Genomic DNA, 144179 nt, shown 5'->3' with positions numbered 1-144179 from the left:
GTCGAAGAATGACATGATACGTTGATAATGATCAACTGTTAATTCATTGCTTCCAAGATAGTCTGATCGGGTCGTCTACCAAATGGTACAACTAGTTGAGCCGTGCTAATATCTACTCATGGAAGGACTTGGCACAGGCTTTCATGAAGCAATATGGCAACGTGACAGACATGGCACCTGATAGAATTATACTGTAGAACATGGAAAAGAAACAAAGTGAGAGCTTCAGGTAATATGCCCAAAGGTGGAAAAAGGTAACGACACAGGTCCAGCCACCTCTTCTGGAGAAAGAAACCACAGTACTTTTTTATCAACACTTTGGAAGCCCCATTTATTAACCACATATTAGGAAGTGCTACCATGAGCTTCTCGGATATAGTAATGTCTAGAGAGATGATTGAAAACGCCATAAGAAGTAGGAAGATAGATGCGGGGGAAGTTGTCAAAAGATCAACCCCAAAGAACAAAGAAAATGAAGTGACCAACCTGAGCTTGTATAATAAAGGGTATTCAGAATCTGTCACTGTAGGCTAGCCAAGGACGGCAGCTGCTAGCTATTAAGACCCCTCAAAACAAGAATCTAACTCGAGGCCAAGCACTGAAAGACTCCAGTTTATGCCTATCCCAATGATGTATAAAGAGTTGTATCAGAATCTATTTGATGCGCATGTAGTAGCTCCGTTCTACTCATAACCCATACAACCTCCGTTCCCGAAATGGTATGATGTAAACGCCCAATGCGAATACCATGCGGGAACAACGGGACATTCGATTAAAAACTGCACTACATTTAAAAAGCTAGTTGAAAGGTTCATCAAGATGGGCATCGTAAAATTTGGCGATCCATCTGGACCTAATATGACAGGAAATCCATTACCCAGTCATTCAAACCCAAGGGTAAACGCGATAATTAAGAATGGAGGGAAGAATACCAAAACCAATGTTGCAGAAGTAAAAACCCCACTGAAATGGGTTTTGAAACAAATGATAGACATGAGATTCATCATTCAGAATTTGAAGAAGAGACCAAAAGGGATGAGGAGCTATTGTAAGTTCCACGCTGAGAAAGGCCATGAAATCCAGGAGTGCGCTGAATTCAAAGCCTTGGTGCAAAGCCTCATGGATAATTAAGAGTTGGAATTCTTTGAAAAAATCAAAGCCTCGGGAGGAATGTTGGGGAATTTGAATGTTAACGCAACTTCCGAATAGGGAGCTTGGGAAGAGGATTTATGAGACGTTTGCCCTTACACACTTGGGAGTGTTTTGAACAATGGGACTCTGGTAGAGATCCCTATACCTTTTAGAGCTAATTCGGAGTAATGTCCAAAACACGCTTATTGCTCTAAGCCTAGGAGCAATAAGAATCATTTTGTAAGATGGACTTATGTTCAATATCTGTATTTCAATAAAATGCATCTTTATTTCTCAATTTGAGCAAATATTCTTTTATTGTTTCCATTTCATTCATAATCATACTATACAGATAAATATTCTTAGATTCTTTTATTCTTTGAATTTACTTTCGTCCCTATAATAGGTCCGTAGATATCAATGATATGAGTGACACTGCCACTGACTCAGAACCTCCTTTTGAGCAAGATATGTGTCCAGAGGAACCTCAGGACTTTGGAGATAACTGAGACTGTAGCTTATCTCCTGATTTGTTAAGGATGGTAGAACAAGATCCTACCTTACAAAGAATCAATGGAAGTCATGGCCTTTCTCTATGTGGGGCATAGATGTCATTGAGCTAGTCTCGCCTAAGGTTTTTGGCGATTATGAATTCATCTTTATTGTCATCGATTATCTCGCTAAGTTGGCAGAAGCTGCTTCATATGCCGATGTCACAAAGTCGACGGTCAGCAAATTTCTGAAAAAGAAATCATATGTCAATATGGAATACCAAAAGACTCGTATCAAACAATGCATTGAATTTGAACAACAGCATGACATCAAAAGTTTGCAGTCTGTTCAAGATTAACACCATGTCGATCCAAAATAAATGGTACAGTGGAGGTAAAAAAACAAAAAAAAACAAAAACATAAAAAAATAAAACCCTCTACCGGGGCAACTCATTTTTCATTAGTATATGGAAGTTGATATTCCTTCCCTTCGAGTATTGTCAGAGCTGAAGTTGGATGAAGCAAAATGGATCCAGGCCTAATATATCAGTTAAATTTGATTGAAGAGAAAAAGTTGAAAGCATTACGTCATGGTCAAAGGTACCAAAAGCGAATGATGCGAGTTCACCAAAAAAGGTTTGCCCCAGAGAATTCCATGAGGAGGACCTGATATCGAAGAAGATCCTTCCCATACAAAATGACTTCAAAAGAAAGTGGATGCCAAACTGGAAAGGACCTTATGAGGAATGCCTTATTTGGAAAAGCGTCGATATTGACTAAGATGGATGGCAAGAACCTGCCTAATCTTAAGAATTCTGATTCAAGCAATAAATACTTTATTTTGAAAAAAGAAACAAAAAAAAGAAAAGAAGAACGAAAAAGGAAAAAGGAGAGCCAAGGTGAAAACCTATAAAGGGCGCCTTGAGACCAAAGGGGTTTTGAATTGAAAACCCAAGAATGGGCAGTTCAAATTTTGATCGAAGGTGGGGCATGCGGTAGTCTTGTCCTCTCCGAATTAGTAGAAAGGAGAGATACTGCATCTTGGGGCATCAACAAAGTCTTCTAGGACTTCTAAACACATATCAAGTTCAAAAGGGTCCTTAAGATGTTTGGGTCAGAGAAGGGGGCACCTATTTCCATTTTATTCATTTTTTGTATTTTTGAGAAAATACGCCATCTTAATTAATTTATCCTCATTTTGTATTCTAGCAAATTTGCTATCTTGATTAATTCATTCATTTCGGGCTTTGCTCTCAACAAAATTTCATCTTGTCCATTTTGATAATCTTTTTCAAGCATTTTTCATTAAAATAACGATTAATGGACTGGAAATATTCAAACAAAAAGAGTTCTGTATATTACTCTGAAAGCTTCTAAATAGTACGATGACCTGAAACAGGGCTATTGTTTAAAACTAACCAACTTAAGGGTTGGAAGCATTTGAGAAAGATTAGTCTAAATTGCGACTGTTTCTTCAGTTTTTTTGTTGAAGATACCAGCTGAACAAGAAGGCATCAGTGATAAACCTTAATGAATAACGAGCAATAACAACTCAAACATTAATAGATCATTTTTATGACATTTTGCATTCATGCATGCACATTTAGTTAGGAGATTTTGATTCATTCCGATCATAACATTCTAATCACTAGGCATAAATGAGCCCGTGAAAGGGATCCTACAGGTCATGTTCCCCAGAGAATAGATCGGTGAAACCAGTCCTATCTCCCTGAGGAGTAGTGGAGTAGGTTGAAGATTGTAGATCTTATCTCCCTAAGTAGTAGTAGAGCAGATTGAATACGGTGAATCTTATCTTCTTGAGGTAGTAGGAAGCAGATTTAAGCCACCAGTCCTATCTCTCTGAGCAGCAGTGGAGTAGGTTGAAGATTGTAGATCTTATCTCCCTAAGAAGTAATGGAGCAGATCGAAGACGGCGAATCTTATCTTTCCGAGGTAGTAGGAAGCAGATTTAAGCCACCAGTCCTATCTCCTTGAGCAGCAGTGGAGTGGGTTGAAGATTGTAGATCTTATCTCCCTAAGCAGTAGTGGAGCAGATCGAAGACGGCGAATCTTATCTTCCTGAGGTAGTAAGAAGCAGATTTAAGCCACCAGTCCTATCTCCTTGAGTAGCAGTGGAGTAGGTTGAAGATTGTAGATCTTATCTCCCTAAGCAGTAGCGGAACAGATCGAAGACGGCAAATCTTATTTTCCCGAGGTAGTAGGAAGCTGATTTAAGCCACCAGTCCTATCTCCCTAAGCAGTAGTGGAGTAGGTTGAAGATTGTAGATCTTATCTCCCTAAACAGTAGTGGAGCAGATCGAAGATGGCGAATCTTATTTTCTCAAGGTAGTAGGAAGCAGATTTAAGCCATCAGTCCTATCTCCCTGAGCAGCAGTGGAGTAGGTTGAAGATTGTAGATCTTATCTCCCTAAGCAGTAGTGGAACAGATCGAAGACGGCAAATCTTATCTTCCCGAGGTAGTAAGAAGCAGATTTAAGCCACTAGTTCTATCTCCTTGAGCAGCAGTGGAGTAGGTTGAAGATTGTAGATCTTATCTCCCTAAGCAGTAGTGGAGCAGATCGAAGACGGTGAATCTTATCTTCCCGAGATAGTAGGAAGCAGACGAAAGAAACCAATCCTATCTCCCTGAAGTTGCAGTGGAGCGGATTAAAATCACATATCTTATCTCTCCGAAGTTGCAGTAGAGCAGATCGCATCCAGTCTTATCTCCATGAAGTTGCAGTGGAGCAGACGAAAGAAACCAATTCTATCTCCTTGAAGTTGCAGTGGAGTGGATTAAAACCACAGATCTTATCTCTCTGAAGTTGTAGTAGAGTAGATCGCATTCAGTCTTATCTCCCTGAAGTTGCAGTTGAGCAGACAAAAGAAACCAATTTCGTCCCTTTGAATTTGTAGCAGAGTGGATTGAAGCTACATGCCGTATCTCTCTGAAGTGCAGCGGAGTGGATCGAAGCAACAAGACACAGTGGACTGGAATGAAGCTACTAGAAAAAGAGGAGCATCAAAGAAGTTAAGATTTGGCGAGACCGGGCAAAATTGACCTTTCTTAGTCTTTGCTCTGTTCTCGTTACACGATAACGAGCAAAGAGGGGCAACTGTACAGGCCCAAATTTTCCCGCCTGCTAGAAAATCAAAAAAACAGAAAATAAACCAAAAAAACAACAAATAGTCCAGTCCATTTACAACTATTTAAACCCCATTTAAAATATGACCCAACGGCCCAAATAAACAGAAAACCCTAATGGCCCAAGTGGCCCAAAAGCTTAAAACATTTTCAGAAAAACCTAACCCTAGCCCCAGCCTCTGTGCCACTCCTCCTCAGGCGCAACGCCCACTCCTCGTCCCAAGGCCTGCCTGACCCCCTCTGCAGCCTTGTACCAAAATGGAAAAAATCTAAAATCTCCGCCTCCGTCAACGCTTGCAAACAAACCAAAGAAACATGAGAGAAACAGTAACGCAGAAACGCAAGAAAAAATAAAAGAAAAATGTTGTTATTTTAAACGGCTATAAAGGCCATTTTCTTGTAATTTTTGAAAGGGGGGCATCGAATGCTCAGAGAAAAAAATCAATAGAAAAAGTCCCGAAAGGTTTACATCTGCTGTCATCTCTTAATTTTTGTTTCATTTTCTAGTCTACTTTTATTTCATTTTTTCCCATATTTACATATACAAGATAAAGAAAAGAGAAAGAGGTCTTACCTTGCTGGTGGCTGGAGGGGAGGAAACCGAATAGTTTTTCAGTGTTCCTTTGATCTTTGAAGGCTTTTAGCCAGTCTTTAGGGTAGATCGGAGTCACCCGGGGTTAAAATGATTAAAAAGGGGTCGCTTTAGGATTTTCGGCCACCGCGCGACGGCGCTGGAACCCCCACCGATATCCTAGCCAGAGTTTGGTCGGACGGGAGGAAGTTGAGAGTGTTTTGAGAGAGACTGTTTGCTTTTTTTTGAGAAAGAAGTAAAATGAATTTTTTTTTAAAAAAATGGGGCTTAAATAAGATGCAGGAAACGACGTCGTTTTGGAAGGGTCAGGAAAGCCCCAAAACGATGTCGTTTTGGGCTCTTGACCCGACACTGACTTATTTACCTGGAGGATCCGCGTGTTTTATGACTAGGGTATAATTGCTACCCTAGTCCTTCTGCTTTTCTCTGTATTTTCAATTGAATATTCTTTACTTTTGCAATTTTACCCCGTTTTTCTTTGCGTTTTCAACTCGGTCCCTTTTTGAACAATGTTGTTTTAGGGTTGAAGGGAAATTACCATTTTGGTCACTTTATGCTGCACGCGCGTTCAGAAAGATCCCTTTTTATCTTGCAGATTCGTCCTAAAGTTCTATTTTCAGTTCAAATTAATCTTTTATATTTTTTCTATTTAATTAACTAATTTTAATAATGCCGTCATTATTTTTCCTATTGTTATTTTTAATATTATTATGTTTAGCTATTCATACATACCCTTTCAATTTTAGATTTAATTATATATATATGCATATCTTTGATTTATACACACATATTCTTATACTTTTTATATTTTATAATTTTTGTATACATTATACATGCCTTTTATAACATATATATATATACACCTATACGTACATATTTATATAACTTATTTATATCCATGCATATATACATGCTTATATATTTTTATATTTTTATAATTTATATACACAACTATATATATCTACATACACATTTTCTTTTTCATGAATATATATATACCTATTTATATATTCTTTATATTTTGAAATGTACCCTTTTTACATATATTTTATTTTATAATTTATATATATATACGTTTTTTATATATTTTATAATCCATGTACATATATATATTTATTTACGTATTTATATTTTTTTGTTTTATTTTTACATATTTTATAATTTCCACATACATATATATACATATTTATATATCTTTTTATATTTTCATATTTTTATTCATTTTATTTATTCATTTATTTATTTACATTGTCATCATTATTTTGAAAGAATGTTTAAGTTTTATTAGCTTATTTACTAGTTATTTTATATGTAATCAATTTGTCTTTTTTTTCTCTTTATTTGTTGTGGTTGCTCGTGTTATCTATGTTCACATCGTCGTATTCATTATTGTCATTTTTAACATTACATCAATTTTTTCTTCAAATTCATAAAAAAGAGAAAATTTTGAAAATAAAGGCAAAACTCAGTATTTGGGATCTTCGAGAGGATTGAGCCCTAACGTATTGGGTTCCAATTTTCTTCGTTGAATCTAAATAATCGAGAATGCTCTTTAATCAAAAAAATAAATAAAAAGATTATTATCGGGAATTCAATATGTTGTGTCCTAACGCATTGGATATGACACATTGTTTTCTCGAGACGAGAATTTTTTCTAAAAAATAATAAAGGCAATATTTCGTATTTGGAAATTCGAGAAGCCGTGCCCTAACTTACTGGGTTTCAATTTTTCTCCCGTTGAACCTAAATAACTGAATATCCTTTTAAAATTGAAATAAATGAGGTTTAAATAAAAAATAAAAGGCAAACTTACTCTCAAAAATACGAGGTATCGTGCCCTAAATTACTGGATGTGACATCTTGTTACTTTGAGATATGGAGGCATTTCCCATTTTGATTTATTCGAGTAATTTTGAAATAATGCAATATAAAGAGGGATCGTATTTTTTAAATTCTTTTCGAGTTTTTAATTTTCGACACCAAAACACTAATTAATCAACTAGGTACCAATTTTGGGCGCATTGAGGGTGTTAATCCTTCCTCGTGCGTAACCGACTCCCGAACTCGTTTTGTCTGGATTTTTGTAGACCGAAAAATAATGTTTTAATAAATCAAACTATTTATTAAAACGATTAAATTGCGAGGTGATCCGATCACACCTCATTAAAAAAGATTGGTGGCGACTCCCACATTCGTATTCTTTCAAAATCCAAGTCGACCCTGTTTTGTCAAAAAAATGGTATCAACACTCTTATTAAATTTAAATTGTTTATAACGTCATTTTTTGTTATATGACTATTAAAGGATTTTTTTATTTATATTTTAAGATGACACACTTTTAAATTTAATAAAAAAATTTAATAAATAATTAGACCTAAATTTTAAATTTTAATTATGAAAAGTACAAAAACTTGAACCATATTTTAATTCACTTGTTAATTAAAGCGTGAATAAATTTTTTTTGAAAGAAAGTCAAAATCATAAAGCAAACTATCATTATAAAAGATCAATGTGGGGCCGCTGGTGCCATCCTCTATAGAACTTAGTGAGTGCCACTTGACCAGAAAGATGGAGGAGCTTTCGATGTAGCGTATGTCGAGATGTCAATTTGGTGAAGCAATGCCTTTGTTGGAGTGCTTGTATGCCTTGCCGTATGGGTTCTAATTTCTAGAGGACAAGAATTAATCCACGAAGCAACTTCTCCTATTTCCGATTTGGACATAATAATTAGAAATTCAGGATCAAGTACTTTCAACATGATTTTTTGGGTTAGGAGAAGCTCGCTATGAGTTTTGGAGTGTCCAGTGAAAGGAATTTATGGTATTCAGTAATGCCTCGTTGAATGGCTTAGGTTGTGTTCTAATGAAGGATAATAAAGTAGTTGCATATACTTTTCGTTAGCTAAAAATGCATGAACGCAATTATCTGACGCACGATTTAGAACTGGCTGCGATGGTGTTTGCTTTAGAGATCTAGAGGCATTATTTGTATGGTGAGAAATGTCATATCTATACATATCACAAAATTCTCAAATACATCTTATCCTAAAAGGAGTAGAATCTGAGACATCATCGTGTTAGAAAAAACCTGGTTTGAAAACGGTTTTCTTACACAATGGGAAATTAAAATTTTGAAAACCAACTCAGTTGGTGATATTTATAGCAATAAACCTTAACTGAATTCGTACCTGTATTTTTGGATAAACAGATCCTTGATGTTTTCCGGGTTACCACGAGCTGTTTCTGGAATCTATTTTGCTTGGATCTTGTCCGATGTACTGCCAGTCCAATTAGTCACATCTACGTCTCTATCTTCTGGGAGCCATTTGCTCCGATGCCCAAGGTAAGACATCTACCCAATTGGAGTTGATAGACGACATATTAGTTTTTTAATCAATTTGCTCATTTTTTATTAGACTAAGGACATGTTTAAGTTCGTCTACTAATACAAGCTGTCTATCCGTACTACGATCCGACAATGTAATACCACTTAGTATTAATTAAACATTTAGACAACTAACGAGCAACATTTGCTTCCAGTTTTCTTTGCGTGCAAAAACCATGTGGACAATTATACAAAGTATATTAATGTAATCGATGAAGTTTGTTTTATTAACCAATTTGTTTGAAAAAATTACAAGTTTACAAACAAATATACTACAGTAAGAACACAAAAGTCTCCCACTTGCCTTAGTGAAGTAGATGAGCTATATTTGCATTCCCATGCGCTCCACGTGTCGCATTCCCATGCTCTCCGCGTGTTTCTCAAAACTCTTAGCTAGTAAAGTTTTGGTAAACGGGTCCACAAGGTTATCCTCATATGCGACCTTGACTACATCCACAATTCCATCTGCAACTACCTCCCTTATTATATGATGCTTTCAATCGATATGTTTCGTCCTCTTGTGGTTTCTCATTTCGATCCTTAGTATTAACTATTGCCGCACTGTTGTCACATTACAGTGTGATAACTTTTTTCATACCAAGAACAACTTCAAGATTCATGAGGAACTTTCGAAGCCATATTACTTTTTTGTAGCCTCAGAAGCAGCCACATATTTGGCCTCCATAGTGGAGTCAGCACAGGTCTACTTTACACTTCTCCACACAATGGACTCATCACTTAGGACAAAATCATAGTCCAATGTCGATTTCCTCGAATCCCAATATTTTTGGAAGTTAGAATCCGTATATCTGATAGGAGTAAGGTCTTATCCGAAATACACAATCATATAATCCATTGTTCTCCGTAAATACTTGAGTATATGCTTAACTTCTTGCCAATGCCTTGTTCTTGGATTTGCCTGATATCATATTACCAACCCCATTTCAAAACAGATATCTGGACGTATGCATAGCATGGCATACATGAGACTCTCTACTGCCGAATAAACCTTTCCCATGTTCTCTCTTTCTTCCGGTGTCTTAGGACAGTCCTTTAAAGAAGTTAAATGTTCCTTTATGATTAGGTGAACAAAGCACCAATTTACTAGCGTCGTCATCTTAATCGAATGACTTACTACACCCAGTATCATCCTCCTTCGATCCCTAGACCCAATTAAGTTAAAATATCCACTCATACTTCTCGGAATACTAAAATTGAAATGAGTAATTTTTTTTACAAGATACCTACAATTGTTTAATGATATACGAAGATATTTTTAATATCAATAACAGAAGCTATACCCAACAATATAACACACAAAAAAATAATACCATTTATGAAGTAGCAATAGTTAAAATTAATAATCCTAATCCTATAACAATATTTTAATCAATTAGCTAACAAATGAGTTGTGGTTTCTTTTTTTTTTTTTTGCATTAGAAGAGTGAAATAATCCTAACCAGTAGTTAAAATTAATAATCCTAATCCTATAACAATATTTTAATCAATTAGCTAACAAATGAGTTGTGGTTTCTTTCTTTCTTTTTTTTTTTGCATTAGAAGAGTGAAATAATCCTAACCAGACCTAAAAATTAAAATTTTCAGCAGTTTTACATAAGGCAATGGTTCAATTTGATTTGAACTCTCGACTAGGACTTGGAAACAAAGGCATATTTTTCTTTTAAAGACAAATTACGAGGGTAAACCTCCAAATTCTCAGATAATACCGCAAGTTTATGTTTATGTGGTTAATATTGCATCGTAGGTTCAAGCCAAGTTGGTTTGAAACAAATTGAGTTTTGGGTTAAAATCATGACATAAATTTTTTTTTTTCAATTTATATCCCAAAATCTGATATGGGTCGATTTTTATTTAGAAAACTGGACAACTAGAGGACGAAATGAATATTTAACCATTAAGCTTTCAATCTTGGTTCTTATAGAAAACTAGTCTGCACTGATTGACCACTACTTACTCTATAAAAGACCCAGAGATGTAAAACCCAAAACCACACTAAACACTTCATCTTTCAATGAATTAAGCGAGTTTGGATCTATAAAATTGTCATTCTAAGAGCATGGAGCATCTTCCACGGCAACAGTTTCAAAGCCCAAAATTTTATATTGAGAATGAGATAAGATTATAAGATTTAAAAAAAAAAAACCTAGAAAGAACAAAGAAAGATAAACTCTTTGACAAAATAAACAAAACCCCCCAAAAAAAACATCAAAATCATAAAACTATTAATGCAAGCAAAGTAATGTCAACATATAGTTTATCTCAAAAAACTAACTTGAACCATGAAGTTAAAATAGAAAAATACGAATGAGTTTTTTCAAAAATAATTTATCTCATGAAAATAAATAAAAGTAAAGTAAAGAAATGAGTTTTCAGATTACCCTGTCTTGGATTAGGTAGAGAAGAGGAGTATATGAAAAGTTGTATGCATTTCTATTATTTATTCAAAGCTCACACCAAAATTTTTCTTATTTACCAAAATTTTTTGTGCTTTGGGGATAAATTTGAGTATTGGTATAGGTTAAAAATCTTGTATAATTTGAGAAATTATGGTAAACATGAGAAATTTTGAAGTAAGGTTGAGAATTGTAATTTATTTAATTATATGAGGGTATAATTGAAAAAAAACTAGAACTAGCTCACAAAACACCCTTGTTAAATAAATACCATCTTTACATTAGTGATAAATATCACCCAATTTGTGTATAACTTGTGTATATAAAAATATGATGTATTAATTTACACCTCTACCAAACACATGATTATTTATAAGTTACGTAATACCAGCGTATTAAATAAATATAATACGTGAGTATCAATCCAACCAAATGAGGCCTTACGGTTTTGTGAATAGAGAGGAGTCTCCCTACTAAGTGGTATCTTAGGGTATTTATAAGAGAGGTGATGGCCCAATCGGACCCTAAGTTAAGGTAGGGATTCAATAGAGGGTAAAGTGATTCTCGGATGGTCTCCTCTTTAAGGAGAACATATCCATTAATAGCAGATAGCTTAACAGAGAACCTACTCGGGTGATAAGGAAGGATGATCTTTCTCGTGAGGGGTACAAGGCACGTAGGTAGTCGGTCACTAAGTGACCATTTGGACAGTACAAGGTGGAGGGTTGTTTGTGGATTTCCCTTAATTTATTTCTTATGTTGCCATGTGTCCCAATTGAGTAATTTATTGAGACTTAATTTATTAGTACAGTATTGCAATAATTTAAAGAAGGTAAGTTTGAAGTCTTTAAAAACAAAATATTTTGAAATTTAAAGATCAAAAAAATATAAGTAATTTAAACGCGAAATAAATAAAAAAAATTATGTAAATCCAATTCCTTTTGAGAGGAGTTTGTGGAATAAAATGCGTAGTTGTACGTGTGGAAATGAAATTATCCATTAAATGGCATACATAGCCACATTATTTCTCACATGAAAAAAGAATCATTATAAAATGCATGCCCATTCTTTATCTAGTGGTAGAAATATCATTTATATTTTGTTATTTCTTAATAATAATAATAATAATAACATTAATAAGTAACAGCAATCCTGACATAATCATTCTATACGAAATCAAATAATTTATTCTCTAAAGAAATACAATTTTTACCATGAATAATTCATGATAACAAACGAATAATTTTCACTGTGTCTAAAAGAATGAATAATTTTTACAATGATTATTCCATAAAATACTTTTAATGATATAATAATGTCAATCAAAGCTCAAAAATAAAAATGAATTATGAAGGAAAGTAAGTAGCACCCAAGTAATGTTAACAGTTAATACCTTATTTACAAATAGTGGAAATTAATCAATCAATTATTTCTCTATAAGCAAAGAAATGAATAATCATTTATCTTATGAGTATGATCAGATTTGATTAATTTTCTTTCATCAACAAAACATTTGTTTAAGTTTTTTTTAAATTTGCTTTTAGTAATTTTATATATATTTTTAATTAAAAAAATCATTTCTTTAAATTATTATTTTTAAAAATATATAATTTATAAATTTATAAAAGGGATAAATATCAAAATTATACATCAACTTTGACCCAGTGTGCAATCATATACACAAATTTTAATTTTATACAATTATATATATAAAATTTTAATTTTGATTCAATTTTCCCGTATCATTAACACTGTTATCTATGTGGCATTATTTTCCGTTAAACCTTGTAGAAATTAATGACATGACATTTTAATATACAAATAAATAAAACCTGTAATACCAATTATTTGCCCGGCCCTACCAATAATAAAATACAATAGCAAGCCCAATAAAATTAAAACCCAATACCCAATTCACCCCAGCCCAGGCCCGAAACTAATGGAAAAGGGAAGGGTTGGGAAACCCTAGAAGCACGTAGCGCCGCAAGCCCCTGCCTCCAGCAAGCGTCCAGTCGCCGCAGGACTCGGAGATTGGCCTCCCCACGCGCGTCATTCGCGCGCACGACACCTGTAAAAAACGGACTCAAAAGAGTCTGAATGAGAAGAAACAGTAAAATAGTACTTGTATTTGATCTTTTTCGGGCTATAAAAGCCTTTAAAAATCTGTAAAAGGGGGGATATATGCAAAAACACACAGAGATACTGAAAAATACAAAGAAGTTTGAAGGTGAAACTGTGTTTCTAATTTACTCCTATTGCATTTATCTTATGTTCGTTGTAAATGATAATAAAAGAGAGCAGAAAAATAAGATATTGAATGGTCTTTCATTTTTATTATTTTTCTTTCTTTCAATTTCTTTTCTCAATTTTTTCCTACTGTTTTTCTTTTAAAAAAAAGGAGATCTTACCTGGCTTTGTCGCGGTCCATTCCATCTCCGTCAAGATCGGAGACTGGGACGACGGAGGCCGTGGATCGGCCTAGACAGGCGGCGGCGGCGGTATGGAGAGCTTGGTCGAAAAACCCTAGCAGAGATTTGTTTTTTTTTCTTTTCTCCTGCAAATGGGTTTTTTTAAAAGGGAAAACTGTTTTAAATTACTTTAACAAAACAACGCCGTTTGGTTGGGGAGATCCGCGCGTCGACCCGACCCGGTTCCAGGATCCGCGCGTATTCCTTTAAATGGTCCATTTGCGCATTTGGTCCTTCAAGTTTTAAAATCGTTTTTAAATCAGTTTTTGTTTCTTTTAAATGTGGTTGCACACTTTGCTTTTGTTTCATTTTGATCCTTATGTAAACGCACTGTTTGGGGAGAGGGATTATTTCCATTTTGGCCCCCCATGTAATGCGCGTGTGGCAGATTAGTCCTTCGTTTTATTTTAATTTCTTTTTTTTATTATTTTGTTTTTGCAATTTGTTTTTATAAATTTAAATTTTTAAAATTATTACTATATAATTTATTATCATTTATTATTATTTCTATATGTATACACGCATTTTTAATATAGAGTATATATATATATTTCTTTATATAATATATATTCTTAAAACTTATATAAATACATGCATTTTACATACGTTTTATTTAGTTTTTTTTATTTTATCTCTTTTAACTTTTATATTTTTATATTATATATATATTTTCCTTATTTTTGTTTTCATAGTTTTTATAAATAAGTATATATGTATGTACACTTATATTTTACAATACAATTGTATTTTCCTTATTTTTGTACATATACGTATTTTCTTTGAAATCTACATACATATTTTTGGAGATTATTATAAGTTCTGCTATACATGTTTTTTACATACGTATACTTGTATATGTGTGTTAAATATATGCATACACATATTTTCAAATTTACTTGTATATTGTGCTTGTGTTTACATATTTTGTAAATACATGTACATATATATTTTAAATTAAAATATTTGTTTCATATTGTACATTAATTTTTAACATACCCTTTGGAAAATAAATCTTGGTTTTTTTCGATATATCAAAATCATTTTTTCTTGATTCAAGGTTTATTTTGAATAAAAGCAATATTCGAAGTTTGAGATTTTTGAGGAAATTGAGCCCTAACGTATTGGGTTCCGATTTTCTTTGTTAATCTTAAATAACCGAGAATATTCTTTATTCAAAATGCATGAGTACTAAAATCATTTTTGGGAACTTAACTTGTTGTGTCCTAATGTATTGGGCATGTCATATTACCTTCTCAAAATGAAGATTTTCGCATAAAATAAAAGTGATATTCAAAGTTCGGGAATTTTGAGAAATTGTACCCTAACGTATTGGGACTCGATTTCTTTACATGACTTGAACAATTGAGTATCCTTTTCAGATTTCATCATTTGAGTTGTTTTAAAAATCTTTTTAGCCATCGACACTAAGACATTAAATAATCAATTTGATACCGATTTTGGGCGTTACGAGGGTGCTAACCCTTCCTCGTGCGTAATCGACTCCCGAACTCGTTTTCTCAAAAAACTCGTAGACCAAAATAATTTTTAAGGTGAGCCGATCACACCTTAATAAAGGATCGGTGGCGACTCCAATTTTTTTTTAAAGTCGACAACTAAAATTTTTGTTTTCAAAAAGGTGGTTTCGACAGCTTGGCGACTCCACTGGGCCACTAGAGAGTCGAGCCATAAATTGGTTATTTTATGTCTTATGATCGAAAAATCAAATTTGGGTTTTAAAATCATGATTTCCTTTCACACTCATTGATATTTTATCATGGAATGTTGGCTACTTTGCATTTGCATTTGCATTTTTGCATTACATGGTCAGTTTTACTCTTTAAGTGGGAGTGAGAAACTAGTGCTTCGTGAGGTTTTCACCTCTGTGCAGGGTAGTGGACCGCTTCCGGGATACATCCGTACCTATGTCTTCGTGAGATTTTCATCTCCGTGTAGCCATAGAGAAATGTATCCCCCTGAACTGAACTCGATCCACATGAGCCTATAATAGGTGAGGATCGAGGAATCTGCTGGTTCGGGTACCCTTACTCTAGAAACTAAGCCTCATATAGTGAGCTTTAGGAACTTGCCCTAGGTAGAACAACACTGAACCCTGGTAGACACCTGAATAAGTGTTTTGATTGTTTGTACATAATACTGACTTTTTGTGTTTCACTTTGACTGCATGGCATTTAGACTGCATGACATTTCATTATAGAAAAGAGATGTTGATTCATGTTTGGTTGTTAAATAGAGAACTTACCACGGAAAACAGGTTTCTTGATAAGGTGGAAGATAATACGGTTGTCCGAGTATAGTCTAAGAAAACGTGACACGAAAAACCTAACAAGAGGAGTATACGACTTTGCTGCGTAACCTGAGGATTCAAATTGCCAAAGATTATTCAAAAGTCATCAAAGGTTTCAACCTATTAAAGAAGATAATGAACGTGAGTGAGCAAGGAGTTACGACCTAGATCAAACAAGAAGGAGCTCAAATTCGCGAGATACATCTTAATACCTGAAACGTCGATGTCTTTGCTTGGAGTACGAGGGTGAAGCCGTATATATATTTGCTTTGTGTAAAGAGATTTGTTTTCTAGCGAAGTTTTTCTAGTAAAGAATTGAACCAGAATCAACGTCTCTTTTTGCATTCATTTCATGCATTTGCATTTCATTACATCACATGCATTAGACACCGTTAAATGATCCTAATTAATTAAAATCATTGATCAGTTAACTTGCAAACCGACCAACCAACTAAACATCGTTACGGCACTCGAGCAAAGATTAATGACATGGATCAGAGATTGGAAAAGCTCAAACAGCACCAGAAAGAAATGCAAGACCAACTCCAGTTACAAGTGCAGGAGCGGTTAGACAAGATGCAACGGGATATGTCAGAGAAGATGCAGGAATCCCAAAACAATATGATGACAAAGTTGACCCAACTGTTGACTGGAGAGGGTGATAAAGGAAAGGGTCTCATGGCTGATATCGAAGAGGGTAATGAGGATGAATCACTCTATCCTTTAGGCTTTACTCCTCCACATGTGCGAACTCAAGCTGAATATCCGCACAAATCTACTGGTACAATCAGGCCTCAGCAGTTCCAGGCTGGTGCTTCAAACTTCCAGGCTGGATCGGGCTCTAACCCCAAAAACCACCATGCTAATTTTGCCATTCCTGACTTTGATGAAGTGGTTGAAAAAGAAAGAATAAAGGAAGAGTTACCAATGCAGTTAGAAGAAAGGTGCAAATGGCTCGAGGAGAAATTCAAGGCGATGGAAGTCACTGAAAGCTATCGTGGGATTGATGCTAAAGAGCTGAGTTTAGTTTCGGATTTGGTACTCCCTCATAAGTTTAAGATGTCAGAATCGAAAAGTACAATGGGACAAGTTGCCCAGAAGCACATATCACCATGTTCTGCAGGGGAATGGCTGGATATGTTAACAATGACCAGTTATTGATTCATTGTTTCTAGGATAGCCTCACAGGGGCAGCATCTAAATGGTATAATCAACTGAGTCGTAGCGTGATTGGTTCATGGAGGTATTTAGCACAAGCGTTCATGAAACAGTACAGTTATGTAACAGACATGGTTCCTGACAGAATCACCCTTCAAAATATGGAAAAGAAGCTGAATGAGAGCTTTAGGCAATATGCACAAAGGTGGAGGGAAGTAGCTGTTCAAGTTCAACCACCACTACTAGAAAGAGAAACAACAATGCTCTTTGTCAATACGCTGAAAGGCCCATTCATTACGCATATGTTAGGAAGTGCTACAAAAAGCTTTTCTGATATAGTTATGAATGGTGAAATGATCGAAAATGCTATAAGAAGCAGGAAAATTGATACAGAGAAGAGTAACAAGAGGTCAGTCTCAAAAAGAAGAGAAAGTGAGGTGAATAACACGGGTTACTCTAAATCAGTTACTGTGAGTCAGCCAAGAAAGGTGGTTGGTAATCAACAGAATTCATTGAGGCAAGATTCCGGCATAAAGATTGAAAAGTTCCAGTTTACACCAATCCGAGTACCGTATAAGGAACTGTATCAAAATTTGTTTGATGTACATGTTGTTTCCCCTTTTCATGTGAAGCTTCTACAACCTCCGTATCCCGAATGGTATGATGCGAACGCACAATGTGAATACCATGCAGGAATTAAGGGACACTCGATTAAAAATTGCACTGCTTTCAAGAAGCAAGTTGAAAGACTTATCAACATGGGTATTGTCAAGTTTGGTGACTCGTCTAGCGCAGAAAATCTGCTACCTAATCATGATTGAGGATGGATGGACTGCAATGTATGAAGAAGTGATGAGAAATTTACACATCGATGCCATATGTGCAGAGACAACTAAAAGGGTCCTTGTTAGATATTCGCCTAGGAGGTTTTATAAATAATGGGACTGCAGAGGAAACCCTATAGTATTTAGAATCTGTTAGAGTAATGTTCAGACACACTTGTTGCTTTTAGCCTATAAGTAATAAGAACTTCTTTATGAAATAGGCTCATGTCTGAACATTATAAAATGCATCATTGCAATCATCTTTGAGCAAATATCCTTTTATTCTTTACGATTCTTTCATTCTGTTGGATTTTTTTCCTGCCAAACCATTCATTCATTCATATTATTCGTTGTATATTCTTTGGCACCTACAATAAGTCCCTGGATATCAATGACATGATTGACACTGTTACAGACTCTGAATCTCCTTTTGAGTGAGACATGTGTTTAGAGGGATTCTATGACTTTGAAAATGACATGGATTGTAGCCTATCTATGGACTTATTAAGGATGGTAGAGCAGGAAGGAAATTTTACCTTATGAGGAGACAATAGAGAATGTGACCTTGAGGGAACATGCATGACCGAAAAAACAAAGCAAGACGTTGTTGAGTTACTTCAAGCATTTAAAGAAGCCTTCGCATGGTCATACCAGAATGTACCCAGTTTAAGCACTGTTATTGCAATATGAACAACAGCACGATATCAAAAATTTGCAGTATGTTCAAGATGAATATCATGAATGGTGCAGTGAAAACTCTACCAGGGTAATGCCACTCTTTTCAGTTTATCACGATTTTTTTTCATTGAAGTTGAAGTTCTTTCTCTTCGGGTTTTGACTGAGCTAAAGTAGGATGAAGATCTAATCTCAATATGATTAGTTGAACCTAATTGAAGAAAAGGGCTAGAAATTATTCATCATGGTCAGATGTACCAAGAAATGAATTATGCGAGCCAATAGGAAAAGGTTTGTCCCAGAGAATTCCACAATGGTGACCTAATGCTGAAGAATATCCTCACTCTACAAAAAATATAACAGATGACAAATTGAGAAGAACCTTATGCTATAGAGAAGGTCTTTTCCAAAGGAGCTTTGATTTCGAGATGGATGATAAACCTGCAAAGTCCTGTAAACTCAGATTCAGTCAGGAAATACTCCGCTTAAAGAAGAAGATGACCAGGCTAAAAACCTGCAAAGGGCACTTTGAGTCGTAAAAAAATGATGAAATGAAAATGAAAAGTGAAAATGAAAAATGAAGAACGGAAAAGTAAAGTGGAGAGGCTAAGGTGAAAACTCGCAAAGGGCGCCTTAGACCAAAGGGGATTTGAGTTGAAAACCCAAAAAGGGCGGCTCAAATGTTGATCAAAATGGCGCTTACAATTATCAGAGTAGCTCAAATACTGATCAGAATGGGGCATCTAGTGGTCTTGCTATACTTGAATCAACAGGAAAGGGTAGGCGACATTTTGGGGCATCGACAAAGTACTATAGATCTCCTAAACACATGTTAAATTCAGAATGGTCTTCAGCATGTTTGTACAGAGAAGTTCAAGCTATGATATCTAGGGCACCTAATCCTTATACCATTTTTGTTATTCTTGGAACACTTTATTCATTTCCAAGATACGCATTCCTAAATCAGTTTCTTTGTTATCCATCTTTATTATATATTCATTTCGAGCTATGCTCAAAACCAACTCTATTTTATCCATTATTATGATCTTTTTGCAAGCATGTTGCATTAGAATAATGATTAATGAACTAATAAAACTTTCGCAAGGGAAGTTATGCATATTACTCTAGAAGTTTCTAAATAATATAGGAGCCTCAAGCAGGACTATTGTTTAGAACGCACCAGGTTCAAAGGTTGGAAATCTAATAAGGAAGAGTCTAAACTAAGACTATCCCTTTGAATTTTCTTGTCTAAAGTATTGAATGAACAAAATGGCAAGATGTCGTGTTGGTGACAAAGCTTCAATGAACAAGCAAGCAATGATCACCAAATAATAAGAAAAAGTTGTTCTTGGAGAAGAATTCTTCATTTGTGCATGAGCATTTGGTGTAACACCCTGGGAATGGTGTAAGAGACCAAAGAGTTTCACATTCTGTATCCTTGAATTGTGATAGCAGAGGATTGAGAAAAGGCTAAATCTTTTTACTTTTGGGTTACAACGGGAGAAATATGGTACAAATTTTGCATCCAAGTGGATCAAACTTGGAAGTTTACAGTGGGGGGCAATCTGGTTAAGTGTTTCTTTGGAGACGCCAGCCGAGCAAGAAGGCGCTATAGCACATTAGCGATGAAACTTTAAATAAACTTTGAGTAATGATAACCTAAGTGACAAGGAGGAATCATTCTCGAAAATGACATTCTGCATTCATTCAAATGTCATTCATACATGTCTTGTTAGGAGCATTTGATTCATTCTATTCATGACATCCTAATCATTAGGCATAATTAGGTTCATAAAGTGAATTATAGAGGTCATGTTCCACAGAGAACGGATCGGTGAAATTATAAAGCCTTATCATCCTGAGCAACAGTGGAGTAGGTTGAAAAGCAGCAAATCTTGTCTTTATGTATTGACATGAAGTAGATCAAAGAAAGCAGATCTTGTCTTCCTATACTGGTGGCGAAGTAGATCGAAAAAAGTAGATCTTGTCTTTATGTATTGGCATGAAGTAGATCGAAGAAAACAGATCTTGTCTTCATGTATTGGCATAAAGTAGATCGAGTACAACAGATCTTGTCTTCCCATACTGGTGGCGAAGTAGATCGAAGAAAGTAGATCTTGTCTTCATGTATTGGCGTGAAGTAGAACGAAGAAAGCAGATCTTGTCTTCATGTATTGGCGTGAAGTAGATCGAAGATAGCAGATCTTGTCTTCATATATTGGTGTGAAGTAGATCAAAGATAGCAAATCTTGTCTTCATGTATTGGCGTGAAGTAGATCAAAGATAACAGATCTTGTTTTCCCATATTGGTGGCGAAATAGATCAGAAAAAGTAGATCATGTATTCATGTATTGACGTGAAGTAGATCGAAGAAAACAGATCTTGTCTTCATGTATTGGCATGAAGTAGATCCAAGAAAGTAGATCTTGTCTTCATGTATTGGCATGAAGTAGATCCAAGAAAGCAGATCTTGTCTTCATGTATTGGCGTGAAGTAGATCCAAGAAAGCAGATCTTGTCTTCATGTATTGGCGTGAAGTAGATCGAAGATAACAGATCTTGTCTTCATGTATTGGCGTGAAGTAGATCGAAGATAGCAGATCTTGTCTTCATGTATTGGCGTGAAGTAGATCAAAGATAGCAGATCTTGTCTTCCCATACTGGTGGCGAAGTAGATCGGAAAAAACAGATCTTGTCTTCATGTATTGGCGTGAAGTAGATCGAAGAAAGCAGATCTTGTCTTCATGTATTGGCGTGAAGTAGATCGAGTACAACAGATCTTGTCTTCCCATACTGGTGGCGAAGTAGATCGAAGAAAGCAGATCTTGTCTTCATGTATTGGCGTGAAGTAGATCGAAGAAAGCAGATCTTGTCTTCATGTATTGGCATGAAGTAGATCAAAGAGAGCAGATCTTGTCTTCCCATACTGGTGGCGAAGTAGATCGAAGATACAAGTCTTATCTCCCTCAAGTTTCAGTGGAGCAGACATAAATAACCGGTCCTATTTCTTGGAGTTGCAGTGGAGTGGATTAAAACCGCAGATCTCATCTCTCTGATGTTGTAGTAGAGTGGATCGCATCAGATGTATTTTTAAGTTGTAGCAGAACAAGTTGAAGCTATAAGTCTTATCTCCCTAAAGTTGCGGTGGAACATATTAAAGATAGCAAATTTTGTTCTTTTGAGAAGCTACAACGTATGAATCCTATCTCCCTAACATTCCAGTGGAGTAGATTGAAGCACCAGTTCCTATACCTCTGAAGATGCAGTAGGAAGGAACGAGGCTACTAACGCTAAGGTCCATATGGCCAGGAAAAAATGGTCTTTTTAAGTCTTTACTCCATTCCCGTCACACGATAACGAGCAAAGAGGGGCAGCTGTAATACGAATTATTTGCCCGGCCCTACCAATAATAAAATACAATGGTAGGCCTAATAAAATTAAAACCCAATACCCAATTCACCTCAGCCTAGGCCCGAAACTAATGGAAAAGGGAAGGGTTGGGAAACCCTAGCAGCACGTAGCGCCGCAAGCCCCTGCCTCCAGCAAGCGTCAAGTCGCCGCAGGACTCGGAGATCGGCCTCCACACGCGCGTCATTCGCGTGCATGGCACCTGCAAAAAATGGACTCAAAAGAGTCCGAATGAGAAGAAACAGTAAAATAGTACCTGTATTTGATCTTTTTCGGGCTATAAAAGCCTTTGAAAATCTGTAAAATGGGGGATATATGCAAAAACACAAAGAGATACTGAAAAATACAAAGAAGTTTGAAGGTGCAACTGTGTTTCTAATTTACTCCTATTGCATTTATCTTATGTTCGTTGTAAATGATAATAAAAGAGAGCAGAAAAATAAGATCTTGAATGGTCTTTCATTATTATTATTTTTCTTTCTTTCAATTTCTTTTCTCGACTTTTTTTCCTATTGTTTTTCTTTAAAAAAAGGGATCTTACCTGGCTTTGTCGCGGTTCATGCCATCTCCGTCACGATCTGAGATTGGGACGACAGAGGCCGTGGATCGGCCTAGACCGGCGGCGGTGGCGGTATGGAGAGCTGGGTCGAAAAACCCTAGCAGAGATTTGTTTTTTTCTTTTCTCCTGCAAATGGTTTTTTAAAAGGAAAAACTGTTTTAAATTACTTTAGCAAAACAACGTCGTTTGGTTGAGGAGATCCGCGCGTCGACCCGACCCGGTTCCAGGATCCGCGCGTATTCCTTTAAATGGTCCATTTGCGCATTTGGTCCTTCAAGTTTTAAAATCGTTTTTAAATCAGTTTTTGTTTCTTTTAAATGTGGTTGCACACTTTGCTTTTGTTTCATTTTGATCCTTATGTAAACGCACCGTTTGGGGAGAGGGATTATTTCCATTTTGGCCCCCATGTAATGCGCGTGTGGCAGATTAGTCCTTCGTTTTATTTTAATTTCTTTTTTTTATTATTTTTTTTTGCAATTTGTTTTTATAAATTTAAATTTTTAAAATTATTACTATATAATTTATTATCATTTATTATTATTTCTATATGTATACACGCATTTTTAATATAGAGTATATATACATATTTCTTTATATAATATATATTCTTAAAACTTATATAAATACATGCATTTTACATACGTTTTATTTATTTATTTTTATTTTATCTCTTTTAACTTATATATATTTTATATTATATATATTTTTTCCTTATTTTTGTTTTCATAGTTTTTATAAATAAGGATATATGTATGTACACTTATATTTTACAATACAATTGTATTTTCCTTATTTTTGTACATATACGTATTTTCTTTGAAATCTACATACATATTTTTGGAGATTATTATAAGTTCTGCTATACATGTTTTTTACATACATATATTTGTATATGTGTGTTAAATATATGCATACACATATTTTCAAATTTACTTGTATATTGTGCTTGTGTTTACATATTTTGTAAATACATGTACATATATATTTTAAATTAAAATATTTGTTTCATATTGTACATTAATTTTTAACATACCCTTTGGAAAATAAATCTTGGTTTTTTTCGATATATCAAAATCATTTTTTCTTGATTCAAGGTTTATTTTGAATAAAAGCAATATTCGAAGTTTGGGATTTTTGAGAAAATTGAGCCATAACGTATTGGGTTCCGATTTTCTTTGTTAATCTTAAATAACCGAGAATATTCTTTATTCAAAATGCATGAGTACAAAAATCATTTTTGGGAACTTAACTTGTTGTGTCCTAATGTATTGGGCATGTCATATTACCTTCTCAAAATGAAGATTTTCGCATAAAATAAAAGTGATATTTAAAGTTCGGGAATTTTGAGAAATTGTACCCTAACATATTGGGACTCGATCTCTTTACATGACTTGAACAATTGAGTATCCTTTTTAGATTTCATCATTTGAGTTGTTTTAAAAATCTTTTTAGCCATCGACACTAAGACATTAAATAATCAATTTGGTACTGATTTTGGGCGTTACGAGGGAGCTAACCCTTCCTCGTGCGTAACCGACTCCCGAACTCGTTTTCTCAAAAAAATCGTAGACCAAAATAAATTTTAAGGTGAGCCGATCACCTTAATAAAGGATCGGTGGCGACTCTAGTTTTTGTTTTTTAAAGTCGACAACTAAAATTTTTGTTTTCAAAAAGGTGGTTTCGACAAAACCTAAGTGAAAAAATAAATATGAAAAGTTTTTTTATTTTAACAAAAGTAGGCTAACTATTCGTTTAACTTTTCATCAATAGAAAAAATTGCTTTAACTATAATCGATTTGATAAAGAAAAAAAGCTATAAAAATATCTTTAAGAAAAAGTTGGGTTCTTCTAAAAATAAGTTGGGTTATCTTTTTCAAATTCCAACTATCAAAAGATAAAAAAAGATGGGTTTTTTTTTTCTTAAGCAAATAAATCATGTGTCTCTGGTAAGTGCAATTAGTCTGTCCCTTACCTGTCCATTCAAACCTTTCATTATCTCGTCTGGCATTGTCTTCTGTTGTACTCTCCTCTATCGAGAATGAATCTCTCGCCATTGTCTTGTGGCAAATGGATGCTGCTTTTCTAATAGTCGTTGTTTGCCTCATCAGTTTTAGTATCCTTTGCTTGGTCAATTTATTCCCACTTTACACACACACTCTTTTTTTTTAAAGCATGTTTATTAAAAGATGAAAATTCTGGTTATTTTCTAATAGAAAAGCGATCTTTTAGAACAAAAATTGTTGCCAACTACATGGGGTAAATGGCTAGAAATTAGCGAATATGAATTCGTACTCATCCGTAAATTATTATCAAATTCCAAGCAATAATGATTTTAGTCAAATAAGGATCTGGGTTGATGCAAATCATAAAGAAAGATGACAGGAAACAACAAGTTCTCGTATTTTATCTGGTGAGGAGAGTCTTTTTATGTGTTTTACCAAACTTGGCTCACTATATACTTCTAGTGTCACATTCTAAAAATCGGGGGTTAGTAGAATCGAGTTTATGAACTAAGAGAGTGTGGTCATGCCCTAAGTTTTGAGATTGTTTGTGTGTTTTTAAGAAATAAATAAGGTATTAGATTGTTGGTTAAGTGTTAGTGAAACATTCCTTAAAACCCATGTTTAAATCCCTACTTTTGCACCATTTTTATTATTTTACAAATTTTGCATCAAGCCCTAGTATGTGACACGCATTAGATTAATGCCCCAAGTTTGATTCCCTTCCCTTACAAAATAGCTTAATTTTTACTAAAACTTCTCATTCTCCTTATTTTGTGCCGCCCAAGCCTTGAATCATAGGTATAAATACAACTTTTTTTTATGTATTTTTCAGCTTTGAAGCCAAAATTTCCCTACCCTAGCTGTTTACCCTCCTCTTCTCTTCTTTTCTCCTCAATTCTTTCTTTCTTCCCTTGCGTGCTACCACCCAAGCAACTAAAATTAACCATCAATTTCTCTTCTTTTTGCAATGGGTTCTTACACCATTATTTTTCTCTTCTTGTTGTCATTTTATCATAAAATTTCCAATATTAAATTTGAAATTTCAGCACCCAAGATCGGCCTCCATTCATGCCCCAAAAGAACTCCATTGCTGCCCATATCTTCTTGCTTGAGTAAGTGCCATTTTCTTTTGTTTTTCTTGATGAACATTTCAATAAAATACCCAATTTTCTAGATATGGAATTGGGGTGATTTTTAAAGATTTAATGGGTATTTTTCCAGCCTTTAAAGTGATTTCAATTGTGGTTTTAAATCAGTCCCAATTTCGCCACCGTTGGTGGTGGTACACTACGCATAGAGGCGCAAAAGGGGGTTGTTGTTTCTTTAATTTTTCCCATCTATTTCCAGAAATATCTTGGGTTCTTGAACCCTGCCTAATCAGACTTTAATCATGTGTAATTTAGGAAAATCAATCTTGATCAATTGGCGACTCAAATCTGATAGTTCGGGAAGTGTAAGTGTGGTTGATTATGGGCTAGTGTGTAGTTTCGATTTTGATGTTGGGGAAATTGTTAATTGATTGAATTAAAGATTTTAAAGATGGAATAGCTACTGATTTTTTAGTATTTAAATGTGTTATATTTCGACTTAAACACCCCAAATCAATAGTGAAGCTGTTAGACGTTTATGCATACGATTTACATCAAACTAGTGTAAGAAGCCTAACTAGTTTAGATATGAAAAATTGATATAATTGTAACAATTGGATTGAACCCATATGAGGGTGTTTGGGTGCTGTTTAAGTGGTATCTTAATTTAGTTAAATGATGATTTTTAATATAGGTTTGTTTTGAAGTCTTAAGGTGAAACTGCGAAATTCGCAAGTGTGCTACAGTAAGGCGTAAATTAAGGTGTGGGTCCTAACTCGTTAACTTGAGTATTTTAATATGATTTTTAAATGATTTAATTGATGACTAAGCTTGCTGGTCAGGCTTGGTTAAATCGCTAAGTAATTAAATTTAAGTGGCCGAATCAAGTACGATTCGAGCCTTAACTATTTGACATGTTAGCAAAAAGGTGAGAATGACTGAATAATTGTGTGATTGATATTGTTGTGGATGATTACTTGATATGGTGTATGTTGATTGTATGTATAACATGATTCTGAATGAGAATGAGGTACGCATGATATATTTGTATGAATGGTTTGCTATGGAATATTTGAAAGACTACTATACATGTACTCGATAAAGAATTGTAAGTTATTTGAGATTGTATGTTGAACGACACCATCTTAATGGTAAATTGAAATTTTGACAAATTATCCTATTTACTGAAATTATTTGATAATATGAGGGCATGTTGATCATACCAAAGAAATGTGAAAGTATTGAATTAATGACTATGTATGAGATTGTATGACATATTGCATGTGCATTGGGGTGGGATTGTTATTATGGTTGACAGAAGAGTTTTGTGGAGATTTGGTGATTTTATCACATTTACTCGTTAGATGGTAGATTTTCTACAATTTTGTTCATTTGGTGGTTTTACCACATCGAGCTTTGCTCGCATTCGTTGGAATTTGGCAAACGGGTTCTGGGGAATTCGTGGTGTGTAGCGGATGGTTTGGGTAAGAAATTTTGCATTACATCATTTTCATCACCCCACGCTCATACACCGTTTGACATCAGTTTGATAATGGTTATGTAATGATATGAAATTCCAATGATGGTTATGTGTTCTTCTGTTAATACGGATATGCTTCACTATATTTGGTATTTATGTCTGTTTAAATAACTGTTCGACTCACACTGAGCTTTCATAAGCTCACTCCTCCATAGTGTTTAACTTTTCAGGTAAACCTTGAAATTAGGACCAAACCTGGCATACAGAGAATCACCTTGGACCTCAGACTATTTTTAATAAGTATTATTAAGTCTCTATTGGTTTTGGTTTGTAATTTTTAATTATTTATGGTTTGTGGCTTGATAACTTTTCATTTGGGGATTTTTGCATGCATGGATTACTCAAGCATAATAATTGGAAAATGCATAATAGTTGGCTTAAGTAAAACTTAACATTGTTCACTAATATCCGTTGCATTGCAAAGGAACCGTTTTTGAAAAAAACAAACCGATAAGACAACTAGGTTTCCAAAATGACATGGATAATGGTTTTTTTTTTCCGCTGCATTAGTTAACATCAAGTTTTTACAAAGTAATGTGATGAACAAACAATTTTTCTAAAATAACACTGTTAATAATAATGAATCTTTAAGTATAGATGACCTAATAAATGAATGTTTTTAAACTAACTCAAACTACAACTACGATTTTTCTCTAAAATGGGTTTATTTAAGGTCTTCAAAAGTAACGTAAGTTAGCTTAGCCATTTCGGTGGCTAATGTAGTCTTCTTAATCTAGCCATAACATTTAGGCCAGGTTAGGGAGGTTACATTTAGTGTTTTGATGTGTAGGCTCTGTATGAGAAAGTGCAATGATCATTGAATTGAAGAATGAAGGCAAATTTCTATTCTTGAGCAAAAAAAAAAGTTTTAATTTGTAATTTCTTTGGAAATTTTTAGTTTCTTGTGAAATTTTGCACCAATATCACTGGGTTATATATTCAATTTTAAAAATATAGTTTAAACAAGTTCATGTGTTTTTTACGATTCAATAAATTGTTGCATGTTTTAATATGATTAATGAAAAGAGCTTATAGTCACTTCGATATTAGATTAAAAAGGTCAAATAAATTTTTTCTTTAATTTTAGAAATGATGATTGCTTTTCTTTCTATACTGCTATTAAGAGTCTGAAAATGAAATCAATATATATAGAAGAAACTAGAATTTCAATGACAAATCATTTTCAAGTAATATTTTTCTTGGTTGACTTGAAAGGAAGTTTTTTGGCTTTCATTAATGAAACTAATCATATTATAATTCCAGCTCTAGTGCTTTTCTTTTATCATCCTATATGTGTGTGTGTGTGTGTGGATTAAAATTCATGACTCTACAAGATAGGTGGATAATTGATAGCCTATGAAAATGTAGTCTTAAAGGAAGGCTTTTGGTGTATTTTTAGGTGAAAATAGCAGTGAAAAACTAAGTTTAATGAAGACAACAATGCTTATAGAAAATACCGTTAGAATAGGAGGGTTAGTTTTGGATTTTAAGGGCAAGTTGATGGACCAAATTGAGACCATAGTTCGTCACTAATACCTTTCCTAATAATTCTTTCTTTAAAGGTGTTTGATCAGTTAAAATTTAAAATTTTGTATTGTTTGAAATTTTCTCTTTAAAAAGGATAATTGACCAAATTTTATAGTAAAATTGCCTAATTTGAACCTTTCACATAAGTAGATAAGTAAATTTGTACCTTATCCCTAGTTTTATTAAATTAAATTGTGTTTTGCATTTGTTTAGTTTACTAGTAGCTCTAACACCCCTAACCTATCTCCGTCGATGGATTAGGGTTATGGAATATTAGGATACATATCGTATCAAATAACATCATTAAACCATTCAAACATTAGTTTAAATATCAATATTCAGTCCACATATTAAGCATAACATAAATACATTTACAGGCCTTAAATTGAGCTTACGAGACCTTAAAAATAGTTTGAAAACAATCAGGGACTAGCTTGAAATAAAATAGAAGAATGTGGAAAATTTTGAAAACTTTGGAAACAGGGGTCACACGGCTGTGTGTCAAAGCCAAGCCGTGTACAATTCGTAATTTGGGTCACGCGGCCATGTCTCAGCTCGTGTGCTCGCCTGTGTACAAATCGAAATAAGGTCACATGATCGTGTTGTAGACCATGTTTCAGACTGTGTAAGTACTCGAAATAAGGTCATAAGATCGTGTCTCTAGGCCGTTTAATAGCCTAATACCGTATGAAAAATCTTGTCCTTAAAATCGTAATGATACACAACCGTGTGTGGCACATGACTGTGTGATAGCCTGTGCCCTAGGTCGTGTTCACCTTAAGTGACTTCCTAAACAAAGAAAAAATTCACTCAAATCTTGAGTACCAAGCCAAATAAAAAGCAACCACTTCCATACCTTTAAAACACATTCAAATATGCTCAAACCATACCAAAACATTCAACCTATATGTCTAACTAATATGCCCTCATTGGTACCACAATTCAATTATCAATCCAAATCCACATTACAAACCAAACTACTTGCATTCAAATATCACAAGTTCAAACATGAAACATATTATAAACCTACCAATTCATTCAATTCATTCACATTCTAATTTACCATATTGCAAACACTTTCATGGGAGATATACCAAATAACCAAAGACATAATTATAAAAGCATGTACAAACCAAAACCAAAGGCATATACATGAGTAAACTAAAATTCAACTTAAACAACATCACACAAGTATAATATATACCATTTGTAATAATTATCTAAAACATAGACAAGACACCCATTACATGCCATATAACCCAAAGACAACTTTTTAGAATCTACCAATAAATGTCTAGATAGTGTGATCTTCAGGTTGATCCGATCGCCCGATTCCACAAAATGTTATCTACAAAGAAACAAAAAAAAATGACACAAGTAAGCTTCAATAGAGCTTAGTAAGTTCAATAATTGAAACGATAAAACTTACCGTATAAACATATCAATTACACAATAACAGTTAATAAATAATAATTCTGTCAACCACAACCATTCAACAATTGAGCCTTTATGTTTATACACATATTGTATAATGTGACCAATTAAACTAAATCATTCAATACCAAATCATTTTATACATTCAGAAGATCATGTAGACATTTATGAGATTAAATAATGAATCATTTAACCATTGAAAACCTTCTCGATGAATGATATAAATGGATTCGGATACGTGACCGCCTCTAGACTTACTAACATCTAGAGTGTGAATACTGCTACAAAGTATATGGAATTGAGGCGGTGTTTGCAAGTATCCAGTTCAGATTGTAATATAATATGTTTACAATGAAACACTTGGTAAGTATTTTGAGGAGTGTATCCAAGGAATTATAGTTTGGGAAAACTACTATTAAACCAATAACCAAAAATGATTACTAATATACTCGAGTCACGAATTAGTAGTGCTGAACAAGAGGCAAGATGATGATGATAATAATAACAATAAACTAAATAAAGTTGACTAAACCTAAATCTACTTCTAAGTTTTTGTATCGGGTTTTCCTATTCCTTGTTTTGACTACACGAGTTCCTTTTAGCCTAGATTTAATTGTCTTACCTAATTAATTATTGATGTAGGGTTCTAATCAATCTACTAGTCGACAACCTAGCAGGATCTTTCGATCTTCCATTAAAATAGCGAATCGCCAAGAATTACTCATGTTCTAATGTCACAGTCCAAATTGGTTCGGGGTTAAGGTATTCACGAATAGGCCATACAAATTTTAGGTTAATTGCCACCTAAATGACTTCCTAGGGTCATCAAACCTAGGGTTTAAGTTCTACCTCTCCCAAACAGCTAATCCACTAATAAACTCTATCATTCAATCAATTAATTAAGTTAAAACGATTGAGACATGCAAAATATGTATAAAGCATAAATTAATTCTAATCTTTACACAAACATTCATCTAACAATGTTAAAGAAAGAGATATAAAGAATAGAACAAGGAAAAGAGATGCTTATGGATTTATTGATAAAAGCGTGGCTCCGGAAAAATCTCCATTCACGTAAGTCTCACTTCAGAAATAAGATCTTTCGATTACAATAACATAAAATAACCTAAGTAAAAATTAAGAATGAAAGAAAACCTAAGAATCAAAACCCTAAAATTGTGTGTTTATACTTATTACAATGACCTTTATATAGGCTAAACTTGGAATATTAAAGTGCCTAAATTATCCTTGAAGTCCTTAGAGTTTGACTAGAACAAATACTTCTATTTTTCCTCAAAAACGCAATTATCTCGTATAGGGACTTTTTAGGTTGCGCAGGGGTGGTGTTGCAACACAAGCCTGTAGTGTTGCAACATTGGGGTTCGGTTTCACGACACCAAAGGCAGTTTCGCTCTAGGACTTGTTTTTAGCTTCTGTCTTCGATGTTGAGACATCATTATATTGGTGTCATGACATAAGCATAAGTTTTAGCCCGAATAAGTATCTTTAGCTCCCGACTTGACCTAAAAGACCATGTACTTAGATTATAAAATGTAATAAAAACTAATAAAAAGCATAAGTTACTACTTTAAGTATGAGAACCTAAATATATACTAAGATGCTTTGATTTAACTATCAAACAAGCTAAAGTTATATGTGAAAAGAATGTAAATAATAGTGCATTTCATGATAGATCACACCCCTACACTTAACTTGTTGCTTGTCCTCAAGCAGCCAAAACACAAATATTGAAAAAAATAAGAAATTAAAAAAATAAAAATAAAAAAATGAAAATGACTTAATTTCTTTCTTAAAACAAGCTAGAGTTAGTGAAGATGGATGTAAATAAGAACCTCACACCTAAAATCTCCCCCACACTTAACTTTTTGCTTGTCCTCAAGCAAACCAAGTCTAGACACATAGCATGCAATAATTCTTATCACATATGTAGCTTAATCTTGATAGTTCGATGCCTTGAAAGTTTTTAAAGTAAATACATATTAGTTTATAGAGTTACATTACTAACAAATTAGAAATAATTCCCATGACCAAATGTTTAACAATATCACTATTAAAATAAATCAAACAAATATGTAGCAGACACAATCATGTGAATCAAAACATTCATTAAGTAAAATTGTTAGCAACTCCAGAAGATTATTCACAGAGAACACTTAAGTAACATTGGTCTTCTGGGCTTGTAACGTTCTGAGGTTTAGGATTGTATAAGTTCAAAGAAAAATATCACTAAAAGGGGTTCAAACACTAGAAATAGTTAGCCACACGACATTGTTCCCTCTCTTCCCCCTTAATGTCCCATCTAAGCTCACTACCTTTTATCTCCTTCTCTCACCTACATTATCTCTCTATGTAGGAAGATACAATATAACACTAGCAACTATGGTTAGCTTAACGAGTTTTGGTGCATCGATGACTGAGTTTTCTTACTTTTGTGACTCTTTGTTTTGCCACTTTGACTTTTCTCTTTTCTCAATCACTGTGCTTTTGTTTCTGTTTTGTACTTTTTATTCTCATTTTTACTTTTGACTTTTTCTCGATTCTTCTTTGTCACACATTTTTTTTGCCCGACCTATAATCACTGTATCACATTATTTCTTCCTTTTTCACTCTTTTTTTTACGTAAACCACCTTGTCGTATCTATCTAAACCCTCAATATCTATGGATTTGCGTCTATTTTGTAATGTATTAAAGGACCAAGGATAAGGAAAAGTTTAAGTTTTCAACTTATGTGTCTTTAGGTTTCAATTTTTGTAGGTTCATCAAAAAGGAGTTATCAGGCTCAAATAAGAAGACTAGGGATTTATAGCATTTAGGTATAGTCATTTGAGAACTAGCTATTCAAACAATGCCTTAGGTCATCCCTAAGCATCCCACCAATGCCTTAGGTCATCCCTAAGCATCCCACCACACAAAATTTCTTTCATGTTTCGAATTAAACTGAATGAATAATAATCAACTCAAACATTCATGTCTCTACGACTATCTAAAAGACTTATATCTCATATTACATCATCAAACATTCTTACTTAGGTATTTCTAATCTATTATGCAATTTAACTAAGTAACCTAATCAATTTCTCTAAAAAATAATCAAATTATCTTTTATCAAAAAAAAATTTCATACTTGACAAGAACATTTAGATGCTTTATTATCTTCAATCGCTATTCACAGTATTAATATAATCTAAGCACCATGCAAAAAAAAATTGTTTTGTAAATAAATAATCAATTAAATCAAAGTAAACACACAAACCAAAAGACACAAAAAATTAATCCTATGTACTTTCCCCCAGTTTAGAACATACATTACCGTTATAGTAAAATTATTAATGTGCGAACAAGAAATTTTCCCCGAATAGGTCGAATCCTTGTTGTTATGATAATCTCAAGGTTTGTGTGCTTACAACGGACATAAAGTACCTAAAAAAAATTCCACGAAAAAAAATATGAAATATAATATAAAGAAAATAAAAATAAGAGGAAAAAGACGAAGTGTCAATAATGGATAACAGAACGTCTAGAAATATTCGAATAAACTTGCGCTTTCAATGTTTCAAGGTGCGTTTTGTCTAGGATGTTGCGACATTAGGGTGCGATGTTGGGACATCAAGCCTAGTTTCTGATTTTTTCAAATTTTTTCGTTTCTGTCACTCTATGATATCTACACCTGTTATGGAAAAAAACTAAACACAACAACTAATAATAAAATAAATGAATAAGAAAATAAAAAACTAACAAAATTTAAAGCAAGAAATAGAAGTTATTTAAAAACCAGGGTGATCCATACCACCACCATAGAAGAACTTCCAACTGCTTCTCGACACTTTGATTTGACATTTGTTCTTCTATCAATGTATATGAGCTAGCCATTTCGATTGATTCCAACAATGTTGTCTTATCTTCAACCAATATGACATCCACATTATAAGCCATTTGGTACCAAATCCGAGCCAACCCAAAATCATTTTTTAAGTTATTATTTCCTCGAGCTTTCTCCCCTCCATGTCGCATGAAGTTTTGGTCACTTTAATTTTTTTCCTTTTTCAAATGAGAATGAGTCAAACTTATCGATCTTTTCAGCTGATAGCTTCTCTGCTTTGGCCAGAAAGTGTATTGGCTCCTCTAAACTTTCATTAAGAATTGGTTTACGCTCCATGTTAGTGGTTACTTCTACCTTTACGTTATCGGCTACATCTATTGTTATGTTTGATTCTATGTCAATTGGATCGAAGACTGCTTCATCCATATACAATTTTTCCCCATGATTTCTGGTTCCAAACTATTTTTGACTGCTATTGTTTAATTCAAGGTGGTCAACTTTAAAACAAGGATTCTTTGGATCAAGGTTGGGAACATCATGCACGACCTCTTCCCTTGGGGGTAACGCCTTAGATATCTCTTGGAGCATTTTCCTTATCTATTCCATCATGTTTGACATTTTTGATAATCTTTCAGCATTGGACGACTCAACAGTTTCACATGAAGGAATCTTATGCACATCACAAAGAGATTTATCTGAGTATTTGGATATATCATTGCCTTTGTCGTATGAATCATAAAGAGGTTCATATGAATTTTCATTGTCCTCACACCAACTTGTTATGTAGTTCCATCCATTATCTGAAGAAGTCCTTTCATCATTAATCCACTTGTGACAAATTTTCCATAATTAAATATTCTAGTAAAAAAGGTAATGTAACATCCCGAAATACGGCCTAAATGGAACAGTGGTTGCGAAACAAGGAATCCAAGATAGAAAATTTTATTGGGATTAATTTTTATGATTTATCGATTGATTGGATGTATGTGTTAGAATACCGATAAAAAATTTCAGCGATTGCATGTCTGAATTGCATATTAAGGTCAAATTGTAAAAGTGGGTAAATGTGAGCTTTAGATGATAAAGGATTTAATTGAAGTGCATTATTGAAGTAGAGGTCCTTAAATGGTAATTAGACCATTAGATTTTCATGGACAAAAATGGGCATGCATAGATAAAAATAACTAAAGTTTTAATGAAGGGCATTTTAGTTATTTGGTAATAAAAAGAATTAAAAAGGAAAAAGATGGAAAAATGTGCTCATCTTCTCCATAAAGGACAAATTTCAAGAGACTTCATAGCTAAGGTTTCTTCACTTTCTCAAGCTCATAATCAAGAGGAATGAAATCTGAAGTTAGACTGGGGAAAGAAAAAGGTTGAGGACTAAGTTGCTAGATTTGATCGTATTTTGTATAGAGGTAAGTTTATGGTCAATAAATGAAATATTTCAAAAATTATTATTAACGTTGTAATTTCCAGCAATTATGTACTTATGTCGTGAAATTATTGAATGTTGACTCAAGTATGAGATGATAGAGAATCAGTGATAAAAAGTCCCGTTGAAATATTAGGAATGTATCGGATACAAATGTCATGACATTAAGGGAATGAGATCCTATGTAAGACCATGTCTGGGACATGTCATTGGCATTATTGAGGTTATGAGATGTCCCACATAAGACCATGTCTGGGACATGGCGTTGGCACTGAGATGAGAGGGCCCCCGTAAGACCCTGTTTGGGACATGGCATAGGCATCGATATGAGAACTCCCATGTAAGACCATATCTGGGAAATAGCATTGGCAATACAGGAAACATCCCATGTAAGGCCATGTTTGGGACATGGCTTTGGCATGTTATTATCAGATAGGAGACCCGAGTATCCTTAGTATTCCAAGTGGTTCAACGGGCTAGTAAACAAACTATGTTACATGAAAGTTCAGGTAAAAGCATAATAAATAGATTCATGTGAGTTATGAGGGTTAAGAATATTTCAGTTATCAGTTGAGAAAGAAATTTCAACAAGGGAGGAGTAAGTTATAATCATGAGTTATTTAAGTATGCAAGTAAGTAAACAAGTAATAGAGTAAGTAAAGAAGAAGCAAAGACCATGATACTTGATGATCATTTATGAGTATAATTATTTAAAATAAATGTTGTCATTTATTTGCTTGTAAACTTACTAAGCTTTACGCTTACTCCCTTTATTTTCCTTCTTTTTTATAGTATCGCCAAGCTAATTCAGGGATCGTAAGGACGTCAGAGATCATTTCACACTATCAACAAACATCTCGGTATTTTATGATCCGAACGATTAAGTTATGGCATGTATAGAAACTTAGTCATTTTGTGTGTGTGTCCTTATGATATTGGCTAATGAATAGTATGTAAATATTCGATAATGATTAGCTATTGAAATGACTATTTAAGAACATGTTTTTGTTTTATGTATGCTTAAATGATAGTTAAAACAAAGAAATTATAAAAGACTAAAAATTTACAATAGAACAGTTTTTACACAATATTATTGACGTGATTTTGAAAAATCACCAAGGATAGTAGAAATAGAATCATAAAGTGGATGGGATATATAATTAAAGATTATCGAGTCTATTTTCACATGAAAGAAACGATGTAGGCAAAGGAATTTTATATTATGAGATATTTTAATTTTAGTGAGATAGGGTCAGAATGGTTTTTGAGGTCCCCTGTTCTGACTTTAGAAAATCATTAAAAATTGTAAAGAAAGAATTATGAGTCATAATTTATATATCTAGATTCCTTAGTGAGTCTATTTCCACCATAAATAAATGAGAACATTATCCAAATTCTTTACAATAAGATAATTGATTTTTAGTGAAGAGGGGTCAGAACTATCGAGCAGTGAAACAGGAGAGAATTTAATGAATTTTATGGTAAGAAGATATATAAGACACACACTCTAGAATTGATGATCTGTTTGACCAATTGAAGGGAGCCACTGTGTTCTCCAAAATAGATTTGAGATCCGGTTACTATCAGTTACAGGTTAAAGAGTCAGATGTTCTGAAGACTGCTTTCTGAACTAGGTATGGTCACTATGAGTTTCTTGTGATGCCATTTGGTTTGACTAATGCTCCTGCCATATTTCTTGTGATTCCATTTGGTTTGACTAATGCTCCTGCCATATTCATGGATTTAATGAACCGAATCTTTCGACCGTACTTGGACAAGTTTGTAGTTATGTTTATTGATGATATTTTGATTTATTCTCCTAATGAGATTGAACATGTCGAACATTTGAGAAAAATTTTACAGATTTTGAGAGGTAATCAGTTGTATGCCAAGTTTAGCAAAAGTGAGTTCTTGCTTCGAGAAGTCAGATTCTTTAGACACATTGTCTTAGGTGATGGTATTAAAGTTGATCCGAGTAAAATTTCAACAATTGTTGAGTGGAAATAACCTAGAAATGTTTCAGAGGTTAGAGGTTTTCTTGGATTAGCTGGTTATTACAGACGATTTGTAAAGGGATTTTCCATGATAGCTACCCCGTTAACAAGGTTGTTGGAGAAAGATGTCATGTTTGAATGGACTAAGAAGTGCTAGCAGAGTTTTGACAAGTTAAATGCATTGTTGACTGAAGCTCCTGTTTTAGTACAGTTAGAACCGGGTAAAGAATTTGTGATTTACAGTAATGCATCCTTGAATGGATTGGGTTGTGTACTTATGCAGGAAGGTAAAGTAGTAGCATATGCTTCCAAACAGTTAAAGCCACATAAGAAAAACTACTCGACGCACGATTTAGTGCTAGCTTCCATTGTATTTGCGTTGAAGATTTGGAGACATCACTTGTACGGTGAGAAGTGCCGAATATTCACTGACCATAAAAGTTTGAAATACTTGATGACTTAGAAAGATTTTAACTTGAGGCAAAGAAGATGGCTAGAGTTGATTAAAGATTATGAGCTAGTGATCAACTATCACCCGGGTAAGGCAAATGTTGTTGCTGATGCCTTGAGTAGAAAGTCTTTATTTACATTGAGAGCTTTGAATACTAGTTTGGCTTTATCAGATGACGGTTCTATTTTAGCTAAGTTGAGAGCTAAACCAATGTTTTTTAAAGAAATTTGTAAAGCTCAAAAAGATGACAGTGAGGTTCAAGCTAAAAGAGCTCAGTGCGAGTCAGGTGTTGAGTCTGATTTTCATATCGGTTCTGATGGTTGTTTGATGTTCAGAAATCAGATATGGGTACCGAAGAATTATGCATTTATCCGATAGATCTTACAGGAAGCACATAGCAGTTCTTTGTCTATTCGCCCAGGTTGTACAAATATGTATAATGATTTGAAGAAAACGTACTGGTGGGCAGGAATGAAAAGATATATTTCAGAATTTGTTTCTAGATGCTTGATTTGTCAGTAGGTAAAGGCCGAACATCAGGTACCTTCAGGTTTATTGCAATCTGTGTTAGTTCCTGAGTGGAAATGGGACCGAGTTACCATGGATTTGTTGACAGGGTTGTCGTTCACACCGAGAAAGAATGATGTAGTATAGGTTGTGATTGATAAGCTAACGAAGTCGGCTCATTTTATCCCAATTCGTATGGATTATTCACTTGACAAGTTGGCTGAGTTGTATATTTTAGAGATAGTTAGACTACATAAAGTACCATTATCGATTATCTTAGATAGAGATCCGAGATTGACTTCATGATTTTGGAAGAAATTGCAGGAAGCTTTGGGCACAAAGTTGAGTTTTAGTACAACTTTTCATTCTAAGACCGATGGTCAGTCAGAGAGAGTTATTCAGATACTTGAGGATATGCTTAGATGATGTGTTTTAGAATTTCCAGGTAGTTGGGAGAAATATTTATTATTGGTAGAGTTTACCTATAATAATAGTTATCAGTCAAGTTTGAAGATGGCACCTTATGAAGAATTGGATGGACGTAAGTGTCGTATGCCTTTGTATTGGACAGAGCTTAAGGAAAATCAGATTTACGGGGTTGATCTAGTGAAAGAAACAGAAGAGAAAGTAAAAGTCATTAGAGATTGCTTGAAAGCAGTTTCAGATAGACATAAATCTTATGCAGATTTGAAAAGAAAAGAGATTGAGTTTCAGGTTGGTGACAGGGTATTTTTGAAAGTATCCCCGTGGAAGAAAGTTCTCAGATTTGGCAAGAAAGGGAAACTAAGTCCACGTTTTATTGGACCGTTCGAGGTGACTGAAAGAGTTGGGCCCTTAGCATTTCGGTTAGCTTTGCCAACTGAGTTAGAAAGATTCATGATGTATTCCATGTGTCTATGTTACGCCATTATCGTTCAGATCCGTCACATGTGATTTCTCAAGCAGAGGTTGAGATTCAGCCAGATATGACATAGGTGAAGAATCGGTAAAGATTCTAGCTCGAGAGGTCAAGCAACTAAGGAACAAAAGTACGGTGAAAGTATTATGAAATAGGCATGGGGTAGACGAGGCTACATGGGATCCCGAAGAGGCTATGCGAAAATAGTACCCCAATCTCTTTATAGGTAAGATTTTCTGGGACGAAAATCCATAAAGGGGGGAGAAATGTAACATCCCGAAATAGGGCCTAAATGGACCAGTGGTGCGAAACCAGGAATCCAAGAGTGAAAAGTTTATTGTGAATAATTTTTATGATTTACCGATTGATTGGATGCATGTTTTAGAATGCCGATAAGAAATTTCAGCTATTGCATGTCTGAATCGCATATTAGGGTCTAATTGCAAAAGTGGGTAAATATGAGCTTTAGATGAAAAAGGATTTAATTGAAAGAAACATGGTCAGAATGGTTTTTGAATAAACAATGTAGACAAAGGAATTTTATATTATGAGATATTTTAATTTTAGTGAGATAGGGTCAGAATGGTTTTTGAAGTCCCCTATTTTGACTTTAGAAAATCATTAAAAATTGGAAAGTTAGAATTATGAGTCATAATTTATATGTCTAGATTCTTTAGTGAGTCTATTTTCAATAGAAACAAATGAGAACATTATCCAAATTCTGTACAATAAGATAATTTATTTTTAGTGAAGAGGGTCCGAATTGTCAAGCAGTGAAATAGGGGAAATTTTAACGAATAAACTATACTATTTGGCTAAACCAAAAATTCTGGAAATTTTATGGTAAGAAGATATATGAGTCTAGTTCTAGGGAAAATTTATGAATCTAAATTTCAAGTTTTTTTAACTCGAGTTATAATTAAATTAGTGACTGTTATGCGAGTGGACAGTTTTATTGTGAATAGTAAAATAAATTATTTTGATTTGTTTAAGTATTCGAAAAATTTTTAATGTTCCCAGTTTGGACCTGAACCGTTTCCAGTTCTATTTTCGGGCCTCGAGGGTTCTTTTTAGGGATGTATTCAATGAATGTGAGCGAAATAATTTTAAAAGCAAATTTTTATGCTCCGAACTAGTAAGTTAAGTCAGATAACGCCTCGTGCTCGACTCTGGCAACCGTCTCGGGTAAGTGGTGTTACAGTAAATACTAATAAAAAATTTAGAAAGCACTATTAATGAATATAAATTTAGTACACTATCTAGCTCGTTCATCTTTCGACTAATATTCTTTGCAAGTAATCAATTCAATAACAATTATCACCGTCACAATCCTCGGATATAGTGCCAACAACTTGACCGCCTTTGGACGTAATAACGTCCAGAGTGTGAATACTTCTACAAAATATATAGAATTGAGGCGATGTCTGCAAGTATACAGGTCAGGTTGTAATATGGTTTATTTACAACGAAACACTTGGTAAGTATTCTACGGAGCGTACCCAAAGGATTGCAGTTTGGGGAAAACTGCTATTAAGCGAATTACCAAAAATAATTACTAATATGCTCGAGTCACAAATTAGTAGTGTTGATCAAAAGCCAAGATGATAATAATAACAATAAACTAAATAAAGTTGACTAAACCTAAATCTACTCCTAGATTCTTGTATAAGGTTTTTCTATTCCTTGTTTTGACAACACGAGTTTCTTTTAGCTTAGATCCAATTGAATTACCTAATTAATTATTGATGTAGGGTTCTAACCAATCTACTTGTCAACACCCTAGCAGGATCTTCCGATCTTATACTAGAATAGCGAGTCAGCAAGAACTACTAATCTTCCGACCTCACAGTCTAGATTGGTTTGAGGTTAAGGTGTTTACGGATAGGCCATACCAATTTTGGTTAATTGCCACCTAAATGACTTTCTAGAGTCGTCAAGCCTATGGTTTAAGTTCTTTCTCTCCTAAATAGTTAATCCACTAAGAAACTCTATCATTCAATCAATTAATTAAGTTAAAGTGATTGAAACATGAAAAATATGTATAATGCATAAATTGATTCTAATCTTTACACAAACATTCATCTAACAATGTTAAAGAAAGAGATATAAAAAATAGAATAAGGAAAAGAGATGCTCATGGATTTATTGATGAAAGCGTGGCTCCAGAACAATCTCCACTCGCGTAAATCTCACTTTGAAAATAGGATCTTCCAATTACAATAACATAAAATAACCTAAGTAAAAACTAAGAATGAAAGAAAACCTAAGAATCAAAAACCTAAAATTGTGTATTTAAACTGATTACAATAGCCTTTATATAGGCTAAACTCGGAATATTAAAGTGCCTAAATTATCCTTGAATTCCTTAGAGTTTGACTCGGATAAATACTCTTATTTTCCCTAAAAACTGCAATTATCTTGTGTAGGGACTTTTTGGGTTGCACAGGGGCGGTGTTGCAACATAGGCTTGTAGTGTTGCAACATTGGGGTCCAGTTCCACGACATCGAAGGTCGGTGTTGTTGGGAAATGCGCTCATATTGTAGTAAGCATGTAACTGTTTTCTATTTATTTGAACGATGAATAAATAAATAAAGTTACTTTCACATTTCACTATTATGTCTTTTGTATTTATGTCTTTTATATTTTGCATGTATAGCGAAGTTGTGACAAGCAAATATTAGCTCATTGATTGTCTAAAGTTCAAACTAAAGATAAGTGGCATTGTAAAGAACATTTACTTTGCGAGAAAGACGACTTACTTCAGTAGATAATCTAAGTGAGTCCGTAGACCTGCAAAAGAATTAAAGTGAACATTTGATTCAAATACTGAGAAGGATTATTATGTCGTCTACAATTCCAATTGGGGAGATGACTAGTCTTGGTTATTGGAGCAGTTGACTCTACGATTAGAGACATAGATTGTAAAGGCCCGTTTTTAGTGAAATCAGAATAGTGGTTTTGGGGCCACAAATCTGAGGTTGTAAAATTTATTTTAATATTATTTTAATATCTACAGCATGTTAGAATTATGGTATAAAAATTTCGTTAAGAAGTTTTACTGTTTGTATGCTCAATTTGTGAAAAAGGACTAAATCGCATAAAGTACGAAAGTTGTGTTCTATTAGCTAAATGTGTTAAATAGCTATAGAACCTTAATGTGGAGGTTCTTATATGGTAATTATACCATTAAATGTGTTAGTGGATATGCATGGGTTGGTAATTGAGTAATTTTTTAGTTAGGTAAGGGTAAATACGTAATTATGTATTAAAAGATAAATTAAATAAAACAAAAATCCCTTTTTGGTGTTCATCTTCACCTAGCAGATTCTAGAGGGGAGAAAAACACCATTTTGGAGCTTTGATATTCGACCACTTCTTCTTCTTGCAAATCAAGAAATGACACGTTCGAATTTAGATTGGGGGAAAGATAAAGTAGTGATTGATCGGTTGATTTCTCCATATAAATTTGAGGTAAGTTCATATGTTAATAAGCATTAAATTATATATGTTTTAAATGCTTTACGGTTATGGTTGTGATGGTATGACTCCACGAAAATGTTCGATGAAGTATCGACGATGTAAATGTCCCGATTGAACTTTAGGAATAGATAGGATACAAATGACTTGTCATTAGAGGTTATCGTGTTTTGGGTGCTGCTCTCATACATCCTACTAGTCTCGCATGTGTTATGGTTACTTTACAGCTTGTGTGAGCAGCACCGTGTAGCTACTCTTGACCGGCAGCTTGTGTGAGCAGACCTAGTGATGGCTCGAGAGTGAGCATCTATATCAGATATGAGATAGAGGTGGTTTCGACCACGTATTTGGCACTTAGTGTGCGAGATACCCGAGTATCTGATAGTATTTGAAATGGTTCAATAGACACAGTGATGATTTGAGGTTACATGAGTTCAATTTGAACTAGTACAAGTATTTGTGTGAAATACGAGAAGTGATTTATATTTGATATATAAATACATGGCTAACATGATTGTGATTGTATGATAGGCTTTGGGCCAAATTAAGTTGCATCTATGCTTTTATTTTTGTTTACCTAAATTGTGGATGATTTGGTAAGTTTTATTTATTAGTCATACGAACTTACTAAGATTAATTGCTTACTCCGTTTTAATTTTTGTGTTTTATAATGAATCAAAAGCTCGCTCGATTTGGAAGTTGTTGGAGATCGCATCACACTATTAGACTCTTATTTTGGTGCTTTGGACTTTATATTTTGGGTTAAATGACATGTATAGGTATTTTGGCTAATGTGACCTATATGTTTTGTTGTGTATTTAGCCAATTGATTTGACTTGAAAATGATATATACGTTGATATGTAAAAAGGTGTAAATTGCCTTATGATATATGATGTATAGGTTATATATGAATGCCTTGCTTGTGAGATGGTGTGTTGGCACTAAATGGTTGTGGTTTAGATATGTATGTATGCTAAGTTTTAGGCACAATGTCTCATATATGTGATTGACCATTTAGGTAGACTTTGGAAGTATATTTGGTATGTTTAAAAGTGGTCATATGAATGTGCTTATGGGTATCATGTGGTATGTATAGATAGTACATGATATAAACTTGATATTAGTTGGTTTTGAATGTTTATTTAAGCCATGGTTATGTGCAAATTGATGTGTTTAGGTTGGTACCAATGTGGGTGAGGAATATGGCTTGGAAAATGACCTACTTTTGTCCACGGGCAAAGACATGAGCGTGTGTCTTAGTCGTGTATGACACACCGCCAGGTGACAGGGCCGTGTGTACCCTGATACTTCTATAGAAATCAAGTCAGTAGCTTCATACGGCCTAGCACACGGATGTGTGGCTTTACCGTATGGCACAAGTCAGCATACATTTCAGTTTTTACACGACCTAGCAGAAGGCCTGGCACACAAGCATGTGAGGCCATTTTGATGGGTACCTGGCCTAGCACACGGGCATGTGGTCCGACTGTGTGACCCAAGTCAGTGAGTTACATGGGCTGAGACACGACCTTGTGTCCCCATTTCGAATGCCCACATGGCCTGAGACATGGGTGTACCTCTTGGTCGTGTAAGACACATGGCCTAGCCACACGGGCGTGTGTCCCTTGCACTTTGGAAATTTTCCATGATTTCTTAAAAATTTCTTGAGTACTTGGTTTAGTCCCGAACTACTTTTAATGTTTATTTTGGGCGTCGAGGGCTTGTATTAGGGACCATATGATTTTCTGTGAATGTTTTTAAATTGAATGAGAAATAAATTCGAATTATTTGATTGTTTGATCTATAAGTTTGGTAATACTCCGTAACCCTATTTTGACATTTGATATGGGCTAGGGTGTTACATTTATTGGTATCAGAGCTGTGGTTTAGTCGATTCTCGGACTAACATAGCGTGTGTGAGTCTAGCTATACATGCCATTTTATAACCTGTGATAGTGTGACATCTCTTGACAGTTTAAGAGATGTTGAGGGTAACGCGTCGGCCTTAGTTCGAAGGGCAGCGTCGTCTTGGTCTACACCCGTGCTTGAGGGTCGTGGAGGAGAGGCTAAGGAAGCCTTCTTCCAGATGATTAATGAGTGGTTCACTAAGTTTTTTCGAACTAATCCGGCTGCTTAGCAACCTCCACCCCCACATTTTCCCCAACCAACCCCTATAGCTCCTCAAGCTTTAGAACCGGTACTATGAGAAAACCACCTATTGATAAATTTCAAATAATGAGGCCGAAGAGTTTAGGGTTGCAGTTGATGATGACCCTGAGAGAGCCGAGTTCTGGCTTGAGAATACGATCTGAGTTTTTGATGAGTTATCGTGTACACCATCAGAATGTATTAAATGTGCTGTGTCTCTTCTAAAAGATGCCGCATATCAGTAGTGGTACACTTTAATATCTGTAGTACCAAGAGATCGAGTCATATGGGAATTCTTTGAGACCTAGTTCAGGAAAAAGTACATAAGTCAACAATTTCTAGATCAAAAGCGCAAAGAATTTCTAGAGTTGAAACATTGTCATATGACCATATCTGAATATGAAAGAGAATTTTGAGACTCAGTAAGTATGCCCGTGAGTGCATTCCAATCGAAGTGGCTATGTGTAAAAGATTTGAAGACGAGTTGAATGAAGATATTAAGCTTTTAGTCGAGATACTTAAACTAAAAGAATTTTTTGTTTTGGTTGGTAGAGCTCACAAAACTGAGGAGCTTAGAAAAGAAAAGAGAAAAGGCAATTCTGAGGCTAGAGACTCGAGAAAAAGGTCAACGGGAAAATCTTATCACTCGTCGTCAAAGAAGTCAATGGATTTTCATAACTATTCGATTGCCTCAGTGGGATATTTCCAACAGAGATCGTGTTAAACAACACGTAGGTCCAAAAGCTCAAGCCGCTTCAGTGGCGAGCGTTGGTAGTGTTAAGGCCAACAAACCTGAGTGTCAACGATGTGGTAGAAAACATTTTGGAGAATGTTGGATGAATGACAGAGCCTATTTCAGATGTGGCTCATAGGGGCATTTTATTCGTGATTGTCATGAGTTACCCGAGAAAGACAAATTTCTGACACTCGACCGAGCAATACAGCTACAAGAGGTAGACCAGCCCAAAATGTTGGAAATATGAGTGGTAGTTGAGGCGCAATGAAGGATTCTACTGTGAGATCCGAGGCACGAGTGCCAGCTAGAGCTTACGCTATTTGCGCTAGTGAAGATGCATCGGCGCCAAATATTATCACCGATAATTATTCTCTTTATAACACTGATGTAACTACTTTGATTGATCCTGGATCAACCCATTCTTATGTGTGTACAAATTTAGTGTCTAGTAAGAGTTTACCTGTTGAGACCATTGAATTCATGGATAAAGTGTCGAACCCCTGAGGTCAGGATGTACTAATTGATAAAGGTTGCAAGAACTGACATTTGATGGCTCAGGGTTATAGTTTTTCGGCCGATTTGATGCTTTTACTGTTTGATGAATTCGATGTGATTTTGGGCATGGATTGGCTGAATTTGCATGATGTGGTTGTAAACTATAGACGAAAGCTTATTGTTTTGAAATGCCAGAACGGTGAGACTCTTCGTATTGAATCCATTGATTTTAGTGGTTTTCCTATTGTGGTATCAACTTTGCTAGCACAGAAATATACTTACGAGCGTGTGAGGCCATTTCGAAGGGTACACGGCCTGGCACACGAACGCGTGGTCCGGCCGTGTGACCCAAGTCAGTGAGTTACATGGGTTTAGACACAGGCTGGGAGACGACCGTGTGAGACACACGACCTAGCCACATGGGTGTGTATCCCCTGCTTTTTTAAAATTTTCCATGTTTTCCTAAAAATTTCTTGAGTACTTGGTTTAGTCCCAAACCACTTTTAATGTTTATTTTTGGTGTCAAGGGCTTGTATTAAGGACTATATGATTGTCTATGAATGATTTTTAAATTGAATGAGAAATGAATTCGAATTGTTTGATCTATAAGTTTAGTAATGCTTCATAACCCTGTTCCGACGTCAGATACGGGTCAGGGGTGTTCATAGATGTATTCATTGGTATAATGATACATTGGATTAAACCTAAGTGAATTAGTTCTGAGTTCGTTTGTGAATTAATTCACTTGTAACGTTCATAGTGTGATTTATCTAAATCCTGAGCTAGTCATTGATCATGCGTTTGCAACTTATATACTTTGATATAAATGGAGGCTTATGCTCTAAAGATGATCGAGCCCATAGATAATATGTTAGGTACATTACTTGTATATGGCATGACTTTACTAGCAATAGTGGGTCATTATAAAGAGAGCATTGGGTCATTATTTACACAATTTTGAATTCAAGTGAAAGTTGTAGAGAGAAAATTCTCTGAAGAGATTATTCTAGAAAATTTCTAGAGATATTTTTTTGATTTACAAAATGACCAAAAATTTTAGAGAAATTATGAAATTACCCCACTGGTAATTTTTGTGAAATATTTTCTTATTCGAAGCGAGCCCACACTCGACAGATGTGAGCTTGAGAATAGTAAAGAAGACTACTTGGTCGAAGAACTCATCCTAGACTAATAAAAAATGTACAATTTTGATTAAGTGTTTATTACTTTAGATATCATAACCAAGATCTTGTTTTGGAAAAAATTGTAAAACTTTGGTTTTTCCTTAAATTTATTTTTTGTTGAGTTTACCAAACCTGTTTTTCCAACAAGTATCGCGACACCGAAGGAAGTTTCGCTCTAGGACCTGTTTTTAGCTTTTGCCTTCAACATTGAGACATCAGTATCTTGGTCTCGCGACATAGGCATCAGTTTTGGCCCAAATAAGCATCTTTAGCTCCCGACTTGACCTACAAGAACATGTAACCTTATTTAGAATATAGAATGTAATAAAAACTACTAGAAAGCATAAATTACTATTTTAAGTATGAGAACCTAAATATATACTAAGATGCTTTGATTTAACTATCAAACAAGTTAAAGTTATGTGTAAAAAGAATGTAAATAATAGTGTATTTCATAGTAGATCAATATGCGGTTAACCATCCAGAACACACTAGAACGCTAAAAAAAGCCAAACCAACCGAGAACACACCTGGGCACCAAGTGCCAAGCCCAAAGGCTTACATCCACCCCAAATAACACACCAAAATCATTGTAAATATAACATGATAGCCAGCAACAAATGCTGGACTTCGGTATATTCAATGGATAGTAACAAATCAATAATCACCATATCATCACAAGTCAAACCTGTACTGCACGCAATAAAACCTATTGGCATGCCAATTGTATCCTATCCTATGTTAATATATCAGAATATCCAACAATCTCAACTCACAATTAATATAACATTTCAATTTATACAAAACTAAGCTATTAAGACTTACCAGGGCTAAATTGTAGAGATAGTGAAAGTTTAGGGACTAATCAACAACTCTTCCTTTTTACTCGATTGCCTACTAGTTATTAATCTATAAAGTAATTTATTTCAATTCATTAGCCTCAATTTCATGTAATACTCAATTTAATATAAAGTAATTTATTTCAATTCATTAGCCTCAATTTTATGTAATATTCAATTTAATAACTATATCCTCCTATTTACAATTTTTCACAATTGCCCCAAGCTTTTACACCTTAATCAATTTGGTCACTATGACCAAAACAAGATTATTTTTATAATTAAAATTTATACCCATTAAACCAAATTTATAACTACTCCAAATTAGTCCTCACATGCTGAAATTTCATGAGAAAAAACATGTCATATTTTCATTATTTTCAAGTAAATCCCTAAATTGAAAAATTATGCAAAATTACTTTACAAATAACAACCAAGCTTAATAATCTACCATTAAACTTCAAAAAAATATCAAACTAGTCAATGATATCTTTCAAAATATTAAAAAGTTTTACAAATTAACCCCCGGGTTTGCTAGATTAAGCTGAAACAACCTAAAAAACATAAAATTCATGAAAAACAAGTGAAATATACATCTCATACATGTGAAATGCATCTTGGCCAACAGCTTAGTTTAAGCTCCCATGGTGTTTAGGTTTTCAAGCCAAAAAGATGTAGAAAGATGTAGAAATTGGCTTTGTTCATCTTTGTTTTATGTTTTAATTTAATTTATTTATATAATTATAGTTTTACCCTTTAATATTACTTTAAAGTTCATTAAAAACAATGTCACTACCGTCCATTATAAACTAATTTGGTATATTTACCCTTTTAATCCATTAAATCATGTTTCCTTATCCATTTATTAAAATTGAACTAATAACGATTGACTTTTGCAACTTTTACACTTTAGTCCTTTTTACTTAATTAACTACCCAAACGTTAAAATTTCCAGACCAAAATTAAATACACTTGTATAACACGGTTTAAAAAAATGAGGTTTCGATACCCCATTCTCTAAAACCACTTGACTTTAGGGACAACCCACTTATACTTAACTAATTATCCAATTAAAGAAAATTACCAAATAAAAATTCACTATATTATAATACTTAACTCGTAAAGATTAAATAATAATATATACAAACTTACTCGTTAGAATTGTGATTCTGAAATCACTATTTTTCGCAATCACTGAAAAACGAGTTGTTATAGTAGCAATAGAGCTTGTTTGTTAAAGTGGGGCTCAACCTCTTTTTTGAGATTTTGAGTAGCCTTCTAGCTAATTGGCTTTAAGTCTTAACTATATGCATACATATAATAAATAATCAATCTTAAAAAATTAAAAATTCTTAAACAACAATAACAAAATTTAGTTTTCTATACAATTAAAAAATAAATAAAAAATCTGTGTACTTATGTAATTAAAAAAAGTAATAAACTGCACTTAAAATGTTACTTCTCAATGAACTTTTTGTTTAAAACCCCATTATCAATTGGTTTTGAATATGATGCAGCTACTCATGGCTACCATCATTCATCTACTATGACTAGTAGAATTACACAAAATCTAACAAAGTAAAAATGCATTCATTAATAATTTTGCAAATTACTTTCACTAAAAACAAACTATTACCTTGCTGATAGTAGATCTTTATGGACAACCCCTCTGGTTATGTCCTGGTAGTTTACATATGCTACAAGGCATCGTTCTACCAATTTTGGTTAGCCTTTTTGTTATATTTGTCTTATTAGATTCATCCAGCACCACCTTCGCCCTTTTTTTTGGGGGGGGCCTTCCTGGCATGACATTGAACTTTGGTGGTGATTTTTTTTTTCATTTCTAGTCTTCTCCCATAAGTCAAGTCCATTTATTGGTTGTAAAGCATACTTATATGTTCTCATGTACATTTCCTTGCTATAACATTTTGCCAAATATTTCTCTGGATTCTCTTCTTTGTTGTAAATGGCACACACTGTATGTACACATGGGATGCCTGACAAGTCCCATAATCCACATGAACAAGCCATCTTTTCTAAGTCCATAATATATGTGATCCTACCACACATGATCTAATATCCATAATCTCCATCGAAATGCACATTCCACTTCGTAGATTATTTTATGCTCTTATCAAGCTTAACTCTAATTGGAGGACCACACAACCCTTTTCATCCTAGTATTGCTTTCATTTTACTAATAATTTGTTCCATCATAGCCAACCTAATATCATTTAGCATACTTATTATTGAATTTGACCTAGCTTGTACAATGCTAGCATTGAATGCTTCGGGTAGGCTGTTATTTGTTGAATCACACTTAGCATTATAGCTGAAATATGCTTTGCAAAACCTTGTCTCATTTGCATCTAAAAGAGCTGCAACTGTCATCTCTTTTTCTATTTCAAGAGAAATACACATTTTTTCAAAACATGGTACATTAGTGGCTTTCACACATGCCCAAAATTCCTTTTGAAAACCTTTTCCTCTAAACCCATTTAGACCTTTTCCAACCCAATTTGCCCATACATGTCTAGCACAAAACCTATGCTCTGGATGTGGGAATAGTTATTGTCGCGTGTGAATATGAAGTGCAAATTGTACAAGTATACACATCGAATCAAGAAATAAAGTGTTGAGTGAGTATTGTTCCCATGAGGATTGGATGATTGCTCTTTGTCTAAGTTATCACAATTGAATAGAAAAGATAAATGTATCAAATGATGTTTAATGAAATTAAAATGGGATTAACACATTAGAAGTGAGAGTAGCGAAGTATACTACCAGAGATTACCATTGCAACAAATCAAATAAGAGTACTAAAGACTTTAGCAAGGTTGAAATATTGGCCGTGAAGGCTGGGCTTACTAAGGGATCTGTTCTGACTTGTGAACAATGTCATGGCAAAACTATAGCGAACTTACTGCTCGATTGGGTACTAATGTGGTTTACCTTTGTCAAAAGCAAGACCTAAGGTTACTTACCCCTAAGGCATTATATGTCTATAGGCTTAGGATTAGCAACAACAACTAAAGCTCAACCCTCTAACTCGTATAAGGTAAGGCTCTATGTCTAGACTTTACATGTGTATTTGACTCAACACCCACTTATATTACCCAACTTCAGTCCAGCTAACCTATCTTGCCAGTGTCAAGCTAGCTTAAGACTTATTGAGCATTTATCAACACTCTCTTAAATATTTAAACAAAAACAACTATTGGGTAAAGTAATAATATAAACCATATTAATCCATAAACATTAATCGAAGTTAAAACATCATCCAAAGAAAACCCCAACCGTATTAAGTTAGCTCATGGCTGGGCTATACATTTCGTATCATCAATATCCCTAAATATCAGTTTAGAACAGAAAAATTGAAACAAAATGCAGAAGAAGAAATCTAGGTTTCAAAACTCTAATCCCTCCAACTCAACGTCTTGTTGCTCATCTTCACCAAAGTTCACAGTCAACTCAACTTGCCCTCCTTTCCATCATGAGACCTTTGTCCAAGCTCCAGTCGTCCTGTTTTCTTTTCATTTTTATTGCATTTTATACTTGGGTTGTCCTCTAGGGTAAAAGACATCAGCCAATGATTTCTTTTTTCCTAATTTTGAGGTGAATATTCTCCATTACACGTGCATGTGGGGGACCAAATATTGAGTGCTCTCATTACTATCTCGGTGTTTGTCATTTTCTTCACCGAAATTGCCATGGAAACCTTTCATAATGCCTCAACAAACCTCCATCCTCTGCTATCCTTCTCCCTAAAACCCGCCATTCAGCCACAACAAGACCTTTCCACAAGCAATTAAAAGTAAAGATGCAATAAAGTAATCACCATCATAAGTTCTTAAATGCATTGCTCGATTGACTAGAAATAATCATGCAATAACCTAAAATGAAGCCAATTTTACTTAAGTTCAAGTAATTAATTAAATCTAAAAGTATGAATTATAACTCTTTTCAAGAATTTTCAATTATTTAACAACTTTTTTAACCCCTACAAAATTAAATTAAAAAATATAAAAAATATGATATACTATAAACTATGAAAATAAAAAAATTAATTAAAGGTAATATTACCTTTGTTGATCTGATATGAATGTCCACCCATATCCATCAAGAGTGCCAATGTCTCTTTTCAAAATCTCAAGAAACCAAGTCTATGATGCTGTAGACTCGACCTCCATAACACACCATGCTAGAGGAAACATTTGGTTATTTGCATCCCTAGCCACAACAGTTAGTAACTCCCATTTAGTTATTCCTTTGAAATTGCACCTATCCAATCCTAAGATAAGCTTACATCTAGCTAAGAAGCCTCTCTTCAAATCAAGAAAGCAAGTATAAAAACTTTAGAATAATGGTGGAAATCTAGGAGCAAGCCTTTCTGTCTTAATTTCAATTATACTTCCTCTATTAGATCTTCTCAACTCTTCTGTATAATCATATAAAGTCGCATACTCTTCAATCACATCTATCTCCATCTCTTTTAGTACTTTTAGCTCAATCACATCTATCTCTATCTCTTTTAGTACTTTTAGCTTAGTTCTTCTAGCCTTATTGATGTTGATATTAATACCAAGCTCCGCTTTCACTACAGATTGTATGTAATTAAGCTTGAAAAATGGATTAGCAGTAATTAGTTCTTTGTATATATTTGCCAAGAAAGTTGTTGAAGCTTTTTGCACCTTCCATTGAGGGTTGCACTTATGTTTCTTTCTAAGAACCTTCACTTGAAAGTCTCCATTATTCTTCTCCACAAATGCAGATATATACCACTTACATTTTTTTCTCACATCTTGGTTAGGCCCTAGTTGGTTCGCTCCTTTTTAATCTTTATGTTATACCTAGTAGTGATTGCATACTTGGTCAAGGCTTCCTTAAATTGGGTCTTGCTCAAGAAAATCATTCCAATAGTAAACTCTGGAACTCTAATATTTGGATCATAAAGCGGAAACTTGCTTTTTCTCTCACTAAGTTCATCTCTGGTTTCCAAGTGCACATCATTATTTGAGATTTCACTATAGACTTGATCTGAGTCAAATCCATTAGAGCAAAGATCATCATCCAAATCATTATTAGATTAAAAATCATCATCTTTTAAGTTACCTATCTCATCCCCATCATTTGTTTACAGGTTTCTTTTATTTATTTTTTTGTCGTCATTGTCTATTCAATTATACCCCTGAATTGCTGTCATGGGTTCAAGCAACTCATCATTATTATTAGATAGGCAGGTTACATTAATGATAAAATTCTCTTCTTCATCAACATATTCCTCTATCTCTCCTAATAGGACACTAAAAAAATCTCAAATCCCCCACTCATTTGACTGCAAACAAATAAAGATAAATATCACCACTTACAAAACTAGTTAAAATTTTACAACAGTTGCTAACTATTTAAACTACTCATGATGCAACATAATTCACTATGAAAAATAAATAAAAAAGTACAACAAAGTATTTAGATTAAGATGTGTATGGTTGAATGAGTGTTTTTTTCCTTAGTTCTTATTATTTTGGCAAAATGAATTCTTGGCTGTGTTATATTTTGGTTTATGCCATTATGTGCCCTTATTGCTATGTGTTTGTTGTTATATTAGTTTTTTTCTTTACTTAATAAAATTTTACCTTTCAAAAATAAATATTGGCGATGTCCTTTTTTGTGTTTCTTATCGTTTACAATCAAAACAAAAGTTTTCAAATCTATGAATAGTACAATGATAGTCATTTTGACCCTTAAAGAAGCACTCCATAATAACAATTTGTGAGTTGCATAGAGTAGAAGCAAACTCGTTCATAAAATTCTCATTGCTACTAGTCGTAAGTTTCATTGGAAATATTAGCTAGCTAGTTCTAACATTTAGATATTTTTGTAGTTGGTATAGTCTATCAGATCAAGGATCAAACCTCGCCCAAAACAGAACACACTCAAGCGTCTTCTTGCTAATGGTTACCACACACATGAATACTCTCTACAATAGAGCCTTTTGACTTTAAAATCCAAGGTTTTCTAGTTTAGACTTTTTTTTCTTGCTAAGTTCTAGTTTAAACCTTATTGATTCATTTATGTTTTATTTGCTTTACTATTTTTAGTTTGAACTCTCTCTTTTCTATGAGTGACTTGGTATCCAAAAAGAATGTGCTTCATGCTTTTTAATTTTTTTTTCATAGGAAGAACTACTCCCACAAGATACCCATAAAACAACATACAAAATTATATATGCATATCTCAATGAAAGAATTGATACTAATAATAATTTGAAATCCTAATCGGATTTATTGGGGATAAACCCGATTAAGCAACGAACAAGTAAAATATTGAAGAAAATTGAAAAGATCGAACACAAATATTTACGTGGAAAAACTCCTCAAATGAGGATAAAAAAAACCTCAGGCAAAGATAATTTCACTATAACGGTAAAAATAAAGAGTACAAAGATGGAGATAAAACTAAACCCCAAAACCCGAAATAAGAACCCTCAAAACATAAACATAAAATTATTTAAAAGCTTGTAAAAGTTAATACCTAAATATGGTATGGGTTATTTTTCTAGGGTGGAAAAAGAGCCTATTTATAGGCTAAATTTACAGGTCAAATAATATTAAAATATTCTAAACTAATCAAAGTTTAAGTGGGAAACTAAAAACAGAAGTTAACTTGGAGAAGAAAAGCCAAAAAATACAAGGTATAACTCCATAAATCTCTACCTTGACTCGTATTTTCACAATGTCTTCTTTGTCAATGCCCGTTATGGGCTTATCTAGAGCTATGTAGGATATTAACTGAGTCGAAGTTGTGCTTAGAAGCTAGATGACTTCTAGTCTTTGACTTATGCTTTGCCAAATAAAAAATGACTCGGGTCTGATTTCCACGAACGCAGTGCCTTATCTTTTCAAAACCTACACCCAAAAGAGAACTACCTCTCTTATACAAAATAGTCATATCTTTTTCCCTCCTATGACCAAGTTGTCTCCACTTCAAATAAGTCAACTTTGACTTCTTAATAGGTGAGGGGCGTCATGTTTCCCTGGTCACCGTTGACCCTTCCAGAATATAAAGACTGTCAATCTTTTTACCTTTCATCAAAACGACAGTCCCGCAAGATACCTTAATGTTGCTTGACTTGATGGTAATTCTAATTTAATACCTTCGAGTCCAAAATTCCAAAGTAAATCAGATTTTCCTTTAAGTTAGACATGCCTAACATTTGACAATGTCCTAATTGTCCCATCGTGCATCCTGATCTAAATAGTACCAATACTGATTACCTTATTAGGTGAACCATTCCCCATGTGCACAACTAGACCTTCAACTGAACTGTACGTGGAGAACCAGTCCCTGTTGGGACACATGTGGAAAGAACACCCCAAATCCAAGATCCACTCAGATGGAAGCTCGGAGCTTTCACTTGTTGACACTAACAAGAAATCATCACCCATGTCATTGGCTAAATTAGAACTAGATAAATCTTCCTTGTTGTTCTCAGCAGCCCTTTTTATTTCACAGTTTTTAAAAACCTGCCTTGATTTCACCTAACTTCTTGCAATAGCAACATCAGCAATAGCAACATCTCTTGTTTCGTTTCCTTAACGTTACCAAAACTTAGGCTTGCCTATCTAACTTGCTATCTGAACCAAACTCATTATTGAGTTTATCTTTGCTCAAAAAATGAACTTTCACATCTTTAAATGAGAGATTATCTCTATCATAAATCAATGTCTCATTGAAAGACTTGTATGAATGGGGTAAAGAGACAATAATAGCATAGTTTGATCTTCATTGTCAATATGAACCTCAAATTTTTTTAAATCATTCAAAAGAGTAATAAATTGACTGATGTGATCTCTCACCTTCGTTCATGCGAAACTTGTACAACTGTTGTTTCATCACAAATTGGTTAGCCAGAGACTTAGTCATGTAGAGGGTTTCTAACCTTTTCCATAAGGTGAATATCGTTTTCTCTATCAAAACCTCCCGAAACACATTATTTGTTAGACATAATTGAATCGTGAATCGAGCATTTTTATCCAACCTATCCTATTCTGATTTATCCATGTCTACAAGTTTCTTTTCTATAAGAACCTTCTCAAGATCACTCTGAATCAAAATTGACATAATCCAAACTTGCCACAGATTGAAGTTTGTGATGGCATCGAATTTATCAATATCTTGTTGATGCCATCTCTGAATGGGTTGATTACAGCAATTGAATTAGCTCTAATACCAATTTGTTGGGGATAAACTTGATTCAGCAATGAACAAGTAAAATATCAAAGAAAATTGAAAAGATCGAACACAAATATTTACATGGAAAAACTCCTCAAATGAGGATTAAAAAAAACATAGGAAAATATAATTTCACTATAACGGTAAAAACGAAGAGTACAAAGATGGAGATACAACTAAGCCCCAAAACCCAAAATAAGAACCCTCGAAACGTAAACAAAAAAATATCTGAAAGCTTGTAAAAGCTAATACCTAATATGTTATGGGTTATTTTTCTAGGGTGAAAAAAGAGCCTATTTATAGGCTAAATTTGTAGGTCAAATAATATTAAAATAACCTACACTAATCAGAGTTTAAGTGAGAAACTATAAACAGAGTTTAACTAGGAGAAGAAAAGCCGAAAAATAAGAGGTATAACTCCACAGGATTAATGAAACAAAAATTAATTGAGGTTGTTTTTAGTATTGAAAGAACAATAACATACCTTTTCTTGTGATGTTTTTCGATCACTTCTATTTCTCAATCTAAAAAAAATCAATTTTTCCTTTTCTTCATCTAAAAAATTCTCAATCTTTTTCTTTTAGATGGCCGATTGTATATCTATGTTTATATTTCTAACGAGAATTGATCTCCAAAACATGTTGAAAACCTTTTTTTCCAAGCAAGCATCTTTTGTATGTTTTTTTACTTACGTTGAAATACTTTAAATTTATTTATTTTTATAGTAAAATGCCATGTCATTGTTTTCCACAAAGTTTAATAGAATATAGTGCTATGTAGGTAACTGTGTTAATGATATGAGAATATTGAATTCAAATTAAAGTTTTGTGTATATAGTCAAACAAAATTAAAGTTTGTGTATATAATTGCACATTGGGCCAAAGTTAATGTATAATTTTGATATTTATCCCTTTATAAAAATTTTATACAATTAAAAATATAGAAAAAAACTTATAATATTTTGAAAAAATATCTAATATTCTAAAAATTTCTTTTCTTTTTATATATATTTCTCTCCTTTTTTTATTTTATGTACTTTTTAATAAAAGGAAAATATATTTTTTTAATTTCTCGAAAAATTTTAAAGCTTTCCATATTCTTTTGATTTGTTAGTTTTTTTGAAATTATCTTCTTTTTTTTCTTTTTGCATATTTGTGTATTTTCACTTTTTTTTGTAATTTATGTATTTTTATAAAATAAAAGTAAATATTTTTTAATTTTAGATAATTTTATATAATTTTTATTTTTTTTCTCAGCACTTTATTAACGAATGGGACAAAGTGATACATGATTGGTAATTTTAGATACTAAACTTATACAAAAAATTCTTTAAGTGCCAAAATGATAATTAGGTGCAACTCTCAGGGGTGGGGATAAATAGTGCATTAGCCCTTAAAAAAGTTACATCTTGACAAAATGAATGTTAACAAATGAGTGTTCGGATTCCTTCTAGACTCCAATTTTTTAAATAATTTTTTTTTATTTTGCTGATGCGACATTGTCAAATTAGCATCGATTGACTCAGCAACTGTTAACGACCACGTTAGCTATTCCGTCATGAATTAATGATGAACACCAAGGGTTGATGTAGTTAATTTTATAAGTTCGGGAACTCACTTATGTACAAAAAGATTGAAGAGATAGAAAAATAAAAACAGGTTGAGTGGGTTTATATTGCATATATATTTTTGGTGTTTATTAACCATATATTGCATATATATTAAATAATTATTACACAATAATTAATATAAAGCGGATTTCAGCTTGTTTATTAACCAGTTTTAATTTTAATATATATATATTGTTTCACGAAAATTTATTGAGAATGAGAAGAATGAGCCAGAAGGGAAGCTTCAAAAGTAGTGACAAACAAAAGATTCCTGTATGAAACGAAATTTCCAGGAACCAATAATACGGTCCATCGAAAATGCTAGCCTAAATCAGATGTCTCTCATCTTGGATTTGCCTATACTTTTGTGAATTAGTGACAACTTAATTTAATATAGTGAGAAGGATACTATTATTTGCTTCTTTAGTTACTTTTCAGTCTTTTTTTTTTTCAAAGAGACTCTTATAAGAACTGAAAATACCAGCATTAGTGATACTGCCATTTTTTATGTTCATTTGCTTAATTTTTTTTTTCAAATTTTGATTTTGTTTGTGAGTAAATATGCAATTGCAGCAACAATATATGAGGATAGAAGTACTACGAATTGAACCATTTAAAAAGAAACACCAAGAAAATAAAGGCGACAAATACTGATGTAGATTTTAAGGGTAGGGAGATATTGCATTGATGATATATTTATCCTAGATGATAAGGCTGTTGTAGATCCTGTATCTATTGTTAAAGAGGAGGTTGATGTATTCTACGGTAAGGTTAAGGAAGCCTTGCAGAAGGCTTCAAAACGATTATCAAATCGTTCTACCTCAAGATTTGTTACTAATCGCCTTAAAAGTTGCATTGATGACTACAAAACTATTCTCAAAAACAAACAGAAAATCATTGATGCCATCGCTATGGGTGATACCAACAAGTTGATCAAGGACCTAATCTCTAATGTGGACAATATATATGCATGCGAGGATGAGTTTAAAGAAGCCAATATGAAATCCCCAATAAAAGAAATGGATTCTTTGCTTGGCAGGATGATTATAAACAGTTTAAGCATTGGTGTTGACACAAGTGTTTGATTGATCGAATCTTACATTAGGGCATAGTTTATCATTATTTTTTTTATTTTTTATGGTCGAGATCTTTCAAAAATCTCTTTTTAAAGGGCACATCCAAAAACATGTAATGCCAACTTTATTCTTTGATGTTTCAACTTTTTTAGATAAAAATAAAGAAATTATTATATCTAAATTGTATTTTTATATACAAGCAAATGATTACATTACAACGAGGGAAGGGAAAAAGGGTTTACAATCACAAATATCGAATCTTAGGTTTATTAAGGCTTAATCGAGTCCCAACTCGGTTTAAAGATATCAAAAACCTATTATTTTTACAAGAGAACAAATATCACTTTTAGGAGATTTTTATCTTTTATGTATATATATATAACCTAAAATAATACATACATATATAATAAGATTTGAATCCAAAACATCGTGATATTTACCCATTCAACTTTACCATTTCAATTAAAGTTATAATTAATTTTTAATTATTTTTTATAAATTAATTACGTACATAATTATTTTTCAACTAAGCATGTGCCATAATCTAATATTTATTATAATATTTCAATTTTAACACTAAATTCATTTAATTATAATTTAAGCATTACAATTGTTATAATGATACAAATATTATATTTTAATATAATTTCTCAAAGTGTAGCACGGAGATGTTTTAGTTTTGATTATCTATTTTGTTATGTTTATTTTTCATAGACATAATTATTACATGGAAATTTTCACGAATATGTAAAAATTTAAATAAAAATTATTATTTAATTTTGTTATTATATGTGTGAAAATTTAAATAATCAAATAAAAATATTCAGAAGTTTTTAAAATATTACTGAATTTAATTCAACATATTTAATAGAATTCATTTCAAAATTTATGAATTGAATTTTAATTCTTACTATATCTTACATAAAATATTATTAAAAAGAATAAAAATATAATTATCATCAATAACAATTTAAAAAAAAATTAAATTTACAATTAAATTTAAGAATTCTAAATCCGTATCTTTTTTGGTTTATGTCCCACTATGTATAGTGTATACATTTATTCTGGTCTAGATTTGAATATTTTGGTTACTAATTCAATTATACTTTATATAATTAATCCTAATTATAATTATTTTGATATATTTTTTATAATTGCAATTCTGACTGTATACTTTTTTAAAAAACTTACATAAATATATTATGCTTAAAATATAATTGCATTAAGTAAATATATACGACTTGAATGTTAAATTTTAAAATATTGGATATTGTTTTTTTTTCAAATGTTACTAAAAAAGAGTAACATTTTATGTATAAATTTTATTTTTAATTTTAATAATGAAAAGTATGGTTGAAATTTTTCTACAATTGAAATTTTCATATATTTTAAATTATATAACTGAGATATTCACACATAATTTTTTAAAATTATATATATATTAACCTAGTAATATGAACACAATAAATAGATTAAAAAGGTGAAAAGGGATCAACCTAATTGGAGTCCGGAAGCCCGAGTCTAACTAATATTTTAAACAAGCCTATTTTTCTTTTACTTAAATCTCTTTTTTAAACCTAATATTTTTATTTAAACCCTACTAAATTTTAAGTAAACTTTTAAATTTGGCTGAGCAATGCAACCTACTTCCAAATAAATTGATACTAAATTAAGGCACATGTGAAAAAGTATATAAATGGATATCGACGGATAGTTAATATTCAATTTCCGCATTATTCCATCCTCGTCCCTAAGGGCGAAGGGAGCAGGAAGGGGTTTTACTCCTCTAAAATAAAAAATTCCAACATTAGACTCAAAAATCATAAAATATTAAGTTAATATATAATAAATTTATAGTTTTGTTAGAATTTCAATAAGATTAAATTACATTTAAACTCTCATAATTAATATAAAAATGTTTCTTACTTTGCCCCTTACATAATATATTGTTGACATCTGGGCAGCAGTCCATAAATAATATAAAAATGTGCAATCTGAATAATAATTTGGTGTTTCTATATTTATAACAACGGCTCTCCAGGCATGCTCTTATCTCTTTGAATACCTTCATTTTTCATTATTAAACTTCACCTAATTAATTACAATGCTAATGCACCTTTTGGGTACTTCATCGACTTCACTTTGGGTGCGCTGGTCAAAAGTGAACACCACCACCAACTAGAGTATCATAAAAAGCATTGCTTGGATTCTTTTTTATTTGATATAATAAAAATTTTTCCCTCTTACCTTTTTCTAAAAAATCAAATTAGCCCTTTATTCTTTTTCTATCTCTTTTAGTTAAACTGATCTGTTTTCGACAGAAATACTAATGGAGCCATTAAAAATCTGATGTGGCATCTATGTGGATATTTTTTTAACACAATAAATCTATGTGGCTTTTATGTTTTTATTTTTCTATCTTCTTTTCTCTTTTTAATTATATATATAAATAGATTAAACATATATTCTCAATAAATATATATTTATTATGTATAAATTGGCTTGTTTAAAATATTGGTTTCATGGAACACCAGCTTTCAGTTCATTATCTATTTGAACTTAGGTTTTACTTACATCAAAGTGTACGAGTCACGCATACATAGTCTGTAACACCCCTAACCTGTATCCGTCCTCGAATTAGGGTTAAAAGGCATTACTAATCAAAGTACAACTCAAAACAGACATTCATTAAAGTTCAATAATTATAGTAGTTACATCAGTTAAGCTAGGTTTAATATTAAACATGCAAAATTTTAAGCTTTTCTTTTAGTTATTTAAAACAAAACGAAAACATTACAATCCAACTAGACTATAAGGAAATAAGCCATTTTCGCTGGCTATGAAACTCATTTACAAAACATTAAAGTACGCTCTTATAACATTATCTAGCCTGTACATGCCCTAAGATAAAATTCAAACTTTTTAATATCGAGACAGTAGATAGAGTGATGATCTTTGCTAACAATCCCCGAGCTTGAAGCTTGATCTTTAAATTTATAAAACAGAGAGACGTAAAAGAACGAGGTAAGCTTATTTAGCTTAGTAAGTCTATGGCATAACTAAAACAACACATATATAAAACACATAAATATCATATAATTTCCTGATTACATTTATAGATGTCACAAATACCACATATTTTACTAACTAAATATTTAAAATGCATAGTCATCTTATTTATATAAAATATATGTAATCGTAGAATGCTTACTAATGAGTATATATATACTCTATATACATACAACCAATTGTATGTTTAAATACTCATTAGGAACTTACAACCAAATACATGAACTTATCACTTACTTAAAATCAATTACATACATTACTATCAATACTTAGAGCCGAATACACCTACACTTCAAATGCGTATAATCGAACGCATATTTATACATATATACTCAACAATTATTATAACTGAATATACATATATATATGTACATCAAACTAATGTAACAGAGCACATTTATACTTACCCAAAAAGCATATCACCAATCACATAGATGTTTAATAAAAGCATATACATAATGCAAATATAAATTTATCACATGCATATATGTGAATGTGCATATATCTATCAAGTGCTTAAAACTGTATATACATATATACATACTCATCAGATACGTATAAACAGATGTTTGTATGTTCATCAAATATGAAGACCGAATATGTAATCATATTCTTCAATTTCATACCACCAAATCCATATACGCATTCAGTACATGTATATACATAATATAAACAATATCATCGGCACTTAGCCTACTAGGCTTAAAGCCTTGTTTAGTACATCGGCACTTAGCCTGCTAGACATAAAGTCTGATATGTTTCACCGGCATCAAGCCTGCTAGACGTAAAGTATGGTATGTTTCACCGGTATCAAGCCTGCTAGACGTAATGTCTGGTATGTTTCACCGGCATCAAGCCTGCTAGACATAATGTCTAGATTACTTCACTGTCAATAAACCTGTTAGGCTCAGAGCCTAAAATTTCAATTTCATTTATACAAATAATTCCTCATGTCATTCATAATAACAATCATATGTTCATTATATACCATATTCAAATCGTAACAGAGTTTACCAATCATACCTTCAATTCAACTCAAGTGCTTATAAATTCATAAACATATATATGTATATATATAAAGTCGAACCTCAATTATAAAAAGAGATAGATTTTATACCTTTAATTCTATCCAAGAATCAATACATAAATATACATATATATATATTCGAATCCCATGAATATATTTAACATTTATACCATTAACTAAAATCAACACCCCATACATGTATATACATTTATATTCGAACATAAATGTATTTATTTACACAATTTTTACCTTTAACTAGGTTCAAAACTTATTCATATATATATAATTGCATACATAAGTTCAATATAAAAACATATACATATATATAATCTCATACATATTTAAAAATTACATATGAATATATATTCGAAACTACTTAAACAATTATAAAATACATACCTTTAATCAACCCAAAAGCTTATACATGTATATTTTTATGTATATGTATTCGAATCTTATATATATACATATCTTTGATTAAACCTAGAATATATACATATATATACTCATATTTGTTCGAACCTTGTGCACACATATAACTCTCATAATTCAATTAAATTCATCACAAATATATATATAGATTCGTATATAAATATTCAAACATTGTATATATATACCTATATACCCTTTCTTACTTTAACTAAATTCAAAGATCTATATAAGTATATACCTATATATTTGAATATTGTATATACACATATATACCATTTATACTTCAAATTTATTCAATCGAATTACTTTTAATTATAACTCAACAAAAATAAAATAGATATACATACATATATACTGATATAATAACATTAAATAACTAATAGACTTACCTCGGATAGTGAAAAATCGGAACCAGACTATTAGTCGACGACTTTAGCTTTTCCTCGATCCCACTCTGATTTCTTTGGTTCTTGATCTAAATATGTTCAAAATGAACTAGTTTAAATATTATTTCATTCAACTTAGTCCAAAAACGCATAAATGGGAAAATTACTATTTTTCCCCTAACATTTACACTTTTTCCAATTTAGTCCCTATTGCATAAAACACAAAATACACAAAATTTTCCCACACTATAGAAGGGCTGAATATCCCTAGTGCTCATACAAGTTCACATATTTCATTTATTTCACATTTTAGTCCCTCAAAAATTTAATTTCACAATTTAGCCCTAATTACTCCATTTCACCAAAAATTCAAATACAAAACATGTTAATCTTTCACATATCTTTCATATTTCATCATTAACTAACAAAAAGCTCAAACATTCATGAATGGCATATCACAAAATTAACACCAAATTCTAAAATTAAGGTATAGGTCTTGTAGTACACAAAGCAACGATCTCAAAAATATAAAAATTTTCAAAAACCGAACAAAAACGAACCTTTAATTATGCAAAGACATGGCTGAACCTTCTTCAAGCTTGAATGGCTTTTCTCTCATCTAAGTTTCGGCTAGAAAGGTGATATATGCTATAAAATTATGTTTTTAACTATTATGTATTATAATAATTAATAATTTACTAATTTAACCTTATTAAAATAATTATAACATATATATATTAAGGTTAGTTTTGACCGTAGCCACCCACTATCAAAATAGTGGTCAAATTGTATCTTTAAACCTCCTAATTTAAAAGACAAGAACAATTAGATGCTTTTAAATTAAATCCCTAAGTTTTCATTTTACGTGATTAAGCCCTTTTTATCAAATTGAACACTCAAACGATCAAATTTTTATACGAAATGTTCACACATATTAATTCACATACTAAAAATACCAAAAATAATTTTAAAATATTTTTCTGACTCGGATTTGTGGTCCCAAAATCACTTTGTCCGATTAGGGTCAAAATTGGGCTATTACATAGTCCGTCATCCACTTAGGATTTAGGTATGCCACACTATGAACGTCACAAGTGAATAAATCCGCAAACCGATTCACAATCTATTTTGCTTGGGTCATATCTGGTGTATTGTCTCTATCTTCTGAGAGTTATCCGCTCCGATGCCCAATACAAGGCATCTCGTGAATTAGACTTGAGAGACGACATATTAGTCTTTCAATTGGTTTGCTCATTTCTGACTAGACAAATGACATGTTTAGGTTCGTCTACTAATACAAGCTGTCTTTTCATACTACGATCCAACCACGTAATATCGCTTAGTATTAGTTAAACATTAGACAACCAATGAGCAACGTTTGTTTCCATTTTGCTTTGCATGCACAAAACATGTAAGGAAAATGTACAAAGTATTAATGTAATTCATGAATAATTTTATTGACCATTTTATTTGAAAAAAATTACAAGTGTACTTAGACGGAAATACTACACTTAGAGCACCAGATCCAACAAACCATTGGATTAAGCTTAATGGAATTTTATGGAGAAAGGTGTGAAGAGAGGAAAAACATCCTCCATTCTTATTCCTTCACATTCGACTATGTAAGAAAAGAAAGTAGAAATTGTTCTCTCTTCCAATCCTTTACACTTTCATATAGCTTTGGTAAATATTTCCTCTTAAATTACTTTACGAATAGCACCTATTACAGTAATGGTGGAATTGGAGAAGTGATCTGTCATATTTACATACACCAAATTAAGCTCTTTAAACACTTAAAGAGCTTATTTTTTGGGTACTTTATAATGTCTTTTATTGCATTTCTATAGTTAATAGATTTTATCTTTAATTTTAGTTTTTATCATGTTTTTATACTTTTTGTAATAAAATGTCAAGTTTATGCCATTAACGACTTAATCGTTGAGTTGAGCTTGTTTCAAGTACTTAGTTGATGCAAAAAAATGAGAATATGAGCTTTAACTGGAGCCAAAGTCACGACATTGAGGAGTTAATGTCATAATACAAATGCTTTTGCTATCAACTAAGGTGTAGGACCTCAAAAAATTACACATTCAATGGGATTGCCTCCAAGGTCGTGACACTATGGTGTTATATCATGACACTAGCATTCGTGGTCTCAACATTGGGCAATTGATGTTACAACACTGACCATAGCCCTTAAAGATGATGAAGTCAAGCCACTTGAGGACAATGTTGTGACATCGAAGGCCAATATCGTGATAGTGAATGACCTGAGGAGTAGACTATTGAGGATGTTACGACACCAGCATATGGGTGTTGCAACAACAACTCTGACGAGGTAAAATTTATAAAGGGTATTTTTTTATCCAACAAGCTTCTGTTGGAAAAAATCTGGTTCGACAAAGGTTTTCTTGCACAGTGGAAAATTAAAATTTTTGAAAATTGACCTGTTTTGTGATATTTATAGCAATAGATTTTTCCTGAAATTGGTTTGCCATAATTTGATATGTCAAATTAGGCTATCCGTTACACTTAATGAGCTTGTTTTCGATCAATTTAGTAATCTTTGTCATGTTTTTAGTTAGTTTTAGTTATTTGCATTAATAAGTGATTGGTGTGTATTTTTGTGCTATTTTGAAACCCGAGATGGTCAATGGGCACTCAGGGAATCTAACGAGGTTGGTGAGTGATGTAAGGCGTCGACGATGGCCCGAATGGGATGAGAACATCACCTAGAATGGGGTATCATGATATCAAAGCATGAAAGTCGTGATACCCTTGATAGTGTTGAAAACAAGAAAGATTGAGCCAACAACAATGGTATCGCTATACCGGCTATAGGGTATCAGTATACCCTAATCCCAAAGGAACCTCATTTCAATATTGATGAAGATATTACGATACTGGACCCTGGGTATTGTGATATCACTGTCGAGGGGGACAAAAAATTACCACGGGGTAGCCCTTGTCCAACACGTCCCCTAACCAAAATTAGACAATCAGGGGTAATTTGGTTATTTTTTTGTAATCAGATAAAAAAAGCCTTCTTTTGTCTGAGAAAAAAAGAGGAGACTTTTAGAATTTCATCTTTTTCATCTTTTTAGCTTAGGGTTTAGTTGCTTTTCTCATCTTTTTAGATTCAAACTTTGTCTTTCCTGGTTTAATGCTAAGTTAGTTGGTTAAGTTTATTATAGCTAGGTGTTAATTACCTTTTAATACTTCAACTTTCCTTGTAGTTACACTTTAATCCTTTGGTTTAATCCTATTTAGGTTTGTTTCATTTCAACTATTAAAAATCATTTCTTTAGTGTTTTTGTTCATTTATTTTGCTACCATTATTGTTTTCTCCAAGTTTTCGAAAGAAAGCTTGGGTTTTTATTACCTTGCTTTGTGATTAAGTTAATGCAATATGTGATCTACTATTAATGTGTTTAGATATAAGCATGGGTAGCTAAATCGTAGGTGATTGGTTGATAAAAATGTGGGGAAGTTGATTTTTGAGTTTACAGACTAAATCGAATAAACTTCAAAACTTAGGATTGATGCCCCTAAGGGAAACTAAGATAAGTGAGACCGAGATGAGCTCTTATCAGACACCAATTTGATAGTCTCGGATTAGTTTGATGAGGACGGAAGATAAACCAAACTAATTTGTCTAAATCAATCATATTAAGCCCGAAAGGTAAAATTGAACCAATTTAGGAGTATTAGCAATTTAGACCCCTAATTAAAAGGTTAACCAACCACAATTTGTTATCGTATTTGCTAGTTTCATACTTTGCGTGATTTACAATTTAGTCCTTGTTCGTTTCTAGGTAGTTAATTAGTGTAATTAGCCTCTTGTATGGCCTGCTGTAATATAATTGCTTAGTGATTAGTCAATTAGACTCTTTGAATTGCATGTTTGTAGTTTAGAAATTACTTAATCGCTTACTCATTTGGGTTTGATCCTTGGAATGCTTTAGTGTTCCATTGACACTACAAATATTACAACTGATACTGTACGCTTGCAGTTAAAACCATATTTTTAAATTGTTTTTATAAAATCGAATTGCACTTGTGTTTCAGTTAGACAGTTTATTATCGTTCCCAACTTTCAATTGAAAGACCTTCTTCTCTATTCCCGTGCCATGTATTGCTTCGAGTGTTGGCTTGAACGAATTCGAATCAAACATAGAACCAGAAATTATTTACTTTACTTTCAGTGGGAAAGCAAAAATCTCTCTTTAATAAAAAACCGGTAGAATTATTAATCTAAAAAATCGGTGTCAACTATTTATAAGGAGAGGAAGTGAAACCCTGGTTGAATTAGTAGAATGCATTTAATCTTTATTTAAAAGAAAAACAATCCCCTAGTTGAAATAGGGGAGAGAGAGGATAATAGGGTGTGTTTCCCCCTCATATGTATTATGATGGGGATTCAGACATCTCCTGTATTGGGTCCAATTATATGTGCTTCTTGAACTTTTAACCTAACACTTTATAATTTAATCCAATCCAGTAAATGTTTTTCTATTTCTCAAAATAGACATTATTTATTAAATTAATTAAAATAAATTAATTTTCCAATTAAATAGTTTTCTTAACCCAATTCTATTTCTGTTAAAATCATGACAATTTTACAGTAAAAAAATTTATGAGAAAATATATTTAATTTCTATATTCAACGAATTTCATTATGACCAATTAATTTAATTCCTTTTTTGAACTTCAATTAATTAATAATTCAAAAACTATAAATTAATTCTAAGGTCATTTCCATACATAGGGAGAAAAACACACTAATTTCCAAATGTTTCTCATTTCTCTAACTTTATCACTTCTATCCATTTATGTTCATTTGATTCAACATGCAATTCATTTCTAGTTTCAACGAGCTAGCGGAGGGACCAATTCGACATATGTGATTAAGGCTCAAATGATCAAATGAACAGAAATGGATAGAAATGGTGAAAATGGAGAAATGAGAAACATTTGGAAATAAATGTGGTTTTCTTCGAAATGAAACTGAAAAGAACTTGAAAATGAATTTATGGTTTTCGACTTAAATGAAGCTCAAAAATGGAAATAAATCGTTTGGTCATAGTGAACATATTAACTTAGAAAGAATCTATGAGAAAATATATTTAATATTTCTACATTCAATATGTTCAATATTTAATAAAGTAAGAGGGTCAAAAACCCCTAAAACTTGTGCATAGTGACGTATGTGACCCCATAAGCATTAGTGCAAGAGGTGGTTACAAGTATTACGTAACCTTTATTGATGAGTATTCCAGATGTATGTATGTATAACTAATGCACCGTAAGAATGAAACATTCAATAAGTTCAAAGAGTTTTGTGCTAAAGTGGAAAAACAACTAGGTTTATCCATAATGGCACTTTGGTCTAGTTGAGGTGGGGAATATTTATCTGAGGAGTTCTTAGGGTACCTTATAGAGAATGATATTCTATCCCAGTTAATTGCATTGGGCACTCCACAACAAAATGGCGTGGCAGAAAGAAGAAATTGAACGTTGATAGGCATGGTACATTTGATGTTAAGTTATTCGAAGATGTCAATCTCTTTTAGGGGGATATGCTGTATAAACAGCTTGTTACATTCTAAATGATGTGTAAGCTAAGGCAATATTGAAAACCCCATACGAATTGTGGCATAGCAAGAATCCAAATCTTAATCATTTTAGGATTTAGGGATACCCGACCCACGTATTGGAAAAATATGTGAGAAAGTTACACTCATTGACAAAATTGTGCATGTTTGTAGGATATCCAAATGGAACAATGAGTGGTTTGTTTTATAACCCGAAAGAGTAAATTGTTATAGTGTCAACTTATGCTACTTTCCTTGAAGAAAGTTACATGAATGACTTTAAACTTTGGAGTAAAAAGGTACTCAGTGAAATTTTAGGAAATATACAAAACCCTACTCAAACGGTTCTAAAACCAACTCCTAATAATAGATCTATAAACGGTCAATAGCATAGGGTGCTTTGTCGCAGTGGGAGGGTCTCTCATAAGCCTGAGTTCTTCCAATCTGGTGAAACTATTTTTAACACTGAGTTTACCGAACAGGAAGATGATGACCCACTCACATATGATGAAATGATACAGAGTATTAATTTCAAGCTCTGGGAAATACATATGAAAGCTGAGATGGACTCAATGTATTCCAACTCAGTGTGAGAACTTGTAGACTTACTGGAAAGGATAAAACTCATATGGTGTAAATGGATCTAAAAGAAGAAAAGAAATGTGGATGAAAAAATAGAAACTTATAAGGCCAAACTCTTAGAAAAAGATTATACTAAGAAATAAGGTATCAATTAATAAAAAACCTTCTCTCTAGCTTTCATCCTCAAGTCAATCCGCATATTGTTATCCATTGCGATGGCTCTCGATTACGAGATCTGGAAAATAGATGTCAAGACAACGTTTTTGAACGGCTATCTTGAAGAAAGCATTTATATGATGCAACCCATCGAATATATAACGAAAGAAAACGAGTATAAAGTTTGCAAACTACTTAGATCCATATACGAACTAAGCAAGCATCCCGCTCATGGAATCAAAGATTTGATCAACTGATTAAGACTTTTGGATTTGAGCAGAAAGTAGATGAACCTTGTGTTTACAAATGTTTAGGGGATGAAAAGATGGTCTTTCTCGTTCTATATGTCGATGACATTCTACTAATTGGGAATGATGTAGGGACCTTTCGATTAATTTGTGGTTAACCTTGTGTTTACAAATGCTTAGGGGATGGAAAGATGGTCTTTCTCATTCGATATGTCGATGACATTCTACTAATTGGAAATGATGTAGGGACCTTTCAACTACATTATGGTTAACCCAATAGTTTAGCATGAAAGACTTAAGAGAAGCAAATTTTGTTCTAGGCATTCAAATCATAAGGGATCAAAAGAGCAATATGATAGCACTAACTTAGGTTTCATACATAGAAAAGATATTGGAGCGTTATTCAATGATCGATTCAAAGAAGCGAAATCAACCCTCTGTATCGAGATTTTATCTCTCTTTAGAGGACTGTCCTAAGACAGCGAAAGAAAGAGAGAACACGAGAAAGGTTTCTTATGCTTCGGCAGTAGGAAGTCTCATGTATGACATACTATGCACATGCCAAGATATTTATTTTGTAGTAGGGTTGGTGAGCCGATATTAGGCAAATCTAGAACTAAGACAATGACAAGCAGTTAAGCATATACTCAAGTATTTATAGAGAACGAGGGATTATATGCTTATGTAATTTGGGGGAGATCTTGCTCTTATTAAATATATTGATTCTGACTTCCAAACGTGTCGGTATTTGAGGAAATCGACACCAGGCTGTGTTTTATCATAGACAGCGGGTCCATAATGTGAATAAGTGTCAAGCAAGGTTGCACTATTAACTTCACTATGAAGGGTCGAATATCAGGTATGAAAAAGCTATGGCATTATAATAGTGTAGATATAGCTAAGGCTCAAAGAAACCACATAAGGACAAAACACATTGATACAAAGTATCATAAGGTAGATGGCAGTGTTTGATGGAATAGTGGATGTAGTCAAAGATCGAATATGAGGACAAACCCTGGGGATTTATTTTGCCAAGAATCTAGTAGCAAAAGAGCTCTTTGGGGAAACATATGAAGGACACAAGAATGAGAAATATGACTCATCTACTTCACTAGGGCAAGTGGGAGACTGTTGGATCTAGTGCCTTAAGTGTAGTATTTTCGTCAATATACACTTGTCATTTTTTTCGAACAAATTGGTTAATAAAATAAATTTATTAATTAAATTAATATACTTTGTATAAATTTTTCTCAAATAATTTTTGCATGCAAAGTAAAATGGAAGCAAATGTTGCTCATTGGTTGTCTAATGTTTAACTAATACTAAGCAGTATTACGTGGTCGGATCGTGATACGAAAAGACAACTTGTATTAGTAGACGAACCTAAAAAGGTCCTTAGTCTAATCAGAAATAAGCAAACCAATTGAAAGACTAATATGTCATCTATCAATTCTGATTGGGGAGATGTTTTGTCTTAGGCATTGGAGTGAATAACTCCCAAAAGATAGAGACATAAATGTGACTGACTAGATTGATAGTACATCTGGCAGGACCCAAACAGAATAGATCTTGAATTCGTTTATGGATTTATTCACTTGTGACATTCATAGTGTGGCATACCTAAATCCTTAGTGGATGACGGACTATGTATGCGTGACTCGTACACTTTGATGTAAGTAAAAGCTTAAGTTTGAATTGATAAGGAACCGAAAGTTGGTGCGTTGGGTGTACAACTTTTACAGTATGTAGCATAATTCAAAACAGTGGAATTCATAGCTCGAGATATGGGCAAATAATATACTCTCATTTGTCATGGGTCATTTGTCTTTGTGATGATTGACTTGATTACTATTTTATAGTAATTGACTTTTCATGAATGAAGATGTAAAGGTTACCATGAGATAAAATAGGATCATATTGGGAAAACGGATATTATCCCAAAGAGATTAAGGATATCCTATGAAGGTAACACACTTATGACAAGGTCATTGGACAAGCATTGATTAAGTTGCTTTCGTAATGATATGTTGTTGGGGAAATGAGTTTATAATTAACAGGCGAAAAGTTGGAACTTAATTATAAATCATTTGAGCATCAATTGCATATGTTCAATTGATCTCTCAGCTAGCTTGTTGAAACCAGAAATGAATTGTAGGATGAATCAAAAAACAGAAATGGATAGAAATGATAAAGTTAGAGAAATGAGTTACATTAAAAAATGAATGTGGTTTTCTCACTAAGTATGAAAATCTCTTGAGAATTAATTTATGGTTTTTTGAATTATTAATTAATTAATTGAAGCCCAAAAATGAATCTAAATTAATTGATCATTGTGAATCCAATTGAGTGTAGAAAAAATAAATATATTTTCTCACAGATTCTTTTATGGTAAAATTATCATGATTTTAATGAAATTAGAATTGGGTTGAGAAAATGATTTAATTGAGAAATTAATTCATTTAAATTAATTGAACAAATGATATTTAATTTGAGAAATAGAAAAAAACATATACTGGGTTGTAATGGTTATATTATTATTATTTAAATTATTTTTAACTTTTTGTCATTTTGAATTTTGGGACCTATCTTTGTTCAATCTTTGATGGCTATTTAGCTATAAATACTTGCATTCATTGTTGGTGCAGGAGATAAAAATAAGCTTATGTTAAATTAACGAAAGCTTTAAGGTGTGTATCAGTGTCACTTTCTTTAATGTTCTATTCGCCCCCTCTTATATTATGGTGTGTAAAAGAGTTACTGGCAAATGAATCTCGATGATGCAATAAAGCCCAATGATTGTCTACGTTTTGCATTGATGGAAAAAGTCTACTAAGCACTGAGCGGAGCATAGCAAGGATAGCAATTTCTATAAAGAATTTCTGCAGTAATTCTTTATAGAACAATCTAGGAATATAAAATGAGAATAAAAAGAAACTTTTTATGTGTTTTTGTAGTGTGCCAGGCAAATGAAATTTGGCTCCTATAAAACTTTATAGAACAATCTAGGAATATAAAAGATTGTGCGAGAATAGAAAAAAACTTTTGATGTGTTTTTCTAGTGTATCAAGCAAATGAAATTTGGCTCCTATTTATAAAAATTATCATGTCTTTTCATCGGAACACAACTATCTAAATAGATAGATAGTCACATCTTTTAACAATAAACATGATTATTCAATAGATGTGTCCTTGAATAATCATGATTCATTGTTAATAAAAAATTGATATAATTTTTGAATTTAAGAGACATAATTCATCACTATGAAATGTGATAATTCTTAGTTAATAACCAAGTGATATAACTTTTGGTTATTTATAACTTTTTCATTTGCAACTATTGAAACACTACATATATTTTAAAAAGGTTACAACATTCATTCCTCAGTAAACACAACAATTATCATTCATTCCTTGTACGCTTTAGACTCCCATTTTTTTCGCTGATATAGAGAGTTAGGAAAAGGCATCTAGTTATAACTGGTCGGAAGGGGTTAGGGAAAAAAATAGAAAGGTATGGTTATTATGCTATGGAGTGTCCACCTATGCATGGTGCCTCAAAACATTTTAAAATGTCACTAAACATTGGGGTCAGTTCGTTGATCCCTTTACTAGGGAAACATTATGGTTATCACTAATTAGATGCAACAGATTTATAAGGAAGTAGATTTTAGAGTCGGCAATAATTAGTCTAAGGTGAGAGTGGTGGAGGTGGAACAATTAATATTGGGGCTAAGAATTGAGGGCCAAGAGGAGGCAGTCATAGAATAGTTGGCTGCAATTGTAGGTAGGCAATGATTTAGAGTGGGTATGGAGGCATTGTGGGTGATGTAGTTGCCATTTGACCTTGCGGTGCAATTGTAAGTCTTTTTTGTATATCTTTGCATTGATTTAGTTGTAAATTCTACTTAATTAATCAAGAGTATAGATTGTGTTTTACAAAAAGACAAATGGAGTCGTTGTTAATGTATGACTTGTTCAAAGCAATTATGAGAAACTTCATTATAAAATTTAGATTCTCATACCAGTTTTGATAGACTTTTGGTAGTGGGATTCTTTTCTCTCTTTTTTTTTTTTAACGGTTGAAATCATTGGCACACAATTTTCAAATACTATGTTTATAACATGATTTTATTTGCTTGACGACCTCCACTTGGTAATTTTCTACATCATTATCATGAAAGCAAGCAATAACACTGATAAATATAATAATGACTTAAAACTTCCACTAATTGGGAGGTAAAAGCGGATGGAGGATCATTCTACTAATCTTGTGTTTTTTTCTTAATCTTATTCAAAATATTTCATATTTTTATAAATTTTAAGGTGGTTTTGTATTAGTATCGTATTTAATATTATTAAGTGAATATATCTAAAAGACCAAACCTTTATATTATATTTTCAAAGATATGAAACAACTTATTTATTTTACAAATAAAATTATTGGAAATCTATTTCTAATCCTTTTGACTCCTTAAACCTTACAATTTATTATAATCCTACATCCAAACAAAAATACAAGTCCCCTGCTATATGGTCTAAAACCCTTACAATAATTTATTACAAAAACAAAAACAAAGCATATCGCAAGTTGGAATTTAGATTGTGATAGATGTGGAAAAAAAAGTAGAAATCACAAAATAGGTCAGGACCTTATTATTATTATGGGTTAAAATATTTCATTAGTTCTTGTATTACCCATAAATTTAGAATTTATTCTCTATATTTTTAATATATTTAATATTATTTTATTTTATTATTTATGTAGTATATAGTAAAGTTAAGTTATTTATTCATATTTTGTTTATATGTTTAGAAATTATTTGTATACTTAGCATTGATACTTGTTCTTTTTCCTTTTCTGAAAATAAGGCAATACCCTAATACAATGATAATTATGAGTTATGTCAAAGTGTTATTGAGACACTCCATTGTATCAAAATTATGAATAACACATGATTAATGGTACCGTTTTATTAACGGGTGTCATGTGGGTGTTAACATATTCTTCACACATAATCGTATTTTCAAATTCGATTTTTATTTCGTAGATCAAAAATTATCTTTTTGATATATATTAATTTGATTTTAAAATTTTATTAAAAAAATATGTTTTATGTGGCCAATCACAACTCCATGTTTTTTTTTAAAATTCGCCTAATAAACTTTAAAATATTATTCGGTAATTACAACATTTATTTAGTTACATTTACCAAATGAGTTTTTTTTTAATTTCAAAATGTTACACCAATAAATTTAACAAAAAAATGAACAATATTAATATTTGGATGTAACTTTTAAAATCTGAAAAGTAAAAAAAAAATTCTGAAAATAAATGTAAAAGAATTAAATTTCAAATAGTATATATACCGATGGTAAATTTTAAAATTATTTTATCCATAAAGGCTCAAAAGGCTTTCAAATCCGTACATTTGCCTATATATATAAATCCCCTTGTCTAACCACCTTGGAAGGAACTACCTGCTTGAAAATCACAGCTGAGCTTTTCCAAACTATGTCCATTTCCATCTCCACTCAAGTTCAATGTTTGCTTGGAGATTTCCACTCTAGAAGGTTGTTGATGCTGCATGCCCCACCTTCTCCGACACCGACTATGGCAGCTCCTACGAACACGGAAACCAACCATCCTTACACCGGAAACAACAGCTTTGATGCAAACGTTATTATGGTTATGTCAGTCCTCTTGTGTGCTATAATGTTCACTTTAGTACTCAATTCTATCATTAGGTGTGTATTAAGGTGTTCAAATTTACTAGCCTCAGGATCCGGAGCCAGCACCTCAGGTCAACCACCAAATAGAGGGATCAACCGAAAAGCCTTAAAGACCTTTCCAACAGTAAATTATTCGGCTGACTTGAACATGCCTGGCTTGGACTCCGAGTGTGTCATATGTCTATCGGATTTCAAACCCGGTGACCGCGTTCGGCTTTTACCGATGTGCAACCATGGATTCCATGTCCAGTGCATCAACAAGTGGCTGAGCTGCCGCTCCTCTTGCCCGAAATGTAGGCACTGCCTCGTCGAAACATGCCAAAAGATTGTTGTTTTTAGCAGCCAAGCTAGCTCATCGCAACCTACTCCTGTGCAGGAAACCGCTGTGCCATAGGCACCGGTCGAGCCTGAAGCTTTGGTGCATAGCCATAGGTGACTTAGTTGCTAAAACACCATAAAAACAAGTAGTGTAAAGTTAAGCAGTAAATTTGTGCAGAGTTTGATATCTGTTACTGCTAGGCTTTATTTTTTTGATATTTTTTATGTAGCTGGGGATAAGGAAAAGTATTGCAAATAAAAGGATTTAAATATTGGTATATTCCATCAGGAATCAACTGAATTGAACCTATATTCTATTTATTTTTATCTGTTTTTCCTACATTTATGAAAAACAGATCATAGTGAAAAGTAGGGAATGCAAATAACTGATTGTATTTTACGAGAATGGTAATCACTAAAAAAAAAAAAAAGCATAAAGTCTCCATGGAGCAATCGCAAATAATTATAAAATAGAATTAAATTAATATAAATCACAAATGAATTAAATTAAAAAATAATAAAAATGTTAAGAGAATTTAAGTTTTGGATCCTCAACGAAAGATATTATTCCACTAGGGGAGCGTCTTAAATAATGGTTGGTGTAGATTAGACATGCAAGCTTATGGGAGAAGTGTCATTATTGTTATAAATATTAATTATGAAAAGTGCACTTGCGAGGGATTGAACTATGATCCGACGCACTCCCCTAAAAGTGAGACAATACATTTCGTTGAGAATCTGACATCCAACTCCCCTCAACAGAAACTATAATTGACTCATTAAACTAAAACCCACATATAACAATTGCACATGATGACATAGGAGACCAACACATGACAGTTACAGATAGTGAGATTTGAATTTAAATACTCTATGACCCAATATTTCAACATTTATTAACAATATCTAAGACCCAATATTTGAGCCTATATTAACCATACCAAAGTTTCATTAACTCTATCACTAGTTTTTTAATACAAAAATAAAGGATGGGAGGTCACAAATATATTTAATTTATTTTTAACATTTTTATGTATCTAGAAAGTTAATAATATATCTTGTTATTCATATTCAAATATGTACAGGATATAAGTTTTTTTTTAATAAAAAAAAGGGATACAAGGTTATCTGGAGTTAGAATCCAGAACCAGTATCACCTTAAACCGTTTTTCTAATATCACTAGCATACTTGATATCAAATCTTTTCAAAAACAAAATGATCAGATTTAAATATCTTTTTTACTTGGAATCAGATTTGCTAGTTGTAATTAAAGACGTCTCACCAATAAAATAAATTTGTTATTTATGCTGTTAACGTCATTTGTATTAATCGAATTTAGACAACCGAGCACTTCAACCTTACCAAAATACTGCAGTCCCTTGAGATGACACCATGTAAAGTAAATCCCACAAAACTCCAAACGTATGAACCAAAAAAAACATCCTATTGAGACCTACATTAGAGGAAGTTCGAAAACAAATAAAAAACAAAAAGACCACATTTAAAACACTGTAATAACTTCAAACCACTAATTGAAAAGCACAAATATCAATGGAAGACGAATGAGAATCCACTAATATACCGTCGAATCAGAATAAAAAAATTGTTGCAAGAGGTGGGATTTGTTTCATAATATTCACAGCAACCAATTTCGTTGAGGGAGCTGACTAATAACTCATACAGACCCCACTGCCTGCATTTGATTTGCAACGTATGAACTTGGTAAAACTTGAATACGATATGCAAATAATGTAGTAACGATTAACATGATGAGAAAGTGGAGCATTAGCATTTAAGGTTCTTATGACTGTATGAGTAATCTATATCTTCCAATACCACCAGAGATGGGCATAATAAAGCAAAACTCTAGGTTAAGAGCAGTTCCAGAAAGAATACGTAAACCTATTGTTGCTATAATCAACCGGTGGTCCTGCCTCCACACTTCTTTTAAGATCATCCATTAATGAAAAAAAAAAAACTATACCATATAAACATATTTAAAAGGAAACATATTATATAAATTATGTGTGAATTTTCACATATTTTATTTTAGTTTAAGTTTCACTAAATATAAATTCTCTCCATATTTATCTTAAATATATTTTGACTATTAATGTATTTATGAATTATTATAATTTAGTTCTGATTATTCTTATAATTTACCGTATAATTTCTTAAAAGAATCATAAGGCTCTAATGTAAATATACCTAAATAATAACGTAATATTGTTTTTTTTTCTCTTTTTTTTTTAGAAAAGTAGATCAAACTTTAGTACAAACACTACAACAAAATAAGTCAATAGTGATGCACCAAGAACTCTAAGGAGATGCGAAATGGAGTCATTATAGAGTTTGGTGACGTGAGTGGCGACACATCTGCATGCGTCACCACTAGGTATGTCTTCTTAGGGTTGGCAATGCAAAAACTCACGCGTCTCCATAGCTCAGTCAGTGGAGATGCATCCATTGTGTCTTTACCTCTAGTTAGTGGAGACACATCTGCGTGACACTATAGCTCAATCTAATCTATGGAGACACGAGGCATGCATCTCTATAGGCGTGTCAATGGAGACACATCCATTGTGTACCTCCAGTCAGAGGAGACACGTTATTCATGTCACTACTTCTAGTCAACGAAGACGCAGATGTACGTCTCTATAATTCAATTTGTAAAGACATGTCATTTGCGTCTCTATAACCTTTTTAGAGAAGACGCATTCTTTGTGTCTTTACCTCTAGTTAGTGGAGACACAGTGCACCTCTATAGCACAGTTTGCAAAGAGATGTGGTTTGCATTTCTATTGCTTCTAGTACAATGTTCGGTGGGGCTCGAGTCCATATTACTAATCAATTATTAATAATACAAATAAATCACTAAAAAATATAAGAACCTGGTGATTAAATTAACTTGATATATCAAGTTTCGAAACGTAGCTTGGTTACAAGTCAAACACCAAAATCTAACATTGCATGTCCACAAAATGTCAATCATAGCAACAAAAGGAACAAAAAGGAAGTAGGTGATTGTTTTTTAATAGCTCCATTCCAACACAAGCATATCCAAAAGAACTAGGAAGTTCATGTTGTATTTACCAACCTACAGTAGTCGTCAAGATTAGAATATCTCTTGTCATTTTTAGTTTGCATATCTTCAAAATTTTGTTTTCACTCATCATTCTCAGCTTGTACTGCAGCTAATTCCTCATGATTTTCCTATAATTCATTAATCACTTTGTACCTTGATGTTGTCCCCGTCATTTCTGTGTTTTGTGAGTTTTGCAAAACCACTGGGGTTGTGCCAAGGTCGTATCCTCTCGTCCTTCCATGCAAGTCAGGACCCATCACAATTTCAGAAACTTCATTTTTGAAGGTTGTCCTCTCTTCTTGTATCATGGGTTCCCCTCTCTCTGAAATAATTTTCTCTAGTTTATTCAATGCCTCTTGCTATCAAGCAGTATAAACCAACATACTATATCAAATTATTATATAGTCGTAAAAAAGGAGCATAATTTAGATAATGCAATGTGTCCAGGTCACTTATACATACATAGAGTTTCTCGGCGACATGCTCATTTATGAATGTGCCATCATCCTTACAGTGTTGATAGTGAAAGTGTTCAAGTCGAGAAAGTTCTCTATGCTTCTCTTCCTCCTAGCAAATCATTACTAAAATAATAATGTATAAATATAAGTTTATCGTAAAGAAATAAAGCATTACTAATTAAAAAGTAAGAAAAACTTACACATATCCAGTTTCGTTTAGCAAAAGACACTGTTTAACACCCCCAACTCGTATCCCTCGTCGGAACCGAGTTACGGAGCATTACCGGAGTTTACAGATCAAACAGACAGAAATTTCAAACATTTCATATCATCAAAACAAGTCATCAAAGCATCATTTTAATCCAAATTATAAACATACCAAATCCAAATCAATTTTCCTAGTTCATGAGCACTTAAACATAGAATTAAACTCACATGCACCTATCTAGATTTAGTTCAATTTATCATGCCATAATATGGCTTCAAAAGCAAGCACATATTTATATGTATAAAACCAACCAAAATTAAACTTATAACCTCATTTACAATCAAACCACAAAATAACTATTATTTAGCCAACCTAGGTACGTACCGACACAAAGGATAAACATCACCACATTTGAGTTCGGGATCGTTGTTGGATGTTGAATCGACGATCAAAAGTTAAGTACCTAACCTGCACACGAGAAACAAAATCGTACGCTGAATATAAACTCAGTGGTATTTCTATAATCCGAATATTTAAAGATAAGAAATTACAATTATACAATTGAAATATAAATACATATTAATATTTAATTATTACAACAACCATATCATATTTCATTTGTTTCACAAATATCTCAATTCTCATACTTGTTATATAAATAGTTTTTCACAATTTATTTCATATTTCATTATACAATTGCAATATTCATTCCATAGTCATTTCATGAGTATATAACTCATATATTTCATATATTTGCAACATATTTCACATTTTATTTTCAATTCACTATTTCACTTCCATTTCTCATACCATACCATTTCAATATCAATTATAAAACTTTATTATTCATTTACCCCTATTAACACGACTCAGACTCGGACTGATATACAGATCCAAACAAAACACACCAGTTTGGCACCCAGTGCCTAATCGGATAATTCGAAGTAATAATTTGACACCCAGTGTCTCATCAGTTAAACCGAAGTAAATTGGCACCCAGTGCCTCATCGGATTAATCTGAAGTAGTAAATTGACACCAAGTGTCTCATCGACTCAAAGTCGAAGAAATCCCTTTACTCTTCCAATCCTATGGCATGCCATCTATATCCAACTCAGCCCGATACAGTTCATAGGGTTTCAATTCACTTTTCAAATACAACCAATATTCATTTCAATTCAAATAATCAATATATTCAATATATATATACCAATTCAATCAATATAAATTCAATAAATTCATCACATACTAAATCAATCCATTTCAATTGCAAAACACATTAATTCTCACCTCAACACTTACCATATACATGAAATTGAATTATAACAATTAACAGCTAAATTCAAATTATAGAAATACAAACCAGAAATTTCGAGCTATTCCTCATCGACTTTATCTTTCTCCTTTTTAGTCGAGGATTTCGGTACAACGTTAGCTACAGAATTAAAACAATTAAAATTCATCAATACAGTACAATTCAATTTCATATTGCATATTTCAATTTTTACTCAACATTTGTCTAAATTCTAATTGAGTCCCTAAACCGAGACTAATTTTATTTCTTCACAATCAATTCTATATTGTTATTCAATTTCCACTTTAAACTAGATTTAACTCTCTAATTTCACTTAAATTCCTAAATTTTTAATTTTTCACAATTTAGTCCCTATTACTCAAAATTTACAAATTGTTCTACAATTTAATCCTTTTTCATTTCTAGCTTAAAAATCTATCAATTTAATCCCTAATACTAAAATTATTCAACATTAACAACATTTAAAAACTCAATAATTTCTAAAATTTTTACATGGGTCGGGTAGTATTTAACATCAGAATTCTAAAAACATAAATATTACAAGAAAAATGACTAAATTGACTAACCAATTGAACTTTGAACAATTAAAGCCCTAAGGCTGTGGCTTTCTTCTTCCTTTCCTTCCTTTCTCTTTTCTTTCTTTCTTTCTTTTTCTTTTTGTTTCGTTTCTATCTTTCTTTCTTTTTATTTATTCTTTATTTGTTTTATTATACATTATTATATTATTATTTTTTTATAATATAATATAATATATATACACTTAATACTTAATTTCACAAAAAAAATCTACCTTATGCTCCTAAAGAAAAAATAGCATAATTGCTTCTTTAGTCCTTTTAGTTTTTATTAATCTATAATTCAACTTTTACCCTATATGCAAATTAGTCCTTATACCTAATTTAATTTTAATTCAAGTAAATTCACTTAACCGAAACCTAATTAACTACACAACTAGCTTCTTACGAGTCCGATTTACGGGAATAGAGTCCCGAGAATGCACTTTTTTTAATTTGGTCCTTTTTAATTAATTAACAATCGAAACGTTAAAATTTCTTAACAAAACTTTAATATCACCTTAATGACACTCGTTAAATATTTACGGTTCAGTTTATAAAAACAAGGTCTCAATACCTTATTTTTGAAAACCACTTGAACTTAATAAATCACTTATATAACATAAATTATCAAATCAAATACCTTTTTAAAAATCACATGACTCATAAATATTAAATAATAATATTTACGAACTTACTCGTCAAATTTGGTGGCCCCAAAATCACTGTTTCCAACACCACTGAAAAACGAGCTATTACACACTGGCCCCATGGTATGAACAAATTTCAGATGAGCACGTGATGATGCTCTAATCTTCAACAATCTCTATCAACATTCAAAGTAGGAAATAATGTATATATGCGTAAGTACACAAATATGCATTTAATGTACAAACATGTCGCTAACCAGGTAATGAACATCTCAACAAATAATCTTAATCTATTAATTACTTACATCATGTCCCCAACCCCTCCACTTCTCAACTAAGCATTTCCATTGATCTTCATAAACACTTTTTGGAACTTACTATTTGATAATATTAAATTAAAAACATACCAAATTTTGAAGAGAAAGTAAAATCAGAAATCTCGTGTGGAAAATGCCACTCATTGCACCAATGATGGTGTTGCGTTTGCACAAACATATTATTTTCATCATTTTTTTATTTCTAAAAAATAGGGATTCAATAGGGTTTTAATTAAAAAATTAAAACCAAAAAATGACATCAAAAAATCAATAAGCGAAGATCTGAATCTATATGGTTTAATCAGAGTGTAGGATAAGATAAATATTCATTCCTTGTCATCCAATAAACTTCAAAAATAAAAAACCTAAAAATTTAAAAAAATAAACAAAAAAAAGGGAAAATTTGTAAGTAAGTCCATTTGACACCAAGGCAAAGAAATAGAATGCAATGGGCTAGTAAGCTTACCCCTTTTTTTTATTATCTGCACCCATTGTATATCTTCCATTAGCAAAATCATTTGATATTTTTGTTGAGAAGTGGAGAGGATAAATAGATGCAATGCAAAAAAGGAGAAAAAAACCCTAAAAAGAATTTGAGTTTTTAATTTGATTTGATTTACAAAATTCTATTGAATCAGAAATTGAAAGAAAGGAAAGTTAAAGAGGAGAGAGGAGAGAAAAATCTTTGGAGGCAGCAATTTAATGAATAGGAGATGAGGGTTTTAGTGGGTTCTATAAAAGAAACTATACAAAAGAGACCTACGGAGATGATGATTGTCGTCTCTACAATCAACAGCTTAGGAGACGCGAGAAAGCGTATTTATAAGTAATTTAGAGAGACGTAGCCTAGTGTCTCCATTGGTTAGTTACAAGGAATAAAAGAAAATACCTATATATTTGACAGCAAACAATCAATTCAAAGAACTTACTTACACCGATGTATTTATGTATTTTCTCTTAATAGAATATTGAAGAAACCTCTCTTTACTTGACACGTTCAACAAGAGGTTTAAGGGAAAAGAACTTACTTACACTGATGTAAGTCAGTCTTGATAAGGGACAAATGTTGTGCAAGTATTGATAAAGGACCAAATGAATATCAGCAGTGAATTTATGTTGGTAATCCCTTATCAAGACAATTTAGAGACCTACAGAGATGATGACTGACGTCTCTACAATCAACAACTTAGAATATGCGAGAAAGCGTCTCCATAGGTAATCCAGAGAGACTCAACCTAGTGTCTCCATTGGTTAGTTCCAAGGAGACGCGGCAGAAGCGTCTCCTTAAGTTAGGCCTAAAGAGACGCACTGTGGTGAAGTCTCTTCAATGCCTACCTAAGAAGACGCTACTTATGTGCATCTCTACATATTGATGTGATTCAATTTAAGAAGACGCAACCCCAACACGTCTCAAGTCATCTATCACCTTTGACATGTTATTGTATTGAAAGAAACTAAAATGGAGAAGGCCTTAAACGAGCTGCCCCTAACTTGCCATTAAGCAATAGATGATGAAACTCAAATTAATACGGAGAAAGATTAATTGACCAACTCGGATATTCGATTTGCAATCATGTTGGACTCGCCATACACATGCACCACTCAAATTTCCCAATGATACAAAGCAATTGTTATTTATTTTCTTACAATGATCCACTTAGAACAAAATTCTTAATTTTATATAAATATTTAAAAGAAAGTAATTTTAATATTTCTTTTTTGTTTGGACAAACTATGGAGAGGAAAGGAAATTTTTTTAATGAAATTTTCAATTCTATTCTATGCATAAATAAAAATAAAAATAATTAAATTAAATTATAAATTATATAACACTCATATTTTTCATTAAAAATAATTAAAATATTACCCAATAATACATTGACATTTTTTTTAATTTAAAACAAGTTTATTGTAGATATTCTGTTGGTTGACAACAAACTTGTAGAGACCAAAGGGTATGACTAGTGTAAGTGTCACGGATCGCAAATTAAAGCCTGTGACTAATGCGCACAGTATCACCCAACAAGGTCAATTGATCAAATGAAACTCATTTAATCCACTTGAACTAACTTCAATCGTGAAACATATGTAGAAGCTTATCTACTTGAAGTCTTGGTGGCCCAGTGAAAACATTTCAATAAACTCAATTACCATAGTGAATATTGTCAATATTAAGAGATAAGATTGTATATTATTTAAATCCCTAAGGACTCTCATCTTGTAAATAGACTTTAATTTTTATCATCGATGCAATTTAAATTGTATCGTTGGATCTGGAGAAGCTCAACTATAAATAAAGGTCTTCATCATCATTTGTAATCATTCAATTATATTTCTTCAAAGTAATTTAACACTTTTGTAAGCATTTACTCAAACACTTGGTGTGTATTTGCTTTCTTGTGGCTTTTTTATTTGTTCATTACCTCTTCACTTTTGAGAGTTTGCTTCCACTTTATTTCGGTGCCGTATAGAATTTCTCTGAGAATTCATGCCTTTTTGAGAGATAGGCTAATTTAGGCGGATTTGAAGCTAACTTCTCACTTAAGGTCATATGATTTGCCAGACTAATTTTTTAGTCCTGTGACATAAAGCGAAAGTTCAAAAGATGCATTTTGATGCCCAACATTGGTTAAGGACATTATAAGTAAAATTTGCAAGTTCTAGTAAAAAAATTTAAATGAGTTAAGTTGTTTTGATAGAGTCCCAGAAAAATATTTTAAGAAGAAAAAAGTTAAAAATGAAATTTTACATAGTATAAAAATTTATAAATTTCTTTTCTTTCACTTTACCCCAAATTAGGTATTATAAAATAAAATAAGTGAGAGATTTTCAACTCCCTTTGTTTTTCTTCCCTCAACAAAAACAAAGCCATATTAAGTTCTTGTTCATATAAAATAAGATCACATAACACAACAGCTTCAACATTATAAGTTTAAACTATTAAGATGGTAATCCCAAATAAATAATTAATCAATCCTCAAACAGAGTGAAGCCAAAAATATTAATAAGGGCCGGAATATTAATATAAAATAGACATGCTTTAAAGTAAGTTTGACCCGTATGGATTGGCTCTATTTTAAATAATATATTTTTAAATTTGAGATAATTTTGATCATCAAAATTAATATTTTAAAAAAATAAAATAAGTTAAATATTCAATTTGTATGAGATATTTTAATTATTTAATTTTATTTTTACCTAATTAATATTTAGATATTATTTTATATTTTTTTATCATTCTCATTATAGGTTCTAATTATATTTACTCTTTTTGACACAATACCTAAAATTACCTATAACCCCTCCATAACCCATAAATTGGAGAATAATGCGCTTCAGTGCATTTGAACTCATGTCAGTCGAACTAAAACTCAATCGACAATACTATTTTATACTTAGATATTGCAATTATGTATTTTTTTTTTCGATTTAATATTTAGATACTACTTCGTATAAACTTACCAAACTAAACTAAAAGTGTTATTAAAGTTATGATAAAAATTTATAAATTTTATAAAAAATCAAATTTAAAAAAGTTTTGCCCGGAGGAGGGAAGAACAAAAAATTATCTTATTTTTAGGTATAAATTCAAAATAAAAATCTGTTGAATTTAAAAAAAAAAAAGTGAAATTTTACAAATCTAGATTTTCTCATTTTATCTGTTAATAATTATAAGAAACAAGATGTGCCACGTAATGTAAAAGTATGTGTCGTCATATATTTCTTTTTATTTTCAAGTGTTTTGCTATATGTAAAATTGTATTCTTACACCTTTCTAAATCATGCTAAAAGAGCACTTCAATTGGTTGTTGGTCCTCCTTTAAAAAAATAATGATTTAACCGCAACTTCCAACAATTATTTTAAATAAAAAATATTATTTTGAAGTAACACATATAATTATTTGGAGTTAATTTTATCATTATTATTAAAAGGAATTGTTAGCAGGACCACAACCAAAGTTGATACATAGCTGAATTGTAATTACATTCTGGTTGAGAATGAAACTCCCACTCAACTGCACTCACATTAAAATAACAAAACTTGCAAGCTGATTTTGAATCCTCAAAACCATACTTTAAACAACAATATAATTTCAAATATTAAACACCAAGCCATGGAAACCACCAACCATTCTTACTATCTCATCACCATAATCAAATTTGGCCTGCATCTAAAATTTTTCTTTTGGACCTTTAAAATCTTTACAAATGAAAAAGTTACAAAAAAAATTTTATTTCAAAATTTACAAAATATTTAAGAATAGAAAAAAATTATAAAATTGAAAAAAGAAAATATAAAAATTTACTGTTTTTTTATAATATTTTAGAAATCTTAATATTTTTAAGATTTTATAAATCAAATTTACTAGAACTCAAACATTAGATTGTTTTCTCTTGGAAGGACATTGCCTACCATAATTGTTTTATAATTCAATCAATTGGAATTTATAAGTGGGAGATATTTTTAGGTGATAATGTGGATAATTTTTTTTCAAATTATTTAAATAATAAAAATAATATTATTTCTATTAAATAATAGAGTGCCACATGATAGAATGAGCAGATGGACTTAATGATTTAACTAATATAGAGGTGCCAATTTGAAAAAATAAATAAATACTACTTGTAAAAAAAAATTTTAAATATTAAAATAAAAGAAAATTTTTAAGTACTAATTTATAAATTAAACCTTTAATTGCACAACTCATTTTGCTTCTCATTGAAAGACTTCCCACCATAGTCATAACTTTTTTGGCCAAGATTTTGTTTTATATATATATATATATATAAAGAATTATAAATATCAATCACAAAGATAAACTAGTTTCATTCCAAATAAGTTGTTCATCTATCCAAAGTTTCACAATATTTTTTTCTTTTATATATCATGAAAAAGCATTACAAAATTAATTCATTCATTGCACGGACACAAACTTATATTAATTATGAAATTGAATAATTTAATTATTGTACATCTAATATTTTTATGTAATTTTTAAATTATCTAAAGACCCCACTCTCGAAATTAAAAGATAATACGCATTTAAATGCATTTGAATCTATGTCTCCTAATTGGTGCAACATCAACTATGAGAACTAAGTTTAGACTCAACGGTCCATGAAAACTATTCTTTTCGAGGTTTGTGACCACTCTTTCTAATAATATCATCTCTAGGGTTTGAACCTAAATTTTTCCCTATAAATGTAATGTGTCTTACATTTGCACCTAACATTTATTGGGCTAAATTAGAAATATATGCCAGTCTTTTTAATTGTCCTTTTAGGCCTTTTTTTTAAATTTAGAGAAATAAGTCGTTTTTTTTAGAGAGTGTGTGAAAGTGCGTCCAGCTAGACGCACTTTCCTCCAACGGTCATTTTCCCAATGGCTTTTTAAACGTTGGCAATGGTAAAAAATTTTAAAGGCCAAATGGTATTTTTTCCCTATAAATGTCATGTCATTTTTCATTCTTTTCACTCAAATTCAACTCTCTCTATTCTCTCTAAGCTCTCAATTCTCTTAATTTTCTCAAGTTTTATTCAAAATTTTCCTATACACTTATTTAAAAATACTATAGTTTTACTTAATTATTTCGTAAATTCATTTTGATTAAATTTTCACGAATGACAAGCTCTCTGATTTGTTTCGATGACAAGCACATTTCCACCACTCAAGCAATAATGGTAAGGAGAACTTTTACATTTTGTTATTTTCAATTAAGTTAAATTTAAAGTTTTTTTAATTTTAAAATATTTTATTTTGTCGATATAATTAGGCAGATGATCGTGTTTTGGAGGGGTTCATACATAATTTGTCAAAGAGCTCAGACACCGAAATTCGTGGTTATCAATAAGACATGAGATTCTTACATGCGTCTAATATGCTCGGGGGCTATAAATTGGATCCTATATTCATTAGTGTGTTGATTTATCGATGGATGGTCCAATCATTACGGGGTCAGCAGTCATTCCTGGTAAAGAGGACCTTAATGAGGCATTTTTAGGGAAGGTATCGAACAAGTTTCAAGGTGGTCGAATATATATGAGGTGGTTAGAAATTAATGTCAAAGAACTTTCTCGGAACGCGCCCAACGTCGTTAAAAAATAATACACCAAATTATTCATCTTGAGGTTAATCGGGGGCATTCTAATGCCCGATAAATCTCGAAATTTGGTACACATAAGGTCTAAACCTAGTCAACTTTAAAGAATGTAGACAATTGGGTTGGAGATCAGTCGTGTTGACCACATTGTACCGGGAGTTGTGTCGGATGGCAAAATCGAATAAGATGTGAATCAGTGGTTGTCTACTCTTACTATAGTTATGGGCGTGAACGCTCAGAAGCCAAGGTTAGTTATTGATTTTTTCAAACATATAATAATTATGCAATGATTTGTAATTTAAGATTTCTTACATAATAGAATTTACAATTGTGCACTGCAATTTGAATGAATGTCATACGCTAATCCAGATATCACAGAATGTGCCTTGCCAAAATTTTTGGCCATTCAGAGTATGTGGGACGTGAATATGCCATTGATAGTGCACGCGGCGGTAGAGCTGCACGAATCGAATCGAATGATGTGATAGTTTGGATAGAAGCAAAAAATTTTGCTGCCATCGAGAGACATGGAAGCACTGCACAAGCTTGATCTGCGAGGAAAGACCGATGAAAATTGGCAAGATTACCACAATGAGTTCATTAACATTTGGGATCGTAGGATGGAATTCTTATCCATCCGCGAACCCTTTTTCTCATCAGGCACAGTGGCTTGTTTGGAGTATATTTTTTGGTTCAGAGTCATCTACAAGCCATATATATTATCAATAGAGTCGAGGAGTAGGAAACTTCATCAAAAGAAACCACAATGACTCCCCCAGCAATGTAGGCTCGGAAGACATGCCACAACAGGTTTGTCATTGGCTCCAACCCAACAAATGTCTCTGATGTCTACACCACATCCCAGTCAATTCCCTCTATTTGTTCATGTTCATTTCACTAACCCCATGTTTTATTCACAAGCACCACATTTTATACCGAGCTTTACACCACCACAATACCTTGTATCTACACCTCTCGTAGGTATGTATTTTGGGGCACCTCCGTTCTCAGTATACTATACTTCGATGTCGATACCGGTGTCAACACAAATGTTGATACAGATGCCGGCGCATGTACCGACACTAATGTCGTTATCAATTCCAATATTAATTTCCACATCAATGCTAACGTATTCGAGTTTTGCGATGTCATGTGGCTATTCGCCAATAGTGTCACAAACACCCACCACATCGTTGTTTTATCGAGGTGGGTCATCGATGCAACCACCTTCTCTTGGAGTGGAGGTCAAACGATAAGAGGCTAGGATGGCATCGCACTCAAGCATAGAGAAAGACGATAAGGACAAAAATGAAGCGGAGGTGGAGGTGAAGATGAGTACGAGGGTTAAGGTGAAGACGAAGAATATGAGGACGATCACAATCAAGTGGAGGAGCCGATACCACTAGTTGTACACAGAAATACCATGTGCACTCGTCAGCCATTGCCCTGTGGCATACATTTGGCTCGATGACGCCGACGATGTATTTTTCATTTACTTATTGTGATGTAAATATAATTGAAATCAATAAAAATGATCAATTTTTTTTATATTTCTGTTGCAACTCATATTTGTCTTTGTTAAATTCTAATGTAAATTAAACGTGATTTTCCATATATAAAATTTGATATGAAATATGTAACTTTAGATAGGGACCTTTATTGAACTAGTGAGTAATTAAGGTATAGGGACTAAATTGTAAAACTGGTAAAAATTCAATCACCAAAAAATTGTAATTGGTACTTGAAGTAGTGCTTAAAGTCCCATTTTTTTCACTATATGAATATTAGTATACGATGGCAAATACAAATAAAATACAAAAAAAGAACAAATTTTGTACAAAAAAGAAGAAACATTGTAATCAATTTTATATCACAAAAAAAAATGCTAGCGACATTGAGGCCTCAATGTATCCCTTAATACGGAACATGTTGCCTTCGTATGCCATGGGTTTCTATAGTATCCCCACAACCTCTATTGATTGTTCCTCTCCCAAACATCCATATTAGTGTGTATTCGAGTAAAAGTTGGATGACCTTTTAGGATGCGATGCAAGTTCATGTTCGGGGCCAACTCGAATGGGGCATTGGACACTGGCGGTCACGCTCTCATTTAAGATGAGTGGGAGTTCAGATCTTCTTATATTGTACATGCGTTCCAGTCTATCCACATTATTAATATAAGGTGTGTACTCAATTCGAACATTTGCACATGCGACAATTACATGTATGCGTGGGAATCAAAGTGCTTGGAATCTCTCATAATCGAAAGTCCCTTCTGGTATGTCAACACGGTATGATGCCCCTGACATTTCTTGGTCAGGTGTTGGGCGTAGCCTACTCTGTGACCCGAAATCTTAGATTTGGACGCAAGTGACACACTGCATACATAGTGTTCACTCTCTTTGTATTTTGTCTAATTTCTTTCATTACATCATCACACCAAATGTGAGCGCCCACTATTTTCTTAGCATATGTCGCAGCCCACTTTGAAAATAAGGCAACTGGGCAAAAATATGTTTCTTTGACAACCGAGGTTATCGGCAAATGACACATCCCCTTTAGTTCCGAATTGATGCATTCGGCTAGGTTCATTATCATGTACTTGTACTGTAGACTTTCATCATACGATTGTGTCCTTTTTTCAAATGGTATGTTGGCGAGGTAGTCCGCTCTAGCGTTGTTAATGGCATGGAAGTTATCCAACATCTCATGGAAACGATGTTGGACAAACTTGTACCCTGTCGAGAAAAGTATATTAATGAATGCAAACAATATACGCCATATATGCTTTAGCATGATTATGGAAATAGTGGCATCTATGTACCCATGTCAATGCATTGATCTTGCTCACTTTTCGAAGACCATTTTGAGTGGTAGTTAAAGCCGACATGCCTTATACAATACATATGGTGGGTGTGATCCCAAAGGCTACTATGTCGCTCAACAGCAGCCAAGATTCCGGTTCTCCTGTCGAGTATGACACATATGTCAAGTTGTGGGAAAATGCAATGACGCAATCGGGTAATGAAGGAATGTCAGTCATTTGCCTTTTCGAAGGAAGTTATTGCAAATGCTATCAGCAGAATCCTTTGATTAACATCCTAAGCAACAACCATCAACAATTGATACTCTTACCTCTTATATAGCCAGGTGTCGTCAATTTGCACCAAAGGCTTGCAGTGCTAGAAAGCTTCCCTGCATTGATCGAAGGTTTAAAAGAATCAATAGAATACTATTTTCCCAATGACTAAACAATCGTCGTAGTACGTTGGGTGCATTTTCAGACCAGTTACAGAGCTTGGTACATATCAATCCAGTACGTGACACCATTGCTACAAATCGTTGTATGACTTGTCCCAACCGTGATACAGCTTATCCATAACCTTTTATTTTGTGACCCATGCTTTGTAGTACGATAACATGTAATAATACTGATTACAGATGTTAGCAATAAACACTAGGATGGGAATATTGGGACTCGCTTTCACCATAAGTAAAATTATGTTAGATATCATGTCGAAGTCTAGTATCAAATGATCATGACTTACACCTACAAATTATAAGTTAAAGTTATTTTTTTGAGAAAAAATGAAGACACCGTTCAGGTCACATTATGTTAGAAAATCGGGTGATCGCATCGTACACTTGCTGCAACAAAAGTATGTAAATCAAAATACTTATTTATCGTCCACAAGTCTATCTTCTTTCGAAAAGATGCCATGATTTTCCATTTGCACCTCCTATCGTGCATTGCATACTTTTCCTCGAATTTCTCTAAATGAGATTTTGTGATGTGATAATTCACATCATTTTGAAGCTATACCGCTTTAGTGCAGCAAGAAAAACATCTTTGATGGGGTACTCCATGCTAACTTTCAATACTTGGACATCTGAAAATGAGCTTGCACGACTAGGTGTTCTGTACAGTAGCTGTTGAAACACTAAACCACTTTCGGTGGAGAGGTTGATGTTGGTCATGTAAGGTAGAGGTTCATATGCCTTGAATCATAGATTTGGAACTAAAGCATTGTCCAAATCCTCATCGTCAAAACCGTAACGTTCTAGCTCAATTGGAACCAACTCTGGTTCAAAAAAAGTGCTACTTCCAAATCATCCGGACTAGATTGTTAAATTGGATCAAGATCTAACTCTGATCAGTCAACAACATCCGCTACCCTTTCTTCGTCGACTGCATCTTCTTTCTCAACTGCGTCTTCGTTGTCATCTTCAACCAATGGGTTCGATATACCCTCACTGGATTCGATCATTGGGAGTAAGTCATCAATTCTTATATACCCCATGTGCCCAACAAAAGCTGCACCAGATTGCCAACCGGTATAGGTTAATGGCCCCTCAGTGTAAGTGCTTCTCCCCCAAAACATCGAACCACTGAAGTTGAAACCAAACGCACTGACTCAATGTAGTTCTCAAGTGTCAAGGTTTGGGTTATGCTTATACCTCGACTGATATTGGCCGTCAAAGTTGAAATTGGTGCCTTGAATCGAAGAATGTTTACCTATTAATGCTTCGGGGATATCATAATGAGAGCTTTGTAACAAACCAGTGAACCCACTGCACAATCGTGTAGTAAGACTTTCTGCTTCTGCTTTGGTTACTTTCTACTTCTGCTTTGGCTCCAACTTAAGCTTTCCTTTCACATCAAATATCTCATACTTAAAAGGGGTATCTACATTGCAAGCTCGAAATTCTTCGTGGCTCAAACCCCCAACTTTCTTTCTAATTCTAGTTCATAGCTCATGCGATTGAAAATTCCATAAATTGAACTCCTATAAATACGACCCCGATATTTTTATTGCATATTTGACCGTCGTAGTAAATGACAAATTTCATTCGTCAACTCATTTTAATTTAAAACAAATTAGATATTTAGAACAAAAATATCTTCAAATGGATACCCAAAGAAATGAAGACGACACATGTAATGCAACTCTTCAATGTTTTATATGAATTTATTGCGTGTTTAAGTTCTGAATATTTTGATATTTTAATAGCAAAATAGAATGATGAGAGAGGGAATGCGTGCTTCAAAATGCATTTCAGAATACATGCTTTCATCGAATAATAATAATGAAACACTTTTCAGTGCTTGAAAACGTGTTTCACAGATCAAATGATTTCATCAAATGCATACTTCAAAAAGGTCTTTAATGCTTTAAAACGTGTTTCAAATCTTACTCTAATTTTGGGAATCTCGAGTAATATTTGAAACACATTTTTCAGATATTCAATGAAAACGTTGGTGTTGCGATACGTTTTCTGCGACGAGGATTTTTTCCTTTGCAATCTCACCCTTTTCCCGCACCTACAAAAGTGAGACTTCCCCTATTTGCTCTAGCATCCCTAAATCCATCATCTCTCTCGGCCTCCATCCCTCTAATTTACAATATTTTTGTCTCTCAGTTTCTTCCCTACTTCAGTATTAAAATTTTTGTCGCTAATAAAATTTTCGATTTGAGGTATTCTTGAGTCGTCGATGATGCAATATCGCTCTGAGATGTACACATTTAATATATTTTTTCAAGATGGGACCATTATCTTGGAAACCTATATTGTGGAAGTTGGGTTTTGGGGTGATTTTGTTTTATATGGTCACGGATAGAAGTCTACGTAGAGGTCTCGGTCGACGACCATGATGAGTTCATGGATTAGAGTATAACGGGGGAGCCAGTTGATGGTCATTATACGAGCACAATCTCAAAATTTTCGGATACCCGGAGATGTTGCCTTATAAATACCATACAGAAGTTTAAGGGCATAATCATAGGGAAAATTGTAGGGCTTCTCGCTATAATTGGCGTAATTTTTTCTCTATTTTCACGTAGTCGGTATCTTTAACCTTCATTCTTATCCGAAAGTCGACACTGCCGTGGACATAAGAGGACTCTCGAGCAGACAGCGGTTGTTGCGGTGCAGTAAAGGTGATGCTCCTTTTGAGGTGACAATGGTTGTCGTTATTAAACAACCCATTAATAACTACAACTGCTGTCACACCGACTAAAGTCTGACCTCTACTATGTCGAAACATTCGCTCTCCGCCTGAGAACCCTCTTGTGTCTACTTCGGTGTTAGCCTTTGGATAAGAATGAAAGGTTAAAGATACCAGCTACCTGGAAATAGAGAAAAAATTATGTTGATTACACCGAAAATCCCTTCGTTTTTCCTTATGATTATGGTCTCAATCTTATGTATGGTATATATAAGGCATCATTTGCGGGTATCCAAAAAGCTTGAACTCGTGACCGCATAATGGTTGTCAAATGGCCCTCGGTTATACTTAAACTCGTGACCACATCACGTTCATTGACTGAGACCTCCACTTAGACTTCGACTCGTGACCGTATCAAGCATTGTCACCCCGGAACCTAACTTTCATAAGATGGGTTTATGAGGTAATGGTCCTATCCCAACATGACATATAAAATGTATGTGTTCTGAGACACGTTAATACATCCCCAACCCCTCAAATCTATTTATAAACTTTCATGGTTTTACACCTAAAACCCTAAACCCTAATTCTTAACAAAAACCCTAATTTTTAATTAAAAATCTAACCCTAACCTTAAAAAATAAAATAAAAAGGTCGAGGAGAGAGTGTGAAAGCGCGTCTAGCTGAGCGCGCTTTCACACACTCACTCTAAAAAAGACCTATTTCCCTAAATTAAAAAAAATAGACCTAAAAAGTCAATTAAAAAATTGACATATACTACTAATTTAGCCCATTGATATCTTATATTTTTATATTGGTGCAAATTAATCAAATTTTAAAAAAATCTAATGTTAAGATAGACCTCTTAAAATGGTTTAAAGTTGTATAGAACTAATCCATCAAAAGAAAATTTTTTATATTAAAAAACATATATTTCATCAGATTAAATAATTTTCTCCCTCAATAATATTACTATCATTTTTATAATTGATTTTATAAAAAATTTAAATTCTTTGATCAATAAGTAGAAAATTATTTTTGAAAAAGTAATTACAACAAATGAGGGAAAAAAAAAACAAATACAACAAGGAAAGCCCATCAAAACCAAGCTTCCCTAGTAGAGGCCGAAAAGTTAAAACTTCGATAAAGAAAGGGAGATTTCAAGGGTGGAAGATTGAGTTGTTATTTATGTAATAAAAAAACCTAGTGCTTGAATTGAATGAATAAAATATTTGGGTTTAATTGTAAAAACTTAGGAATTGATGAAGTCGCATGTCAGATCACAGCAACGTAAATAAACTAAGAATCCTAAGTTTACAGTTTTACAATTTACAGCAATGAAACCCCCTGCATTCCGTTCATTCAGATTTCTTACCAAAAATATCAAATAACCCTCTCTCCACCACCACCACATTTCTTGAGATCCCAACCACACCCACCGTTCATTCAGATTTTCCGAGGCTCAGTGCCTTAGCCTTCATTCTCCAAACCCCACAAACCTCTCATCTCTCTCCTTTGGACATCAATGGCGGACTATGAGCCAACACATCATCAAACCATCCCCAAGGAAACGGCTCTTCAAGCCTTAAACACTATAATCCAGCTCCATTTTGAGAAAACCCTGGAAAAGAAAAGAGCTATCGATCTCCAAAAGAAAGAGCTCCACAAGCTTTTCCAGCTCTTCTTCATCTTCTTAGCCCTCGTCTTCATGGCTCAAGCTCAGTCCACACGTCTCCAATGCCGCCATTGTTGGGCACCCATCACTTTGCTTTCCCTTTCCCATCTTATCTTCTACGTTTCAGTGGCCCAGACCTTGAGGTGCATCAATGGGTTCAAGTACCAGAGAAGGTGCCACAAGCTGACTCTTGGCCTGGCTACTGATAAGCTTAGAGAAATGAAGATGAGGATTAACAATGGCGAGTTCGTTGATGGGTTTGGAGAAGAGGGTGAGTTCGAGATTCATTACCAGGAACCTCCTGAAACTTACTTTGCAAAGTTCAAGAGAAACTGGGCATTGCATTTTGGTTTCCTTATCTTGATCTATGCTTTCATGGTTTCTTCTACAGTTGTCTTGCTTTGTTTTTAACTCATTTGGATCATTTTTTCCCCAGTGTTGTTTAAGAAAAGGAATTGATTGCTTTATGTGTATATCTTGGGTTAGATTCTTGAGGCTCAATATTAAATTAAGAAGAAAAACTTGAAAAATGATGTTTATTATTCTTGATTCTTTTTTTTTTTTTTTTGCCTTTTGGATAAAAGGCTTAATTGTTAATGATGACAGTAGTATCTGCTTTTTATGTTGAATGTAGATTGCGAATTTGTATGTTTGCTAGCAGCATTTCTTGGTGAGGATAGAGATAGTGGTTATTGTATAAAAAGGAAGATTGATTTTAAACGTAATTGGCTTGACTCCACTACTTTTGGGGTGTTGAACGTTAGAATTTAGAGCACACCATCCATTAAATCTTGAAATTTGTTTCCTAAACCGATCTAATCGAACCGACTTCGAGTAGGTCGGTTCGGTCGATTAACCATTTTTAAGCGGCATACAAACATCTCAGCTATACTTTATCTTGCTGGTCATGTTTGCATGCCAAATTAAAAGGGGGAAGATCAAAGATGAATGCCGGCTGGCAGGCGCAGGCGCTGGATTGCAACGAAGGTCGAAGGGGGCAGCTTTGCTATTTTTTTTTCTTTCTATTTCAAGAAGAAGAAGACATTTAGGAATCAGGGGTTCTGTTCTGTTTAGTTTAGACAAACACAACTAGGGCTCTTCTTTTTTTCTTTTTCTTTTTTTGGTTTTAAAATTGGGTTTTAAAGTATTTGGGTAAGAACAATTGGGTTGCTAAATTTAAACTAGGTTAGCCGGTTAGTTTTTTGGGTGTGTTTATAAGCCCGTTTTGTCGGTCAATTTCAAAACCGACGAACCGACATGGACCAAATCGAACCGGCCAGTTTAAACCGACCAATGGTATACCCCAGGAAAATGTACTTGGTTAGGTTTTTTGGCAAGGTGACAAAGCGATAAAAATGGGGGCTACTAATTAGTGTTGGGTTAAATTTTTACTATTTTTGTTTTGAGATTTTAAAAGAAGGGCCTATGCCCCAACCTTGTCCTTTCACTAGGGCAGTAGGATTATAATTTCATTCCAATCTACCTCCTTTTAGAATGTGAAAATTAAATTAAAATAAATGATTTTATTTTATTTTATTAAAATAAAATAATAATATAATCTCTTTTCTTTTTTTAGTAAGAGATTAAAATTGATCAATTTAAGTAAAAAAGAGAAAAGAAATTAAGCGATAATTAAAATCATTATAATTGTCAGGGAGGGTGGAGTGGTAGATTTTATAAATGTCTTCCTAGGTACTCCCTACTCATTCTCCTTTTTACTAGATAATCTAGCATTCTAGCTAGCTTAAGGAAGACCAAACGATTTCATGATTGACAAGTGTTTAATTCCATTTAAACTTTATTACATATCAAACAGTAGCGGAACACCAAACAAAATACAAATAAAAACCAGAACTTTGAGAGTGCCACCTTCTTTAACTAACTGGCGAAGAAGCGCCTAGAGGAGCAGCAGCAGCTGGAGTAGAAGATGCATCACAGTAGCCTCTAAGGATGTTGCCTTCCTCAGATGTGAAACCAAGGGAAGTGAGCATGGTAGGCCAACATTTACGAGTGATAACCTCGATGCCACCACAACATTCAGGGCCGATGTCAGTTTGGCCATTAACAAAGAACAGAATGATCTCATCTGTGCATGATTTCAGCTCATTTAGTGCATTCCAGCACTCGGCAAGCCCTCCATTCTCCTCCAGGCGGCCTGGCTTGCTGGAGATGGGCAGTTGGCGTGCAGCAGTTACAGTAGCCAAGACATAGACGAGGACCAAAACATGAAACAAATATCTGACAGCCATGAATAACTTCCTTCTTTTTTTCTCTTTTTTTTTTTTTTTTTTTTTGCTTTTGAAAGTAATGGATGAAGAGCCCCGGACTATGAAGAGGTTATTTATAGGAGAAATCGAGGGAGAGGAGTGGAATAAAACTGAAGACGCCTTTAAAGTTATTAATAAGAGGATCTAATTGTCTTAATCATAGGATTCTTTTAGGGGAAGATGATGGGTTTGTACAAGTGAGTAACTTGCATGAATACCAAAAGCTGTAATCTGTGATGGCATGCAAGGTTGATCAAATGAGCCTAGCAAATAATGTAGAATATAGTGTAGGAACACCTATGCTGTCTGGTGCAATCTTGGACATACATAACAGAATATTTTAAAAAAAGTAGTTCTAAACGAGCAATATAAGGGTTTTTTTTTTACTGATAAATTTTTTTAGCCAAATGGCGTAATTTTATATTATTTGACAATATAGTCCAATTTTGATGACGAGACGCGCCACTTCAATAAGAGTGGGCTACATCATTTGCATTTTTTTGTCTATAGGAGTTAAAAATAAAATTTGTCAGTTCAGGCAATTAAAAGTCTTTTAGGTTCAATGGTGGCCAAGGTTCCCTGATAGAATTGATTATCACTAGTCTAAAACGTGGAAAGCTACTGTTGCGAATGCTTACAAATGTCTTTTGCAAGGATATTGGGATCCCATGAACCAAATTAAAAGAGTATATGGAAAGTGAAAGTTCCCCAGAGAATTCGACACTTCCTCTGGCTTTTAGCAAAAAGGAGAAGCTTCTAACGAACTATAGTAGATGCAGGAGATCTTTGTAGGATTCTGTAGTTTGTGCAGTTTGGAGTTGAGAGTCTTGCATTCATTTAACGCGGGATTCTCCTATAGTTTCTCGAGGTTGGACCAGCGTTATTCCTATGAATGCATTTGGCAGCAAGGGAACATGTTTGTTTTCCAACAGTCTAGTTTGTAGATTGCTAGAAGATGTTTCACTTGGGGCAAGAGGGTACAACTAGCTATGGCAAGTGAACTTAGTCAGTGTAGGGGGAGACGAGAGATTGGTTGGAAGGCTCCACCATCAGGTTGGACTCAGCTGAATGTTGATGGACCAGTAATGGTTAGCTCAAGAGCTGCTGCAGCTGGAGGGTTATTGCGCGATGGAAGTGGTGAGTTTCTAGTTGGTTTCTACTGCAAGTTGGGCATTTGCTCAGTATCGTAAGCTGAAATTTGGGCAGTATATCATCGTCTTCATGTGGTATGGCAGAGAGGATACAAGACTAAATCTATAACTTTAGATATAGAATAGGACTAATAGTAAAATTTTATCAAATCAATTTAATGTTAGTAAACATTGAAATTTTAAAAAGTAAAAAGATTAAAATCGACCAATTCGAAATGTATAGGTACTAATAATCAAAATAAAAGTAAAAATACAGAGTCTAAATCCACAACTTGTGCATAGTATAAATTCTTATATCGATATTTTAATTTTTTTTTAATAATTGATTTTTATTTGACTTATGAGTAAGTATCATATTTACTCATTTCTCTTTCATTTAAATAATCGTAATTTTAATCAAATTAAATTTTTATGCCTTTAGTTTCACAAAATTTTGAATATTTGGTATATGAAATTGATTATTCAGAATTTATAAGTACTTCTATTATCATACAAAAATATTTGTGTGTATATATAGTTGAATATGATTGTTGAGATAATATATATTTCATGTGTATTTTGTCGTAACATATTTCTTAACATGAAGTGCGTTACATTTATTAATAAGTAATATGTGTATATATACGTGTGTTTAGACGTATATATATAGGTATTTTTTTCACAAATATATAGATATGTATTTGATATATTATTTTAGGAGTTATATTGTAAATGTTTTATATGTAATTTCTAATATTAATGTAACATATAAAACAAAATTTTAATATTCTGAAAGTTGTGGTGGTTCTTGTCCATCATGTATTCTTTGAAAGTAGTGATGGTTTTAGTTTAGCATAATTGTAGAAAAAGCTCTGAATCTTTGGGGGCTTTTAGATATATGCCTCTAATCTTTTTTTTTTTTGATTTCGTGTCTCAACGTAATGGATTTTTCAGACATCAACCCAGTTGAAACAATACCCGTTAGCTGACAGTTAGTCAACAGCCGGTCAAAAATATTGGTCTATGTCTATGTGGTGTCCCAGTTGACTGATGACATGACAGACATTTAAATAATAAGGCTGGCATGGCAAAAAAATTAAACAAATTTAATAAACATAAAACAAAAAAACCCTAAATCCCCCAAATAATCTCAAACCCTTAAATTCGAAACTTCCCCAAATTTTAAAATTCCCAACTCGTCAAATTCTCCAAATCGTGAAATCTCCAAATCTATAACATCCGAAATCTTCGTTGAATCCCTAAAATCTTCAACAATCTCCTTTTTGAATCATTGATTGAGGGATTTTTCTACATTCTTAATCCTTTAGAACCAAATCGTGAAATCCCTAATCTTTTCGAAAATTTTTATTTTTCTTCCTTGTCATCTGAAATCATGGATTCATATAGTTCGAATAGTCAGTCTAGAGGTTGGGCAATGCATGGTTCGAAGAAAAAATCATTATATGCAAATATTGTTACTTCATCGCGAAGGGAGTATATCTACAATGGACTAGCAGTAAAATGTCACTACAATAAGTTAGCTCCAATGGACACTTCATGGAGCGATTTAAATCCGAGGAGGAGGTTTTATGGTTGTTCAGATTTTCGGGTAAGTGAAGATTTTTATTTACAAATTGAGCTTGAGCTCAATTTTGATGATTCCATAAATCTCATAATTTGTTTTGTTTTCAATTTGGATTATTTCAATTTGGTTGAATTGGGGTTTGTTTATGGGACAGTGGTTGTGATTTCTCCAAGTGGTACAATGGGAAAATGTGTGACTATGCGACTGAGTTACTGCATCAATTGCGTGACAGTGAACGAAATCTTTTGAAGGATAATTTAGCACTTAGAAAGAATGTTATAGATTTGGTTGCAATTGATGGTAATCATAATGGTGGCAGTAGTGCTGTTGACATTGAGGTTGAAGGAGGTAGATCAGTTTGTGGTGTTGAAGGAGAAGTAGCATTAAGGAAGAAAATGTTGACGGTGAAGCAAAAAAATTAAAGTTATCAAGAAAGAGAAGTCAATGCATAAGATATTATTTTTTTGCTTTATGTTATGTATTGTATGCATCACCATAGGTTTCTTTTTTGACAATAGTGTATACAACTATCAGTTGCAAATGTTGATTGAATGTAAAATGATCCAACATATGTTTGTTTATGTTTGGAACTAATAACCAATTTTGGTTGTTTTTTTTTATGTAATTTAACATTATGCTTGGAAGTAATGACCAATATTGGTTGTTTACGCCTAATTTAATTTAGCTTAGTAAATAATGTAGCGACAATAAACATAAGACTGAAAGGAAAAATTTGATCATTTAAGCATATTATTTTCCCATTGCAATTTGAATAAATGTACTTTACAAAAGCATATGATTAGCCTATACACCATTCACCCTATACATCATTCATGCTATATCAGCCAAAAACCAGAATGTGTGTGAGCTATACATGAACCGTAAAAAAAAAAAACCAACATATTGGTTTTCAATACAACAAAATAATATTCAACGTTGGTGTATTCCAAAACTAGAATGTTGTAGGCTCAAAATGTGACTACCATCTTGTGTTCCAAAACCAGAATGTTGTAAGCTCAAAATGTTGTAGGCAGAATACCTTACATTGTCTATTTTGGATCACGAGCTGCTGCGAGATGGTTCTGCAAAATAGAAAATAGATATAAGATAAATGTTGTAGGCCAAGCTAGTTTTGGCACGTATAACCAGCATATGAAATGCAAATAGATAAATGAAATTATGACACCCTAGATAAAATGATTTGTTTGACAAAGGAACTTCGCAGACAGAAAACTGTTGCAATAAGATATTTATGTTGTATGACCTATTTGCAGAAGGTTATATGCACAGTCATGACGTGGATTATGACATGATTTGGCATACAACATAAAGAAAAGGATAGCATCCCCAGTTCCAGAAAAAACACAACAGATATATATATAATAAGCTACATTTTTTTCCATGTAAGATTGCACAAGTTCAATAGCAAGTTATTACTGTGAATCACAAGACAAATAGCAGAAATCATTCAAAACAAAATAACAATGATTTACTCATGTTTCCTACAACTGATTCTTGTGTTCCTAGATGGTCGAGAGGAGCCTTCCGCTTGTTATTTCGCGACTTGGGTGTTGAAGAAGTTTATCCATTACCATCTTGGCATGAAGCTATCGTCATGCTCCTTGTGATTCGACCAGACTACAAGAGTATTTTATATTAATATTAAAATAATATACAATGTTTGATCAATAGTAAAAGGAAGAAACTCTCATAAAATGTTTGCTTTCCCTTAGATTTATCTGAGGTAGTTGACCTTTCAATGGGAGATTTGTTTAGGTGGTTGTGCATCTTGCTGCAAAAAATGGACCATAATTATTGGTTAGACAAAATAAAATAAAAAAATTACTCAATATATATAACTGAAGAACAACACTGTACCTATTTCGAATTTGTGCAAGATCGCTTGTTATGGCTATGTTGGCCACATTGAGTACATGTCATGAGTAAACCTTTCTTACTCAAGTGGCCAAGCTTCAATTTTTTTAGTTCATCTTTGGCCATCTTCCTATTCTTTTTGAGCCTCCTAGGCATCTTTATTTCAATAGGAGGTGGCACTGGCTTAATACCAGTTTTTTCCCAATGCATTGGAAAATAGTAAACTTTTTTTTGTAGGTATCGATGTGATAACATTCATACAAATATTTATCTAGTTGAAGCCCTAAATGATACATGGTAGCACATACATGGGAACATGAAATCCCACTAATCTGTCAACTTCTACAACTACATATTTTTTTACTTAGGTCCACTATATATTGATAACTTCTTTTCCTCAACTTACATCCATTTTTACTATTCCATATCAGTTGCCACTCTACACAGTCTTTCCTGTTGGCATCAAACTTAGCTTTCACCAATGGACCATAATTTTTCTTCTATCAATTACATAACTTCCTTTTTTTGTACTATCCTATTCATCATCTTGGTCCTAATATCCTCAAGCATTTTGATAATGCTTTTGAACCTAGCTTCAACAATTCTTGAATTGAATGCTTCACACAAATTGTTGTCAACTATATCTAATGTACAAGTAGTCCCCCAAAATGCCCTAGTCCATATCTTTGGAGACTTTTTCATCAAATTATCGTAAACATCCGTATATTTCTTCTCCAGTGTTGAATATAGATCATCTCACTCTCTCTCAGTCGTGCACTTCACAATCTGCCAGAAATCACACTCATAAGATTTCCTTAACTTTCTCATTGACCAATTTGCAAACACGTGCCTCGCACAATTCCTATGCTCCACCCTTGGCAATATGTCAGAAATTACAATCTCAATGCCCTAATTCAAAATAATAAACCAGATAGATTGTTAGAAAAATTTAGTTAAATACAAATAATTGAATAAAAAATAATGAACCATATTTACTAACCTTTTGTTGGTCACTGATAATTGTGTACCCATACTCATCTTCCAAGCCCAAATCATTTGATAGGAGACTGAGAAACCAGACCCATGAATCAGTGCACTCCATTTCAACCACAGCCCATGCAATAGGGAACATTTGGTTGTTTGTGTCCCTTCTAACAGCTGTGAGAAATTCACTCTTAAATGGGCATTTTAAGAAGCAACTATCTAGCCCAATGAGTTGCCTACACCCAGCTTTCCAGCCTCTCTTTAATGCATCAAAGCACACATAATACCTCTTAAAATGAGGAAGGAAGTCTACTGTCACCCTTTGAAAAGTCATTCTTATTGTGCTTCCTGGCATCTTTAACCTTAACTCATGAGTATAGTCCTATAACTGGCCAAATTCCTCCTTATGATTCCCAGCCATTTTCTCCTTCACTATTTTCTTCACTCTATAACAACAGTCAATGGTCACATTTACATGCATCTCAGAAGCACATCTTTTTTGAATTTTCCTCAGCTTCGTCTTAGGGTGATTCTTGATAGTTGCTTCAAAATGTTGGGCAATCATAGCAACAATCGCCATTTTATTCTTAAAACTAACCGAACAATGGTGCTCATCTTGAAATGCCTTTATTTGCAAGCATTTCACAATAGAACTGTAGCTAGCCCTAATTCCCCATGGACAGTTAAGGGAAGCAATAAACCTCACAACCACCTTTTTCAGTTTATTCTTAATAAACTTCAGTTGTTTTCTACATTCTTTGGAGTACTTTCGATTTACACTCTTAAATTGTTTGCCATCCTTAAACAACATTTCCAAACTAAATTTTAACTTATCATTGTATAAGGGAAACTTGCTCCTCATTCTCTCACCATCCTCATGTTCTTCCATATTCATCAACAACAACTTCACTATCATTATCCTCTCCAACAGTAAACCCTAAACTAATATGTCCACCACTTTTCACACCACCATACTCATCTACCTTAATACCAGTAGCAGACACACCCTCCCTATCAGCTTGTACACCTCCTACAGCACCTTCCCCAACAAATTCTACCATTTCCAAATTACCTTCACCATCACATTCTACCCCTCCATCATCACCCTCCCCATCAACTTCTACCCCTTCAACATCACCCTCCCCACCAGTCTACAAAAACATTTCTTCTACACTTATAAGGTGGGTTATCAACCTCATGTGCAACATATAGGTCAATCTCCTTAAACTTGACCCAAAAGTCTGACATAACTATAGTGGAAGTGTCATCATAAATCACCCTTAGATTATTTTGTACCCTACTGTACCAGGCTCATGAAAATATGTTAACATGACAGTGTTAAAACCTAACCCAATTTCCATTATTTTACATAATTCAAAATAAGATAGTGTCTGGGTCATCTTTAAGCCTAATCACTTCCCCATCTACATATCTAACATATGGGTCCTTTACAAAGTGCCTACCCACGTGCAAAATAATATAATATTCCTCATCTGATGACATCTACAAAGCATAAACAAACAATTTTCTAAGTAAAAAACATTCAAAAAATAAAAATAAAACTCACTACCTACATCGAGACCCCTTCTTTGAATATAATACAAAACAATAACACATGTTTACAATTTTAACATCTTTTTGCTTGGGTAATAGAAATCAACAACATCGGGACCACTGTTGCATCACAAATCAACAAAATAAACCCTACATTGTGGTACTGAAATTGCAATAACAAATAACAAATAACAAATAACCAATAAACCAAGCCGAAAATGGAACTTATTTTCCCAACAAACCAAATAAGAAAGCACCTACCTTTCGATTTTGGGTTACGAAAACTGCTCACGACTGTTGAAGCTTTTTCGTTCCTAAAAGTTTTAGGGATTCAATGATTTGGTACATAAGAGTTTTAAGGATTTCAAGAATATTTTGGAATGCTAACGATTTAAGGATTTCAAGATTTGGGGATTTCAAGATTTTAAGGATTCAACAAAAATTTCGGATGTTATAGATTTGGGGATTTCATAATTTGGGGAATTTAACAAGTTGGGGATTTTAAAATTTGGGAAAAAAGTTTCAAATTTGAGGGTTTGAGATGATTTGGGAGATTTAGGGTTTTTTTCTGTTTTATGTTTATTAAATTTGTTTAATTTTTTTCCACATCAGTGTTATTATTTAGATATATACCACGTCATCAGTTAACTGAAACGCCATATTGACCAAATTTTTTTGACTGACTGTTGACTAACAGTCAGCTAACGGTTACCGTTTTAACTGGGTTGATATCTGAAAAATCCGTTACGTTGAGGGCTGAAATTAGAAGAAAAAAAGTTTAAGGGCATATATCCAAAAGCCCCCAAAGGTTGAGGGTTTTTTTTTTTTTTTGCAATTATGTCTTTTATTTTTAGTTAGTTTTCGATTTTTAATTTTGTCTCTAGTTGTGTTTTGACGTATATATATATGAGATTTATCAAGATGAGATTTATCAAGACAAGGGCACCCTCAAATTTATTCAAAATCATTCTTGAAGAATCTCATCAAGAGAGTGTTCACAAAATTAGACTTAGAGATCCTGAGGAGGAAAGGCCATTTGAGACTTGACTTTTATGCAACATCGATATAGTGAGTCTTTTAGGACTTTTTACAGTGAGTTCTTAATTGACGGTATTCGTCATCAGGTTGATCTAATGATGACTAGGTTGGGATGCAAATATCAATAGCTTAATCAAAGTGAGACATCTCTAGATTGCTTCTTAATCTTTTCAGTGATGTGGTTATAGTTAGTTTATGTATTGCATGCAACATGTACATGTGTCATGACTATATATTCATTTGTCAAAGAATTCACCCTATAGCAAAAAATAAATAAAAAGAATAATTAAAATCACTAGAACATATTTGGTTGGATGGAATTAGAGGTGATCATGAGCCGGGTCGAGTTCGGGCCGAGCCCAACTAAAATTTTAGGCCCATTTTCTAGGCCTCGGGCCCGATTCGGCCCGAAATATGGGTCTAAAAATTTGTCCAAGCCCGACCCTAGAGAAAATTATTAAGCCCGAGCCCGGCCCGGCCCATATTAAATATATATAATATATATTTGATTAAAAATAATATATATATTTGATTAAAAATAAAAAATATATATTTAATATATAATTCGACAGGCCCGGGCCAAAAAAGTTTTACCCGAGGCGCGAAACAGGCCTCATTTTTTTGCCCAAACCCATATTCCGGGCCTATATTTTTACCCAAACCCTCCCATTTTTTGGGCGGACCGCCATGATCACCTCTAAATGGAATAACTATTCTATTTCATCATACTACAATAATCCTCTTGTTTGGTAAAGTGATCATGCAAAAAATGCTATTGTGACCCTAATAGGGTTTCAATGAATAGGCTCCCCTCGAAAACAAGAGAGAAACTCTCTCTCAAACAACTTCAAATTGCTATTGTGGCCCTAATAGGGTTTCAGTGAATAGGCTCCCTAATAGGGTTTCAGTGAATAGGCTCCCCTTGAAAACAAGAGAGAAACTTTCTCTCAAACAACTTCAAATTGCTATTGTGGCCCTAATAGGGTTTCAATGAATAGGCTCCCCTCGAAAACAAGAGAGAAACTTTCTCTCTAACAACTTCATATTAGATTTAAAACGGGGAAGAAACAAACATAAACTCATCCGAAATCATTTGTTTATTAGTTATACACTAATTATTTTATAAGTTAAGCCTAGTTTAAAGAAACTTTGCTAATATATTTGATTTAACAAACACTACAGCTTTCAAAATATCATTACTACAAAATGATGAGAAACACATTTCAACACAAAAGTTTGTCACATTTTTTGGTTAATTGTTACTTAATCAATAAAATTAATTTTTTGGAATTATATTTATGCAGAGCTTGATGCAACAAAGAAACACACTAACAAGAAAAGGCGAGAGACGCAAAGTCAAAGCTAATGCTTTGGTAATTACAAAATAGCAGAAAATGATAGGTATAAACAATCAACAAAGTTAACAACCTAATACCAGCATAGCATGCTGTCCACCAACCTTAACAGTGAATCAAAGTAAATCATATTGAGCTACCTTACATTGTTCCTCTTCTGTATTGTATTACACCATTCTGTTCATTGGGATTCTTTCATTTGGCCGAGCAACCCTTTCTTGGGGAGATATTACTTGTGGCATTGTCATTCCTCCGGAAACAATGATCTCTGCACATAAATGAAGAATAACAATGAAGATACATGGTTAATGATTGAAGCGTCCAAGGAGTAAAACTGACAATCACAGGTTGTCCATAAGAGTATGGAACTAAGAAACAAAGTCATTTTAAATAATCTATTTATATATCCATAAAGAATATTATATTTTCCATCCACCCCCCTCTCTCTATATACACCCTAACATACACGAATGACTGAATGAAAAATACTAGATTATGTCAAGAGTAAATGAAAGGTCCACTAAGATGTCATGTAAGTTCAATTCAGCCTTAATCTCAACCATATACAAATCGTTTTCTATAGTTAAGCTCTTTATGGCATATACAAACAACAAAACCGCCAAGTAAAATACAAACATACCTATGCCTTCTCGGATTGAGAGATTTGGCCTTATGATCTCTTTGGAGTTCACTAGGAAGATATCACCAATATATAGATGGTTTGTTGGGACAAAAACACTGCATAGCTCTTCATCTTCGTTTTCTCTCTACAATACAAATACACAATCAACAAGCAGAACCACTAAAAGACCTTGTAGGGGAAAAAGCAAAAATTCCTTAAAGGAGAATTTGGCTATTACATGACTCAAAAATTTTAACCAAGATAAGCAATGTTCATTCAAATGGAGTCACAAGAACAAGTTTTGCAAACCATATAGCCAAGTAAAGTTAGGAAAACCATTCATTAATGGGCATTTTGTGTCTTCCATGACTGTGACCAAGTCTGTTACAGAGCAAACTAGATTATCAAGTATCAAACTAGAAAGAGATGAACCATCTTCCCTAAGACTAGAAATTTACTAAACTGAAGATTGTGCTGGAATTAATGCATAAGGCACATTCTTATATTTTTAATTAATCGAACACACAACCCATCCTACCCACCCATCCATCCATCCAAAGACATTCCACCCCACACACAGAAAGCATAAATTCTACCAATGAGAAATTAAGGTTAGTGTTCTCTCTCCCAGTAGTGGTGGTTATGCCCTGCTCTTCTCCCATAGACAAAGGTGGCCTTTCAAAGATACGAGGATGTCCATGAGTCTATCCACATATGTGTTGGCTGTCAAATGCAGTTCATTTTATACATGCAACAGTAAAGATTTTGGATTGACAATAAAGGTTTAAGGTCTTCAGGGAAATAAGTCTCTTTCAGAATCCTTGGACATACAATACAAACTTCCTTCAAAAAGGATCATTTGAAAAATAAGCAAGCCATCACACAGAATGCATTTGTTTGAAAATTTTGATTACCAGCTAGAGAAAATGATATCTTCAACTAATGTGAACAAATGCAGATTATATCATCAAATCCCATTCCTCTAGAGCAGTAATACGCTAAGAGAACGTAATAAACACCCAACTTGATAGGCACCCAAGAGACCTTTTCATGCCAAGTTGTTTTATGAAGTGTTATTTACCCTAATAAAACCCTTGATAATATTCTTTTCATGTTAAAACAATTTCGCAGGCATAGAAGAGGTAAATTACATTTTTAAACTCCCCTTGAATAATCCATGATTACATGTCAAGCTGAAATGGTATACATGGAAAAACAATGCATGTTTTGAAAAGAAGAGATGAAATTAAAAATAGTACCTGAAGGATGACAGTAGATGTAATGAAGCCAAACGCATATTCACCCACACGTGGATGACGAATGATAGCCACCTCCTTAAATGCTGTAGTATTTTGATCTAAAAGAACCAGGATAAAGTCATTGTGTGTTTCAAGCAAAATTGAAAATTCCTTAGTTGCCAAGCTGTGAAATGATATGACCATATTGTAAATATTTCTTTAAAGGATACGAGTGGAGTACTGACCCTTGAACTACCAAACTTAGAAGCAGAATGTATATATTCGCAAAACACATAAACCAAATTGAGTCACTTACTTGTGCAAATATAGCAAAATTTCTTTAAAATCCCTTGGATAATTAATTCGACATTTACCAACAGGAGGAAGCAATGATGTTTGGTCGGAATGGGAACCAGCCGGGGTACCAGTCTAGAGAATGGCATTCAACAGGTTGGACCAAGAGCCAGAATGGAGCGGTTGAACTGGCTAAAAAAACCAGTTGAACCGGGACTTTTTTAAAAGGCTTAATTCACAATTTAGCCCCTGAAGGATACCTATTTTCCCACTTTGGTACCTAAACTTTATTTTGTCCCAATTAGGTACCTAAAGTATCAATTTCCTCTCTTTTTGGTCCATTTTGTAACGAACATTAGAAAATTTTGTTAGGCAACTTTGGCCAATGAAAAAGAGCCATGTGGCATGTTTTGGCCAATGAAAAAATGCCACATGCAAATTAAGTTTACTTAAAACAAAAAAATTACATTTAAATTAAAAACTAAAAAATTATAATTTTAAATATTTAAATATTAAAAAACATTTTTTACTTTGACTAACCGTTGACCAGGCACATGGCGCTATTAGAACACGCCATGTGGTCTTTTTTATTTTTAATATTATATATATTATATTGATTAAAAATAAAAAAATCATATATAATTATAAATTTTAAAAATTAAAAATAATATATGAAAATTGAAAATTGTTATAAAAATTAAAGTAGGTATTTAAATTTAAAAACTTGAAATTCAAAAACCTTTTTAGAATTTTATAATTGTATGTTTTAGAATTTTATAAAAATATTTTATTTTTAAAATTTTTTAAAAATATTTTTTAAAAATATTTTTTTTACAATTTTTTTATATTTTTTACAATTTTTTTACATTTTTTGTAATAATATTATTAATTTCAACTAATTTCTTTTCAATTATCGTTTTTCTTTTGTAAATTTTATTTTTATAAACTTTTCAAAATTTATATTTTATTTTTCTAGATTTTATATAAATTTTTCTGAATTTTTTATATATTTATTTACATTTTTATATTTTTTAATATGTATATACATTTAATAAAAGAAAATATTTGTTTTTTTACATAAAGACACCGCTTGGTATTTTGTGATTGATTATAAAAAAAATTTTAACGCTGTCAAAAAATGGATTAAAAAATATAACCGAGACATACTTTATGTACCAAATTGGGAAGTGAGTGTACTTTTAAGTACCAATTTGGACAAAAAAAAGGTTTAGGTACCAAAGTGGGAAAATGAGTATACTTTAGACGCTAAATCAAGAATTAAGCTTTTTTAAAAGTATTTTTTAATATTTTGAATTTTTAAGGATTTTTTAATTGAATTGGTCCAGTTCAACCACCGGTCCGATTCTAAAAACATTGGGAAGAATTCTCTGAATTCTGAATCGTCAAAAAAATTATAAACGGTAACACACTAGACTAATTCCAAGTCGATAAAGCAGTTTATACTTAAGCGAATGCAAATCATTGTTTAACTAAATTTAGAGTAAAAATCATATTAATATACAAGTTAATTAGGTGTAACCTGGAGATATTGCAGCACTTATTTGTTTCGAGGCTGAGTATATATGCCTAACAAAGGGCATTTGCTTTATGACCCATTCTCCCACTGAGAAAACAGCAGCTCCCATCCATGATGAAACAAAAACACCAACAAAGAAGACAAAGAGCAGGGATGTGATAAATCCCAGTCCTGCAAATATAAACTGTGGCTAAGACAATGATTGCTCAGAGCACAAAAATCACTAAAGAAATCTGCATACAATGCAAGAATGAAGAGAAAGAAGTTTTTCTTTGATGAAGCAGTATGTTTTGAATGAACAATAAATAATCATGTCAAATAGATCATAAAATTTACTAAGTAAAATGTTAAGACAAATCATAAATGTTTTGATGATATTTAGGAAAAGGGAAACAACGATACCCCTAAAACCTCAGGCCACAACTTCTAGCAGCAGTCTTAATCACTATGGAGTGAACAACCTTAATAATGATTATCTTGAGTTCTATCTTTTTTTAAATTTCTTTATAAAACTTAATACGATTATAAGCTGGGTTTTTTTTAAATGAAATATTTGAAATTATGAAGAATTTTGGGATTTGATAAGAGTGAAGCATAGTTATTTATTGATAATAGGAGGAAAGTACTCATAAACTTACTAACACTTGAAGACTCAACAAACATCAAAGCCATGAGTGATACAGATGGAATTACCAAATATGTCAACGCCAAGTCGCTCGTATAATGGACTGAAGAAACCATCAACAAACTGAATAAACCACCAAGTAATGAAAAATGTAACTGCAACAGGAAAAAGGACCACGCTGCAATTTTTCATGTTAAACATGGTCAGTCTTGAAATATCACAAGGAACAAAGAGAAATGAAAACTTTCGGAAGATACCAAAGCTTAATACCATCCAGTCATGAACTTCTTCGAGAACCAACTCTGGAGAACAAAACAACATGCCTGAAGAATCATTGAAACATTAATTTCAGACTTAAAAATAGATTTGAATCCCTTTCATTCATTATCAGCACAGAAGTAAGATTCTAAAAGTTCTTTCATCGCTGCCATTCTTTCTAAGAATTCATTGAAACTAGCACATATTTATTATTTGGTTCACTTCAAACATGATTTTAGAACCACTAAAGTAGTCAAACTCTGAATCTTTCATTACAATGACTTGAAAAATATTTAAATTCCTCGAAAATTAGAGCACTTGAATTTCCATAAATGATTTCAACATAGGAAAATGAACAAATTTGAACTTGAAAGCACTCCATCATACAGGTCATTCAAATTCACAGTATTTTCTAAACCGCAAACATGCATCCCAACTCCTTAGCATTCCCATCCTCCTAATACACTGCTGTCAATTAGTTTCTGACACTCAAATAGCTAAAAACATAATCAGAATATCAAGATTTTCCTTTGTTTAAACAGAAGCCTATCGGCGGAGATATTAAAAAAACAACAAAATTTCTGCTTTGAACTCAACCAATTCATAGCAATTAAACACACTGGATAAGAGAGAATGAAAAAACTTGAGTTGTATTAACAATTTTCACTTCCCATGTTATTTGTAGTTAGTCACAAAGTACATTATTTGAGACGATTCAGTTACAATTGCATTCGGAGTAATAATCTCAAGAGGAAGCCGAAGATCTGAAAACTCAGTGATTGATCCTAAATTTAAAAGCGAAAAAAAACCTTGCGAGTGGAGGAATTGGGGGAGCTAGGTGGAGACTTAGCCGGATCTTCGGGATCGGTACTACCATTTTCGGCTTGACTCAGTGGAATCGACGTTGATTCTTTCTCTTCCGCCATTGCCATTTCCTATTTTCTTTCTTATTGTTGTGAGTGAGAAAAAATCTTGACCCTTGGGACGGGAGAGAAGTTGGAAGTTAGGATCTGAGAGAAAATAAAGGATTTTGATTTTTCCTTTTTAGTAGTTAACACTTAAAGTACACTTCATTATATTATAAATTTTTAAAGCCAAGATTTGTATCTAAAGCAATTGCACGTGGCGGCTTCCATTTCTCTTCTTCATTAATAGAGCATAGAGAAAACAAATTATAAATACAAAAACAACCTTTAATGAAATGTTATCTTCAATTTCTTGCTGGCGTCATGGTCCCAGATAACAGCCTTCGCTCCCGCTCACTCGGGATTTCGCATTGAGGAACGACTGAGATGCAGATCAAAGATGAAAAATAATCTTAAAATTATTTATTTATTTTTATAAAATATAATTTATTACCAATAATTTAAACCTAAAATGTTTTTAAAGAAGTATTTACTAATTTTGAATAGTTTAATTATATTTTATAATAAATTTATTAAAAAATATCCAGTTATATACCAGATTTCAAAAAAACATAAATCATGTCTTATTAAATCTAAAACTAGAGTTATAAGTTTTTTTTTCTTAAATTTTAAAAATAAATATATTTTTTTATAATAACAAATATAATCTTAGATTGTGTTTAACATTCCTTTTTCAACTTATAGCTCAGTATAAATATAAATAGTATACAATGTATGGGTTGAGTGTAAATATTTTTTTTTTGAAGGTGTATACTTGTTTTTTTGGAATATAGAATACTTGTATTATTTAGAATATATTATACACTTTAATGTTGAGGCATTAAATTATTAAAATTAAACCCTTAAAATCTGTAGTGATATAACTATTGTGTGGGAATATTGATCTATAGATCTAATATAGGTAAATATACAAAATTATTGTTGAAAGAATGAAGACAATATGTTTAATTGTGGGGAAATAAAATCTGTTTAATAAACTTATGAAAAAGTAACTTATATTAATAAACTAAAAGTAAAAAGCTTTTATGAAATTATGTAAAAATATTAAGGATGAATTTTGAACTTTTATTTATTTCATAACGGTCGGAGAGTTTGCTCAGGGGATTCTTGATGATGATGATGATGTATTTGAGATGTTGATGGGTTGTTCTGGCAATGAAAGCTTGAATTGCCCATTCGTTGGTGTCTTCCTTTGTTATCATAGTGGCGACACTAAATCTTTTTTACATAATCACGGAGGGACTCATTTGCCTCTTGACGGATGGTCATCAAATAATTTGGGGATTGTTGGAATTTCATTTTGGCCAGAACAGTTAAAGAATTGTCCAACTAGTTGCTTGAAAGAGTGGACGAAACCTCCAAGAAGCAACATGTACTCGTATCGAGCTGTTTGTGAGAGGGTCATAAAGAAGGCTTTACATTTAACTCCATCTGGTGCTCCTAACATGTTCATATGATTATTGTATCAGGCTAAATGGTCCTTTGAATCCCCTGATCCATTGTACAAAAACTTTGGGAACTTGAAGGATGCCAAGATATGATTGTCGAGGACTTCTAGAGCCAACAATTTGTTGGAGTAATTCCAGACTGATTCATTTGTTTTCCTCCATTTACTTCCTACATCAGCTCCACCTTGAAGGCTTTGAGTTGTTCTTCTACAAAAATGTTGTTGTTGCCCTAGAAATGTTAAGATAGTATTGGGAGGTTAGCATTGTTCCTATAAAGGTCATTCAAATTATTATGTCCGCGTTCTCCAATGAGTGTAGACTAAGCTTTATCTTCTTAATGACACGAGTTTTCTCGCCTAGGAGCCTCTTGTGCAACTCTCAGCTCAGTAGTAAGCTGCTCATTCTAGGTGTTCCTTTGATCAAGGAGGTGTTGTTCTTCTTCTTTGTGAAAAAATAGAACATCGGTAATGATAATGTATAGCAAAGAAAAAAGAGAAAGAAAAGTAAAAACACAAATTTTTACGTGGAAACCCTTTCGGGAAAAAAACCACGGCCAGAAGAGAAGATAATTCACTATGTTGAATTCGAATGATTACAATAGGAGTAGACTATGTCTATCTATAGGCTTGTAAAATTATATTTTAATAGAAGGAGTGTAGTAAGATTGAAGCACCTTATTCTAATCAATATCAAATATATGAAGTTTAATAAGGTTTAAAAAACCTTATTCTAAAATAAAATAAAAGAAGTGTAATTTTATATGGATTTTACTTTTATTTTATTTTACCACTTTATTTTATTTAAATAAGGATTTGGATCACTCAATTCTAACATGCTTGTTCTTTAAAAAGTAGCAGTCCTGTTGGGAAAATTATTATTTCAAGCGTTGGAACTTTTTTGGAGTTTTTGAGACATGAGGCTGAAGACCTGACACATATTGGTGAGAACCTTGGTCCAAAGGAGTGGGGGTCATAGTTGGTGGAGCAGACGTGGTTGTGAGACAAGTTATAGCCTCTTGCAAACAACTGGTTATATGTTCCAAGGGTCCAAGAAAGGACACACGAGGTTGTGGTTAAGGCATTGTTGTAACTGGTGGAGACAAAGCAGCTAAAGAAATGGTTCATGTTGGTGCAACGAGATTGACAAGGTTGGAAACCAAAGGGCGGGGAGAAGAATACTTGCATATTGTAGAGGGGCTCCTATAAGGGTGCAAGGAAAAAGAGTCTGGGTAGAGTTTAAACCAATAGGAGTTCCTGAGGCATGTGAAATAGGGGTGATGAGTTGAGCAGACGAGTTGATCTGGTTGGCAGGGTCATTGGTTTGGTTGGCTTGGTCGATGGGGGTGCCAGTTTGAGATTGTGAAGACATGTGGTCCATGCTCACCACACTAATTGTTGATATAATGATACAATAAGAAGGGAATATAAAGAAGAGAGTGGTGGTTGCTATAGAGGTCGGTTCACCCAGTCGAGGCAGAGAGCCTCAAGTTGTAAAGAATGAAGATAAAGAGAGTATGAAGGCTGATGGCTAAAGGTGAGTTAGGAGAGTATAGTCTTGGTATCTTGGAGAGTTGATCCCCTCTTCCTTGTTTCTGAAGGTATTTATAAGCGAGAGTTTCATGTAAGGTGATGTTAACGTGTTGAACTTATCATTAAACCATTATTATAGAACGTGTGGGGTAGATGTCTTTGATGGGACGAGGATGTCTATGATGGGATAGATCTTGTCATTTATTCTGACTTGATAAGATGGACTAGTTGAACTCATGTGGTATTTGGTGACCAACAATTTTACGTTCCTGATGAAGACTTTGAAACTTGGACAACGAATGACTTTCATTTGCTCGAATGGTCATCCTAGAAGGGAATACTCGTCAGGGACCTCCCGGTTCGTTGGTGATAGGCCTACTATTTGAGTGTCTTTCTGGCTTGTCACATGTCTTGAGGTGGATGAAGTATAATAATAGTAAAAAAAAAATTATTTTAGTTAAATTAAAATATTAATTGTAGTTAAATTTTTTCCGTTGATATAGTGTAGATTTCTTTGTGAAGTACTTTATTTTTTTATTCTAGTATTGATCCAATAAAGGTTTATAAAATAGTATTTATTAATTATATTGTAATGATCTATTATATTATTGGAGTAATACGGTTGAAAACAATAAAAACGTAAAATATTAAAAATATTAAATAACATCTAAATTTAATTAGTTTATTTTAATTTCCTAAGTTGATTAGTAAAAAATGATAGGTATGAAAATATTAAATAGAACCAATTCGTGCAGATATTTTCAAATAAATTTTGATAAGAGACTATTATAGATTATGAATTTAATGAATACTGTATATGTTTGCGATGTAAACTGTTTTTTGAATGCTATATGGATTAATTAATATAAAAAATTAAATTATTAAAACATGTTAAATATAAAAATGTAGTCTGTACTCTGTACTCGAGCCAAGAAACAACTAAGTCAGTCTGAAATGAGAAAATTAAATTAAAAAAACAATGCTCTCTAAAATTAAAAACGATCTGAAAACTCAAAACACCTGTACACCTTCTGCATCCTTCCTCCACAAACGACTTGACTATTCATAGAAATCTAGACGCAGCTTCTGCTTATAGGCCCTACAACACAATCACATAAATTTAGCCAAACACCAGAACTCTAAGTGCACGTTTAGTTCGCTCTAATGGAATAGAACTGTAATAAAATAGAACTATAATAGTAATTTAATTGTTTGGTTGAATGGAATAGAATAGAACTGTAATAGTATTATTGTGTTTGGTTGAATGGAATGATATTGTAATAGCATAAGGAAAAAAATTAAAATAACTAGAATACCCTTAGCAGAATTTTTTTTAGGTATATGATTATTGTTATTTTTATTAAATTTTAATAAGATTATTAATATAAATAATTAATAATTTAATCATATTTTAACATTATTATTAAATATAATTTAATAAAAATATATAATTTAATAAAATTCTTAATATAATTATTCTTATATGAATTTACTAAAATTATAATATATAATAATATAAAAAATAATATATAATCTACATTATTATTTTTAAACCGCAATACATATTTAATGTGCTAAAATATTATTAGTGAAACAAATAATTTAATTATTCTACAATAAAAATATTAGAAGTAATAAATAATTTGAGAATTATATTTTGCATAAACATAATATTCATACATTAACATAACTTGAGAATTATATTTTGCATAAAACTCATCCTCCGGGGCTTAGCGAAACATCATATAATATTTAGACAAAAGCTGAGATTGGTTACAACAAAACCAAGAAAGAAGATCCTAGGGCAATCACAAACGCAAAAGCAATAGTTGCAATTCAGTTAACAGAAAAGGCTTGCATCTTCTTGTTAATAATTCAATATTTAATTAAAAAATAGGTTGTTTGATATAATGAATTCGATCACCAAGAATCAGAGGAAGACAAACGAAAATGATGTTTCCCCATTTTCATTATTTTAGAAGTCTGTACAAATTCAGGGTCAAACTGTTGGCATTTGAATACTGTCCACTAACTTGTGAACAGTAAGGTGATTGCTAGAAGACATGATTTCCACCATCCTAAAATAATACTATGCAGACACTATAGAACTACCATGAAGATTATAAACAGTAAAGTGTCTCAACACATTCATGATATTAGCACAAAACTTTTTCAATAGTACCTTCATCAAATGTGTTTATGCCTAATTAATGCGGCTTCTAACCAATGTGTTAGTATCTATATCTCACAAATTCAGAAGAGAAAATACTTGTGCATATGACGTATCTTTTTATTAGAGAAATAAAGTAAAAACCAACCTGACAGTTACCATCACCTTGAACCTTATTCTCAACCAGACCATACAACTGCAACCTGAATGATAAAATAATTAGTCCTAAATTTAAAATACTATTAAAATCAAACATCCACAAGAAGGAAGAATATAACCAAATAACATTACTGCAAAAGCATTTCTTTTAAGAAAAGGGAGAAGTGGAGATGCATTTTGGTAAAACAACTCAATCAGATAATATTTTGGCTAAATATAGCGTTGAAAAACAGTTGAGGAAAGGGAAAAAAAAAAAGCAATTACTTTACCAAAATGGATCCCAGGGAAAAAAGAGCAACTACTTTACCAAAATGGAACCCAATACAAGAGTTCAAATATTTTACAAATTTACAAGAAAAAACTCCTAAACAAGTAATTTATCACTGTACTTTGAAAAAGAAAAAAAGGAATAAGGTGCAAAGCCCCCCCAACAACAACCAGTGGAGTACTAGGGTGATAAAATTAATTGCCACAAAGTAACAAAATAAAAGAAATAGACCAAGATGCCATTAGCTATATAAAGGAAAATTTCAAGCCAAACCTATCAAGCAGCCATTGATGGTCAAATGTCTCTTCATCAACTGATGGTATTACTCCATTAATTTTGGGTACATGCTGCACAATGCAAATCACCAAATTAGCAATGTCAATTCTCATCCAACCCATTGTTATTGGGTTAAAGGTCAAGAAATCACATCCATATGCACAAATAGAATTTTGCCTTTATTAGTTACATCCATATAAGGTAGTGGCAAACCTTGAAACACCTCAAGCAGTGCCAACTTACTAAACACTACAAATGCTAAATTCATGTGAAGAAAATATATCAAAGGAGTTAAATTCAGCATGTGATAAATAGAAATCTTTCCATTCCCAAAGTATTGTGTACCAAAAGCATAAACCAACTCAACTAAATTTCATGACGTTCATCAAAAAGTTTGGTAATAAATTTGCAAAAAATTACACTGATCAATTAAATTAAACATGTTAAGCACATACTTTTTTTTCAATGCGTAGGGAGAAAAAGAAACATGGGCAAATCCTAACTAAAAACACAATGGCTTCATCAAAATTATGATAAAGATAAAGTCAACTAGATTTTGAAAGCAAATTATGTGGCAAATGATGCTTCCACTACCATGCAGTGGAACTTCAGTTAAAAATAACAAGAAAATCCTTCAAATCCTAATAAATAACACAACTTTCCAAGACTTGTACTCACAGGAATGGCAACCATGTCATTCAACCTCTTCTCTACTTGACCATCAAAATCAGATGACTGATCTATTATATCAATACGCAACATATCTTCACCAAGAGAAATTTTGTCACCCATGCTAGAGGTGTCACCTTGTTCACATCTACTTAGGATAGAATCATCTAAATCGCACTTCCCCTGATTAACTTCATTTCTGTGTCCCTGGTTATGATCTAAGGTTTTTTGGTCATCTTCATTATCTTCATTTCTGTGTCCCTGGTCATCTTTTCATTTCTCACAGTCTCATTAATCATTCTTTTCCTCATATCTTTATACTACAAGTTCTACAATTAAAAAGAGACAAATCAATCCCACCATATTTTCTAATTTCCTTCTCGATTCAATTCTTTCACAAATTATTGAATTAAATACCATTAGTTTTGCATACATATCTCTAAATATAGCATGCTTCAAAGGTTCCAAACTTCAATCTTTCTTTTCTCATTCCAACAAAAACTCATTTAATGTTCTAGGTTTCCATCAAATTTATGAAAACTTCCAATATCGGAAACTTTAAGGGATAATTTTTAAAAAGAAGAAAAAAAAGGATTGAACAATGAATGAACAGAGAATCGGAAAAAATGGTGAAATTGGGGATTAAAAATAGAATCTTGAAATAAAAAAACGAAATGAAATTTAATTTGAAAAAAATAATAATTAAAAAATACCTGAAATAAAATGATAGAAGCGAATGAAGAGAAACGTAAGAATGGAGGAGAAGACGAAGCCAAAGCTAAGACCTTTGGCTGGAAGAAGATGTAGGCGAATCGATTTAGCTTGATTTGGGGATATGAAATCGATGGGAAATTTTTTGGGAGAAGAAGGCAGGCTATTTTGGTCTCAAAATGTGAAGAAGAAAACAGTGAATAGCTATTCCAAGCTAAAAACCCTGAATACCTATTACAGCTACTGAGGGAATAAGGGTGTAAAAGCAAAACCCTCGAATCAGTAAACGGTGAACCAAACGGTGGAATAGGGTTGTAATTACTGTAGCACAGGAATATGCAAGGAATGGAATGGCTATTCATGCCAACCAAACATGCTGTAAAAGAAAACTTTGATGGAATTGGAGCCTGTCGATTGGAAAATACAGCTTCCATAGGGACTTCCTCCATCCAATAAGTCACCTCATCTCGTCGAAGCCCCCCTTTAGCCAAAATATAAGCCACCTTATTCCCTTCTCTAGCCACATGCAGGTAACGACAACATAAAAAAAAATTGTTCTCAATTTCTTTCTCGTCCTTCATCAGTGCACTAATACAAGACCGATTCTCAATAGGTTGCTTTCGCTTTCGCACAACCGTTAATGAATCCTCCTTCAGCTCTATATTACGAAAACCTAATTCATCAGCAAAACGGAGGGCTTGTATAGTAGCTAGGGCCTCTTAAACAAAAGAGTCAGGTACATATTCGTTTTTCTGACAATAGGAAATTTTTTTAAAATTAGGTTTATAAGATTTTTTTATTTAAAGAAATAGTTCGTTTTTTAAGTGAGAAACTGTCAAGTTGACCATTGGCTGCGCAATAGCAAAAAAAATTAAAAGGAAGGCAACGATAAATTTTTTTTACCTATAAATACTCCTAAATTTATTTTTTTATTCACATCCTATTCTCTCAATTCTTTCTAATCTCCTAACTCTCTTAATTTTCTCAAATTTTTGTTTTAAATTTTTTGATATTCTCGTTTAAAAATATTATTATTTTTAATTATTCCGTATTTTATTCATTTGGATTAAGTTTTCATGAATGGCAATTTCTCTAATTCGTTTTGACGATAATTACTTTTCTACCGCTCAAGCAATAATAGTAAGATGAATTTAATTCTCATTATTTTCGATTATGTTAAATCTAAATTTTTTTTTAATTAAAATATTTTTTCATCGTTATAAATAGGCGGATGATTGTGTTTTGGAGGCGTTCATACATAATTTGGCAAAGCTTCCGATCATCGAAAGTCACGGTTACTTGTAAGAGGCGGGATTCTTGCATACGTCTCGTATGCTCGAGGGCTACAAAATCGATCTTAGACTCATCAATGCGTTGGTAGAAAGATGGAGACTCGAGACACACATTTTCCATCTTTCATGCGGGGAATGTACAATCACACTGGAGGACGTGGTGTTACAACTCGGTCTATCGGTGGATTGACCAGTCGTCACAGGAACAGCAACCGTTCCCGGTAAAGAGGATCTCTACGTGACATTATTAGGGAAGGTTCTGAATGAGTTTGATGGTGGTCAGATATCGATGAATTGGTTGGCGAAAAATTTTGAAAGTTTCCTCCGTATGCGACCGAGGTCGTCAAAGAACAATACGCCCGAACATTCATCCTTCAGTTAATCAGGGGCATTTTAATGCCTGATAAATCTCAAAATTCGGTGCATGTAAGGTGGCTACTACACCTAGTGGACTTCAAAAAATATGGAAAACTCAATTGGCGATCAGCCATTTTGGCCATGCTATACTGGGAGTTGTATCGGGCCACTAAATCGAATAAGATGTCAATCGGTGGTTGCCTACTCCTACTGTAGTCGTGGGCATGGTGGCGGCTACCATTTCTAGATCCCCGAGTGAACGACCTATACATGTTTTCGTTGGTGACAAGGTAAAAATTATTTATTAATAAATACGTAGTTTGTACAATAAATGTTTTTATTTATTATATTTTTTAACTAACATATTGCTTTTATAGGTGGAACCATGGACCGAATACGTAGGACTACCCGAGGACTTGGAAGATATTCTTTTGAACCTATATTAATTACAGAATGATTTGTAAAATAAAATTTCATACATAACAAATTTTACAATTGTGCATTTTAGTTTGAATGGATGTCATACGTCAACACTGATATCATATCTTGCATCTCGCTGAAAGTGTTGGCCAATCGGAGATATGGGACGCGAAGGTGCCATTGATAGTGTACACGATAGTGGAAATGCATGAATCAGATTGGGTGATGCAACAATTCGGATGGAGGCAACAAATTCTGCCACCACTGCGAGACTTAAGGAGTTGCACAAGGTGAACATACGGGGGAAGAACGACGAGGATTGGCGAGAGGTTCACAAGGACTACATCGAAGCTTGGGATCGTAGGATGAAATTCTTACCCATCTGTGAACCATTTTTCTCAACGGACACGCCAACTTGTTTGGAGTACTTGTTGTGGTTCAGATTCCTTGACAAGCCATATCTGCTATTAGTGAAAGTAAGGAGTAAGCAACTTTGTCAAAAAAGGCAATGACGACTGCCCTAGTAGTAGCATAGGGCTAAAGGCGATCACACGACGGGTTTGTTATCTGCTCTCATCGAAGAAGCACCGCCTATGTCTACGCAATATCCCAGTTAGTTCACTCTACTTATTCGTCTTCATTTCACTAACCCTTTGTTTTTTCACAAGCACTGCACTACGCACTACCACTGCACGTGCTAGACTTTTCTGTTCCCGTAAGTACATATTATGGGCCACTGACGTCCCCCGTATTCTACGCCCCTATGCAAACATCGATGTCAACCTAAATTTTGGGCCAAATGCTGATGCATGCACCGTCACCAATGACGACATTGATACAGATGCTAATTCAACAACTGGTGTCACTGCAATGCCCGAGTCAATGTCGACATATCCCGAGTTTTATGGCACCTTACGATTACACGTCGATAGTGACACAAACATCGCTCGCATTATTGTTTTATTGGGGTGGGTCATTGGTGCAACCACCTACTAGTGGAGTGGAAGATACACGATAGGAGGCTAGGACGACACCACACTCGAGCACGAATGTGATGGAGACGAAGACGAACACAATGAAGAAGGTGGAGATGGAGATGAGCAAGAGGGTGAGGGTGAAGGCGATGATGATGAGGATGATAAGGACGATGTAAATATATATGACATAAATAAAAAGACCATAAATTTTCATTCCAACACTATATTTATCTTCGCTACATTCTAAAGTGAGTTATACGTAAATTAATAAGAAATAACAAATTTGAAACACTAGAATAATCGATGTTGAGGTCCTAACATACCCATTAACACAGAACATGTTGCCTTCGTATGTCCTGGGTTCTTACAGTACCCACATAACCTCTGTTAACCACTCATCTCCTAAATATTCATATTTTTTCGAACCTAGATGATATTCGGGCGACCTTTACAGGTTCATGTTCGGTGCCAACTCATACAACACACTAGACACTGATGACCTCGTACTTTCATCAGGGACAGGTGGGAATTCAGGACCCTATACTTTATGCATGTGATCTACGTTGTATACATCATTTATGTAAGGCGTATACTTAGTTCTTATGTTCCCACATGCAGTAACTACATGTGCGAATAGAAATCGAAGTGCTTGGAACCTCCAACAATTGCAAGTCCCTCCTATTAGGTCGACACTATATGATGCCCCTGACATGCCTTGGTTCAACCTAGCATGCTCCGTGACTCGAAATTTTAGGTTCCGATATGATTGACACACTACATACATAGTGTTCACTCTCGTTGTATTTCGTTTGATTTATTTCATTACATCTTCACACCAAGTATAGTCGTTTGCTATCTGTCCAGTGTACACCGATACCCTTTTTAGAAATAAGGCAGGTAGACGAAAGTATGTTTCTTTCACAACCAAGTTTATCGACAAATGGCACATTCCCTTCAGTACGAAACTGATATGCTCGACTAAGTTTGACGTAATGTACCCATATAGTAAACTCCCATAATATGATTGCGTCCATTATTCGAAGGGTATGTTGATGAGGTATGTCGCACCATAGCTGTTGATGGCGGCCAAGTTGTTCAAAATTTCATGAAAATGATGTTGGACTAGCTCGTAACCGTTTCGAGAAAAAGTATACCCAATAATGTAAACAACGAACGAAATATGGTACAACATGACAATGCAGGTAGTGCCAGTTACATACCCATGTCGATGATTTCATCGCGCTCACTTTTCGCAGGCCATTTTGAGTGGTAGTTGGATTGACATGTCGTATGCAGTACCTGTGATGGGTGCGCTCCTAAAGGTTACCTTGACGCTCAATAGTGGTCTGGTTCCCCTGTCTGATATGACACATATGTCGGGCTACCGGTAAATGTGGTGACGCAACCTACTAAAGAAAAAAATCTCGGTCATCTGCCTTTTCTCTAGAAGTTATTACAAATGCAATTGGCACAATCCTCCGATTATCTTTCTAAGAAATGATAATCAACAATCGATGCTAATACCTTCCGTATAGCTAGGTGCCGTCAATTTTCATCAAAAGGCTTGCAGTGCTGGAAAGCTTCTCTGCATTGTTCAAAGGTCCAAAAGAATCTCTCTTTTTCTAGAGACCAATTGATCATCGAAGTATGCTGGGTGCATTTCAAGATCAGTTATGGAACCTGGAACGTACCGACCCAACACTTAACACCATTGCCATAGAAAATTGTATGAACTATCCCAACTGTGATGTAACTTATCGATAGCCTTCTATTTTCTAACCCACGCTTTGTAGTATAATAGAGTGTAGTCGTACTCGCTTTCACCATCAAAAGAATAATGTTAGAAATTATTTTCGAGTTAAGCCTAGGATGATCATAACTTGTACCTGCCACAACATAGATATGTAGACCGAAATACTTCTTTATCATCCACAGAACGGTCTTCTTCCGTAAAGATGTCATGATTTTCCACTTTTATCTCTGGTCGCAAATTATGTACTTTCCCTCGAATTTCTCAAAACGAGACTTCGTGGCATGGTAGTTCACGTTGTTCTTGAAGCTATACCGCTTCAGTGTAGCAAGGAGAACATCTTTTTTTGAGTATCCCATTCCAACTTCTAGTACTCGTACATCATGCAATATGTTTGCATGGCCAGGTGTTCTGTGCGGTAGACACAGAAACTCTAAACCACCCTCGAGCCGTTATCATCAGACCCACAAGGTTTTGGCTCTGTAAGATTTGACTCTGGTTCGAAAAATAGTGCTACTTCTGAACCATCTGGATCATACTGCCGAATTGGCTCAGGGTCTGATTCCCCTCCGTCAACTACATCCTCTATCTCTTGTTCCTCATCTGCATCTTCTTCTACGACTACATCTTGTTCCTTACCTGCATTTTCTTCCTTAGCCGTATTTTCTTCCTTGTCGGTCCTCATGGAAAGGAGTAAGTCATTAGTTCTTTTGTAACTCAGGTGCCTGCCAAAATCTGCATCGGTTTGGTGTCCAATGTACGTCGATGAACCTCCGATATAAGTGCTTTCGGCCTATGACATCAAGCGCGTAACAGAGTTGAAATTGAACGCACTGATTGAGTTTCGAGCCTGAATGTCAAGATTCAAGTTATGCTCATACCCCGACTAGATTTTGCACTGAAGTTTAAATCCATGCTGAAGACCGATGAGTGTCTACCTATAGATGGTTTGGGGACATCGTAGTAGGTGCTTTGTAACAAGCCATTGATCCCACCACACAATCGTGTAGTCAGACTTTTTGCTTCAGCTCCGATTTCAACATTAGCCTCAAAGGTGGCCGAAGATGGGTTAGATCCATCAAGCTCGGCAAACTTGACATATAACTCCTTTACAACATTTCTACTTGAGACGTGCGATGATATGACCGTCTCGAGCTGGAGATTGCCATTCACATCAAATAGGTCATACCTATAGTGGTCAACGGAAGCAAGATATCTATATTGTAACCTCAAAATTCTTTCCCGGGTCAATCCTCTGGCTTTCCTCCTGATTCTAGTCCGTAGCTCACGCAATTGAATAGTACGATTGAATGCCAATTCCATGGACTATGCTCCTACAAATACCACCCCGACTTCTATATTATAGATTTGATTGTTGTAGTAAATAATGAATTTCACTCATCGACTCATTTCAATATCGGTTACAAATTGGATTAACAAAACCAAAAAAATAAATAGAGGGTTGTCAAAAGAAGTACAAACGACTCCCGCAACTCAACAATTCAATGTTTGATATTAATATGTTGCATGTCTAAGTTATGCAAATTATGTCCCTTTAATTGGAAAATAAACCAACGAGAGAGGGAATATGTGCTTCGAAATCCATTTATGAATACACACATTCGTCGAACAGTGATGATAAAATGCAAAGTATTATTCAAAAATGCGTTCTTGAACTTATATATTTTCATCAAATCAATGCTCCCTAAAGTATTCGATGCTTCAAAACATGCACGAATTATACAAAATTATTCTCTAGGGTAGGTCCTTTTAACTTTCAGCAGAAAAAAATGTTAAAGAAAGCTTTCTCTAACCTTTTTCTTCAAAAGTACCTGCCTGACGTATTTTTCAGTCGATTTTAAGCACGTTTTGAATATATTACTCGAAGAAGCTAGTCTTGCAGCGCATTTTTGACCGAAGGAAATTTCTACTTTGCAATCCAACCCTCCGTCACGCCTATAAAAGGGGTCTTCCACTCCATGCTTCATTGTCCCTCAAAAATCTTCTCCTACAGCCTCTCTATCCCTCCTCTATAGAACACATTTCGGTGTTAAAAATTTATGTTGCTAAATTTTTTTTGTTAATGTTTGAGGTATTATTGAGTCGTCAGTGATGTGATATCACTCCAATCTGCACACATTTCATATATCATGTTGAAATGGGACCATTACCTTCGAAGCCTATCTTGGGGAAGTCGGATTCTGGGGTGATTTTGCTTTGTAAGGTCACATCTAGAAGTATACATGGAGGTCTCAATTGATGGCCATTATGTGATCATAGATCGAGGTATAACGAGGGAGCTAGTTGACGATCGTTACGCAGCAACAAACTGAAACTTTCCGGATACCTGAAAATGTTGCCTTTTAAATAACAGACAGAAGTTTGACGTCATAATTATAGTGAAAAATTATGGGCTTTTCTATTACAACCGACGTAATTTTTTTCTCCATTTCTAGGAGATTATTACCTTTAACCTTCATTCTTATCTAAAGTTCGACACTGTCGTGGACACAGGATGACTCTCAAGTGAGGAGCGACTGTTTCAGTGGAGTAAAGGTAATGCTTCTTTCAGGCTGAGAAAAATTGTCGTTATTAAATAACACATTAATAACTACAATCATTACCCTGCTGACTCGAGTTTGACCTCTACTTCCACCGAAACATCCGCTCCCCTTAAGAGTTCTCTTGTGTCCACCTCGGTGTCAGCCTTCAAATAAGAATGAAAGGTTAAAGATATAGACCGAGTTGAAATAGAGAAAAAAATTACTTAATTACACCAAAAATCCCTCTGTTTTTCTCTATGATTATGACCTAAATCTTATGTAGGTATCTAAAAAGCTTGAACTCGTGACCGTGTAATGACTGTCAATTATCTCTCGGTTATACTCGAACCTGTGATCGCTTCATGGTCACCGATTGAAACCTCCACTTAGACTTCGACCCTTGATCTTATCAAGCATATCAAGCACAATCACCCTGAAACCAGATTTTCCTAGAATGAGTTTCTAAGGTGATAGTCCTATCCCGCCACGACATATGAAATATATGTGTTATGAGCCGGGATATAACATCCCCAACTCCTCAAAACTACCTATGAAATTTCACGATTTCAGTCGAAAACCTTAAACCCATTTTAAAAAACCTTAAACCTAAATATATTAAAAACCCTAACCCTGGGAGAGATAAACGGAAAGCGTGCCCAACTAAACACACTTTTATACAATTGGTAGGAAAGCAAATCAGACGCGCTTTCTGTATTTTCTCCAAAAACAACCTATTCCCCTAAATTTTAGAAATTGGCTTATAAGCTTAATTAAAAAAAATGGCATATATGGCTAATTTAGCCATTATCCCTTGTAACAACCATTGTACCAGATATGTGCTTATTACTCTTGAATACGACATCAAAATTTACCTTTACACACAGAGCCGATGGTGGCGTCCATTCAACCAATTGAGCACTAGTCTCTCCTCTTCCATGTGAACCCAGAAGACCAAACTCAAAACTCACTAATACATGGAATAAAGTGTATTATATTAATAAAGTTTATTAATTTAATCAAAAATTAAAATGTGCTACATCATTCGCTTCGTAATGTAAACTATAAGCTTAAGATTAAACATTAAAGATGCAATGGTTTATAGTTAATATAATATTATTTCATAAATATCTTTTTTAATATTTATATTCTTCTTGTAACACCCTTCATTCATCTTGACAATTGGTAATTTTGATTAACTTAATTTAATAAATTTTACCCCATCTGTACATGTATCATTCCCCATTCCTCAAAAAGATTTGTCCTTGAATTTTTTCCTTGATTAAACAAGAAATAATCTTTTTCATAGGTGGAATGGTTCAATTGAACTCCTATCAATGGATTAACAAATGCTGAAAAGAACAAAATAAGTCCACTTGATAAATTCAAGTTAAGGTTAGTGAAAATATAATTGCTCATTTCCTTTGTAGAGAACGTTTGTTTCTTTCCAATCTCTTTTTCATTCTAAATTAAAATTTCAAATTTTACCTCATATGATTCGTCACTCACTAAAATTGGACTATCAAGTAGACTTTTATTGTTGAAGGTCTCTTTTCGCTCAGTCTTTTGACATGAATTTTTCTCACTTCTCATATCCCTTCACAGAAATTTTGAACATTTAATTCATAAAAAGTATAACTCTTTTAAGAGGATAAGAAAGTTTTAACTTGTCCAAACTCATGGAATCTAGGAAACAATTCTCACTATCAATTTTTTCCTGTTACAAAGTTCACTATTACTATCACTATCACTATCCACTTCCTCAACATTAGCTTTAGGGCAAGGTGCAATGCTAGATCTAGACTCAATGATAGACATAAAACCACACTTACTTTCTTCTTTCGGATGATAGTGTATCAAACATTAGGGACCTCTTTGATATTTTAAACTAGACCAATGAGATTCATTCACTCCAACTCTAAATTTGAATGTTTTGGAAGGAGCAAGTATCGTGGGTGAGTTTTGGGGTCTTCGTTGTTTCCAATCATAATAAGCATCCAAATCATGTTTAATCTACAAAAAGGATAGAAAAATTTAGTTTTACTAAAGAAGTTTATCCATCATGATCATTAGTGGTTGTATCATCAAAAGTATTAATACAAGTATTACAATCACTACGAGGAGAAAATTCAGTAGTTCGACCAGTCTTATTCAAATGAGATGAATTGCATAACTGATCAGAAAGAGCATGAAAATTTTCATTGACAATGCATTACATAGTACGCATCTCAAGTGTAATATTGCCAAGCTTAGAATAAACATTACAAAACTTCTTTTGAAGCTCATCTCTTAGTTCATTCAGATCGTGAGTATTTTATTGCACTGACCCAAAACATTTTCCAAAGTAATTATGGGTCGATCCTCCTCATTCTCATCGTCAACTTGATTTTATATGTTTTGAATCATTGTGAATAGTCCTAAAAACACAAACACTCAAACAAACAAATCTCACCATTAACTCTAAAAAAAGATTCTTAATACCCCACACCCAGCCTAGACATTACGGTCAGATTGTGAAGGTTACATCATACGTGAAAACAATAATGCTTAACTTTTACAAAAATTTTTAAGGAAAAACAGAATTGATTAACACATTGAAAGCGCTTCTATATAGAAAACTCGTGAGTTCTTCAATGAAAATTGTGTTTTATTAGCTAACTTAAACCAGATCCATCTTACTTAAATTGTTTGTGTGATAAATGTCGTAACGACTTAGGCAAAGAAAACTTTGCAACGGAAAAACATTATAACAATTCGGTCTTATATAACCTTAGTTTATCATTAATCATGATTTGAATACCAATTGAAATTAGAAATTTTTTAAAATACCAAAATCAATATTAAAGTCCCAAACAAAAATTAACAATCCCAAAAGTTCGTAGAGTCCAGAAATAAGTCCAAAACATACTTAAACCAAAGTGCGTAAATCGAGCTCCTTAGTCACTGTCCAATCCTAAGCCTGAGGATCACCTGAAACGTAACAAAACAGACGAGTGAGCTAGAAGCCCAGTGTGTGATTTGGCCTACAAACATAATTTACTTATGTGATTTGCATATACAAATAATCATATTGAAATTTTGTATCACAATATATCAGAGCATATCCTACCCCATTCACTACATACTATCTCCGACCAATCAATCTCACTAATTAGAACAACATGTGTCCATCCATCCAATCACACTGATTTGTGGCGGTATACCACTCATAAAGATGCAGTTGAGCTACTAGACAGAAATTTGAGGCCTAACCGCCATTATTGTAGTAAAACTACCGTATACATTTCCTCCAACATATCACTCCCACCCCCAATGCAAATTCATGATCATACTAACATACAAACATATCATATAGGTTGCATGGCATACATATCTGAACATATGTCAACAGAGTATAATATAACACATAACATACACATAGCAAACACACATAACATGCTTCCTAAGCTTACTTACGTGTAACATACCGAATTTTCCTATTTTAAAGGCTTACCAAGATGCCCACGGTTCCAATTTCTGAGACCTTAAAACGACCCTTAACTGGGCCTTTAAAATGGGCCAAAAGGGCCCACACAACAATGTAACCCATACGGCCCAACAAGCCAGCCCGTGTGGTCCACACGGTCTACCTGTCCAAGACGTGTAATCACACACGGCCAGGTGCTCTGCACAGCGTGGCACACGGTCTGCCACACGACCTGCCACACAACCGTGTGACGCTAGTCAATTTCGAAATCAACCCCTGTTTTACAATTTTTTTGAGTTTCAAACTAGGTTTCGGGTGATTTAAATTAAACTCAACAACCAACAATAGTAAGGGACAAAAATATTACATTCTTGCACAGCTCGAGATTTGAACACAAGACCAAGTGACAAGTTAAAGCCACACCACTGAACTAGTAGGCTCATCCTTGTCATAAGTTAACGAAAATAAAAGATAAACCCTAAGGCCCAAGTTGGGCATAATTCAGAATTAATAAGGAAAATCCAAAACAAGGGAATCAAACTCAAGACCTAAAGCAAACATCCAAGGCACTTAACCACCATACCAAACCAAATTATTTAGCAAACTTGTACAATTAAAATCTAAAAAATTTGGGACGTTACAACTCTCCCCTCCTAAAATAAATTTCGGCCTCAAAATTTACTTGGCTTAAAGAGATAAGGATACTGCTGACGTATCAAGTCCCCAGGCTCCCAAGTGGCCTCCTCGGAACCATGATTCTGTCATAGCACCTTAACTAACGGAATAGTCTTCCTCTTTAAGACCTTAACTTCAGGATCCAGAATCTACACCGGCTCCTCCTCAAAAGACAAGTCTAGTTTTAACTCAATTTCCTCCAATGGAACCACATGTGAAGGATCAAATCGATAACGCCTCAAAATAGACACGTGAAAGACATTATGAATGTGATCCAACTCAGAAGGTAGCTCTATCTAATAAGCAATAGTCCAACGCACCTCAGAACCTGATACGGCCCAATGAATCGAGGGCTTAATTTGCCCTTATGTCCAAATCTGAGAACTTTCTTCCATTGAGACACCTTAAGAAAAAAATGGTCCCAAACCTCGAACTCAATATCCCTCCTATTAAGGTCCACATAAGACTTCTTATGTTTATCAGAAGCGATATTAAGTTAATCCCAAATCAAACGGACCTTATCCTTAGGTTCAACCACTAACTCAGGACCCATAACCTTCCTCTCACCCAACTCAGTCCAACAAAATAGAGTACGACATTTTCGACCATATAAAGCATCATAAGTCGCCATCTAAAGGCTAGACTAAAAACAATTATTGTAAGTGAATTCAGCTAGCGGTAGAAACTCATTCCAACTACCTTGAAAATCCATCACACAGCCTCATATAATTTTTTTCAAAAATGAAAAGTAAACCAATGATATTAGTCTAAAATAATCAATATTGGAACCACATGAAGCCTTACAATCTTAGAAACATAGAGCGTCGCCAACTTCTGTAAGGAATAATTAGTTCTAGCCGAAATGATGTGAGCAAGCTTAGTTAATCAATCCATAATAACCCAAATAGAATCTTTCTTAGTAGGTGTCAAGGGAAACTCACTAAATATATCCATAGTTACTCATTCCCATTTCCACAATGGGATTTTAACGGGTTGAAGTAATCCAGAAGGAAATTGGTACTCAACCTTAACTTGCTGGCACGTTAGACAATAGGACACAAAATAGATTATCTCTTATTTCAGCCTAGACCATCTATCAAAATTCTTAGAGGTCATGATACAACTTATTATCACCGAGATGTATAGCATAAGAGCTACTATTCGCTTCACGCAGAATAGTTCACCTAAAATCCATATTATTAGGCACACAAACCCGTCCTCAAAAGCACAAAATATCATCACTATTAAAATCAAAATCCGAAGTCTTGCTCTCATCAATCTGCTGAACTTGACTGATTAGAGACTTATCTAGAAGTTGCTTACTCTTAATCTCATCCAACCATATTAGCTTAACTTGCAACTCTGCCAGAATCCTACCATCACCAAACAAAATTAGGCAAGAAAATATCGCCCTTAACTCGGACATAGATCTTCGGCTAAGATCTTCGACCACCACATTGGCCTTATTAAGATGATACTCTATCGAACAATCATAATCCTTAAGCAACTCGACCCAATACCACCTAAGATTTCACTCTTTCTGGGTGAGAAGGTACTTAACGCTTTGATAATTAGTGTAGATAATACATCTCTTACCATTTAGGTAGTGCCTCCAAATCTTAAGAGCAAAGACAACCACGACAAGCTCGAGGTCATGCATCAGATAATTAGCCTTATGTTGCTTAAGCTTTCTAAACGCATACACGACCACCTTACCCTCTTGCATCATAACACAACCCAAATCGGTTTGAGACACATTGCTATACACAAAAAACTCATCCCAAATTTGGGTTGAATCAAAATGGGTGCCTGAGGCAAGACTAATTTGAGCTTCTTAAAGCTCGATTACTGCTCAATAGCCCAAACAAACGGAGCATTCTTATGTAGCAACTTAGTTAAAGGAGTTGCTACCAATGAGAACCGTACAACAAACCTCCGATAGTAACCCGCTAGACCCAAGAAACTCCCAATCACATTTCTAGGCTGCTTCCAATCCAGTATAGCCTCTATCTTCCTAGGGTCCATGCAGATACCCTCAACAGAAACCACATGCCCCAGAAACATAACCTTACTCAACTAGAATTCACATTTACTTAACTTGGCATAAAATTCCTTCTCACAATGAATTTGAAGAACTACTCTAAGATGCTCATTGTGCACGTCCTCAGTCTTAAAGTATACCAAAATATTCTCGATAAACATGATGATAAACTAGTCTAAACATTGTTAAAAAAATCGATTCATGAGATCCATGAATGTAGCCGGAGCATTAGTCAAACTGAATGGCATAACCAAGAATTCATAATGCCTATAACAAGTTCTGAAGGAAGTCTTATGCACATCACCCTCCTTAACCTTCAATTGATGATATCTAAAACGAAGATCAACCTTCGAAAACACAGATGCCCCATAGAACTGATCAAATATGTCATCAATCCTCGAAAATGGGTACTTATTTTTTACTGTCAATTCGTTCAACTAACGATAATCCACACACATCCTGATAGAGTCATCTTTCTTTTTCAAAAAAGAGAACTGGTACTCCTCAAGGGGACACATTAGGCTGAATGAACCCCCTATCCAAAAGTCCATGAAGCTGCAACTTTAGTTCCTGCAGCTCCTTCGGTGTCATTCAATATGCGACGATAGACATCAGAGCCGTCCTTGGCAGAACATCAATGTAACACCCTTAACTCATATTCGTCGCCGAAACAGTGTTACGAAGCATTATTTAAAATTCATTTTCTAATATTTAAAATTCATGAAAGATATTATTCGTAAATTCCCTTATATGAGCCCTTGAGGCTCAAAACATACATTAGATATAAGTCGGGACTAAACCGAGTACTCAGAAAATTTTTCGCAAAATTTTAAAATTTTTTCCCTTGGTGAAGAGGCAGGCCCGTATGGTCAGGCCGTGTGGACATTCAAAATAAGGCACATGGTCGTGTCTCAGGCCGTGTTCGTACCCGTGTAACTCTTTGACTTGGGTTACATGGCCAATTCAGACTCTTGTGTGCTAGGCCGTATTTGATCTATCTGGATCCAATTAAGCCAAATAAGCTTGCATGAGTTCTCTTCTCTTAGCTAAGGTTTCCATAAAAAAAATTTGGAAAGATCACGAAAAATATGATATTTTCATTATTTAATTACTTATCATCTTTTATTATTTTTACTTTCCAATTTAGTCCTTTTGTTTTCTTTAATTTCCATGGATGAATCATCATACTTATCTACTAAATCTTCTTAATGGTCTATTTACCATATAAAGACCTCAAATTTTGAATTCCATAGCTATTTGATCCTTTTAGCTACTAGAATTCAACTTTTGTATTTTATGCAATTTTGTCCTTTTCTCAATTAAACATGAAATTGGTAAATTTTTTCTTAACGAAATTTCTATACGATATTCCTATCATAATGCAGATCATGAAATAATATTAAAATAATTTTACTTACAGACTCAAATTTGTGGTCTAAAAAGCACTGTTTTGATTTCACTGAAAATGGGTTGTTACAACTCTCCCCCCTTAAAGAATTTTCGTCCTTGAAAATCTTACCAGTAAAGAGATTCGGATATTGTTTTCTCATTGTTTCCTCCAGTTCCTAGGTAGCCTCTTCTATTCCATGTTGGTACCAAAGAATTTTTATTAAAGATACCTTTTTTATTTCTTAGTTCTTTTGTCTCACGTGCCAAAATTTTGATCGGTTCCTCACTGTAAGGATCTGACCGATATCGCCATAACATAGAAATGTGAAAGACATTGTGAATCTTTTCTAGTTCTAGTGGTAGTGTCAATAGGTATTCAATAGGTCCGATTCTTTTAATAATTTCATATGGCCCAATAAATTACGGACTTAATTTCCCTTTACGACCAAACCGAAGAACTTTCTTCCAAGCCAAAACTTTCAAGAATAGATTATCACCAATTTGGAATCTTATTTCTTTTCGTTTAAGATCCGCATAAGATTTCTGATGATCAGAAGCTGCCTTTAAATTGTCTCGGATCACCTTCACTTTCTCTTCGATTTCACGAATCAGATCAACTCCATGTATCTTTTCCTCACTAAGCTCAGTCCAATACAATGGAGTTCTACACTTACGACCATACAGAGCCTCATACGGTGCCATCTTTATTTTTGACTGATAACTATTATTATATGCGAATTCGACTAATGGCAAATACTTTTCCTAATTGCCTTCGAATTCTAAAACACAACACTGAAGCATATCTTCCAAAATCTATATTACACATTCGAACTGACCATCAGTCTGAGGATGGAATGCAGTATTGAAATGTAATTGTGTACCCAAAGCTTCTTGTAGCTTCTCCCAAAACCGGGACGTAAATCGTGGATCTCTATCAGAAATAATAAAAACTGGCACACCATGCAGCCTGACAATCTCAGAAAAATATAACTCAACCAATCTATCTAGGGAGAAATCTGTACGTACCAGAATAAAATGTGCAGACTTCATTAAACGATAGTCGATTACCCAAATGACATCTTTCTTTTTCGAACATATGGGTAACCCTAATACAAAGTCCATAGTAATTCTTTCCTATTTCCATTCCAGTATCGTAACTGGCTGTAGCAATCTTGAAGCTACCTGATGTTCAGCTTTAACTTATTGATATATCAAACATTTATATACAAATTTAGAAATATCACGTTTCGTTCTTGGCAACCAGTACATCTTTTTCAAATCATTGTACATTTTATTACTCCCCGGATGAACAGACATAGTACCATTATAAGCTTCCTGCAAAATCTTCTGTACAAGCTCTGAATTTCTCGGTAGACATAATTTGTCTCTGTACAACAGACAATCATCGGGTTTAATCTGAAATCTTGAATCGGAAGTCGATTCACACTGTACCCATTTAGCTTACAATTCATTGTCACTTTTCTAAGCTTCACAGATCTGTTGCAGAAACATTGGTTTAGCTTTTTGCTCAGCCAAAATTGAACCATCATCAGACAATGACATCAGGTATTCATTACTCGTAAAGAAAATAAAGACTTTATACTCAGAGCATCTACAACCACATTTTCTTTTCTTGGATGATAGTCGATAATCAGATCATAATCTTTCAATAATTCAAGTCACCTACGCTGTCTCAGATTTAAGTCTTTCTGCGACATCAGATACTTTAAACTTTTGTGATCAATGAATATATAGCATTTTTCACCAAACAGATCGTGTCACCAGATTTTCAATGTAAAGAAAATAGCTGCTAGTTCTAGATCATGTATCGGGTAATTCTTTTCATGTGGTTTAAGCTGTCTAGAAGTATAGGTTATTACTTTACCTTCTTGCATCAAAACATAGCCTAAACCATTCAATGATGCATCATTATAAATTACAAATTCCTAACCCGATTCAGGCTGAACTAGAACTCAGTCAACAAGGCTTTTGATCTGTCAAAACTCTGCTGACATTTATAAGACCGTTCAAATTTCATATATTTTTGCAATAGCCGTGTCATCGGCAAAGCTATCATCGAAAACTCTTGTATAAATCTCCGATAGTAACCGGCTAATCCCAGAAAACTTCTAACTTCAGACACATTTTTCGGTAGTTAACAATTGCTGAAATTTAATTCGAATATACCCTTATGCCTTCAGCAGATACTATATGTCCAAGAAAACTAACTTCCCGAATCCAGAATTCACATTTATGGAATTTAGCATACAACTGTTTCTCACGCAGTGTTTGCAAAACAATTCTCAAATGATCAGAATGCTTGGTTTTATCTCGAGAATATACCAAAATATCATCAATAAATACCACCCCAAATCTATTTAGATACAATCTAAAAATTCTGCTCATCAGATCCATAAATACCGCAAGTGCATTTGTTAAGTCAAATGACATCACAATAAATTCATAATGTTCGTACCTGGTTCTGAAGGCTGTTTTTGGTACATCTGAGTCTTTTACTCATAACTGATAATAACCAGAACGAAGATCAATCTTTGAAAACATGGTGACACCTTTTAACTGGTCAAACAAGTCATCAATACGAGGCAGTGGATACTTGTTCTTGATTGTAACTTTATTAAGTTGCCGATAATCAATACACAATCTCAGATATCCATCTTTCTTCTTAACAAACAGAATCGGTGCACCCCAAGGTGAAGAACTAGGTTGAGCAAAACCTCTGTCAGTCAGTTCTTGCAACTATGCTTTCAACTGATTTAATTCTATAGGGGTCATTCTGTGTGGTGCTATAGATATCGATGTTGTTCTCGGAATAATATCTATAGAAAATTCTATTTCTTTGACCTGTGGTAATCCAGGTATTTCTTCCAGAAACACATCAGGATACTCACAGATTATTGGCACTGATTTAATCTTTGATTCAGATACTTTAGCATCCAACATATAGGCAAGATAAGCATCATGCCCTTTTCTGACATATTTTTGTACTGACATGGCTGATATCACATTAGACAAACCATCTAATTTATCAAATTCAATACAGATCATTTCACCATTTTGACATTTCAACATAATATGCTTTTGCTTACAAGTTACCACGGCATCATGCTGAGCCAATCAATCTATGCCCAGAATCACATCAAATTCACAAAATGGCAATAACATCAAGTCAGCTAGAAAACAGTAACCCTGTAGCATTAACGGACAATTCTTACAAATTTTATCCACCATCACATACTAGCCTAGGAGGTTCGATACTTTAACCACGAATTCAGTGGACTCAATAGGAAAATTTTTATTATTTACTAAATTTTTTTAGATATATGAATGAGTTGAACTAAGATCAATTAAAGTAGTTATATCGGTATCAAGAAGAGAAAAAATACCAGTAATAACATCAGGTGCAAAGGCATCCTCACGTGCACGAATAACATATGTCATTGTCGGTGCTCGTGCTTCAGATTTAACAGTTGAATCTTTTATTGTACCTCGACTACCACTGAAATTTCCAGGGTTACAAGGTGGTCTACCTCTTGTAGCGGAGTTACTTGGCTTTGAAGTCTATACAGTATCTTGCTCAAGTTTTTTCGGGTAGTCTCTGAGATAGTGGTCAAAAGAACCACATCTAAAACATACTCCGCTTCTCATGCGACACTCACCAAAATGAAATTTATTACAGTGTTTGCACCTGGGTTTGGTGTTTTCGAGACTGCCTGCACTCGCTATAGATGTAACTTGAGATCTTAGATTAGGCATTGAATACTTCTATCTTTCCCAGAATACTCCGTAGAAGTGGTAAAATGGTCATGATATTTCTTTGTTTTCCTTGAGGCTGACTAGTATGATTTTCCCATAAATCTTTTACTTGAAGTTCTAGCTTCCATCTCAGCTTGTCTTTTTTCTTTACTCAATTCTTCAACTTTATGAGCTCGGTTAACCAGTACCACAAATTCTTTTAATTCCAGAATCCCAACCAAAAACTTGATATCTTCATTTAAACCCTCTTCAAACCGCTTACACATGGCGATTTCAGTCGGGATACACTCCCTAGCATATTTACTCAGTCTGACAAATTCTCGTTCGTATTCAGATATTGTTATATTCCCCTATTTAAGCTCTAAAAATTTCTTCCATTTTTGATCTAGGAATCTCTGACTGATATACTTCTTTTTGAATTCAACTTGGAAAATTTCCCAAGTAACCCTCTCCTTCGGTACAATAAAAATCGGTGTATTCCACCACTGGTATGCTGAGTCTTTTAGCAAAGATACAACACATTTCAGGCATTCAGCTGGAGTACAGGATAGTTCGTCAAGAACTCTAATAGTGTTTTCTAACCAGAATTCAGCCCTTTCAGGATCATCTTCAGCTATTACTCTGAATTCTTCTTCCCAATATTTGAGGATTTTATCTACAAGAGGCTTACCAGTTCTAACAAGTTCTGTACCTTGTGGCATATCTAGAATCGGTTGAGAGATAGGAGGGGTGAAGGTTGATGTACAGCCGAGTTTGTTCTTACAAACTCTGTAAACCATTCGTTCATCATTTGGAAAAAGGCTTCTTTAGCCTCTTCTCCTTGGCCCTTAGATACAGGCCTTCTACTACTTGAGGCTACTCTTTGAACTGAAGCTTAAGCATTGCTCTCAGCTTCTTCAGATTCAGCTCGATTGGATGACATTACTATATGAAAAACATATTTAAAATGGTCAGGAGATATCACACTATCACAGGTTATATAATGTCATGTATAGCTAGACTCGTACATGCTACGTTAGTCTGAGAATTAGCTAAACCGTAAATCTGATACCAATAAATGTAACACCCCTAACCCATATCCGTCGCTAAAACAGGGTTACGAAATATTATCGAAATAAACAGATCAAATACAAACATTTCATGATAGACATTATTCATAAAGTCCCTTATATGAGCCCTCGAGGCTCAAAACATACATTAGAAATAAGTCGGGACTAAATCGAGTACTCAGAGAATTTTTTACGAATTTTTAAATTTTTTTCCTTGGTGCAGGGACACATGCTCGTATGGTCAGGCCGTGTGGCTCACACGATCAAAAGACACGCCCGTGTCTCAAGCCGTGTGGGCATTCGAAATAGGGTACACGGTCGTGTCCCAGCCCATGTCCGTACCCGTGTAACTCTCTGACTTGGTTCACATGGCCAAGTCACACGCCCATGTGCTAGGCCGTGTGTAGGTGTAGGGGTCACATAGCCAAGCCACACGCCCGTGTTCCAGGCCGTGTGAAAAATCCTGAACATTCTATTTTGAATTTTAAAGATGCAAGGGACACACGGCCAAAACACACACCCATGTGCTAGGTCATGTGTCATACATGACTAAGACACACGCCCGTGTCTCTGCCTGTTTGGAAAAAAAATAAGACTATTTCCAAGCCTTATTTCTCACCGAATTTATCTTCCACCTACACAAATATTTTAACACATTCACAAGGCAATCCAAAACATTTAAACCAAGTCAAAATCAAGTCTTATGCATGACATATCACTTCATAAATCCTTATATCCAAACTTACCTATTTAACCGAAAATACATATAGACATACTTATAAAGTTTACTATCATTCAATCACACTAAACACTCATATCAAATATGACATTATCTCATATGTATACTTCAAAACACAGTCATCACAAGCCATTTCAAATGGCTAGTTACAACCAAAACATTTATATGCCAACATTGGCTATTTAAACCTATACATGTCATTATAATCGAAATTAATTTACTATTTATATCGAAATGAGCCGATGGATAGTGTGATGATATCTCTGCCAAGCTTCCAACCCAACGAGCTTCCTAAATACTATAAAATAGAAGAAATAAAATAGAGTAAGCATTTAATGCTTAGTAAGTTCGTATAACAGGAAATAAACTTACCATTCATTTACATTTGAGGTAACCAAGTAAACATACTCAAACCAATTTGGCCAATTGCCTAACAAATATCCTCGTCAAGTATGTTAGTCATGTAGTTCACAAAAATACCAAGAAACATGAATGAGCTCAGCAATATTCAATTTCCACATACTTGTATTTATCACTTCAAGTATCCATGAGCATGTACATATTATATCTTTGTATTTCAAGTTTTTCTCATAGTAATTCACCTTGAATTCATATCATCTCATATCGAAACTTTACCTGTTGAATCATTTAAAATATCGATGGATAGACGGGTAGTTCACAAGACGTGTACGAATTTGTAATCCATCAATTCATATTCGGGAGTGCTCATTAGAGCACATAATTGGGAAGCCTTCTCTCAAGCCATATAATGGGAAGCTCATGTGAGCCCTGTAACGAGAAGCTTATCCTGGCTATATAATAGGAAGCTCATAAGAGCCATAATTAAGAAGCTCATACGAGCCAATAACGAGTAGCTCCGAAGAGCCATTAATAGGAAGCTCCGGATAGCCATATATCGAGAATTTCAAGCGAGCCATATTGGGAACCTCACAAAGAGCCTTTAATCGGGAAGCTCACGAAAAGTAATATAACGAGATGCTCATAAGAGCTATGGTGTGCCCACAACACATGCAGGATCACAACCGATCAGAATGCTCCGAAGAGCTATTAACAAAAAGCTCACAAGAACCATATAATGGGATGCTCGAGAGGGCTAATAACGGGACGCTCTTTCGAGCTGTGGTGTGTCCACAACATATGCAGGACCACAACCAATATGGGAGATCATGTATCCATCGAATTTTATTTATTCAAACAGGACTTAGCACTTGTCAGGCATTATCAGATATGTGATCCATACTTATACATGAAAATTTTATACATTTTACATACATAACATTCAATTCAAACATATAAATATACAATTTAATTACACGAACTTACCTCGACAATGTTCGTGAACTAGTATGCTACTACTTCGTTACTTTTTCTTTACCTCGATCTAGCTCCGTATTTGATCTATCTGGATCCAATTAAGCCAAATAAGCTTGATTGAGTTCTCTTCTCTTAGCTAGGTTTCCATAAAAAAAATTTGGGAAAGATGATGAAAAAGATGATATTTTCATTATTTAATTACTTATCATCTTTTATTATTTTTACTTTCCAATTTAGTCCTTTTGTTTTCTTAAATTTCCATGGATGAATCATCATACTTATCTACTAAATCTTCTTAATGGTCTATTTACCATATATGGACCTCAAATTTGAATTCCATAACTATTTGATCCTTTTAGCTACTAGAATTTAACTTTTGTATTTTATGCAATTTGGTCCTTTAAACAATTAAACATAAAATCGGTAAAATTTTTCTTAACAAAATTTCTATATGATATTCCTATCATAATGCAGATTATGAAATAATATTAAAATAATTTTTCTTACGAACTCAGATTTGTGGTCCTGAAACCATTGTTCTGATTTCACTGAAAACAAGCTGTTACACTCAATTCCAAACTTAACCTCCCTATCCGAAGGTAAGCTCGGAAACTCCTCAGGAAAGACATTAGGAAAGTCCTTAACAGTGCAAATCTCATCCACAGTCGAACCCACAATACTCGTATTATGCATGTAATAGGCCAATTTATCCCAGGCTCATAAAAAAATAATAAATCCAAAAGAATAAAACAAGGTCCAAAATTATATCATTTGACCGATCGGGATGGCCCATTACTTGAAAAGGTTGAAGGTCTATCTACAAGCTTGATGCATATGGAAACATAATCTTCAAGGATATGCAATCTTAGATATGATATGTAATATTAGACATGATATGCAATCTTAGATATGATATGTAATCTTAGATATGA

General features: G+C 33.6%; 5 protein-coding genes and 2 long non-coding RNA genes across 8 annotated transcripts; 2 read left to right on the top strand and 5 right to left on the bottom strand.

The window, feature by feature from the left end:
* Positions 1-12929: 12929 nt before the first annotated feature.
* LOC107914404 (uncharacterized) lies at positions 12930-14139 on the bottom strand. Its single transcript, XR_001688827.2, has 2 exons — positions 13567-14139; positions 12930-13226 (listed from the first exon to the last, which is right to left on the bottom strand). It is a non-coding gene; the product is annotated as an uncharacterized lncRNA (long non-coding RNA).
* Positions 14140-75960: 61821 nt separating this feature from the next.
* Positions 75961-76896, top strand: LOC107915892 (RING-H2 finger protein ATL78). 2 transcript variants are annotated; one of them, XM_016845084.2, is made up of 2 exons: positions 75961-76259; positions 76343-76896. In XM_016845084.2, exons 1-2 carry the CDS (start codon positions 76154-76156, stop codon positions 76690-76692), a joined length of 456 nt encoding a protein of 151 aa, XP_016700573.1. In that variant the 5' UTR covers positions 75961-76153; the 3' UTR covers positions 76693-76896. The 2 variants fall into 2 exon arrangements, with proteins under 2 accessions (XP_016700573.1, XP_016700572.1); XM_016845083.2 differs by having other exon boundaries at positions 76040-76896.
* Positions 76897-96472: 19576 nt separating this feature from the next.
* On the top strand, positions 96473-97398 carry LOC107914701 (uncharacterized). The gene has a single exon (XM_016843708.2). It carries the CDS (start codon positions 96776-96778, stop codon positions 97334-97336), a length of 561 nt encoding a protein of 186 aa, XP_016699197.1. The 5' UTR covers positions 96473-96775; the 3' UTR covers positions 97337-97398.
* Positions 97399-98582: 1184 nt separating this feature from the next.
* Positions 98583-99407, bottom strand: LOC121222150 (egg cell-secreted protein 1.4). Its single transcript, XM_041102108.1, has one exon. It carries the CDS (start codon positions 99172-99174, stop codon positions 98800-98802), a length of 375 nt encoding a protein of 124 aa, XP_040958042.1. The 5' UTR covers positions 99175-99407; the 3' UTR covers positions 98583-98799.
* Positions 99408-108705: 9298 nt separating this feature from the next.
* On the bottom strand, positions 108706-114429 carry LOC107914405 (protein LIKE COV 2). Its single transcript, XM_016843315.2, has 7 exons — positions 114097-114429; positions 113300-113352; positions 113098-113207; positions 112408-112575; positions 110595-110692; positions 109354-109480; positions 108706-108981 (listed from the first exon to the last, which is right to left on the bottom strand). The coding sequence occupies exons 1-7, from the start codon at positions 114217-114219 to the stop codon at positions 108881-108883; spliced, it is 780 nt and encodes a 259-aa protein (XP_016698804.1). The 5' UTR covers positions 114220-114429; the 3' UTR covers positions 108706-108880.
* A 4994-nt stretch (positions 114430-119423) lies between these two features.
* Positions 119424-121608, bottom strand: LOC121222149 (uncharacterized). The gene is made up of 3 exons (XR_005919169.1): positions 121446-121608; positions 120061-120134; positions 119424-119563 (listed from the first exon to the last, which is right to left on the bottom strand). It is a non-coding gene; the product is annotated as an uncharacterized lncRNA (long non-coding RNA).
* A 12531-nt stretch (positions 121609-134139) lies between these two features.
* LOC121222035 (uncharacterized) lies at positions 134140-139809 on the bottom strand. The gene is made up of 4 exons (XM_041101918.1): positions 139755-139809; positions 139213-139364; positions 134854-134996; positions 134140-134293 (listed from the first exon to the last, which is right to left on the bottom strand). Exons 1-4 carry the CDS (start codon positions 139807-139809, stop codon positions 134140-134142), a joined length of 504 nt encoding a protein of 167 aa, XP_040957852.1.
* Positions 139810-144179: the final 4370 nt, after the last annotated feature.

Source organism: Gossypium hirsutum, chromosome D10, assembly GCF_007990345.1.
Source record: "Gossypium hirsutum isolate 1008001.06 chromosome D10, Gossypium_hirsutum_v2.1, whole genome shotgun sequence".
NCBI lineage: Eukaryota > Viridiplantae > Streptophyta > Magnoliopsida > Malvales > Malvaceae > Gossypium > Gossypium hirsutum.
Note: the sequence above shows the minus strand (reverse complement) of the source record. Positions and strands in the feature narration are given on the sequence as shown.

Bases quoted from the DNA above. Each gene is read 5' to 3' on its own strand.
- LOC107915892 (XM_016845083.2), top strand. From the start codon at position 76,081: ATGTCCATTTCCATCTCCACTCAAGTTCAATGTTTGCTTGGAGATTTC.
- LOC107914701 (XM_016843708.2), top strand. From the start codon at position 96,776: ATGGCGGACTATGAGCCAACACATCATCAAACCATCCCCAAGGAAACG.
- LOC121222150 (XM_041102108.1), bottom strand. From the start codon at position 99,174: ATGGCTGTCAGATATTTGTTTCATGTTTTGGTCCTCGTCTATGTCTTG.
- LOC107914405 (XM_016843315.2), bottom strand. From the start codon at position 114,219: ATGGCAATGGCGGAAGAGAAAGAATCAACGTCGATTCCACTGAGTCAA. The intron at 112,576-113,097 runs GTAATTCCATCT...TTATATTTGCAG, and splicing joins ACTTGGCGTTGACATATTTG to GACTGGGATTTATCACATCC. The intron at 109,481-110,594 runs GTACTATTTTTA...TTTGTATTGTAG, and splicing joins CATCTACTGTCATCCTTCAG to AGAGAAAACGAAGATGAAGA.
- LOC121222035 (XM_041101918.1), bottom strand. From the start codon at position 139,809: ATGACATATGTTATTCGTGCACGTGAGGATGCCTTTGCACCTGATGTT. The intron at 134,997-139,212 runs GTCAAAGAAATA...TGTGAATTCTAG, and splicing joins AAATACCTGGATTACCACAG to TTGAGTAAGGTTATGTTTCT. The intron at 134,294-134,853 runs GTTTGTTGTACG...TGGTGATGGTAG, and splicing joins CTAGCGGGTTACTATCGGAG to GATTCTGGCAGAGTTGCAAG.